At 42.9% G+C, this 144,179-nt stretch overlaps 2 protein-coding genes and 1 long non-coding RNA gene across 3 annotated transcripts; 1 reads left to right on the plus strand and 2 right to left on the minus strand.

Moving 5' to 3' along the window:
- Positions 1–18,953: 18,953 nt before the first annotated feature.
- Positions 18,954–24,291, minus strand: LOC142100734 (uncharacterized). Its single transcript, XR_012678888.1, has 2 exons — positions 20,881–24,291; positions 18,954–20,166 (listed from the first exon to the last, which is right to left on the minus strand). It is a non-coding gene; the product is annotated as an uncharacterized LOC142100734 (long non-coding RNA).
- Positions 24,292–24,802: 511 nt separating this feature from the next.
- Positions 24,803–40,670, plus strand: PDZD11 (PDZ domain containing 11). Its single transcript, XM_075184506.1, has 7 exons — positions 24,803–24,885; positions 25,053–25,147; positions 29,218–29,301; positions 34,033–34,089; positions 35,687–35,785; positions 38,140–38,200; positions 40,254–40,670. The coding sequence occupies exons 2-7, from the start codon at positions 25,055–25,057 to the stop codon at positions 40,286–40,288; spliced, it is 429 nt and encodes a 142-aa protein (XP_075040607.1). The 5' UTR covers positions 24,803–24,885; positions 25,053–25,054; the 3' UTR covers positions 40,289–40,670.
- A 9,914-nt stretch (positions 40,671–50,584) lies between these two features.
- LOC142100736 (START domain-containing protein 10-like) lies at positions 50,585–72,224 on the minus strand. The gene is made up of 6 exons (XM_075184507.1): positions 71,587–72,224; positions 55,780–55,927; positions 55,506–55,609; positions 55,206–55,323; positions 52,743–52,795; positions 50,585–52,540 (listed from the first exon to the last, which is right to left on the minus strand). The coding sequence occupies exons 1-6, from the start codon at positions 71,746–71,748 to the stop codon at positions 52,304–52,306; spliced, it is 822 nt and encodes a 273-aa protein (XP_075040608.1). The 5' UTR covers positions 71,749–72,224; the 3' UTR covers positions 50,585–52,303.
- Between the last annotated feature and the right edge of the window lie 71,955 nt (positions 72,225–144,179).

Here is a 144,179-nt window from a genome sequence, read left to right on the forward strand (position 1 = left end):
CCCTAAACCTTCCATTGCGGAGCAGCACTAAATATGGATTAAATGTTGTCTTTGTGGCAGATGATGCCTTTGCATTGCATGGGAATGTATTAAAACCGTACCCGCAAAGAAATATGAAAGGCGTATATTTAATTATAGACTGTCACGTGCTAGGCGTGTCATAGAAAATGCCTTTGGGATTTTAAGCAACAGGTTCAGAGTTTTTCAGTCTACAATCTACCTGCGTTTGGACAAAATAGACAAAGTTGTGATGGCCTGTTGTGTTCTGCATAACTTTCTGCGGCGTAAAAGCATTAGTGGCCGTACCACTCAGGTCAATGCGGAAAGTAATGGTGAGGACATGGAGGTAGTGGGCTTAACAGCATTAGAGTGTGGCCACTCTAAAAACAGCTGTTCTGTGGCAAAATTATATCGGGAGGCCTACCTTTCATATTTCAACGGTGATGGTGCCGTGCCATGGCAAAATGATTGTATATGAATATTTATAAACATGTTATGCATTGTTATTGTGTTGTTGATTGTTTGAACATTAATAAATCTGTTACAATACAACATAATGATGTACTGTACTTACTGTGCCGCTTGCAGGTATATCATATGCTTGCTCTACCTCTGGGGATGAACTGCTGTCTGTGGGCATGCTGCTAATGGACGTACGTGGTGTTTCTTGGTCCTTCACAAAAGTGTAACAGATCAAAGTACCATAGCTTTGGCACATACAGGTCTTCAGCTGCAGCGCCTGATTTTTTGGATGCTTCAACTTTATTTAAATTCTTTTTATACACAGTCCTAAGGTTCTGGATCTTGCTTTTTGCGCATTCAACAGTTGCTCCAGGGTGATATGGCAGACATGCTTTTACAAGCTCTTGCATCGCCATTTTTCGCATTATTCTGTTAGAATAATCTTTGGGTTTGGCTTTTCACAAACATGGGTGAGCCCTGTAGGTCTCAATAAAATCCTTCATTAGGTCAGCATTTCTTTCGTAAGCCATTATGATGATCTGTTTTGGTATAATAAAAAGAAACATAAGTCCCATCCGTGCTGTAAATATCAACATTGCAAGTACACATGTATGTATCAATCAGAAAGAACTTACCGTATATGTGAACGAATGTACAGCTCCAAAGAATCGTAAAATCCCTTCGTATGTAATGGTCATGAACGGGTTACAGTTACAGAAAAAAACCTGATATATGAGGTTATTATACACAAATAGTCTTCACCCACAATGCTCCATTCTCTAAACAAACGCCCATGTCAGAGTGTATAAAATTATAGAGGAGCCTGTCTGGCGCCGAGGAATGTGAGAAGATGGAGAATAAAGAGAAGGTGTTAGTGGGGGGTGGAAGCAATGGAGACAGAGACGCAGGCACAAATTGTGCCGGAAGGGCCAACAAATGTAGGAAACGTTACAGAGGGGGATGGAGATGCTCAAGAAGAATGTACTGCAGGTAAAAGAGCAAAGTCAATGAGCCCTAGAGAGATGGAGATGATGGTAAAAGTACTGGACCAGTATGACTACGACTGTCAAAAGCGAAAGTACAGAAAAGTGAATAATAGAAAGGAATTGATAATGCAAAAACTACTGCGATTACTGAAAGAAAAACTTGGAAAGAAAATAAATAAATTCCAAGTCCAGAAGAGGTGCGGACCTTAAAAATAAAGAAGCTAGGAGACTGGAGCGAATCCGTAAAAACATAAAAAAAAGTGAGTAGCACGTGTAGTCGTGTAATGTACCTGTTTGAAGGACTTTATGTATTTCATTCTACTGTCGCTAGAACCAATGCAAACGTATGATTATTGTTTTGTCAGAAGCAAGAATTAATGGTGACAAGGCCACTGTAGATACCACTGATGTAAATACACCTGTGATAAAAAGCGAAAAAATAAATGTGTCCAAGGGACCACAAAACAAAGTTATCTCGAGCAGTGTGCAAGGTGAGCACATGTCAGGTCTTGGATTAAAACTTGTATTAACTTTAGTACAGATAGAAGCAAAATGGTAAAACCTTTGTATTTTCTTACTTCATAGATACCATTGTCATATCAGACGAAAGTTCGGAAGAGGGAAAAAATGTCGCCGAGCTCTACGATCATTTGCAAAAAATGAAAGACAATATTACGAACATTAAGAGAAAAATCAAAATCCTTGATAATACTTTCGATGATATGTATATGCTGTTTGCAACTGTTGTGCCACAAACCAGTACCACCATTTCACTATAATGCTACTTTTTTTTTTCACTTTTCAAATTGTACTGGAGAAGTTGAACGTTTCAATTGCTTTTACCAGCAATAAAAGTTTTGCATTCACACTGTGTGGTTTATTTTGAGTATTTCAGACATATTGGGGCATATCCATTATGTGATAAAGGTTATTATGGCTTTCATAACTTTCATAGTTTTGAAACTTTATAGAGGATAAATGAAAAATGAATGCCAACATACATCCAAAGGGTAATAACCCACGTGCTTTCTACACGTGTAACAGTCTACAGCCAGACAGGTGCAATACACATCAATACAAAACACATTGATGTGCGGATTCCGCACCACTTGGGACTGTGATTGACATAAAAAATGTACATACTTCCCCGACCTGGGGGGCGTGTGTATCGGAGGATTGTCGTGGATCCGTCGGAAGTTCATACACACTGCACAGCGGAAACGAGATTGGAACGAAAATATTAAACGGTACGACCAACCAAATGAGGCAAATATCGTCCACTTGGGCAGACTTTCGACCATCGTGTAACTGTACACACTGACCCGACTTTTGAACGAGCGGTCGTATGTCGGCAGTTTGAGCCGATTATTGGACGAAAACAGTGTAGTGTGTACCCAGCTTAAGTGTGTACTGATGTGTTTTCCAGTTGGGTAGCGGCACATCCAGCAGCCACTAATACTGCTGTCTTCACTGCAAAGAAAATTGTTCACAAATTTGTGTGTAGATACTGTTAGGAACCTCTCCAGCCAGTACAGCAAAACCCGGAGACTGCTCCGAAAGTCTGGTGTTTACGGTTGCCCCTAGTGGTGGGGACAAACTTGGCTGCAGACAAACAGAGGGTCGTGAGATGTGCACTGGCTGGGGAGAACCCAGGAATAGAGTTACTGAGGCCATAGAGTAGGAAGTGCAGGAAGGAGTCCGGAGATTTAGGGGTAACAGTTCTTAGGCAGTTGCCAGGAGTAACTACAGTGGCTATCTAACTTACCTAACTACCTCTCCCTAACTATCCATCTATCTAGTTACTCTGACAGAGAGCCCGACGAGTCGTAACAGTACCCGCCGCCTTGACGAGGGGTTAGGAAACCTAAAACCTTTTTTTCTTGGGAAATTCTTTAAAAAAGTCAAACTTAAGCCTATCCGCATGGATCTTTTTTCCGGGCCAAAACCTTTCCAGTGGACAAGGAAATGGGGCTGACCTTTCGTAAGCTTAGAGTTCAGGATTTTCTCTATTTCGAACTCCGTTTCTCCTTCAACCATAATCAGGGGAGGTTTGGTCTGGACACGGGGTGAGAACCTGGAGGAAAATATAACCGGTTTCAACAGAGAACAATGAAATGTTGACGGAATCCTTAAGGATTTGGGCAACTCCAATCGAAACGCTACTTCATTGATTCTTTTGATGATCTTGAACGGCTGTACCGAGGCCCAAATTTTCGAGATGGCTGTCTTAATTTGATGTTTTTGGTATATAACCAAACTCGATCTCCGACTTTAAATGAGCATGGGGCACCGTGTCGGTCAGCGAATCATTTGAAAGGTAATGGAGGCAGCGTGAAGAGCAGAATGGACCTTTCTCCAGATTGCCCTGAGATGATGGGCAGGAGATCTAGGGTTAGGTGTATCAGAACTGGGAACTTGAGAAATCGAATTGCAACGAGGATGGAACTCCATATTTCAGTAGAAAGGGGACACACCGGAAGCAGAATGACGAGTGTTATTGTAAGCAAATTCTGCCCAGGGTAAACATTCCATCCAGTTTTTGTGCATTTTAGAGATATAGCAACGCAAATATTGTTCCATGGACTGATTCATCCTCTCCGTTTGACCATCAGATTGAGGATGATATCCAGAGGACAAACTGACATGAATGCCAAGGGAAAGGCGAACATTTTTCCAGAAGGCAGCAATGAACTGTGGGCCTCTATCGGAAACAATGTCCGCTGGAAGACCATGCAGTCTGACGATGTGCCTCACAAATAGATTCAAAAGAGCTTTGGCACTGGGAAGCCGAGAGAGTGGAACAAAGTGGGCTTTTTTGCTGAATCGGTCAACAATTACCCATATTGTATTGCATCCACGAGAGGGAGGTCCACCACAAAATCCATTGAAATGTGAGACTAAGGCTTATGAGGAATAGACAGTGGCAGGAGTTCCCCCATGGGTTGGGTTCTAGGAACTTTGGTCTGGGCACAGACCACATAAGCAGAAATGAAAGAAACCACATCCTACTTCATTCCAGGCCACCATACAGAACATCTAAGTAATTTAAAGGTTTTCAGGATTCCAGGATGTCCAGCTACTTTAGAAGTATGACAGTCAGTCAAGACTGCTTTCCTGAGGGAAAACGGAACAAATAAGAGGTGTGCCGGAGTATTTGCAGGGGCTTGAGCCTGGAAATGTTGGAGTGAAGACTGAAGGTCCTGAGTAATTCCAACAATGATGTTTTGATCCGGAATGATAGGCATGGTAACAGAAGGACTCTCTTGCAGCGATTGGAAGCTGTGTGAAAGCGCATCCGCTTTGACATTTTTTGAGCCAGGTCTATACATGATCAGAAATTGTAATCAGGTGGAGAACAGGGCCTATCGGGCTTGCCTGTAATTCAGTCTTTTAGCAGATTGGATGTAAATGAGGTTTTTGTGGTCTGTGTATACAGTGATCCGGTGGGTGGAACCCTCGAGCCAGTGTTTCCAGTCACCAAATGCCCACTTGATGACTAACAACTCCTGATTGCCCACACCGTAGTTCATCTCAGCCGGGGAGAATTTTCGGGAAAGGTAGGCACACAGATGAAGTCTATTATCATCCGGCCAAACCTGAAAGAGCATGGCGCCAACCCCAATATCAGAGGTGTCCACCTCAAAGAATGGGAGCTTTGGGTCAGGATGACAAAGAACAGCAGCTGAGGAAAAGGCATGTTTTAAGGTCACAAAAGCTATGATTGCTTGAGGGGTCCAATTTATTGGATCTGCTCCTTTCCGTGTAAGAGCGGTGATAGAAGCCACGATGATGGAGAAAGAATCAATAAAATGCCTATAATAGTTCGCAAAACTTAGAAAGCGTCGGGCTGCCTTTAGACTTGAAGGTTGAACCCACTCTAAAACAGCTTGCACCTTACTGGGATCCATAGCGTAGCCTGAGGGAGATATAACATAACCCAGGAAGGCGATCTTTGCAAAGCTAAATAAGTGTGAGTTCTGTGTCAAAGAGTTGATTTTGCCGCAATTTCAGGAGAACCTTCTTGATGTGGATGATGTGCTCTTCACGGGAAGAGGAATACACAAGGATGTCATCAAGGTAGACGACCACGAACTTCCCCAGGAATTCTTGGAGCACATAATTAATAAGGTCTTGGAAGACTGCTGGGGCATTACAAAGCACGAAAGGCATGACCCAATATTCATAGTGACCAGCAAGAATATTGAAAGCGGTCTTCCATTCCTCTCTAGGACGTATACGGATCAAGTTATAAGCACCTATTAAATCGATTTTAGAAAATATCTGAGCTTCTCGTACTTGATTGAATAACCTGAAAATTAGGGGGAGTGGGTACAAGTTCTTGAAAGCAATGGCATTTAACCCTCTGCAATCTATGCATGGCCGCAGGGTACCATCCTTTTTGGCCACAAAAAAGAATCCAGCTCCCAAGGGTAACTTGGATGGCCTAATAAAACCTTTTTATAAATTCTCCGTAACATATTCATCCATGGCTTTAGTTTCCACCGCGGACAAAGAGTAGAGTCTACTTTTAGGTAGAATAGCTTCAGGCAAGAGGTTGATACCACAATCATAGGAACAATGTGGAGGTAGAGAATCTGCCTTTTTCTTGGAGAATACATCAGAAAATTCGCTTAGGAAGTTGGGCAGAAGAGAATCCACAGGCTGAGTAAGACGTTGAGGAAGGGAGAGACAAGATGCAGAACATGTGGAACTCCAACAAGAATCTCCCCTTGCTTCCAATCTATAACAGGATTATGAGTAGATAACCATGGGTGTCCCAAGACCAATGGGACAGATGCACAACTAATCAAATAGAATGATATCAGCTCCGTATGAAGAGCCCCAATAGCTAGAGAGAGTGGAGGAGTGTGGAATCGGATACGAGTTCCCGCCAGAGGACTTCCATCAAGCCCGCAGGCGGTGATGACATTCTCCATCTCAAGCAACGGAATGTGAAACTCTTTAGCGACATCAATGTCGAGGAAGTTACCTGCTGCATCGCTGTCCAGAAAAGCCTTGAGTGGGATATTTTTATTCTGAAATGTCAAAGTAGCAGGAACTAAAAGAGAATTATGTGAAGAGACCAGCTGGATACCTAAACGCACCTCTTCAATTTTGTTTAGGCTTGGTGTTTTCCCGACTTGCTTGGGCAGGTCTGAAAAAAGTGTCCTTTGAGACCACATTAGATACAGAGACCCTGCCTCTGTCTTCTAGATCTTTCCTCGTGAGACAAACGAAGGGTACCAATTTGCATAGATTCCGTTAGATCTGGAGTTCTGGGAAGAAATATGTCTGAGGAATAGGAGGGTCCGCGATCCTTCTCCATACGTCATTCACTTAAGCGTCGGTCGATGCTGATGGCCACCCTCCTGAAGTCCTCAAGAGTCTCTGGGACAGGATAATGGACAAGTGAGTCCTTGAGAGGGTCTGACAGGCCTAACCGAAACTGGTGTCTGAGTGCCGGATCGTTCCACAACGTGTCGGTAGACCACCGACGAAATTCAGCACAATATATCTCAGCCGACTGAGCCCCTTGTCTTAATGACCAGAGGTGTGCTTCTGCTGATGCCACTCGGTCAGGGTCATCGTACAAAAGCCCCAGAGCCTCAAAAAACAAATCCACTGAAGTAAGACAGGAATGCTCTGGTTTGAGGCTGAAGGCCCAGGACTGCGGATCTCCCTGGAGAAGGGATATAATAATACCCACACGTTGAATCTCAGATCCTGAAGAGGTAGGTCTAAGTTTAAAGTACAACTTGCAGCCCTCCTTGAAGTTCCGGAATATCCTATGGTCTCCTGAGAAGCGGTCTGGCAAGTTGAGGTGTGGTTCTACAGGAACGTCCCTGAGGATATGGGGGTTTCGGGTAATGCCCTCCTGGGTAGTGACCCGAATGATAAGTTCCTGTAGGGATTTAGTCAAATTTTGAATCTAGATATTAAAGAACTGGGCCGTAGCCTGATGTCCAGGATCCAATATATTTTCCTAGATACGGTCTGGGTATGAGGTTTTGGTCGGTAATAATGTTAGGAACCCATCCAGCCAGTACAGCAAAACCTGGAGTCTGCTCTGAAAGTCTGGTGTTTACTGTTGCCCCTAGTGGTGGGGACAGACTTGGCTGCAGATAAACAGAGGGTCGTGAGATGTGCACTGGCTGGGGAAAACCCAGGAATAGAGTTACCAAAGCCATAGAGTAGGAAGTGCAGGGGGGAGTCCGGTGAGACACCGAGTGGATGGTGTCAAGACTGATATATAATTCGTGGCCACTGGGATAAATAAGGAACAGTTGATAGAGAAGTGCCATGATCCACAGCGACTTCTGTACCGGTGAGAGTCCGGAGATTTAGGGGTAACAGTTCTTAGGCAGTTGCCAGGGGTAAATACAACCCACAGTACTGGTGAGAGTCCGGAGATTGGAGGGAAACAGTTCCTAGGTGGTTGCCAGGGGTAACTACAATTATAGACACACAGTGATATATGTAAACAGTCAATAGTACCTGTGGCAAGGTTTTTATTCCGGAGCCAAAGGAAGATTGTTGAAATCTGAGCACAGAGATGCTGCAGGGGCTGCGTCTCCGTATAATGTAGGATGAGCAGAGGAGCTGCAGAGTATATAAATAATCTATTATTTTATATATGAACATAACATATGAACAGATTCAACCACAATTGAATTAGCACACTGATTGGGAACACAACATTCCTTCCCCCACTGGGAAACATGATACTAGATAATCAGGTTTTTAGAGCATTTGGTCAGTAATTAACATACGAAAGACTGTAGCCAGGTTCTAGACTCCGCCCACAAGAAAGGTTTTTACCGTACACAGAGAAATAAGCCCTCTCTCCATGCTTGATCCCCGGACGGAGAGCACATGCGGCTATTACTCCTAGGTGAACAGGCCTTAGGCCTTGACTAGTGTGAATGATGGAGCTTGAATATAGTAAAAGATGAGTGAGTATGGATACATAAATGTTACATGGGAATGAATGATTATGTGTAGAGTGTATGAGAATGAAAGTTTGAATACAGATGGTAAATGTGATTGGAAAGATTTTGGTTTGGTATGGACAGTTACATAAATGCATGCCTTGTTTGGGATAGATTGTTGATATAAATGGAGACGTTTGTGTTATACATGGTTCTGTATTGGTTAAGCTTTGGTCATGAAAGCATTGGTGTTATACAGTCCTGTGTGGTTTTGTGTTGGTTTCAGGAAGTGATCAGATTGTTAAATATAACGTTTTGTTGGCTGTGTTGGTTTATGCATAGAAAGTGATCAGATTGTTAAATATAACGTTTTGTTGGCTGTGTTGGTTTATGCATAGAAAGTGATCAGATTGTTAAATATAACGTTTTGTTGGCTGTGTTGGTTTATGCATAGAAAGTGATCAGATTGTTAAATATAACGTTTTGTTGGCTGTGTTGGTTTGAAGGGAAAGTAGAGCAGATAGATCTGGTTGTAACCATGTGTTTAAAAATGTCTGTTGGACTTGAGTGAGGTGTGCATGCTTGTCTGTATTGATTCTTCCCCCCCCCCCTTCACTACACAATGCATTCACATGTACATAGCTTAAAACATACAGACACACGCTACACCTTTAGACAAGAGTTAGTTAACACACACAATTACATATATATGTATATTACAGGCAATAAGAATGATGTATGGCATAAAATCTATATTTTGTGTAAAATATTGTTACGCTGTTTATTGTTCTATAATATAATACAACACACTTTAAATTAAGTTATATCTTGTGGTTATTCTTGAAGTCTGTCGATATAAGGGAATATAAGATTGATGTTTCTTGGGTAAATTTAGAAATACCTTTTGCGAGGAGTTGGTTGACGGTAATAGTCATATATTTAACGGTATTAAATGGTCATACATACATTTGCCAGAATATTAAGGAGATTGAAACCCACGAGGAGGTGAAAATCCTTTAACAGTATCCCTAGAATCCTAGAAAGTGATAGGGGTACCCACTTTACTGTGATATCTTTCAAAACATGTGTAAACTCATGGGAATCAATAGCAGACTTCATACTCCGTATCGACCACAAGCCAATGGTAAGGTGGAAAGGGTTAACGGTATTATTAAGAACAAGCTGAGTAAGATAATGGCTGAAACTGGGTTGGTGTGGCCAGAAGCTTTGCCACTAGTCCTCCATAACATCAGAACTACTCCCAGACCTCCTCTTAATCTGTCCCATTTTTTGGCAGACAACCTCATTTGATCATAAGTCCACAGGACGATTTGAAGTGCAATAATGAAGTGACTGTGCAATATCTCATAAAAATGAGCAGACAGCTAAAACAACAACAACAAAAGCTGAAAATACTGTCACCTATGCGGTCATAAACACATCATTGTTACACTGTCCTGTCATACAGTCGAAGCTCCGGCAGCTGTAAAAAAAACTGTTAAAAATAGAGGAGTTTAAAAAAAAAAAAAAAAAAGTGGGGTCCCCCCTCAATTCGGTATTAACCCTAGTGATGCCAGACTACTGCTGGTTCCGTGAAAATCGGGTAAAAATTTTGCGTGGGGTCACCCCAATTTTCATGGAACCAGCACTAGGCAAACCAGCCGGGGTTGGTGGCACTATAGCGGGGGGGACACGCGGCAGGGGTCCCCCTGCCATAATGACAACCAACCCCAGGCTGTTCAGCGCTGGGCTGGATTCCCTAGGGAGTGGGCTCTGCCAAAAAAAACGAGCGGGCCCCCCCTCTAGGGACACCCAACCCAGTGCTGAAAGCACTAGGGCTCTTCCTACACCCCTGGGCGGTGGGTGTAGGGCAATAATGGTGATTATAGTTGAAAAAAATAAACAGACACCATTTTGGTTTGTGGAACTACAAGTCCCAGCCAGCCAGGGTGCAAAATAATGTGAGCATGCTGCTACTTGTATAACTACAAGCACCAGCATACCCATGGCTGCCAGGGCATGTTGGCACTTGGAGAACCACAAGTGCCAACATGCCCTGACACCCAGGGCTGGCTGGGACCTGTAGTTCCACAAAAGAAAATGTTAAAGAAACCACCACACCCTTGTTAAAACCACTAACTTTTAATAAAAAATATAAACCCACAATAAAGACAGTAAACACCCTCATTGATACCATATATTTTTATTTCAAATAATAAATACCCTATAGTTACCACTGATGTTTTAATCTGTCGTCAGCAGCTTTTAATCCAAAAATGGCTGTAAACCAAGTCCCCAATAATTTCGTATCCAAAGTCCAGCTTGTAAAAGTCCAAAATAAATTTGTAATTTCCAAAGTCCGGCTTGAAATGTCCAAAAAGTATTTGTATCCAAAGTTCCTGCTTGTAATGTCTTCTGTTCTTCTTGGGCACAAAGCCCCTCTTTTTGATTGCAGTCTTCAGCCAGGAGGGCCCCCTTGTTGATTGAAGTCTTCTTTGCTTCAGCCAGGAGGGCCTCATATTTGCAACATCCACGATTCTTCTTGCTTGATTGAAGGAAAAAAAAATAAAAAAAAGGGAGCAGGACCGCCGCAAACAGCTTCTACTTTGTAGAAGCTCCGATACGTAATGAGCTTAGTTTATTGCACTAGGTCTAGTTATAATATTAGGGGATTTTCCCACGACCGGTGAGATGATATATCCTAGGAACGTGACTTGGGTAACCTCAAACTCACATTTCTCCAACTTAGCGAAGAGGTGATGCTGACGTAGCTTGAGGAATACCTCCCTGACGTGCAGTCGGTGAAGTTCCAGTGATTTGTAGTAGAATAAGATGTCATTGAGGTAGACCACAACAAATGTGCCCAGAAAGTCTCACAGAACATTGTTAATAAAATCTTGAAACAATGCAGGGGCATTACATCGACCAAAAGGCATGACCAGGTATTCGTAATGACCCCAGTGGCTGTTGAAGGCCGTCTTTCCATTCATCCCCCTCTCTGATATGAACCAAGCCCTACTCAAATCAATCTTGGAGAAAATAGTGGCCTGCTTAAGCTGGTCGAAAAGAACCGAGATGAGAGGTAACGGGTAATCTATGCATGGTCTAAGACTATCGTCCTTTATAGATAGAAAAAAAAAACAGCTCCCACTGGTGATTTGGAAGGTCTAATGAATCCCTTCTGTAGGTTCTCCTCCACACATTCCTCCATAACTTTGCTCTCTGGAATGGATAAGGCATATAATCTCCCATTGGGGAGCTTAGCACCAGGAATGAGTTCAAGAGGACAATCATAGTCTTGATGAGGGGGAAGAAAATCTGCTTTCTTCTTGGAGAACACATCTTGGAACTACCGGTAGGGTGAAGGAAGCATCTTGGAACAAGGCTGAAGACCCCAGAGAGGTAGGGTCTGAAGGTTGAGCAGGTTGAAGAACAGTTCATACTCCAATGTAAGATATCCCCCTTACTCCAATCAATATGAGGATTGTGGAGTTGGAGCCAAGAATGGCCTAGGATCGAAGGCATGGAGGAACATGGAATCAAGAAAAAAGAAAGAACTTCAGAAAGGAGGGCTCCCACTATTATGGTTCTGTTCAAAACGTATTCCTTAATTACAGCCATGGATCAAGACACGTGATATAAAATTTTAAACTGTTTGTTGCAGCAAAAGGATAGTCTAGGGAAAGCAAATAAATAGATAACAGTTCAGGCTAAATGAAACAATGGACTTCCAGATATTGCCAAACAGGTAAATAATAATGAAACACAGCAAATAACTTAGCTGAAGCCAGTTCGTAGTGATAGCCAGAAACATGCAGGTAATCCAGAAACAAAGAAACATAAGCAGGCTTTGGAACTTCAATGACCAGCAAAGGATTCTGGAATAGGCAGGCATATATAGGACACAGTCAAGTGTGGATGATTAGCTAGCAGTTCTAGTTAACCACTGATAGTAGGAAAGGGCGAACAGCAGCACCTCTGGAGGATCACAGGTACTGCAGGGTAATAAGCACACAGAGATACAAGGCAGATCATAACATTATCCCCTCCTTAGAGGAGCGGATTCCAGACTCTCCATAACAGTCTCTTTCAGGCATTTCTCTTCTTCTCCTTTTACCCTTCTTCCGAGATTTTCTAGGAGACATAATTGAGCCCTTCAATGGAGTGAAGACAAAGCCCAAATCTTCGAAAGCGCAAGAAGAATTGTCAAGTTCATCCACCAAGTCTCTAGAAGTATCAAGTTCAGTCTCAGAGTCTGAGTCCCATTCTAGAGTCGGAACAGAACCTTTTATTTTATGACAAGATGGTGCTATGCCCATGAAGCCGGCAACCAAGGTTTGTTGTGATTGAAGCAGTCTAGAAAGGGGTTTTTCCTGATTGTTCTTTTTATTTTTCGAAGATATAGGTTGATCAATGGAAGCAACGTATATTGATGATTTGTGAATAAGCATAGGAGCTGAAACATAGGCTGGAATGGAAACAGAAGAACTATGACCAGGAGACTCGACTGTTGATGGAGAGTACTACTTACAAACGGCGTTAACAAAGTCCATGGTATTATGGATAATGGGGTTATCAGAATTTAGAAGGGAGAAGGCCCAAGTCTGTGGCTCCCCTCTAAAACTCTTGATTATAGAACCCACTTGGTTAAATTGGTTGAAAAAGTACTCTGGAGAGTCTTGAAACTGCTTCATGGAAAGTTGAAGTACCGAAATAAACTGTTTGATGTCTCCGTCAAAGACTGGAGGAGGATCTGATGACTTGGAAGAGCCATCTGGGCATTCTGGCTCACTAGCAATCTCAGAGGAGTCCCCGACTGGGACGGGAAGCTGGGCACACCCGATGGATAGCCCAGACTGAGCACACCACTCAGACTGGACAGCACTGTCAGAAGCCACAGAGCGCACTGCACTGTCAGAAGCCACAGAGCGCACTGCACTGTCAGAAGCCACAGAGCGCACTGCACTGTCAGAAGCCACAGAGCGGACTGCACTGTCAGAAGCCACAGAGCGGACTGCACTGTCAGAAGCCACAGAGCGGACTGCACTGTCAGAAGCCACAGAGCGGACTGCACTGTCAGAAGCCACAGAGCGGACTGCACTGTGAGAAGCCACAGAGCGGACTGCACTGTGAGAAGCCACAGAGCGGACTGCACTGTGAGAAGCCACAGAGCGGACTGCACTGTGAGAAGCCACAGAGCGGACTGCACTGTGAGAAGCCACAGAGCGGACTGCACTGTGAGAAGCCACAGAGCGGACTGCACTGTGAGAAGCCACAGAGCGGACTGCACTGTGAGAAGCCACAGAGCGGACTGCACTGTGAGAAGCCACAGAGCGGACTGCACTGTGAGAAGCCTCAGAGCGGACTGCACTAAGTCGTAACTTGGGCTGAACCGCATGGACTGGCGCCTCGGGCTGAACCGCATGGGCTGGCGCCTCGGGCTGAACCGCATGGGCTGGCGCCTCGGGCTGAACCGCATGGGCTGGCGCCTCGGGCTGAACCGCATGGGCTGGCGCCTCGGGCTGAACCGCATGGGCTGGCGCCTCGGGCTGAACCGCATGGGCTGGCGCCTCGGGCTGAACCGCATGGACTGGCGCCTCGGGCTGAACCGCATGGACTGGCGCCTCGGGCTGAACCGCATGGACTGGCAATGTTTTTGGAGCAGACTGGAGGGACAGGTCCCCCACTGAAGCGTGCTTTAAGGGCATCGCCCCCTCTGGAGCAGGCTGTAAGAGCAGTGCCCCCTCTGGAGCGGACTGGCAGCTGGAGCTGGCACCTCAGAGCTGGTAACTGGGGTTTGCATATTGGGTCTCATCCCAGGGAGCAGAACAGGTGAAGTGTAAACAAACCCGGAATACGTAGAGGAAACAACAGAAGATGGTTTAGTAGGCTGTCGTGGTCTGTGGAGAGGACAGACTTGTAAGAAGTGTACATTACTGGCACAGTAGAGACACAATTTGTTGGTTATTCTGCTCTGCCGCTCCACCTCAGTCAGATGGGGCGTGAACCACCTGTGAACAGGGAATTTGTTACACCGTAGTTTTTAGTTAAGTGCAAATTTGTCATAGTACTATTAAGAGGTGTTGTCTCCACAGATTCAGCAGCAGACAGAGTTGGTTGAAGCAAATCAACGGTATTGGATTTCAGAGAAACAGATTCTGATAGTCTCCTGAGTGGGTCCAAAAGTATAGCAGAAAGTTGAGCCAGCTGAGAGTGTAACAGAATAATGTCCGTTTCTAGACACTGTATCAGAGGCTGTTCAGTCATTTGTAGAGCAGACAAGTTTGCAGGGAAAAAACAAGATCAATTGCAATGAGAGTTTCAGGAGAAATCTGAAGCAGAGTCTTTTTTTTTTTTTTTTTTGCATGACTCCAAGGCTTTCTTTTTGGCTGGTCATTCTGTTATGGTTCTGTTCAAAACGTATTCCTTAATTACAACCATGGAACCAGACACATGATATAAACGTTTAAACTATTTATTGCAGCAAAAGCATAGTCCAGGGAGAGCAAATAAACAGAAAACAGTTCAGGCTAAATGAAACAATGGACTTCCAGATATTGCCAAACAGCAGGTAAATAATAATGAAACACAGCAAATAACTTAGCTGAAGCCAGTTCATAGTGATAGCCAGAAACATGCAGATAATCCAGGAACAGAGAAACATAAGCAGGCTTTGGAACTTCAATGACCAGCAAAGGATTCTGGAATAGGCAGGCATATATAGGACACAGTCAGGTGTGGATGATTAGCTAGCAAGGCTAGTTAACCCCTGATAGTAGGAAAGGCCAAACAGCAGTACCTCTGGAGGATCACAGGTACTGCAGGGTAATAAGCACACAGAGATACAAGGCAGATCATAACACCCACCATAAGTTGCAACGGCGTAGGTCTGGAGCAAATCCTGCCTCTAGACAAAGGTCTTCCATCCGATCCGCAGACCGTAAGATCAGATTCCAGTTTCACTGAGGGAATGCCAAGAGATTTTGCAAAATCCTGCTGCAGATCCCATTACTATTAATATTATCTTGATATTTGTATCATAAATAAAATAATAATACATTTTTGGCTTTTTTGGATTGTTTGGGCTTGTTTTTCTCTTAGTGGTTGCTTGTTTTTCATTTCAGAGTTGACAACCCTGTTTGTGATGTGTGGAATGGGAGATTCGCAACATGAATGTGCAGCAAATGAGTAATGCTATACTGTCAACATGGACCAGAATATCTAAGGAATGTTTTCAGCACCTTGTTGAAACCATGCCACAAAAAATTCAGGCTGCTCTGGGGGAAAGGGATCCTAAGCAGCACTAGAAAGGTTTATCTAATAAAGTCGCCACTGAGTCACTCTGTGTACATGTCAACAACTTTATGATGTATATAACAGTTCTACATATGTGCAGCAATAAACTTAATTTGACTACAGTATTTACACAATGAGAATAGCCAACTATACGTGTATTGCTGAATTGTTTTTGCGCTGACCGCTGTGATAAAGACACTAGGTAGCTGACAGGACACAGCTCAGTTGGTTTACTATCCTTCTTTTATTTTGTCAGGATAACAGAAAATATGAACCTTTTTTCCATAAAAGACAAAACAAGCTTGCAACCCTATGACTAACACAGCAACAGTGTCTAGTCACCGACCCACTAGTTAGGCGTCTGTCACCCTGCCCTCAACAAAAGCACACACTTAAATACTTAACTTCCACCTAAGCACTAATCACCCATTAATCATAGGACTTCCACCTGTGTGAGATTACACTATGTGGATGTCAGTATCCCTGTGATGCAGTCGGCCACACTCACTTGTCACTGTCTTTGGGAAGGGCTCTTTACCACACCGCTTTGAACATTATAAAATGGAGATCATTGTTTTATAGTAAACAAGCTGCCAGTACACAGTACCTTTTTTCCGAAAAAATAAACAAGTGTATCAGGAATTGTTCATAAAATAATCAGTGTACACTTGCTGTATTTTTTTTTTCCTTTTCACAGGGATCATAGCTGACTAGTAAAATGTGGGACGTACTAAAAGGAATGACAGCTTCAGTCTGCTAAAAGGAATGCCAATAGCCTTCAATGATAGCAAATTGAATTTTTAGATATATTTTAGAAAATCATATACTTCTTAAATATATCTTTCGCACACTTATTGCTAAGGTACTTGGTCATGTTTTACATGTGGAATGACACGGAATGACGGCCGATTACAGCTGTTTTATACGCCATGTCAATGAAGAAATATCAGTAAATACTTGCATTTCTTCCACATCCCCTAATCCCACACACTAATCCCTTTGCATATGCACTCCCCCACACCTGTACCCCACCACACAGGTCTCATAACGTGGAATGATGGACGATTAATGTGGAAGAAATAGTTTTTTTTTTGGGGAGAAATACAAGTGTTAGATCTAAAATTCTGACCCAAGTCTGCCTGTGGTGTCAAGTATATCTGGAAGCGCTTCAATCAGCTGGAGAGAATTGACACAGACCAAGTTCTGTATACAAGGAATATTCTCTAGTTTATTGATACAAAGATACAGGTTTTTATAGGCTACTGAATAAATGAATCCTACGTCATATGCATACAATAGTTTATACCACTAGTTTATGAGAAGCGCTACTGATTAACTTTCTCACGTATTCTTGAGGTGTTTACTTTTCTCCCCCTTCTAAGGACAGATGAGCCTATTATTTCTTATCTCAAGGGGAGTTGGAGATATGCGCAACACCATGGATACAGCTCCCATACTACCAGCTGGATATGAAGCTCATTATTGTTTTCATAACTGGTTACATTCTTCAGGTGTTCTCTATTAGTTCAACTTCAAGGCCATAGGCTCACATATTGCAAAACTGCAAGTTAACAGAAAAATGAATAATCTCTTCTAGCAAATAATATTTCTATACAAGTTACAATAAAATGGCTGAACAAAGGCCTTATGAGGCCTTAACAAAAAATCATATTTAACATTTCCCATCTTTTATTCAATTTTCGACCCTTTCTCCTCCTACCTACCTAATCCTATCTATAGAACCACATTCTTAATAAGCAGGTACTTATACACATGTAGGAGGCCACATGCATAGAGTTGGTCCCCTTAGGAATCTGTCAACTCATCCCCCACTAATAAGCCTGTGATCCTCCCTGTCCTAACTTGATTTATGAGGAGATGCATTTTGGCAAATGTCCATGTCTAGAAAAGATGGTTTCTTAGAAGATGGTTTCTTAAAAGATGGTTTCTTAAAAGATAGTTAATGAGTCTATAGTAGTTCTGCAGGCCTTGCATGTCCTTTGTTCAATCTTTAGTAGTTTCTTGTTGCAAACTCTGCAGTTCTTTGGCTTTGCTAGTCCAAATAATTCATGACACTCATAGTCTGGTCAGGTTTCAGAAGTAATTTCTGTGATCATCAGAGGTTCGGGATTTTCAGTGGTTCCCTTTTTGGAGAGACAACAATCAAGTGTCAGTAACTTCTTAATCAGCCATATATTTAGTTTCATTATCACCTATACGATCAACAGGATTGCTAAACCATTTGCTACTAATGCCAATATTTCCAATATCCAACATGAATCATTACTGACAACTTTACCAATGAGGTTATGCATCTGCACAAAGACATTTTCAGAGTTTACTCTACTATGAGTGCAAATTGTTGAGCACTCCTTCCCATATGTTTCTCACAGTGGCATAGGCAATATGTCACTTAACTGTCTGTTTCATACTGGGTTAGGGAGGCCTTAATCCCTACTTCAGTCACAATTATTCTGGCAAGACATATCAATACAATGAGACAGTCATTTCTATTTATCAGAACAAGACTCCCCTGATTTGAAGACTTTGCAGTGTTATGCGTGAATCCAGGTGTCTCTTTCCTGTACTTTCACTGCCATGGGAGTCGTCAACAGGACTTGATAAGGACCCTTGTATCTGGGTTCAAGACTTCTCCTGATGTGCTTTCTCACGACCACCCAGCCCCCCAGGGTGCAGTTTATGGGTACCTGTATCAAAATTAGGGTTTGCAATGGAGGAGAATATTTGACCATGTATTTCAGTTAGTTGTTTCTATAATAAGGCAACATAATTCAACAAATCACTATATACATGGTGTAGTTGCTATGGAAAATAACAGCCTGTTCTGTTTGCTGTGCCAAACAATATCTCATATGGTGTTAAACCTGTGTCTTTCCTAGCAGTATTTTTTACTGAGTGCAGGTAAACATGAGATCCATGGCAGACCTGTTTCAGCCATTATTTTCTGCATTTTCAATTTCAGTGTACCATTAAGGCGCTCCATACATCCTGAACTTTGGGATCTGTAGGGGGTGTGATAGTTTCTGGAATCCTTGCCCCGTAAAGTGTATCCCTCTGTCACTTACAATGACCTCTGGTACACCATATCATCAGATTACCTCATTCGCAATTTTCTTGGCTAATGCTTTAGCATTTGCTTTTCTATACAGCCATGTCTCCAGCCAGTGACTAAAGAAGTTGACACAGACAAGCACATTCTCAAAGCCCGAGCATTTGGGAAGTTATAAAGTCTATCTGTATCCTCTTATAGGGATATTATGTCTGGGGTGTGCTTTTCCATAGGACAGACTTACTCGGGTTACTTTGTGCACAGACTAGGCATTCTGCCACTAACGACTGTGCTGCTTGGGCGAACCCTGGTACTATCCATAAGCTGCTAGTGAGTACAACCATAGCATCTTTTCCCAGATGCACTTTCTCGTGTGCTATATTGGCCATAATGGGATAGACTACTTTTGGCAGACACAAACGCTGACCTTTACACCACTCCTTGCACTTCTAGTGCTCCATGTATTGCCCAAGTCTTTTTCTTATTTTCTGTTGCTTGTCTTTCCATAAGTTGGAGTGTGCTCTGGTCAAACAGGGGTCAGGGGGTCACCATGTAAATAGACTCCCCTTGGGGTACTGGGGCTATGGCGGCTTCTCGTGCGGCCTGGTCTATTTCACTTAGCTTCGGGGGTAGTATCTCTGTGTGTGTCTTCATCTTCATCACTGTTTGGAGGACAGCTGGAATGCAGTGAACAATGCCCTGGTATGTTCATCATATTGACTGGTTTGCTTGCTGAACCCATAAGGTCCCTACTTTTCCATACAGGGCCATAATCATGCGCAATTACAAATGCATAACTTGAATCAGTGTAAATATTTACTCTTTGTCCTTTTGCATATATGCATGCAAGTGTCAGGGCCTTTAGTTCAGCTTCTTGTGCTGACATGTGACTCGGTAGAGTCTGTTGAATCACTATTTCTGTGTGTGTGGTTACAGCACACCCTGTATACGGGACAGGATCTATGTGATAGTGTGAACCATCTACAAAAAGAGTGATGTCTGCATCTGGTAATGGTTTATCTTTAATGTGAGATAAAACCAGAGATTCTTGTTTCATTAGTTCTATGCAATCATGTTCAGAAAAATTTTGTTTGCATTTTTTTTTTTCCTTTCTTTCTGTTCAAGCTGGAATGGAATTTCCCCAAATCCCTAGGGTAACCCCAATATATACAGGTACTTCTCCCATCTTTTGAAACTTGCTGCAATAAGGCAGCAGGATTCAACATTGTGCACTGCTTAAGTGTAACGTTACTGAGAGTAAGCAGTGCTACTTCATTAGGATAGGCTTCAGTAAGGAGCATGTGGAATCCAAGGAAAAGGTTCTTGGTTTCTGAGTTCCACAAAGTTTACACTAATTAGATGGAGTGTACAGTACAACGGTTAAGACAGATGTGGTAACTTTAATTCTTCTGGAAGAGAAACACTTAGCTTAAATAACCTGTTAATAAGCCACATCATCAGTTCTATTAGTGTATATAATAATGTGTTGGGCCACAATACTCACAAACACATTCCTGCATTGGGTGTAAACCCCTGTAGTCATGGGTAGCTCTTTTCTTTATTTGGTTGGGTTAAACTTTCATATTAGAATTTTCTAATTATGTATAATGATCTATACATTACTATGGGCCTGAGTCTGGTTCTTCCAAACTTGGCTTTCCTTTCTAGTCTAGTACACATCTACAGCGCACAGCAAAGGAAAATAACGTGCAATCTATATTCCTCCTGCTAATATCAATGAACTCCCCTCTCTGGTCTCCCTTGGACCTTTAAAAAACTTAAAATACAGTTTACTCAGATTCCCCTTGTCTGAAGGTCTTAACATATATCTGTGAACATGAGAGGCTCTGGGGCCTCTTGTGCTTCCTTTTTTTTTTTTTTTGTCTTCTAATAAAAAAGGAAAGGGAGGAAGAAAATACACAGTGCGCTCGGCAAGTGTTATATGTCACTCATTTCACAATAGGAGGGAATGTCCTTTGTGCTGTATATCTTCATACTTAGTAAATCTGGCCGGTAACAAATGTTTTGCTTGTGCTTGGTTTCTGTCACAACGTACGATACCGTTAAGGTAACTGGGTGTCCTAGCACAATATCTATACTCTTTTCAAGCACTAAAGCAGAGTAGTATGCAAGTGACCTTAGCTTGCGACCATGTATTTGTGTCAGTACTCCTTGTACATGTGCACTGACTTCATAACAAAATAATGTGAAAGGCTTGTCATAATCTGGCAAAGCCAGTGCTGGCGCTGAAGTTATTTCAGCTTAAAATTGGTTAAACATTTGGTTCTGCTCAGAGGAGAGTATAAATGGCTTGCTATGATCCAGAAGTGCTAATTCAGGAGCACATACAATTGCTCTTAAAGTCTTAAATCTTTTTCATTTCTGTAAAAATATAGAATTCCCATCAATGCATTACCATACCCACAATAAAAAGAATTATTTACAGTATATGACAATTATAGCACAGTAAATAAGGGCAGTAAATGTCTTTACAAACACTGATTTACTCAAAACTGTAATGAGGATACAAATAAAAACCTTTTGCTTTCTGCACATACAGAAAAACCACCTAGTTCATGCATTTGCTATGCGAATAGCACATAAACTCTAATATCTCTTTCCAAAACAAGGTAATCATTACTCAGAAGAGTTTACGTTATTTAAATCCTTCATTAGTTTATACTTATGTTTGTTGTGGTGCAAAGATGGTGCATTGGAAGTTAAATCAATGCAATCTGGATTGCCTAATGGGTCTTTGCAGCTGGAGACCTGTGAATAAAAAAAACTTTTGCATAGAGATTAACATTTATTTACTAGGAATTACTGTAACTGTAACATGCGTGTATACTGTTATCAGGTAACCAGTGAACAGCTGCTAAAAGCTTAACTGTGACGCTATGCGTTCCATGCCTTGATTTCCTCAAAGGGGCAGTCCCTAATTTCACAAATAGAGAATGTCAAAGTGACGAGACCTGGGCGAGTGTTCAAAGCCACTCCTTTCTTATCATCTCTTAGTACAGCCCTTTTAAATGACACTAATTAAATTTCCGGGTTTAGAAACATTCAATCTGGAATCTTGGTTCCAAGTATTCAACCATTTTAAAAGCAGCACTGTCTCATAAATCAGAGTACTCTCGTTAGACACAATACATTGTGTCTGTAAATCATTCAACATTTTCTCAACAAAATCTCTCTCCCGTGACCAAATATTCACACATATCTCTAGATTCTGTGATTTTCGTGTTCAAAGTAAAAATATATTCACTTAAGTCTCGCTCACAGACGACATTTTATCTCGTAACATTTCTTTAAAGGCATAACAAACCCTCCTGATTTCTGAGAACATTCATCAGCGCCATTTTAACACAGATAAAAACAGCATGTAAGCTCACTCCCACAATTCTCAACTTCATTAAAGAGAAAGCTATATTTCTGAACTTCAGAAACAAAATTATTTTGTTCAAATACAGAAACGGCTTGTTGGATCCCAGCCAGCTTTGTTCTGACACTAGTACTTATAGTGATAATGTACATTATTTACAATCTTGTCCGTGCAATCGGACCAAACATTTTAAAACTTCTTTTGTATCTTTTTAAAAGCTTATCATTAAGCAATGAATGTACAACTTTTTCAACCTTGAAACATGTCTCTTGTAAAAAACGGACAAGACAGACAAACATTGTGATTTAAAGTAAATCAAACATCTCCCTTATAGAGCACTAAGACAGAGAACAAACAATGTGAATTATCACGGATCTCTCTCACACGCAGTAAGACGGAGACAAAACTCACATACAGAGAAAGAAAACTTAACTGACATCTTCCAGCCTACTGCTGTGGAACTACAAGTCCCAGCATTACACTAAATACAAGTTAGCTTCAACATGTTATCATCAATCAGCACTCCGGACACATTTTTTCAATTTTACATACATTGTCAAAAAACAAAAAACAGTGTGCTTCTTATCTCAACACACTGAAATCATTTACACAGAATAAGGGAGGGGCACATTTCACTTATTCAGCTGCACAGGATCAAACATACATTTATAATATACAACCTACTTGATTCATTATTCAGCTTCCGATGCATTTAGCATATCCACATATATTTCGACTTTTCAGATCTCTTAACTTTCCTGTGCCACCTCAAACAATCTCTTGGGGTTTGATCTCAATACCCCTTTGTTCTTGTCACATTACCACTTGCAACACCTTTGTTTCTCCATCCACACATATCTTTGGCTATCCCCGCTTTCTTGAAAAATTCCCTGCAGACCTTCTACTCCCCCATTTCCTTTAGTCTTTGTGCATCATATCTATGAGGGAGCTGCTGTCATTTGTTTACTATTTATATTACTCGTATTGACAGTATTCTGTTGAGTCCAAATCGGGACTCTTATCTAGTTTCTGTGGGTTGTCCTTGCACTGGACGTCCCGTTCTGTGGACTCCTTGTACTGGATGTCCGTGCTAAATAGCTTCTTTGACAGTATCTGGGACGAAGGTCTTTTGGAAATCTCTCTTACACAATTTGGGCAGATTACAGAATCTCCCTTCTTTGATATACCTCTGGGGATGGTGTCTAAAATGTTCACTCAATGTTCAAAACAATAACTCTCTAAATCCCTCTATTCCATTACATGCTTCTTTGATCAATGTCTTATGTGACTTTTATGCTTTATACATCATACATAGGTACAAACACATGCACTCAAAATTCAATCATCTTTCAAAAATCTAATCAACAATACAATTACAGTAAACAAATTGGGTTAATACTGTATTATATTAATCAGATGATACTTGAGACTCACAAATTCGCGTGTCAGGTGCCTCAGACAGACATGAGGTGACCCAGACTAGGAAGACCAACGAGTAGAAATCTACTGACCGCGGATGTTGGGGTTCAATGTGCTGGGAAACCTCCGTTGTCTGTCTTGTAGCCTGCTGGACAGCGAATCTCTGTGGCGACCTCCAAGTTGTTAGATCTAAAATTCTGACCCAAGTCTGCCTGTGGTGTCAAGTATATCTGGAAGCGCTTCAATCAGCTGGAGAGAATTGACACAGACCAAGTTCTGTATACAAGGAATATTCTCTAGTTTATTGATACAAAGATACAGGTTTTTATAGGCTACTGAATAAATGAATCCTACGTCATATGCATACAATAGTTTATACCACTAGTTTATGAGAAGCGCTACTGATTAACTTTCTCACGTATTCTTGAGGTGTTTACTTTTCTCCCCCTTCTAAGGACAGATGAGCCTATTATTTCTTATCTCAAGGGGAGTTGGAGATATGCGCAACACCATGGATACAGCTCCCATACTACCAGCTGGATATGAAGCTCATTATTGTTTTCATAACTGGTTACATTCTTCAGGTGTTCTCTATTAGTTCAACTTCAAGGCCATAGGCTCACATATTGCAAAACTGCAAGTTAACAGAAAAATGAATAATCTCTTCTAGCAAATAATATTTCTATACAAGTTACAATAAAATGGCTGAACAAAGGCCTTATGAGGCCTTAACAAAAAATCATATTTAACACAAGTTTTTACTGATATTTCTGCATTGACATGACATATAAAACAGCCGTCATTCCACATGTAAAACATGACCAAGTACCTTAGCAATAAGTGTGTGAAAGATATATTTAAAGAAGTATAAGATTTTTTAAAATATACATAAAAATTCAATTTGCTATCATAGAAGTCTATTGGCATTCCTTTTAGCAGACTGAAGCTGGCATTCCTTTTAGTACGTCCCGTAAAATTTTCATTAAACAAACGTAGACTGACTTTATATCAATATATGTGTTAACTGTAAAGGATTGTCTCGCATAACTGGAATGGATAAAATATATTACAACTCTAATGGTAACATGGCATTATGCTCTGTGAACACAAGGGAATCGTTAGGTTTTTAAGTGTTTAGCATTGAAGTCCTAGACGGAGACCATTAACCCATAGATTAAAATAAATAGAGATATAAGCAATTGACTTCTCCAAAATGACTCTAAAACCAGATGAAATCTCCAGTTGGCGCTCTAGTGGTAGGAGGCGAAGACGTGAGACCCGGAAGTGGGAAGAAAGCTGTCAGCATTCTCAGCGATTTGTGTTATCTTACCCCGAGACGGGGTGAGTGGGCTGGGATCGTGCCTGGCTGGTGATAACTGTACTCTAGTGATCAGTAACAATGCTAAGCTTTATGTGACTTGTCTGTACCTCCCTCCCTCCCTCCGTCCCTCTCTCACTCCATAGTACATGATGGCTTGCTGCCCTGATAATTCCTCTCTCCTTTCTAGGGATGGAGGGGCGCACTGCATACGAGGAATACCCATACCCTGTTGTCTTCCTGCCTCCCTACGAGAACCCACCAGCCTGGATTCCTCTGCAGGAGGTAGTTATCTGGTACAGATGTTCCGGGGTGTACCCAGAGAGGTGTAAATCAGTGTGTATACTCCTAAGGATTGTATACTAAGTGCATAGTGGCCAACATGTTAGAATATTGTTTACGTGTAATAGTACCCTGACAGTTCTTTGAACATGTGATAATAGTGAACTTTTCAGTATTTTAAACACTATTTCAGTATCTTCGAAAGCCTGGAAAATAAGAATCACTGGTAAGAATTACATATGACATGCATGGAAAATATGAATTTTATGATGCAGTGGGTCAATATTAAAAAAATATCCAAGGACAAATCTTTAAAACCTGACACAGGATAGGCATTTAGCAACTAGGATAAATGTGAAATTAATTTATTTGTGCAATTGCTCATGTGCTGTCACCATAATGGCTATAGGGGCATAAATATTATTAACCGCATTTTCAACAAGATCCATTTCAATCTTTATCGCAAAGATAAGGATTGAAATATTGTGACTGTTTTTTTTAAAAATCTTCACTAGGAACAACAGTCACAGAAAACTACAGATACTGTGAAGACCTGTCTCCTATGTCCTCTATGGTCACTATCGTATTGGCCACCTTTGCGTTAGTGACCAGAGGGGAGATGCGGTGAAGGGTCCAAAGATCTCTCTACCGCAATGCTCTCCCCATAGATTTCATTGGCTAATGCCAGCAGGTGGCTTTAGCCACAGGGCACAAGTTCTGGAAATCTTTGAAATCACAAAAATTAGCAGTCCCCATAGAAAGCTATGGGGACTGCTATTGCTTATGATAACAGTGGGACCTATCTGCTTCGATCCCCTTGTTATAAATAGAGGGGATACTTACATTTGTGTTGGTCTCCCAATTTTCGGGTGATTTTGATTCATAAAGAGGCCTCCTAGTGGGAGCAGTGTCAAAATATTCATTCTTGGTATTCATGCAAATGTTTTATCATGAAGTTTACACTGTATATCTCATGGTTTAACACCCTCCCCCATCATGCCAGTCTGCTTGTCTCTTTAAGGGGCATATTTATCATGAACCGCATTTTAAACACAATCAATTTCATCCCTTATCTTCGGAAAGAAATGGAATATCGTGACTATTTATCAAAGAGGTTCTTTTGGAACAGCAGTCGCGAAAAAACAGAGGGGAGAGCAGGTAGATGCGGTGAGTGATCCGAAGATCCCTCTACCGCAGTGTTCTCCCCATAGGCTTCAATAGCTAATGGTGGCATTAGCCATCAGGCACAAGTTCCGAATATCTTTGATTCTCAGAACTTGCTAAATAGACATCTTTGGGGACTACTTTTGAGTTAGAAGAAATGTACGGCTTTTTGGAGCGCATGCAGAATCGAAATAGGGGTTAATCTTATTTCCCACCTTTTTTTAAACGTCATGTAGATTTCCTACTTTATTCACAGATTTTATTTTTATATTTCACAAAGTCAATTTCTACCATACTAATAGAAGAATTTTTAATGATTAAATAATAAAATATTTTTTTTTTTTTAAGATGGATTATAGATTAAATGAGTCTTCATACTGGTATAAATAGCAATAGTGCCTCCATATCGGAGCCCTTTTTCTCCTTTGTGTTATACATAATACAGTCTGTCAGTGGTGGGCAACAGGCAGCCCTCCGAGCCTTTATGTGCGACCCCAGCTCCTTCCTGCTTCATTGTCAGACTTGTCTGTTATAGCCTGTAACACTTGTGTAAAATGCCTGCTGATATGTTATTACAAATAGGTAATGTATTATTTTAAGTTATTACTGATATTAAAGGTAATGTGTGGCCCCTTTGAAGGTTAGAGGGGTGCACCATGCGGTCACCTAAGATATCAGGTTCCCCATTACTGCCCTATGTTGACATAGATGCAGTACACTCCCAAACATGGACATTGAATTTGGTTTTATGTTAAATATTCACTAACAAAGAACTGTAGACAAAACAAATAGAATTTTATCGACCAGGAAGGGATTGTTTTTTTATTTTTTTGTTTGTTTATTTTTCCTCTCTCTCCCGCTCTTCCTCTCTCCGCTTTATGATGTCAATCTTTCCAAAACTATTATGTTTTCTTTTTCATGCTACACCAGTTAACATTCCTAGATGAGTCTGTGTCTACTGCTGGTCTCGCACGGTACAGCCAGAGGAGCAGTGTTTTATTTTGCCACACACAAAAGTGGCCAAATTGGATGAAATCCATATGTTTGGCGCTGTGGCCAACCAGCTGGATCTTTGTAGATAGTCGGGGGTCTGTTCGTGTCGTCGGAAGATGATTGCACACATTTCCCACTGGGCTGAGACTCTGGATCCTTCCATTGATGGGACTTAAAGAGGGGAAATATCATTTATGTTTGATAGACTTTTGCTAGTCCATATATTCTGTTTCATATCCATCAAATGCTCGTCAGAACCTCTTCTTATCCCTGGTTCAGAAAAACATTTGGAAGGGGAAAGTTCCCCTTTCAAATGAGGCTGCTACTGTTTAATGATTGCCTGCTTAACTTTGCAGGTAGTAAATCTTTTCTTCCTTTCATGTTTTAGAGCCATGCTCTCCTCCCTCACATTACTTAAAAAACACCCTTGTTTAAAAGAGTTTTCTCCTCTTTCGAACGAAGGTGGCCCTTTCTGACTTGTGTCTGGAGATAACAGTATGTATTTAAATAAAAAAAAGGATGCCTCTTTTAGAAATCAAATTTCTACCCCCTATTTGCAAAATACATTTGAAAGAGAGGACGTCCCTTTTTTTTATTGTCCGGTGATCACCAGGTGACGATCCCTTTTTTCCCAACTTTTATTTTTTATGTGTTATTTTCTGCTACAGTGCTTTATAAACTTGTGTTCTGAATAAAAGTACTAACGGTATCTAGTAGAACCTCTAAAGTACCAGTAAATGGATAGCACTGTGCAGTAATTCATTTACACAACTTCAGCTGAACTTTGAGATGTCCGTTTTATTTAACATTTCAGTCTGTTTTCTTTCTGGAATGATCTACTATAATGAGCTATTACAATGAACATATGCTGCCTCTTGTTTTGTGTACAGCTTGTACACTATTTAATAGGAATGATCGGCCCTGGACAAACATTACTCTTGTGCATAATTCATCTGGATTTCTGAGAGCTATTAAATAGATTTTTTTTTTTTACCTTGTTCATCTATGTAGTGTTTTCTTATGTATTTAAACTGTTTATAATAGTGTAGAGCAGTGGTTCCCAAACTTTTTCAGTTCACGGCCCCCTTAGAGTCTACATAATTTTTTCAAGGCACCCTCCAAAATAATTACAGAGCAGTCCCATTTTATAAGTAGTTGGGTCAAAATAACGTGATAAGTATTTAAGTCAGGACAGAAATACTTAGTAAGTTGTTTGCAAAAATAATACACATAAGTCCAAGGGAAAAGAATATATTTATATATTTTTTTTCAATTATATTTCTGTCAAAGAATAATTTACAGCTAATATTAAGAGGAATCTTAATATTAGCTGTAAATTAAGAAAGATCAAACAAAATAAAACATGTCCAAAAATCATCACACTGTGCCCCTTCATCCACACACTCTGTGCCGCCCCAACATCCACACACTCTGCCCCCTCGTTTCCTTTCTTTACTTGCCATACTTGGCCGCCTTTCTTCTTTGGTCACAGGGGTGCTGCAGCCAGGAAGAAAAAAAAAAACACAAAACTTACCAATTCGGCGGCGCCTTGGACCCAGCAATCTCCCCTCTTCAGCCGCTTTTCACTGAATATGTCGGACGTGATGACGTCACGCCCAACATTCAGTGAGAAGCGAGGAAGGAGGAGGATGCCGTGTCCTGGGCGCCGCATGTTTGGTCATTTTTGTGAGTGTTTTTTTCTTCCTGGCCGCGGCACCCCTGGGAGCCGCGGCGCACACTTTGGGAACCGCTGGTATAGAGACTTTTAAAAATATATTCAAGGGTTGTCTGTCATGAGGTATAAAGGTCTTCTGACCATCTATTTTTATGCTGTTAAGGACTCTCAATGCTGCATTTACATTCACATATTCTCATTTTATGAATTAATTTGTGGTTTTTTTTTATTGTTGTTACAGCGAATTTATAACTCTGATTACAACAACGAGCTGACACATTTTCTGCCTCGGTCCATCCTTCTGAAAAAACCACCAGGAGCACAGGTTTGTCTTGATGAGATAAAGTGACCTGTTATCATTAATGCAGCAGTATCTCCCAAGTAGTATTTGGTTATTTTCCTTGCTACCTCACTGCTCTGTCTCCCTTGTCTCTGTCATTGTATACAAAGAATATGGAGGAGATATAGTCAGTAGTCATTTTGGTCGTTTGTAAAGAAGCACATTCCTACTAAAGTGCTACTATAGTTTTGGAAAGAAAAGCATTCAATTTTGTAGGATGCTGGAAATTAGACTGATACCTTTATCTGTTTTTAATACCCCAATGTAGTTTTATTGGGAATGACAGGTTATCTTACAGGGTCTTTTATAATCTAAATTGTGTATAATTAATGTGTGTTTATTTTTTTACCAACATCTAATTGAGTTTATTATTATTTACATTTGCCATTTAAGAATGGAACTGGAAGTATTTATAATGCAAAGAGGCTGGGGGAAGACAAGATATGTACATAGATATGTAACTATATCAGTGTAGATATAAATATCATTTTAAGATCAAGCCTGTGGATTCAAAGAACATGCAGAGAAACAGTCTAAAATAGTTTCCTATGTGTGCAGGGATAGAGGTGTTACATTTACTGAATTTAAAGCACCTTGGAAACCCATAGCATTGAACATACACACAACATTTTTTCCCCCAGCACACTGCTATAGCCAGCAACAGATCTGCCATTTCTACTGTAGATAAAAATGCAAAAGTCTTTGTTGCACACATTTGCAAATGTATGTTTAAGCCATCCTGCCACGCCAAGGCGCTTTTGCTAATAGGATGGTCCTACTCTAAACAATGAGAGTCCCATATATTTGGGCCATACATATGTGTTTTTAAATTGAGAGCCAACTTACCAAAGAGGTACCCCAGAAGCCTCCAAACAGCAATTCAGTGCCAGTACCCCCTCTCAGCTACTGACACCAACATGCCTCTCAGACAAATACAAAAGTGGAAGCTGCTCAAATCAATATATAGGCCATAACAGGTGCTTGAAAGGGTGGGGTTATCCTGCAAGGAACATACACACAACATTTTTTCCCCCAGCACACTGCTATAGCCAGCAACAGATCTGCCATTTCTACTGTAGATAAAAATGCAAAAGTCTTTGTTGCACACATTTGCAAATGTATGTTTGAGCCTGTGGATTCAAAGAACATGCAGAGAAACAGTCTAAAATAGTTTCCTATGTGTGCAGGGATAGAGGTGTTACATTTACTGAATTTAAAGCACCTTGGAAACCCATAGCATTATCAGAGGAGCTACTGAGCTTTTCCATGCTGCTGTATGTGTTGCCAACTTGTCCTATGGGTATAATTACCAGGTGAAAAAAGGCCTAGTAGACAGGTCCAGGGAGATATCAGTATATTGTTAACTAGCAATTAGTTAACATATGCAATAAGCCTAATTAACAAAGGTTTTATCACAGGACAGTTCCACAAAATGTGGGTCTCTGGTACCACTACTTCTCCAACACACTGCCATTGCTTAAGGGAGCATAGGACCTGATTCCTCAAGACATATCTGCCGATATTAAGCATATCGAACGCAAAAGCACACTGCGCACGCCCAGAACGGGACCATACATCGGTAATCGTTTTGCTGTATTCAGTTTACAGTAACGACCTGCCAAACTCAAGCACACTCAGCCACATCCGGCTCACGCTCTTGACATTGCAAAGTTACATGATTTTCTGCTGTATGTTTTGCTCCAGCTACAGGGCTTGTCTAAGTCCTGATCAGAAGTGATGACGGTCTCAAATACATGAGCAGGGTTCTCTTACCTCTCTGTCTGTATGTATTACCCAGTATTGTCTTATCAGTGTTTGTTCCCAATTGTAAAGCGCTATGGAATTTGCTGGCGCTATTTAAATAAATGTTGATGATGATGATGATGATGATAACATGTGTTTGCAAACAGGAACAACTGTAAAAATTTATTTTTTGTTCGGTAGACATTAAGAACATCCTAATGAATGTATTGCATGGGGGACGCTTTTGTTGTTGTTCTTACTATTGTATCCTTAATTCCTATATTGTTAACAGGTGACATTAATTCAATATATATTTTTTCTGTGCATTCTTTTGCAAATTTATAATCCACATAGACATTGGACATATCCTGCAGTGTCTTGTGTAGTAGAGCACAGCAGACCTACACCTGAATTCACGTATCTTCAAATCCGTTCTTTGTTGAATCCGACCCTTAGTCTATGGGGTATATTACCATTTGTATAGAATTTATGTAATCATTCTCCAGGATTGCAGCTGCTCTGGATGTCTATCTGTATACCAATACTCTCTTTCAATTCTCTTGATCTAAAGACTTGCCTAACTAATCTCCAAGATTCCATTGGGTTTTGATAAAAATAAAAACAGAGACCAGGGGGTAAATGTATGAACCTCCGGATTCTTCAACTCCGGCGAGTTCAGCGTTTTCAGCGCTTAAATTTAAAGTGGTGCTGCCTTGTAAAGGGAGACTTGTAAATTTAAGCGCTGAAGACGCTGAACTCGCCGGAGTTGAAGAATCCGGAGGTTCATACATTTACCCCCAGGCCTGTCTTAGTTTGGTGCCTGCTCATAAGGACTTTCTAAAGTGGTTTTGTCTCTACATAATAGCATAGTGGTTTCTAGCTTGGAAATGATCCAATTCTGTAGCTGTAGATTGTAAAGTCAGTCTGTATAGCATAAATGGTCACTGGTAAGCAACTGGAGACAGGCATACGCTTCTCTTTTTGAGAATAATCAGCCAATGTGGACAATTCACTATTTGATCACTATCTTAAAATTGCAAATGGTAATTGCAGAAACGTAAGACCAGGTACCTAGTTCCAATTTTTTTATGCAGATGTGGAAGTTGCATAGTCATATTAGATGGCACATTGGGGTTGAAAAGTCATTTTTACTGATTGCATTCTACTGATCAAAGAAACTGCATGTGTCCTATCCTTCCAAATCTTAAGGCTCTTAATTATGTATGGATAATTTGCTGCATAAAACATGATATAAGAATTAAATAGATTAACCATAACTATTTGAATCTAAAAGACCTCCAAGTGAAATCAAATGGTCTGCCTAAAGCGAGACCATGCCTTCAATATTACCCAACATTTATGTTTTTACATTATGTGTGCAGCAAATGATTTAATGGACAAAGCTGACTCTTTTTGTAACATGTCGTCTCACCACTGCGTCGTGATTGTTTTTTCTTCCAGGTTAGCTTCTCTCATGTCAGTTTGGCAACATTTGTCATAATCTCTCATTTATAATTTCTCTACATTGGCTGCATGTATTTCAATGAATCCAATATAAAATTCTTCTACTAACATACAAGGCCATCAACAAAATTGCACCGACATATATTTCCTCACTTGTCTCGAAATATCTCCCTACTCGACACCTCCGTTCTGCACAAGATCTACGTCTCTCCTCCACTCTCATCACATCCTCCCATTCTCGGTTACAGGATTTTTTCCGGGCTGCACCTACTTTGTGGAATTCCCTCCCACGCACAGTAAGACTTTCCTCTAGTCTTCAAACCTTCAAGCGTTCACTGAAAACCCACCTCTTCAGACAAGGTTATGATATTCCTCAACTATCATCTTAATTTCCCTAGATTACCCTATTGCCATCCTCTACACTGCTAACGCAAGACAACAACCTTCTGACCAACATTGCAACACACACAGCCCACTCAGTACTTTTACCTTTGCAGTCTGGCTGGTCCATTGTGCAATATTATGTAGCACATGCCCTTGTGTTTCTAACTCCCATTGTCCTATAGATTGTAAGCTTTCGAGCAGGGTTCTCTTACCTCTCTGTCTGTATGTATTACCCAGTATTGTCTTATTAATGTCTGTAAAAACTGAGTTGGTAGAATAAATCATATCAGACCTTTCCCCGCCTTTAATTTGACCTTGCAGCCAACAACATTCAAGTTTGTGAAAATAAAAAACAAAACCATACAATCCCTTGTGTGCACATCATTTCATAATTGTGCTGTAGCTGTGTTTAGTGTTAACCAATCACGTTCAAAATTATGTTCTAAGCTAAGTAGCACATGATTGTGATTAAACAAAAGTAAAGATGAGTTGTTCCTGTAGGATTTCCTTGCAGTTATCTTGGTTGCATCTACTGAGGAGTTTTCATAACCTTCATGGGATTTCATTGCTGAAAGGTACCAATCAGTATAGGGGTAGAAAGGAATTTCAGAGGCATTACATGTACCATTATGCACAAGTGGAAAAAATGTGGCACAACAGGGACATTGCCAAAATCAGGTTGTCCCTCCAAAGTTGATGATAGGACTTAGGAGAAAACTCATCAAGGAGACTACCAAGAGGTGTCTGTGGCAACATTCAAGGATCTGCAGGGATTTCTGTGTGCTCCCAGTATGTGACAACAATCTTCTGTATTGTGCACATTCCTGGACAATGGGGAAGGGTGGAAAGACTGAAGCCATTTCTCAAATAAAAAGAGCATTAATGCCCTCTAAAGTTTGCAAAAAAGACTTTTTATATCCATTGTATATATTTGTGAGTGTTATTAGTAGCTCTTTTGTATAAGCCAAATTTTAATTTTGGTTTAGTGGTCCTTTTAAGAAGTACATAGTTAGTTCCTGTTTTGTATGGATCTTTAATTCAATGGTTTTAGTTACCATTGTAAATAGAATCACTGTGTGCTTGTGTCTTTCAGTCTTTAGTAATATTATTATTTTGTCTCTACAGCTTGGATTTAATATCAGAGGTGGAAAGGCATCCCAGCTTGGAATCTTTATTTCAAAGGTATTCTCTTTTAGGCTTGCGGACATGTTTTATTAGTATATTTGTAAAGCTTTATTCCACATCCTACAGGGTTGGACAAATGAACATAGCCAATGTGCTTGCAAAACTACTGCTACCACCTAACTTTGGTCAGTCATTTCTGTTGATGCTGATAAATGCATCCATGGAGACTCCTTAAAAGATGCTTCTGGATTATACTAGTTGATTCCTGAAATGCACATGGATTTTCCCAGCCCTGTGTCACCAATTGTAGTCCTATTCATAAGCTAAAATTGCCCAGTACTTATAACCATTCACATCCAAGAAGAAAGTGTGTTGCAGAATTGCATAGAATACAAAATGTATTATTATAGTGTAAAGCGCTGCAGAGTATGCTAGCACTATTTTAACAAATGTTAAGAGTAGCAAATATGGAACTTTTAATAAACAAGATGTTACAAATCAAGTGGTGAAAGTTTATTACAATATAATTTGGAAGACCTCTTAGTGTCTAGTTTTACACTGACAACACTTATAACCATAACACATTCGACATTGGACAACTGACCGAATATCACAGCGTGTGATCCAAAAGCAAGGCAGATGATAATTTGTTCAGAAATGATCAGATCATTATTGGAAGTGTCAGTAAATGTGGATAGAAGATGACCACTATTGTGGTGTATGTGTGTGTGGTCATTTTTCAGCTGGACTCGGAATCAGCCATGTGGCTAGCATTCAACATAGGATGTCTTGCATATCTGGAGCACTGACAAGCACACTTTCTAACGTGAATTTATAGAGTACAGTAACTGAGGAACAATGTGGAACCAAGTTCTTTGCCTTTTTCTTACAAGTAGGCATTGCAGAAATCCTTCAAGTTATTTGTCAATTCCTTACAATGCTGTTATTACTTCATATGGAATCAGTCTTAAAGAGTACCCGTTGTGTATGTGTCTCCAAAAAGGTAGCATAATTAGTATCATAAAATAATTTCCTTCCTTGTAGGCATTCCTTGAACTTCCCATTGGTGCCATGAAGATTAGGGGGCTCTCGTCTCTTGTTATGCTGGTAGCACTGGCAAACTCCAGCAATGCCTATTGTTGTGCCATTGTAGTAATAGATACTGAATAAAGTAACCAAATAAAAAGCAGTGGCTGCATGGGAGAGGAGACGTGGTTAATTTGCATAGTTAAAAATATTGTTCTAATTAGAGAATTTGACTTTAAACAAATTTTAAAAGTGACAACTCCCTTCAGTAAACTCCATGATATATTCTAATACATTTGGCTTTGTTTTAGAAAATCATATAACTCTGCTAAGATAATATTCTAGATGCTCATTTTTCAGGTTCTGAAAACTGTCTTGCACATTGGGGGGTATTCAATTGACGGCGTGATCGTTGAAAATCGAGCGCTCGAAAAATATTACCGTTAATACGGTAATTACTCGCTGAATTTCAGCTCGCAGCTCCCTGAAATCCAGCGAGTAAATTACCGTATTAACGGTTTTTACGCGCAGATTACCGTATTAACGGTAATATTTTTCGAGCGCTCGATTTTCGGCGATCACACCGTCAATTAAATACCCCATTAAGTCTAATTATTTGTTTGCGTAGGTAATCCCAGACTCTGACGCTCATCGTGCTGGCCTACAGGAGGGAGACCAGGTGCTAACTGTGAACAATGTGGATTTTCAGGATATTGAACACAGCAAGGTACAGGAAACGTAACAAAGCATCACTAAACAAAAATAAAATGGTAAATTGTTTTCCCTTTGCTGGTAACATGCACGGTTTCATGTAAAAGAAATAGAAGGTGCTCCTAGTACAGTGATGAGCAACAGGCAGCCCAGGGGGCACTTGTGGCCAGTTGAGCCTTTCTTTGTGGCCCCCAGCTTTTTATTGTTTTATGGCTCATTTGTCCTCCAGCCTCAGCTTTTATTAAATAAATGGGTGTGTGTGGTGTTAGGGCAATTTGTAAGTCTCAGAGGCATTTTGGGTAAACAGGGTTCAGCCATATAGGGGTAAATGTGGTGTGTGCGGTGATATGGTGGGATATATTCTAAAGGGCATGTTTTTTTTTGGGGGGGGGGGTGTTAATGTATTTAATTTCTTACTGAGATTAATTGTAATGTGCTGCTCTTTTTAAAGGATAGAGAGCCGTCCGTGCAGCCTTTGAAGTGTATTGGGGTTCCCATCACTATTCTAATAGTATCTTAAGTTTACCTGTTGCCAGGGGTTACATAGGGTTTAATTGAATGAGAAAAAGGTTCGCTGCTTTAAATTAATGAAATATGTACAAGTGAATGAAATCATTTGAGATGGCAGCCAAGGACAAATAAGACCAATGTGCATATGCAAATAAAAGAAAAATGTTGGCCGGCGTTCATAAACAAACAATATATAAAAATCACTGTGTCATCTTATAAATAAAGGAGGATTTTAATTGTAAGTGAACATGTCACAATGGTACAGAAGTGATTTAATTCACATAAGGTTTTTTTTAATGAGCATTCCGGAAAAATAAATCTTCCAATATTAGAAACTTAAAGATAAATAACTTGACATTTGGTAATGGCCTACCCGCAAGACAGTGCAATATGTGAGGTGATATGACTCATCAGTCATATTCAGATTAGTAAAAGCTGATTTCTGATTGATTGTAACAGTAAAATACATCATTGCTCTTTATTTCGTGTTATTCTGGAAGTCTCTGAATCAGTGATGGGCACTTCACCTGCAGCTAGTTACTGTTTTAAGCCCCAGCTTGTATTCTCTGCTTTATGCCCCAGCTTTTGCTCTCTCCTTTATGTTGAATAAGAGCCTCGGATGAATCCCAGCGGGTCATAAGGCAAAGAATAAGACCAACCTTATTCTTAGGGAGCAGCTGACTTGCTTATCATGTGGCTTCCTCAACATCATGTGACCTCCTCTGTAAAACCCAGAAGGTCATGCAGCTCCAGTGGAAGGTATGGGAGGCATTTTCGGTTAAATGGCTTTTTAATGGACAAATGGGGATATTTTTGGGCAAGTGGAGGGTTTGAGATTATGGACATTGTGCAGCCTTTTTGGCGATTACAGAGCCATGTGTGGCTCCTGAAATGTATCAGATTGCACATAATTACTTTAAATGTTATATGCTGTAGGTAATCTGTGGTTAGAGTTTTGTTGTTGGGGAGTGGTAGTTCTCCTTTAAGGCAGCAAATTATGAACATTTCATGTAACAATAAAAAAAAAAATAATAAAAATCTTAATACTATAATTTTATGTTACAATTGATACAGATACCAAAATCTCTTACTTCTATAAAAGGATCTTTACTTCTATAAAAGGATCATTTTGCCTGGATAAAAACTGGCCATTTTGCTTCACTAAAGGAAAAATTAACCCAAGATAAATAATGTATTTAGCTGATTGAGCATATACATTTGAATTTGTATCTTTAAGAATCGGCTGTAGCTAAACTTTTGTCATAGATATCACACAGAAGGACATTTTGGGTGTGTATTTTAGATCATTGTTATATTGTTTAATAAGATAAGATTGATGTTATCAGTGAGAGATGCGTACTGACATGAAATATGACAGTAAGGAAATGCCCCTCCCCCCCCCCCCCCCAATAAATAAGTCCTATAATTGCAAAACTACCAGTTCATATATGGTAATATACATTACTTAGAAAAACCACAAAATCCATGTTTTTGAAGTAAAACTGCATTTAAATATATATATATATATATATATATATATATATATATATATATATATATATATATATATATATTTATTTATTTATTTTAGGCAAGTGGCAATATTATGTTAAGCTATTTTTTATTTTTACAAACCGCTGCCATAAACAGAAAAGAGGTAAACGGGTAGAATACAACTTCACACTTCTAGGCTCAGCAAAGAGATAACATTGTTTTGCATTGATGTGCAAAAATGTTGTCAGGCTGAAAATTTGACCGTGATATAATAATGTTGGTAAATGTAGTTGTAAGCTTTAAAAACCTTACTGACATTCAGTTTATTGGGGTTCCATGACTTGAATGTATTGAATCTTCTTTTAGGCTGTAGAGATCTTGAAAACTGCCAGAGAAATCTACATGCAAGTCCGTTACTTTCCATACAGTAAGTTATTAAGCGGCCATATTATCTAGCGCATTACAAGTTTTAAAGCGGATGTGTTGAACAATGTATGGCCTATTGCAAGTGGTGCTGTTTTCTTTTGTTTTTTTTTATTTACTTGCAGCTATACTCGGCTATGTATGCCTGCTTTTCTCATATCCTAGGAGCAAAATAACTGGGTCTGGGAGATAGTTGTGATGGAGACTGGCTATTTCTTTTAGCTTAACTATTAGAATTTTGTTTTAGTTGTATTGCCTACAATTAAGACTGTATAACATTACTGTAACAGTATCTAATGCACTTGTTAAAAATTAAACGATTTAGAATTCTGAAACCAAATGATTGTGTTGGCATGATTTAAAACAGACTTTATACAAACAGAATATGATGAATCCTTTAACATGGTACATGTGTAGCAAACGGATGGAATGGTCAATCTGAGGCGGTTTGGTGCAAGTTTTATCATTCAGGGTTTGACCTGATTTGAGCTAATTGTTTTGGGTTCACACATGCAGTAAAGTAAGAACAGTTCAGTTTAGAAGCACACCCATCTAGGACTGTTGCTGACAAGAGGACATCCGCTGTCACTAGAAGAAAGGCTTTCACCATCCACATAAAGAGAGGTTCTTCGCTGTGAGGATAGTAGTGATGGCCACAGGGCCAATTTTAGAGAAAATGGGGTCCTGAATAGGAACTATGGCTAATAGTGGAGCAGTGGCTCAATGCCATTTCACATGGTCCACATGCCTGTTATATTGCACTGTCACATTGTTTGCCAGATGGAACATTACACATAGTCATCTACAACAAAACCACTAATTACACTGGCTTTACCATTGTATTAATAGTATTTGAGTAACTGTGCTTCCTCCTTCTGTGCTGTTGAAGAGGTGGTTTGACACTGCTGCACTCCCCAGCTCCTGCTTCACATATTACCTGCAAGTTTCCCTTTTGTATCTCACAAATTTCACGCCTTGCTATATATTTTCAGAATCAGAGTTGACTGTATATGCCTTAGCGGCAGCTTACACGTTCAGATTCAATTCAGTAAATGGCACCAGAGGCACAGTATGAGCAAGCCTCTATAAAGTTGTGACAATTTAGAAGCCAACTACAAAAGTTAGGAGTCACCATATCTGGTACCAAGCATACATAGGTAAACCAAAACTGGTCCAATATAAAACCTTTATTAGAGTTATAGTAATTTCAGCGATAAGGCACAGTTTTATAAATTGTCAAAACCATGTTGTACTGCAGGGGGTGGGGGGAGCAAATTTAAAATGTGCATTGAGCTTTAGATTTGGGAGACTGAGTGTCTTAGTGCAACTCGAAATCACAGGGTTAAAATAAAGATGCCCAATATGTGTGCTACATGCAGAAGCAGTCAGTATTTCCCCTGCTTGCATAAAAAGTCACTTGTATACCTTGTATTTGCTACATGGTATGGCCAGTTACAAATTTGCGCCCTTTAGCTAGATTTGCTCTTGCCTCTAAAAAGTCCAGACCCTTACTTGTTGTCAAGTACACACCAATGATCCATATCTACTGCCAAGTATATGACACAGAACTTTATCTGCTGCCAAATATAATATGCTCAGTAATTATGGTACCAAGCAATTCATATTTAGCTGCATTAAGTTCCAAGTACAGTATGCAGTGACATATCTGGTGCCCAGTAGAGTATGCGGACGCCTATATGTTGAACATAACCATGTCTGGTGCTCAGTGTAATAATCTGAGCATTCAAATTGAGCCATAGTATTTTCCTACCTTACTAGGAATTAACTTTTTTATGCTCTCTTCTTAGCACTCTGATAATGTATATTTGAAAATACTCTTGTTAATTTTTACATCTTAGAGGCATCTTTGACAACAAAATACCATTATAGCAGGTGGTATAATGTTCCAGTACCTTGAAGCTCCACAGCAGCTGGAGAGGCTCTTGCTTAATACCTGCATTAAAGGATAGTTCATAAGATAGTTAATCTGTTTTCGGAACGTACTGCATGAAATCAATACTTAATTTTGTCATGTTTTTCTGTTTTTAATTCTGCAGATTACCAGCGACAGAAAGAGAGGACTGTTCACTAATGTCTTATCGATGGCCTCCTCTTCCGTCCATATTTGGGAATGTGACAGACTGTTCCATGCAAATTTATCATTGGACTGAACAAACTGCCAGTCTCTTACCTTCACACCTGATCTGCTGAAACGATGGATCTGACTATACTAGGAACATGCTTTTCTGTGACATCACTTATCCCATGGATTTAGAGCATTTTTATTATTTGTTAATTAGATTTATAGTTTAGTTAATAAACTGAAATTACACTTCTTGCAATGTCTTTTACGCGAACACTACAAATGAATATCTCCATTGGAAGCTGTTTTCTGACTACATTCTTCTATATGGGTTTTCTTCAATGTATTTTTATAACTTAAACTATAAATAAATTGAGTACCAACAAGTAAATACTTCTTTTGTGTTACATATTAATGCACTTACATTTTATGATAAAGGGCAAATTACCATATTCTTAACAAAAGTAAGACATTTATTATCCCTATACCTAAGAAGATTGAAATGTTCTATAATTAATGATACAAAATATGTTTGAACCATTTATTTGTGCCTTCTAAGAGTAGCTCTTAAATATGAGAGAGCAATGCCATGGCAGGATGATGCATCAGTGATGATTGACATGAGTGAACCATTTTAGCCTTCAGCTTTCATAGAAATATACTTTTTTTTTTTTTGTCTTCTAACCAATTCTAATGTGGTGTGTTGTGCATATACTGTGTGCACGTTTTATGTTTGCTTCTTTAGCTCAAAATGACTGGTCTACAAATTACAGAAGGTTTTTGCAGAAAACTGAATAGGGCAAAAGGAGCAAAATTATCCACATATTGGACTGCAGCAGATTATACCACTTTCAGATTGCCACGCTGGCAATATCCCGGGTATATGAACCCGGGATATTGCCGGGGGACAGTGCAGGACACCCAGATAAATACCCGAGTAGATTGTGTTCACACTGAACATGGGTCTGCCCGGGTCTCCATGGCAGCATCATAAGAGGAGCTCTGCTTGGCTCCTATTGTGGTGACTTTTTTTTTTTTTTTTAAACTTTACAGTGGTGTTCAGTGAAACCCGGGTCTCCACATTCACCTGTGTCGACCCTGGGACCCATTCACACTGAGCCTAGACCTGGGTCGTCGGGGCTTGCCTCTGCAAAAACCTGGGTCTTTTAGGCAGTGTGAATGGGGTATTATTTGTACGTGAAGATATAAAGAAATCGACTACCACCAGTGAAGCCGGAGAGAACACTAGCTCACAACCACTATTCCAGAAGATCTAACTAGGAATCTGATGCTTGTGCAGACACTCTCTAAAATCCCCCCCCACACTTTTCATTTTAAATAAATACGGTACAGTTCACTGCTGAAGCCCTGTTTGTATGTGTCTGCCCAAGTATTCTGAAACACAGTAAACCTGTTCAGCTTGAGTTTAGTTTAAGGCTGTAGCAGAGAATTGTTCCTTCCTACCAAGCCCCAATTTTGTTACTTTTCATTTCTCTTTCATCCTATCTGGGGAACACTGTTACCATGGGGTTGTATGAGGGGAGCATGGAGTTGGCACTTAATTAGTTAACTTATTAAATGTATCACTGCTGACAAACCCCTCCCTTCTGCAACCCCCTGTACCTCCTCAGTTTAGATTGAGTGTTCAAGGGAGTTGGGCTTACTTTTTATTTACAAGCTTAGTTTTTACTTTATTTTATACTTTTATTTCTTTTTAAAATAGGCTTTTTTTTCTTCTCTTATCGCAGGAGTGTGCTCTAGAGAGAGAGAGGGCACATTACTATTAATGCAGACGCAGAACAGCTATCTTTTTGTGAGAACCGAAGGCTCTCGCTGACAGCATCAGTAGTGTTTCAGTGCCGACAGGCTTGAGAATCCGCGGTCACACTTAACAGCTTCCCGACATACCGGCGCTGCCATTAGAGGCAGAGAGCGCCAGTAATCTGAGCGATGGCAGGCACCATCTTGCTGGGAGATACCAATTCCCTCCCTCAGAGAAGGGAGGGGGGAATCTTGAAAAGATGCATAAAATCCTCCGGAGCGGAATGGAGAATCAGGAAATGGCTATGGACTGTCTAAAATAAGAAGCCACAGCTATCGATTCTATCTACAGGTGCAGGAAAGCCTGGAGTGTGAAGCTAATGGTTATAGAGCTCCCCCACCTCAGCTTGGATTTTTGGATTCTCCCAGATGCACACCAAAAGATTGCCCGGAAGACAGCAGACTCTCCTCAGCCTGATACTGGAGACACTGCTAACAAACTCCTCTCCTGCATACCTGTCTTAGCTGGAAGGCTAAGTACCAAAATATTACTATACTTCTATACTCATTGCTAGCAAACAGGGGTATATTAGCATAATTATAGTATTCTATTTAACAATTCTTTATTTCCACATAGGCTTATTACAAGATACTACTTTTGCCTGTCATAGATTAGTTAGTATACTTTATATCAAGTCTATCTTATGTGACTGTCTATATTGCTCTAGATTGTTACACTTTCCCCATTCTGAATATGTCAGATAAGGGAAAGGCACCACATGCAAAATATTTCACTTGTTCAAAGTCTAAAGTTAATTTACCAATTGGACAACAGGACCCTGGGACGCTTTGTATTGACTGTGACGTGGGGGCACAGACCACGCAGGCCAAGATTAATGGCACAATCGGTTGCCACACTGGTACAGCTGCTTACTAAGCCTGTACAGTTACCAGCGGGTACCGATATTCTCCCCTCCACATCAATTAAAATTGCCCCTCCCAGGAGAGTCACGATACCAGTGACCACCGAGACAGCAGAATTGGCACCGGCTGGTCCATCATGCTCTCTTGCTAACCCAGGCCCTCCTTTGGCAGAACCAGTTTGGTCCTCATCCCTGGTCAGAGGCCTAGATCAGTTAAACCGTTGATTGGACTCACCAAGACCTATTCTGTCTAGAAATAAAGGTCTTAGGTCCGCTAATCCTCTCCTGTCCTCAGATTCTGAGAGATCATCAGAAGAGGAGCGAGATCCCTTTCCTGACTCTGATACTGCACAGGTCACTGACCTGGAAGACTACCCTAGATATCGGCATTGCGTCAAGCCCTGGACCTCATGGATTTGATCGAACCAAAATCTTCGGATCAGGGTCTTTTAAAAAAAAAAAAAAAAAAGAGAAGAGGCAATGTTTTCCACCGTCTATGGAGCTAGCGGAAATCTCGAAAGCGGCTTGGAAACAGCCGGATCAAAAGTTTACTATTTCACAGAGATTCATGGCCTTGTACCAGTTACAGAAAGAGGATATGGCCCATTGGGAACAGATCCCAAAGGTCGATACTCCAGTTCTACGCTTACCGTGCCACACTACACTTCCAGTGCAAGAAACAGCTCCCCTGCAGGATGCTACCGACCGTAGAGGGATTCTTGCAATCCATTTACGTAGAGGCAGGCACCTTCTTGAGACCTGTTTTCTTCTGCGTGGGGATTGCAAGATTCAGACTTACTCCCTCTTGCCCTGCACCTAAAGGAGGCATCAGGATACCTATACGAAGCTGCCCAGAATGCAGCCTCAATCTATTGCTGAGGTCCTCGGATGTAGATACAGAATCTAAGAAATCTCTAGCAACATTGCCTTATTCAAGCGCAGTGTTATTTGGTCCTGTATTGGACAATATTATTTGCCAGGCCACTGGCGGCAAAAGTTTTTTCTTTCCAGTACACTTACCAAAACCGAAAACACCTAGATTTGGTTCATTTAGGCAGCCCTTTCGGGGTGGCTTCTCTGCCAGAGGCCAGGCGAATAGAAGCACACCAACAGAGAACATGGGACACTCTCACAGAGGTAGGTCCTCCTACTCCATGAGGGGACCTTCACCCAAGATTGCGAATAAAATGTCAGGCTGACTCATCCACCCCTCCTTGGTTCAGCAGGAGTGGGGGGACGATTACGTCTGTTCAAAGAACAGTGGACAGCGTTCTCTGAAGACCTTTTGGATTCGCAGGATCATGACGAGGGGGTACAAGCGAGAACTGTCAGGTCCAGCCCCGCATAGGTTCTTTGCCACCACCCAGAAAGGAGACAGGCGATGTGGCTCTGTGTCGCCTCTCTTCTTTCTGCCGGAGTCATCTGCTTGGTTCCAACTAACCAGAAAGAACAGGGTTTCTACTCAAACATCTTTCTTGTCCTGAACCCAAATGGCTCATTCCGACCCATTGTAAATTTAAAAATGTTAACAGGTTTCGCATGGAATCCCTCATGTCGGTAATATATGGATTGGAAGCAGACAAATTTTTGGTGTCCATTGATATCAAAGACGCCTACCTTCATGTCCCCATTTGGGAGGGACATCAATACCTTCTCAGATTTGCTGTAGGATTGGAACACTACCAATTCTGAGCCCTACGCTTCGGCCTCTCCACAGCGCCAAGGGTGTTCACAAAAATGTCGGTAATGGCAGCTTGTCTTCGTTCCAGAGGGGTAAAAATAATACCATACCTAGACACCCTCCTTATCAATGCCACATCACTTCATCTGTTACAACAGCACCTAACCCTTACCATCAAGGTCCTGGAGCACCATGGCTGGTTAATAAGCCTGAAAAAAAATCACAGTTGATCCCTTGCCAGCGGATGACCTTTCTGGGGCTCATGATGGACACCAGCAAACAAAAAGGGTTCTAGCCTGTTGCAGTCCATCCATCCACCTGTGCATGCGACTCCTAGGGAAAATGATGTCGACTTTTGAAACAATTCCTTATGGTTGATTCCATTCCCGCTGCATCCAGTGGGACCTCCTAACAAAGTGGTCAGGATCCCATCTACATTTGGAATGCCAAACTGATCCACTTGTCATCTGAAGCAATGGTGTCCCTTCAGTGGTGGTTGGTCCAGGAACACCTGGCGGTAGGCAGGTCCATTGCCTCGTGGTCCTGGATCATAGTCACCATGGACGCCATTCTGCGAGGGTCCTTCACGTACAACTTCAGGGTCCTTGGTCGATTCAGGAGTCTTCTTTATCAACCAACTTTCTGCAGTTGAAGGCTATGCTAACTGCCCTTCAGGGCGCCCAGACAGTCTTTCAGGGATACCCGGTCTGAGGGCAGTCCAACAATGCCACGGCAATGGCATATGTAAACAGACAAGGTGGACCAGAAGTGCAGGAGCAATGGCAATGGCAACGCAGATCTTGGCCTGGGCAAAACTCCACGTTCCTTTAATCTCTGCAGTGTTCATCCCAGGCATCCAGAACTGGGAGGTAGACTATCTAAGCCGACATGCTGTAATGCCGGGAAAATGGTCACTCCATCCGGAGGTATTCCAGTCGTTGGTCCTGGGTTGGGGGTCTCCCGAACTTGGACCTCATGGCGTCAAGGCACAACCGAAAGATTCCCAGATTCTGCACAAGGGCAAGGGACCCCCTGGCGGCAGCCGTCGACGTCATGACAATGCCCTGGGACTTCTGGTTTTGGTATCTGTTTCCCCCAATTCCCATGATTCACCGTGTTCTCAGACGGGTCAGGCAAGAGCGACTACCAGTGGTTCTGGTGGTCCTGACTGTGTGGGGTTTGGTATGCGTACATTCTCTTGCTAGCGGGTCAAGGGGTTTGTCTACCACTTCGAAACAACCTCCTTCTCTAAGGATCATTCCATCATCAGGACCTCAATCGACTGATTTTAACGGCTTGGCTGTTCAAACCAGTTTTTGGCGATCCCTAGGATTCTCTCCCAGAGTTGTAAATACGCTCTTGCAAGCTCGTAAACCAGTTTCAGCTCGTATCTACCACCGCATCTGGCGCACCTACGTTAGATGGTGTAAAAATAGATCCTGCGATACGGCTTCTTTTTGGCTATCACATTTCCTGGCATTTCTCCTTGATGGCCTTGCTGCAGGTCTTCGTCTGGGCTTGTTTAAAGTATGTCTTGGCTCTTTCTGTATTTTTGAATCTGCGTCTGGCAAACATGCTGGCTATTAGGATGTTTTTGCAGGGAGTTCTGCATAAACAACCTCCGTATGTTCTGCACCCTGGAATCTCAACCTAGTATTGAATATGCTACAGGGTCCCCCGTTTCGACCATTGCACTCTGCAGAATTAACGTGGAAAGTAGCGTTCCTGCTGGCGACTGCATCGGCTCGCAGAGTGTCGGAGTTCGGAGTCCTCATGTCGTGAGCCATATCTGTTACATTACATACGATTACAGAGCAGTTCTTCGTACGATTCCTTCGTTTGTTCAGAAGGTAGTTTCACAATTTCATATGAACCAAGAAATTGTGGTTACAGTATTCAAAGAAAGGACAACATCCAGACCGAAATCTATGGAATACCTGGATACAGAGGACCTCCCACATTCGGCGCAAAGATTCTTTATTTTGTTCCATTCCCATAAACGAGGATGGCCAGCCTTAAAGCAGTCCATTACCAGATGGAGTAAATCAATCAATAGCAGGCTTATGTCAGTGCGAATCGAACTGTTTCAGACCGAATAGCTTGCCATTCCAACCGCTCGGTAGGGGCGTCTTTGGCGGTGTGAAATGGAGCCTCAGTGGACCAGCTTTGCAGAGCAGCCACCTGGTCCTTGGTCCATACTTTCACTAATTTTTTTTTTTTTTAACTCAAAATTTTTATTGCATACAAAAAAGAACATGCGTGACATAAATAGAAAACAAAAATCTTCAGCAGAACATTCAAGATACATGTATCCAGCAATGTCACTTTCCTAACAGAAATATGTATAACAAGTTAGTAATGGGTAAGGGAGGGGGAGGTAAGGCAGTGGGCTTTAGAGGGGTGTGGGGTAGGGAAGGGGGAAAAGTACATGGCCGTCAGATGAAATAGACTTAAGAGAAGCGTGCTCTCTCAAGAGGGAGCGTTACCTGGACTGTGAGGTGGCCTTTTTAGAAAAGCAATAGGCTCAATTTTATGTGGGGTTGTGTAAGAAGGAGATTAATCAGAGGAAGACAGACTGCAAGACTCTAGGCATAGAGCCATGAGGCCCAAACCTGATGGAATTTGTCTTCTTTGTCCCGTCGTAAGGAGGTGATCCTTTCCATGTTGGCTATAAACCATATATATGATCTTAAAGAAGAGACGCAAGGATGCTCCACCAGCTTCCATGATTTAGCTATCAGGCATTTGGCGGCCGCCAACACGTGTGAGGCTAGCTTCGCAGAATGGGTATCAAGGTCTTGTATAGGATAACAAAGTAAGAAGGACCACAGGTTCTTCCTAATAGGGCATTGGAGAAGTCTCGCAACCCGCTCCCAGAAGGAGGAAATGACAGAGCAGGACCACCAAATGTGTACGAGGTTGCCTCGGTGACCACAATTTCTCCAGCAATCGGGAGAGGCCGACTGAAACATCTTTGCGAGCACATTCACTAAATTTTATCAATTCCATGTCTTTGCGTCCACAGGCGCCAGTTTTGCCTGTAGTGCTCTACTGGGCGGGCTGTCAGAGCGGTCCGTTCTTTAGAACATTCCAATGGTAGCAGTGTCCCCCAGATATGATGAAAGAGAAAAGAGGATTTTAAATCCTTTTCTCTGATGCCATCTCGGGACACTGCATTCCCTCCCTTCTGCTCTTTGGTCTCTGGTTGGTTGACTCCCTTTCCTTGGGGCTTTAAACTGAAGAAGCTACAGGGGGTTTGTAGAGGGGAGGGGTCTGTCAGCAGTGATACATTTAACAAGTTAACTAGTTAAGTGCCAACTCCAAGCTCCCCTCATACAGCCCCATGGTAGCAGTGTCTCCCAGATGGAATCAGAGAAACAGATTTATCGTAAGTATAAAAATCCTCTTTTTCGAGTAAAACCAAAGCCATATCTGAAGGTAAATCCTTATGGATATGTTCGAGCCTGTCAGTCCAATGTAGACAGCAGACTAAATAATTTAGGCTGGGCTTAATCTACTTTTTTTCAATGTCACAGTCTAGGATACTAGGGAATAGGAAGTAAGGAGGAGATTTTAAGTGGGCTTGATGATTCTTTAATTCCCCATAATGGAATTTGGTGCTCACTGCCATGGCCCAGCTCAGAATATTAAAATTACAGTAAGTGTGGTATGACTGTATTTTCTGTTTTTGTAGTGCATGGTTGCACTGCTATAATTGTCTATTGAGACACTTTTTTTTTCTTTTAAGATTGCTTTCTATACACTTTGCACTGGCATCTGTAGGCCACATATGGTACACAATATCTGCAAAACATCTTGGTGTAAGGTGTGGACTGAACTTATTAAAAATGTCTACTAAAAGCATTAACTCCATAGAAATGCACCAAACCTATACCATCTGAATTGATGATTCAAGGATTAATACTTTTAAAGGGTAAAAAAGAAAACAAATATCCAACAATTGTTGTGCATTCCAAGCTGTGATGTCTGATGTTTAGGTTGGTCTTTTGAAATGGTTCTGTTATACACCTCTGAACGTTCCTACTGGAAAAATCCCAAAAGATTAGGCTACACCCTAAATCCATCCAAACTACTTCCTTATCAACAAATACCACACACCTTTTGACCTCTGACAACTAAGACTGGTTTGGAGGGGTGCTGCAGTGCTCATCTACTTTGGGTTTCCAGTTAGCCTCTCCTGAGGTCATTCAAACTCTTTCCAAGCGTAAAAATGCAGTCACAGCCAGGTGCTGGACAGAAAGGAAAATAAACGGTTACGGGCTCGGTACTCTTTTCATGGTACACACTTGGGTGCAGCTAGACACATTTAAAGTTGATCTTTCAGCTACACACAGTGGAGGCATATATTTTGTGGACTAAGCTAATATTCTGAATATTAGTCTGCAGTACCTCTGTGAGGTCACTGGTTCACAATAAATTTATAGGCTGCATACTGGTATAGACCAGTGTTTCTCAAACACAGTCCTCAGGACCCCTAACAGTGCATGTTTTCCAGATGACAAGGAAAATAATTCTACCAACTGTAGATCTGTGCCAGTCAGTAATGAATACACCTCTGTTAAATAAGGGGATTTGGAAAACATGCACCGTTAGGGGTCCTGAGGACCAGATTTAAGAAACACTGGTCTAGATTACAAAATGTCTGCTCCTACTGTTGTGTAGGTCAGTTTTTCACAAACCTGATCCTCAGAGACCACTGACAGTGCATGTTTCCCAGGTCTCCTCACAGGATAAATGAAATTAGTAGCACTTATGGATGGGACAGTAATTAATACACCTGTGCTCCAGCTTGAAGTTATGAAACACATGCAATGTTAGCGGTTCCTAATGTCTGCATTTGAGAAATATTATTGTAGGTGACAGGTCCAAATTTAAACACTACAAATGTACCAGATTTCTTAAACTTCATTTTCATAATGAACAATCAATTCACTAAGATTTCTGTAGTTTAAAAACCATAAGCATTTAGCATCATCCTTGTCAAGATATTAATATTTCCCTAGTTTATAATTTCAACTATCTGTTCTATTTTGTGTATTGTGTACTATCATGATTGTGTGCACTGTGTTCTTTCCCTTGAGTAACTCTCCTCCTCCGTCCTTACCCCTCTTTTTTTCTGTACCCCTTTATTTATCCTTGGAAAATTCATAAACTATTGATGGTAACATTTTAATATTGTCCCTATTTGTCTTACATCCATTCTATTGATCCATGTCCTAGGCTGAAAATAAGCAGCTCTAAATGTGTTTTGGTGGCCTCTTGTCCCTGGCCACCTCAGCAGAGCATTATTTTTAATAGCATTCAGCCCACAATTGCATGGTGCATACAGTCATCTTCATTTAAGCACTTGGACAGCACTGATCCCTATGCATACCAGCTCAGATTTAGTTAAGGGATAAAAAAGAAAAAAAAGATGTGGACAATTTTCAGTTAATATATGTCAAACTGCATTCTACAAAAATAGCTGTTTAGCTTAACTTAGCATTGCCCAGAAGGTCACATATGCTACATTTGCTCTCTGAACTCTTGCACACTTATCTTTCGCAATCTCCACCATCTGGAGACCAGTATTTATTCATATCGTCACCGATTCATTTCAGTAGCGGCTGTACTTAAATGTTTGTTCCCAACCTCAGCAGACTGCAGCTGCTGGAACTCCGATAAATATAGCCAACTTACACTGAAGCCATTTGGCCAGAATGGCAGACCATGCAGAACAATTTGAACTATCAAAACAGCAAAGTGAAAATGCCACAATCTTCTGTGCACATTAGGCTCATGGTAGGAGTGTCGGAGATGGCTATGTTATTGTGGAAGTTAGTTACAAAACAATCATTTTAGTTAAAAAGAGCAAGTAGTTCTTATGTAACAATGCTGTTCAGAAACTTGTTAACTAAGAAGTTCTATATAGGTTATGCAATACCCCGTTATACTACGGAGCACTGAAATTTAATGAAAAAATTATAACTTAATTACAAAACAAATTAAATGTAAACAATTATTGAACATTAAACACAGATAATTAAAATATAAATGGATCACTTTACAGTAACACATGTTAAAGAATGTTAAGAGTTTCTTCTTAGAGAGAGTAACATGTAGAGCTTTTTTATCTTCGTAAACAAACACATCCTGTAAGTAAATGTTCAGAGAACAATATATGTATGCCTGTAACATAGGCTGGATACACACTACAGGGTTTTCAGACGATTATCGGACCAATCACACAATATACAACCATTTGGCCTGATAAGGCATTAGTGTGTACACTGCAATGATGAGCAATTATCGTTCCAAGGCTCATCATATCCTTTCATTTGATTTTGAAACTAGACTAAAAATGTTGATCAACGATGGAACAATGTCGTTCCAATTCTGCAGTGTGTATGCACTCACAATCGGCAGTGTCCATAGATCTCTATGGAATGTGCAGAGTCACAATCTTTTCAGCCGAAGGTCATGACAGATGAAGAGCACGGATCTCAAGGTAAATCATGTAAAACGTGTATAGTGTGTACACATAAATTAGCACTCTAATCAGGGCACTTTTTTTTTTTTTTTTTTTTTTTTTTTTTAAATCATTGGCAAAATTATTAAAGAATGGGAGGAAAATTTTCTGTAGTGTGTAACCAGCCATAAGCAGCAGAAAATGTCACTCAGCGGGACAGGCTCTATGGACAATAGTCTCTTAATAATTAACCTGCTGCAACGGAAAAACTGGTTAGTTTTTAATCACCTTAAAACTAATCAGGAACACAACATTATTAAAAGGCACATATCTGGTCAGAACTTTTTTTAAAAAAAGGGGCCCAAAATACATACAGCATTATTCATGGTTACAAACATTAATCCATGGATATTAAACTTCATATAGTTACCAGACTAACTTGAAATACCAATGGGATGATCTGGTTTCTGGACAAATGACTGGATCACAAGGGGCCTACCAGTTCTTTCAGCTTGGCTATACACACTGCCAGATCATGGTAATTGGTAATTCATAAGGGGAGATTCAATTAGTGGCGATGAGCTAGAGGAAACATCAACACAATGTCTGTCTGCACACATTGCCAGTCATTACGGTAGAATTCTCTGCTCATTTCTCTGCGCAAGTCTGTGAGGTGCAAGGCAAAATAAGCGGAGATTCCTGCCATAACATAAGCGCGGTGTTCCGTATACACATTGTGCTGCATTGAATCTGTTGATAAGGTCCGCTGGTTGTTTTTGGCACAGCAATTTCAAGCCAATTTGGTTGCATGTCCAAGTCCAAATCACTACATATGAGAGCAAAGGTAGAAATCATCTATAAAAATATGACGCAAGTCTATCGCTAATGGTTAGAAGAATAATGTTCCCATTTCTGGGTAAGTGCACCATTACAGAATAGGAACCAATCTGTAAATGTTTTATTGAATGAGGGTCCGCAGTTGCTGTCTGCTTGTAGCTACTGCTTCATAAGCAGCAATGGTGGCACTTACAGATGGAAGACCAATGGCATTATAACAAGTAAATCATATTCACTGCATTTTTCCTAATTAAATACGTTACAAATTTGATTACAGTTCATTTTACACAACCTGTAAAGAAAATGCTAAATTAGTTATAGTTCCAGTTGAAATCCTGTCAGTCCTTATCTTTTCATCTCTTGGACGCCTTCTCCTCCTCATCACTGTTGTCTCCTCTGTTCTCTGCCACCTCACACAGTTGACTTTCGTCCACATGTTCTAGGGACTCTGCTCGCTGGAGGGAAAGCTCATTAAGGGTTATGCGAGGCAACGTGTTCTGTTCTGGATTTAGCCACGGTTTAAACTCAGGCTTGTTCTTCTTCTTCCAGGCTGGATATTGTACGCACGCCTTATGCAGTTTACGAAGAACCTGCATTAAAAAGAATCATCAGAAATGTACTATGTAGTGACAGTCAGTGGAAAGGTAGTGGAGATAACAGTAAAATATAGCTTATGTAACGGCTGGCAAGTCAATGCAGAGGAGTATAATTTATTAGACATCTGATCTAGTGTGAAAGAACAATCAGGTAATGAATATATTATCATAGATTTATAAAGCAAGTGCTTCCTACCTTTGGTGCCAAATACTGTGAAGATTTATTCACCACCCATTTCGGTAAAGAACCTTAAAACAAATTAATAAAAGTTTGTATCAGAGATGTAAAATACATCTATTCAGATTCAAGTAACTTCAAATTTACTGACAATAATTGTTATTGTATTATAAGGGATATATAATCTAGGTTTAGTTATTACTATCAATATTTACATTATTAGGAACCTGGTTGTTCAATTACTGGAAATAAATCACCACTACATGTTCACATCATCTGGCTGCCATGTCCAGCTCACTGCAAAGACTTAAAAGGGGCTATCCATTTTTGGACAAGACCCATCACTTTGATCTGTCGCCCACCAATAGTGGGGAAAAGTAGGCATCCTTCCTGTTACCTAAAACAGAGAACTGCTTTGTATTGTGAGATCAAAGTGCAGGAGACTGAAAAATGCAGTGTCCTAGTCACTGCTTCTTAAAATTTGTTCACTGTTGAAAGTAAGAGAAATAATCAACAGCTCGGTTCAGTAGTAGACTTCCTGTTCAGTAGGCTGTGGGACAGGAGAAGTAGGAAGCTGTGAACACGCAATAAAGTATTTACTTGCTTGTTTTCAGAACGTGGAAATGTTATCATTATTATTTTACTACCCTTACTGAGTGTTAGTAATACATTCTGATCCACACAATCTAAATACTGTTTATGTATTCTTTTATATTATTATAGGTTATCTTTATATCAATATAGGTTATCTAATATTTAAAATGATACTAAAAAGACCATACGAAAAAGGCCACTTATTTTATCTTTGCTCTCTTTCTATATTAGTGTATTACCCTGATTGAATATTGGTAGCGGTAAATGCATATATTATTTCTCTGCTACATGTACTTGTGTCGTTTCCAATAATTACATTCTCCCAATATATAATTCAGGTCTACGTTATAACATGTATTTACAATGCAATTGTTATTAAGTACCTTGGATTGTTTATAGTTCTTTGCATTTGTTATTATATTTTTTTTCAATAATAAAACAAACAGATTTAAAAACAAAACAAAAAAACAAGCTTGAAGAGATAAAAGGACACTCTCTACTGTTTTGTGTCACTGCAGTACTACAATGAGCATGAAGAAAAGCAAGAATTGTCTGAGTAGGTCAGACAGAAGATTGTAGCCAAACATGTACAATCTTTAGGCTACAATCCAATCTCCGTATACCTTGATGTTCCTGGTTCCACCATATGTAATGTTATTAGGAAGGTTCAGGCCCAAAGGCACTGTACCAGCCATCAACTGCCAAACAGTTTCAAGCCGACCTTCAGACACAAGGTACGACTGGCACCATCCATCACCAACTGAATGAAAAGGGTTACATGGTAGGAGGCTCAGGTGTGCCCCATTGCCGAGAGACACACATAAGAAAGCCCGACTGGCGTTTGCCAATAAAAGAAACAAACATCTGAACAAGCCAAATTCCTTCTGTGAGAATGTCTTATGGACAGTTAAGACCAAATTATAGCTTTTTAATTAAGCACATCCTCCCTATGGTTATTACAAAATGATCACCTTCCCTACAGTAAAACATGAAAGATGCTCAGTGATGGTTTGGTGTTGCTGTGCTGCATCTGGCACTGGGTGTCATGAAATGTCATAAAATCTGGATATTACCATGACATTTTAGAGCACAATGCTGAACCCAGTGTTAGAAAGTTGGGTCTCTGACAAAGGCCATGAGACTTCTAACATACTTCAAAAAGCACACAGGAATGGTTCAAGACTGTTCTGAAGTGGTCAGCAATGAGTTCAGATTAAAATCCCATAGAACACCTGTAAAGAGATCTGAAAACAGAAGCTGGGAGAAGACACTGTTCAGGGAGAACTAGAGCAGTGTACACAAGAAGAATGGACCAGACTGCCAGTAGAGGAAGTTCATCTATGGCTAAAGGAAGCTGCTGATTGCAGTTATTTTTTTTTACCAAAGGCTTTCCTATCAAATATTAGGTCTAGGGTGTCAATTATTTTTCAATGCCAGTTATATTCATTTGCTGATTTAAGAGGACATACAAAATCAAATTCAGAAGCAAGAACATAGTTTCTGCAAAATTAACAGAGGATAAATTGTGGAGACCAAATATTGTTATTTATTTGTTCTTATGTTTAGAGGAAATTGTGAGCAAATGAATAAAGTGCAAGGGTGCCAATATTTTTGGCCACAACTGTACTGTAGGTTAATTGGCTTCTGAAAAAATGGACCCTAGTCTGTGTGTATGTGGTAGGGAATTTAGATTATTCCAGTGGTGCAGGGACTAATCTAATTGGTTGACCATTTGTGCTTCTGTGAAGAGAGACATAAAACATGGAGTATTAATGAAGTTTGAAACCCACTAATCTAATCAGACTACTTGCAACGTTTCAATGCTTTGTGAGAATACAGTGACTCAGAGATAAATATTATATAATATATATTCTCATTCCCACTCACCTCTGGGATCTACCTGTGCCAGATATATGAGTGTACAATTTGTAGGGCCATTTGTCTTGATAAAGTATCCAGCCAGTAGGGAGACAGCTCGCACTAAGTCCTTCCGGGGTGGATACATCTGCAAACCAGGAAAGAGATAACATTTAAGCACTTTCCATAAATATTTTTCCAGATGTGCCCATAATCTTTGCCCATGGCCACTTGTTGCATAAAAGACTTACAAGAAATAAAACAACAATACATTGTTTTTAAAAAGACTGACCATCTTTGCATGTGTACACTTAGAGCATCCAAACTTACATTATGCTTCACAGAGTAATTGATGATCATATAACAGTCAGGCAGCACAAGCCATGAGCGTAGAGTGACCACATCACGATTCTTAAGAGGTTTAGGGCACTTCCCTGAAAGATGAATGAAATATTTAATATTACTTATGTTGTCTCAAAAGAACCACATGATAATGAATGATATTTACAGTTCCACTTCTGTCCTCACATGGAACTCTAGAGATCATTTTTTTTTGTTACGGCAACCTTTGAACACAGTGCTTTAAAATATGCTCAGCACTTACAGGAGTAATACCCCACATCTGCGTTCACAGAGAGCTGAGCAATGTCCCGAGTCTCTATCATGTTTACGTCCCACTTCCTGCGATACTCTGTGTCATGTAGAACATCGTACACTGTGTCGGCTGCCACATCTGGGAATGTCATGTGACCCTGAGGAGAAAAGGTAACAAATAGACTATCATTTTTTTGGAAAAATACTGACAGAATGATTGCAGCCACAATATATTAATGGGACATGCCACACAACAACCTCTTATGAAATCCTCAGTGTGAAGTGATTAAGTGGATTGGGATATTTGGGAACCATGTAGCTCAGCGGTTCCCAAAGTGTGCGCCGCGGCGCTGTCACTGGGGTGCCGCGGGCCAGCCATAGAAAAAAGAAAGAACACAGAAACTTACCAATCCGTCGGGCGCCGGGACCCAGCAGCTGTCACTGAATATCGACGTCAGTGACAGCTGCAGGAGAGAGGAGGCTGCTGGGTCCTGGTGCCCGACGGATTGGTAAGTTTCTGTGTTCTTTCTTTTTTTTCTATGGCTGGTCCGCGGCATAGGAGTGAGAGGGATCGTGACAGCGGGGTAACATGGGGGCCCTGACGTGATTATGTGATCACTTTGGGGATGCTGACTGCAGAAATACATTCTAATGAATATGGAACGGATTTTGGAGTCAGTGTATAAGGGTTGTTAAGTCTCTCTAGAGTCAACCCTGGCTCGAGGCGAGTAGCCGCATATAGCGGCATGTGGACACCATTTTACAAATGTTTATTTCAGGTATATTATTTAGCTCACTTAAAGAAACACACACACTACTACCTCCCAGCCCCCACCAGCACTTACCTTATTCCAGCCGCGCCGCCGCGCTGGTTGTTCCTCTTCACACATGGGACGGCACCTGTCACGAGGTGAGCGCCTCATGTGATATCGGCTCAATTAAAGATAGGCTGCAGGAAGGGAGGGAGGGAGGATCCGCGGCCAGTAAAGTAAGGTGGCTGGTCCTGGAGGAGGGGCCAGCCACATATCAATAGACACAACAACGCCCGAAATAAACTTGTTTCTGCCGGCCCGGGGGGGCATATGCGCCCCTGCCCCCTTCCTTCCTCTACAGGAAGCATGGAACAGCTGGGGACCCTGTAACATCACAAAGTAGTGTAAGGGGTTAATTTAAGGAGGGGCTGACTGCTACCCTATCTTTGGATGTGGGTGAAGCCAATTAGTATCCATTGTTATCCACAGGACTAGTCCAGACATTTTGTCTGCGTTCCAGCAGAGGGCTTCTGTGGAAGCACAGCTCATCTCTACTCCCCCCTCCAACCCCCTGATCCAGGACCTACCAATGTTTAAAGAGAGAGAGATCCAGAGAGTTTGCCGAGGGAGGGGAAGCACTGTGGAAATTTAACCCTAGCTGTAAGGAGCCATTCCAGGGGGAAATGTGATATTCATTCTGAGGATTGATTCATGGAAGGTGTAGTGTAGTTGTTTTTGACTTTTCTTTCTCTACCAATGGACTACAGCTGCAGCTAAGAGAAGAACTCCTTGGGTCTTTAAGTCAAGACATCCAGGTGACTGTAGCTCCTTAAGCAAGTGGGGTAAGGGACAGATGATATGGTAAACCTGTCTGGCATTTATTTACTGTGTGTACATAATAATCTAGGGCCTGATTCATTAAGGATCTTAACTGAAGAAACTTCTTATTTCAGTATCCTGGACAAAACCATGTTACAATGCAAGTGGTGCAAATTAGCATTCTGTTTTGCACATAAGTTAAATACTGACTGTTTTTTCATGTAGCACACAAATATCAACTTTAAATTTCAGTGTACAAATAAGCTATAAAGTATTTGTGTGCTACATGAAAAAACAGTCAGTATTTAACTTATGTGCAAAACAGAATGCTAATTTGCACCCATTGCACTGTAACATGGTTTTGTCCAGGAGACTGAAATAAGAAGTTTCTTCAGTTAAGATCCTTAATGAATCAGGCCCCTAGTGATTGTTTTTATTACAATAAATGTATTGTTTTACTTTTTAACTGCATTTGCCTGAGTGACTAATACAAATCCTAGAAAGTACTGGGTAGACTGCCCTGGCATAGGAAGGCACCCATAGGTGGCCAGCCAGCGTGAAGTGGCTAGAATTGGGCCAGAAAACCCGATATCTTCACAGCTGCGCTAAACTCTTCTGTTCTCCCCATGAGGTATTTATGGATAGGAAGTTCCAGATACATAGTTACAGATGAGTGCCCAATACCACTTTATGGCACGGGTCAAAAAAGATAAAGGTCTTGAAATCTCTCTTTGAGGTCTTATCAATATCCTTAGTGATATCCAAAAATACAGCCCCACACATTCTTGGTGATCCTTGATATCTCAGGACATCTCAACTGGATAAAGTGTGAAGGGAAATAAGGATACTGAAAAATGACATTTTCTCAAATGTCATACTCACAGAAGTCATGTTTGGTATGCAAATTAAGGGCATCTTATTACCTTCTGTGTGGCGGTAATATCATTGTAAGACATTCTGGTAAGAAGTTAGGCCAGTGTAAAGAAAACCTGACTTGAAAAATGTTTGAAAGAGGTCATAAACAACTAGTTTGCATTTACACAAACTTTCTAGTTCTGGCTTCACAAAAATGGGGGCTGTTGGCACCTATGGCATGTTAAAATGTCCTGTAAAAGCTAGCAGAATTGTTCACTTTTAGGGGTCAATTTCATATTGCGAAGTGTCCAATTATTCCTGCATCTCCCTGCAAACAGAAAATGGTTCATTTGTGAGTTTACCATTTCTGTTGTTTATTCCTTTTTATTTTAAAAGAAACTATTGTATTTTATCTTTTTATGTCATTTTGCAAATTGTTTTCATTTTAAGCATTCTGGATTATATTACTTATTAAACTATGCTTAATAAGTTCATGTCTCTGTGTTGTTACGAATTTACGTATCAGACTTGGTTTTAGAATGCTACATAGTTATAACAGAGAAGAGCATTGGGTTTATGATCACTCTGATGCAAGTAAATTGTGATAGATTAGTTTACAGGAATAACCAATGGCTTCCAGAGTAAGAGTTTCAGCTGTTCACAAAAAAAACCTTGGTGGTGGCATATTTGGTAAGGGAAAGTTCATGTGTGGGATTGACAGGGGGTGTTTAAATAATTTTTAATGAGACCAGGAAGTTATTTTTTATTAATCCTTTTTCACACACAAGTCACACAGGCTCAGGTGAGTACTGGATTGTGTCGTTATTAACTTTTCTGTTGTTTTGTGGTAGAAAAATAAGCAAATATACTGTATATATAGTTTTAATAAATAGTCTGCTTATAACCTGGAAAGTTAAGATGATCGGTATCAATCCATCCTGAGCCTCATAACACCCTACAATGCCTATTCACTAGTGGTAGTCATATTTTTGACTGTGGAAATACCAACGGAAATATGACCTACACGAAAATACCTATAATCTAAATACTGACACGGAGAATATGCCAACCAGTGTAAATACCGACATAAAGAAAATATCTACATGGATGAAATACATTCAATGTGATTGCCAACAGTGAAAATGTCAACAGTCACAATGCTGGCATTAAAATGGCAGCACTAGCGGATAGTAAACAGGGATAAAAACAAATGTTAAAAAAAAATGAAAAAGGGATTTAGGTAATTTCTCCATGTCGGTATTTGGACTGTAGGTATTTTTGTGTAGGTCATAGTTCCATCGTCAGAAATTTGTACCCAACCCCTATTCACTACAATAGAAGCATAAAAGAAATTTGCAGTTAAGACTATACTGTTGCTTTATTACATTGTTACAACAATATCGTAGGTCTCTGAAAAACTATAAACTGGTGAGACATTCGGATGGCCGAGGCATCGAGTATGACCGCGTTTTAGACACCTCTGAATTTTAACATCAGAGACTATCGGCGATTACCTATTTCCTAAGCCTCACGGAGAGATCAAGGGATTCATTCTCCCGTTTGTGGTAGTGTGCAGCTGTGGGAAAGTGGCGTGAACCACTTCTATCTCCATCACTGATCCTGGGGTAAACTTCTGCCACAAATGAACACCATTATCTACCTGGTGTGGCTTGCCTCTTGTCATTTCTGGGCCCCTGGAGAGTGCTGAGTGGACAGTGCAGAACGGAGTGGAGTGATCAGGGTTAGGGCGTCTGTGTGACCAATGTCGTGGTTTGACGAGTGGGAACTGGCACTGCTGGGGTGACTGACGAGGCATGGACGCAGCTGCCATTTGGCGGTTCCTTGGAGATGAGGGAGAAGATGTGCTCTCAGTGCAGATGCTCTAAGACTGTGGGGGACCTCGCAGTGGACACAACAAGCTGACCTTTGCGGTGGGTAACGTAGCTGCCAGGCTTCTTGTCAAAAGGAAATTTCTAGCGATACTCTCCTATACGTAGCCATTAAGCTCAACCAAGTTCTTACTAGCAGCTGCTGTGATTTCCTGGTGCAACTTGCTGCTGATTGCCATGTGAAGACAAGGCAGCAGGTAATAAAGAGAGGTGTGAGACTGTACCTGTTGATACATTAATATTTTCTGTGAATGACTTTGACTAGCTTGGAGGGAATATTATATAACTATGTTTCAAATCCCTTATTGGCTGCCTTATTATATCAAGCACAAGAACAGGAACTGCTCAATTCACCCAAAAGTGGAGTGTTTGGGGGACAATCAGTGACTTTCCAAACTAACTGGCTATACAGTGTGCTCTCTCTATGGGAACTTGATTATTTTGTGTTTTACATCCTTTATTCTTCAATTTGAATGTACTTTCAAAACTTTTGGTACTTCAGTAACATAGTTTCCTATATAACGTTTTGATACTGCTGTATTCTATAAATCAGTCCTAATATCATTGCTGTCACCTGTTAGGCTTTATAGTGCATGGGAGATAAAGGAATCAAGTAGCTGAGCTTATTGACTTGATACTCAGGATCATGCTAAATGCGTTTGCAGTTCTGAGATTACATCTGACAATATATTGACAGTCTATTTAGAGTTATGTACGTAATGATTTCTTTTATTTTTAAATCTCTTTTTTTTCACAGTTTGCTCAACAGACAACATTGTAGAACTAGTACAAGGAGAGAAAATATTGGTTTCACTTTATATCTTATCAAAAGGGTTTAAAAATAACAAAGCGTTTTTTCCCAATAATATTGTAGAGGAGGAGAGACTAGAAGGAGAGCCTGGAAGAAAGGGAAAGGAAAAGGTATAAAAGAGGGGGATACAGATGGGGCGGGCTAAATGTTCTCATTTACATGTTACCTGGAATGGGGAGCCGTGTAGTCTGTGCCATGGGGTCCATGTCTCGTGAATTTGTAGAGAGTGTCGTTAAGGAGCCCTGTGATATATCCCATGGACAAAATGTGTTAATCTATTTATCAATTTTGGTTTGGTAGGGGGAAGTGTCTTTTTCCAAGCTCGAGCCAAGTGTCAGGCGGTCTGTTGGTGTGCTTATGGATGGGACGGCATTGCTGAGCAAAAAATTTGGGGGGTCTCTGGGGAGATAAACAGCTGTGAGTTGGTGGAGGAGGGTCAGTGCAGTATTCCACAAAGGTTGGATAATGGGGCAATCACACCAGATGTGTAGGTAAGTACCCTATACGCCACAGCCTCACTAACACCAGTCTGCTGTTGTTGAGAAAATGCGATGAAGTTTATTTGGGACTAGGTACCATCTCAAATATACTTTATAAGTCGTTTCCCTGACACTCACATTGACGGATGCTTTGGCCACTCGTTTACGAATTGCTGACCATCCCTCGCTATCCAGGATCAGCCCAAGGTCCCCCTCCCATGCCACCTCGTGGGGATCCAAAGGAAGTAAGTTTAGCTTAAGGAGGAGTGGTATAGCAGTATATATGGGGCCAATTTGGAGAGAGTGTTCCCAGAATCCTATATCAAAAGAGTAAATCGGATCGTGGAACATTCATATGCCGAAGCAGGTCTGTGCGATTCGGACAGTCAGGGCCTCCGGGGTCATGGCGATCTCAATATCCACCCATTAATTCAAACCCGGGTTACGTCCCATGAAATCACATGGTGTAAATGGGTAGCATAGTAGTAGGTAGAGAGAAGAGGGAGACCAATTCCTCCCTCGTCAGCAGATTTTTCACAATAATGCTTTTGAGTCTAGGCGTCTTGCCTCCCCTTATAAATTTGACACATGCCATATGCAGAGCCGCCAGAACAAAAGGGGAAACCCGGATCGGAAATGTCTGGAATAAGTATAGCAGACGTGGCAAGATGTTCATCCAACCTGTCCTAGAAATATAGAAAGATTTCCATTTGTTTAAATCTTGACAAATGCGATCAACCAGACGGGAGTAATTGAACCGATACAGGTGAGAGTAGTGTCTTGTGATTTCTTACATAATGATTTTTTATTGCTATAACACTGGGAGATAAGCAGAGTTTGTTGCCTATACTGTATCTCACCTTGCTGTTTATTTATATTAATAGCTACTTGGTCTTGGGAATCTGACATGGGTATATGGTGTTATGAGCCATGGCTCCCCGAAGGGCCGCCGCGACTCGCGTCCGGTGGTTCCAGGCGTCCCAGCCGTCTCAATGACGACCGGGACGTCACTTCCACCTCCTACGTCCCGGTTGCCTGGGCAACAACCGGGACGCTCTAACTCCGGCCAGCGGTCTGACACAGAGGCGCATGCAAGCAGAAAAAGGTAATGTCTTATTTTGTTTTTTTTGTGTATTTTGACTCTGTGTTAAGAGTCTTGTCTAGGAAGTTTTACCTGGCTTTGATAGAATGGATTATTCTGTTTTGTATTGCCTATCTCTTTGAAGATTATGCAGTAGGGAGGGGTCTCACTAGCACTCCTCCTATTGGCTCCCCTCGCTACTTAAGGCAGTGAGGACAGAGCCTCATTGCCCCTTATAGCTCCCAGTGTAGCTAGGCTCCTTGTTCCTGTTCTGCTCCCTGATTGTTTATTCTAGACCTGATCTCCCGTGTATGACCCTTGACTTGTTTCTGGACCTTGTTGTATTGCCTGTGACCTCTGACCTCGGCTTGCTTTTGGATTTGTTGTCTGCTGCCGGCGCCTCTGACCCTTGCCTGGATACCACTCCGCTGTTGTTTCTACACTCCGTTGCTGGGGTCTCTCCAATTGGTGCTCATCTCCCGATCCTCTGTTGTCTGCAGCCAAGTCTGTCCCCACCACTAGGGGCTCCAGTGAACACCTGACTTCAAAGCAGACTCCGGGTTTTGAAGTTCCGGCTGGAGGGGTTCCTAACATTATAACTGGCCAAAAAGACGATTCTATTTTCCACCGATGGATCCCAGCCCGGCCCAAGTCCTAGCAGGGCAGATCCAGGCCGTTTCACAGGTGGTTCAGGACCTTTTGCTTAGACTTTCCAAGGCCTCACAAGCAACTCTGGCACCTGCTCCTGAGCCGAAGTTAAATCTTCCGGACCGTTTCTCCGGTAACAGAACCCTGTTCCGGAATTTTAAAGAGAGCTGCAAGCTATATTTCCTTTTTTCCCTCTAATCTGGAAAGAATGAGATCTCAATGATTTTACAAACAAACCATTACCAGCTGGTGTTATATAAGTTGTATCCATCTGCGTGTATACATATGTTTGCAATCGTAGTCATACGATTTATTCTCTATTGAGCAGACATTGGAGCTCCTTATTCCGGTCTTTTAAGGATAAATGCATACACAGGTTTATATTTCATGCCATATTTATTGTGGTTTATTGTTTTTGAGATTTCTATTTTGTATATTTTAATTTTTATTAAGCGTCTAATTAGGTACTTCTGCGCAACTCTCAGTTTTCTTTTTGTCTGTCTTGCTGGGAGGTTTAGCACTACCTCCTATTGCGAGTTGCTGCATTTGATACCTGGAAGTTATTGTGTTTCTCTTATAGATATTCGAGTTCCATATTAGCGCCAGAGATCAGTTTGTTTTGGTCAGATTACTGGCCAACATGATCAAGGGACAAAGACGACATATCCCTATTCTATTTAGTACGGATTATGTTACATCTTACGGCAAGGCAAACCTTCCTAAACTCATGAGTGATCAGCGAGCAATGTTAAATGCTGATATTACACAGGATTATTATACAGGAATTAGAGAGGGTAAATAAGTCTTTACTCTCTAATAAATTCCCAGGCCCTGATGGATATAGTGGGGAGTATTATAAACTCTTAAGACAAAATCTGGTCCCTTTTTTTTTTACTTTGTTTCAAAAATTGCATAAAGATCATGTACCTTATCCTAAATTTAATAAGGCCAATACCATTTTTAGAACCCAGAATCGGTCTAGTCCTATAGGCCAATTACTTTTATTTACTATTAAATTTGGATTGAAAAGTTTTGGCCAAAGTTATGGCAAATAGGCTGCAGACTATTCTGCCAGATTTGTTAATTCCCCTCAACTGGGTTTTACCCATAATAGACATTCCGTTAAAGGGGTTAGGGAAGTTATTGGTGCTGTGGTGGCAGCAAGTTCCTTGAAAAAGAAAATTCCTCATATTTTATTAAGCCTTGATGCCGAAAAGGCCTTTGATGTGGTCTCCTGGAAACATCTTCAAATGGTCTGGTCAGGTCATGATTTGGTCAGGAATTTTCACAATTTATTAGATTTGTATATACTACTCCAATAACCTCCATTTTTGTTTTTATAAATAGACAGCCTAGTTCTCCAATAACTATGACCCGAGGCACTAGACAAAGATGTCCCCTATCTCCAATCTTGTTTAATTTGGCATTGAATCCCCTCCTCTGTATTATACATTCACACCCTATTCAGTCAGGCATTCATATTGGGCATTATGAGATTAGGGTGGTTGCCTTTGCAGACAATGTGTTACTCTTATTATCTGACCCACATTATACCTTGACTCTCTTACTTCAGAAAATAGAGGAATATGGTATGGTATCAGGATTTACAATTAATCAATCTAAACCATTAGCCAAGTCTTTGGGTCCTGTAATTTGGCCATTATGGAGTGCACAGTATTCTTTGTCTTGGGCCAGTACGTCCTTTACTTATGTAGGCATTCAATTGCCAAAAATATACAGGATTTATCTCTGCTTAATATGAGGAAGGTGATCAAGGCAGCAGTTGATGAAATGGCTAGCTGGAAACACTTGACGCTTTCTTTTTTGGGCCGTGCCAATTTAATTAAAATGATTATATTCCCGAAACTCCTATACCTGCTACAAATGTTGCCTATTTTATTGTAACCTGCTGATGAACAGCTACTAAATTGGGAATTTCATCATTGCAATTGGCAAACGAAATGGCCCAGAATGGGTCTCGAAGTTACAGCAGAGTGTACTAGAACGGGACATTAATGTCCCCAAATTAAAACTTATGGATACGTAGGCACCCTATGTCAATTAGGATTTGGGGCAATCATTCTTGACAGATGTCCATTTGATTGCCTTTCTTCACCTTTATAAATATTTTATCCCAGAGGAGTTTCGGGACAATCTGCTTTTGATGATGGCCTGGAAGTCATTTTATTCACCATAAGTGTAACATTAATTGTCATTATTCTCTTATCCTACCCTTCATACAGAATCCTGAATTTAAACTTGTCCAGTTCTTTTATCCTTTTAATCAATGGCAGTTGAGGGATATCACCCGCATTAAGGCATTGGTCATTGCCTCTTCGCAGACCCCTCTTACAATATCTCCGGTTATGGAAATATTTCAATTACCGCATACGCATATGTTTGCAATTCTCCAGGCCTGACATTATGTACCTGCGATACTGGAATCATTGTCAACAGAAGACTGGAGTAATGACCTTTATTTGATGCTGGATAATCTCCTCTCTGGTAGAAATTTTAGCTCAAGGCATTATAAACTTTTGAGGAAATCTTGTGACTGTACTAAGATACGTTCAGACTGTCTCACTGGTTAACAATGTTTCCTCATATATCTATAGATCTAATTCTTAAGACACTATCTTATTCTCTTCGCATTCTTTCATCTAGCAATTATAGAGAAATGTTTTACATCGGGGTAACCCTGTCTCCACATCATAGGTTTATTATAGGCCTCACAGAGTTTAGTGGAAGCCCCAAATAAACAACGCTTCCTTTTATCATTGCATGTGGGAGTGTCCATATATAAAATGATTCTGGAGGCAGGGGAATTCGCCTCTGGAATGGGCCATCTTAGGTATAAATCCTGAATCACTTAAAATGACGAAGGGTATTAGGAAATTATTGTGGATCATCTCCACAGCTGCTAGAAAATGTATTCTACAGATGTGGATTCAGGAATTTCCGCCGTTATCTGTGTTTAAGTCTAAATTCTATTATATCTTTTGGATGGATTGGATTGAGTCTTCTCTGCTTAAAGAGAAATTAATTAAAAAAAAATCAAATATGGGAACATTATATTGATTCTTTGCCTAGCTCTATCAAATGACAAATTCAGTCCCTCCTTTAAATATAAGTCCTGGTATCTCTTGGTGGATGATACTCCAGTTGTGTTTGATGATGAGTAATACTAGTGTTGTTACCCTTAGGTGGGCTTCTATACCCTTTTACAGGATTTGACCAGGGTGACTTTTTGATCTGGGTAATATAGTATTGGAGCTATTTGATGTACCCGGGCGATATTTTCAGAAATCTGTCATTTTTGTGGGACTGAGCTTGTAATAAGTTTGACCGAATCTGGGTTTTATTTTAGGAGTATCATTTTAGCTCCTGTGTTCAAGGATGTGGTAACTTAATTACTATTTTGCGATATACTTTTTGTATTGCACTTTTGAAAATGTGTGCTTTTGTACCTATACTGTTGTAGAATATGTCATGTTTATAATTTTTATGTGTATTTGCTTCAATAAAAGAGAAAAAAAAACAAAAAACTTTAAACTGAGTGCAGCGTAGAAGGTGCAAATTTCTATTGTGGTTAACTACACCATCCTTTACTTACTGGCATCAAAACTGTGCAACTGACTTTTTTTAATACAAGTGCAAAACAAACAATTGTGTGTTAAAATAATGCCTATTCCATGCGTCCATAGCCATTTACGTTCAAACCTGTATCTACTTGAGGTTGTGCTGTGAGGCAGTTTTTTGTCTGCAGCTCGTTACATTTTAGTGTCTTTAAAGTATTAAACACTACCAGAGAGCATTGTACATACCCACTACAGGGGCGCACGCAGTATTGTGACCCCCCCAAAAAAACAACAACCGCGAGAGCGCTGCTGAGCATGCGCCCGAGCAGCAGCTCCGTTTCGGCAGCGCTGTCCTATACAGCAGCCGCGGCGCTGTCATAGAAGTGTCTGCGGCGGTGCTGTATACAATACAGCACCGTCGCGGACGCTTCTTTGACAGCGCCGCGGCTGCTGTATAGGACAGTGCCACTGTGGGCACTTAGTTAGCGGAGGGGGGGGGGTTTCTCAGTGTGCGCCACTGGACTAGCAATTGAGAAGAGCAGTTATACCAACATGTAGGAGCCTGGAAAGAATGGACCTACACAACATTGTTAATAATCCCCCCACTACACACCAATAGAGTTTCAATTAGTCTCTACTAGTTGTATGATCAAAGCAGGGAGTCCCTGGGATTCCCTTCATCAGGACGAGGAGTTCTGGGGACCCCCTGCTTTAAAAATTATTTAGCAGCCAGCAGCAATATTGTTTGGAAGTTGTTTTTTTGTTTTGTTTTCTTCCCCATTGGATGATGACAATTCAAGACAGAATAAAAATATATATGTCCCCTGATAAAAGGGGAAAATAAGAGTTTTGGGGACTGATTTGTTTAAATAAAAAAAATAAAAATTTGTGGGGCTTTATGTGGCATTTGTTTTTTTTGTTTTTTTTAACTATTTAAGTATGATGGACAGGGGCTGACCGTGTATCTACCGCCACAGTGACTTAGGGGTCAATAATGATTAGGGTCACCGTATTACCCTTTCAAACACTGAAACACAAATATATAAAAAAAAAGGTGTTCTCACACTAATCCAGAGTGTGCAGTATAATGTGATCAAGGGGCCTATTTACCTTCAATTGCCAGCTCAGGCTGACGTACATTACCGTTTCTGCTATTTTACAGAGCAGAGCTTTACAGCGCATGTGTGGAGGGATCACATGATCCCTCCCCGTCACTCACTGCTCTCTGCAACACTGAAGTGCAGGGGAGTTTTTAGACACAGATGCGTACAAGACTTCTATGGATCGCACAGCAGCTTCGGGAACGAAGAGGCAGTGAAAAGGTAAGTGTTTAACTACACAGGAACAGCAGTTTTTCGTGACTGCTGCTCCTGTGGAGTTTTTTTTTTTAATAAATAGGAGAAATAGTTCAATCCTTATTAATGCGATAAACTATTTTTCATTTTATGCGGCTGTTTATAAATGTGCCCCTATGCGAGGTATGCTGGCCTAGGCATTAATAGTCTGTAGGTCACCATACGCTTTACAAGTGGCAAACACGTGGTCCGCACTTCCTGGCTGCTCCACTTGGACAACACTGGAAAAGTCTCAAATGCTGAATTCAACTAAAAAAAGCAGGAAAGATGTGCAATATTAGAAATTCTTCTGCTCTGGAGCACACATATTTCAAATACTTTTAGATCTTGCATTTCTTTTTTGGAAACTTGTATATTTATACTATCCACAACAGCAAAACTAAACTGTAATAGAATCAGCTTGCAGTAAACCATCTTCAGATTCTCTGTTCCTGTCCTTGGGTATGAATCCATAAATCAACAGAACATTTTGGTTACCAAAGAGACCATTAGCTGAACAATTACACATGAAGCTTTAGGCTTCTAGCATTATACAGCCTTAGTTTCTCCATTTTAGAATTACACAGCACACAGAAGCTTCTCTCCCTTAACAGCCTTTTAAAGATCTTCTCCATCCAAAATCTACATGTTAATATGAAATGTAGTTGGGGCAATTATATTAATTAAAAAAAGAAAGGAAAGTATATTTACTTTCCATTCACAGCATCCTGCTTCTGTTCACTGGTCAGCTGAGAGACACCGAGACACTGAGCAAAAGAATCTTTACTGGACACAAAGGGGAATCACCTGAATCATTTATTTATATAGCGCCACTAATTCCGCAGCGCTGTACAGAGAACTCACTCACATCAGTCCCTGCCCCATTGGAGCTTACAGTCTAAATTCCCTAATATAGACACACACACACAAGCTGGAGGGGAAGGAGAACTACAATGAGTTTGGTCACAATCTCAATATTTAGCAATAACAAGGATATATGTTGCTCCCCACAACTATTAAAATCAAAACAGTGCAAAAGGCGGGTTGCTAGCTCGCACAAACTTCTTCCGCCTTCTGGCCCCATCCAGCTTGCATCAGATGATTCCTTTGGTGTCCAATAAACTGCCTATTTTTTGGGGAGTACTTGCCTTGAAAAGCAGTCTGTATTAACGACACAATCCATCCCGATAAAAAAAAATAATTATGTTGACATTCTGGGGTATATTTACTAAACTGAGGGTTTGAAAAAGTAGAGATGTTGCCTATACCAACCAATCAGATTCTAGTTATCATTTATTTAGTACATTGTACAGAATGACAGCTAGAATCTGATTGGTTGCTATAGCAACATCTTCACTTTTTCAAACTTGCAGTAAAATATACCCCTCTGACTGAATTAATGTTTATTTACATTGAGTGTAGTGGCCAGCCAGAAGGGAAGACTTTTTTTGTGGTCATTTTTACATCTATTGCAATATATCATACTTGCCTACTTTCGGCAAGTGTAGTCCGGTAGAGGGGCATGACTAGAGGACGGGACTCAAGTATGCAATATATACAACCAACACTTCCTGGTTATAAGACAGTGCGTCTTGAAGTAGTTGTACTAGCATTGAGAAGATAGGCAGAGTATGAACACGTGGTCACATAATTATTGCATCACAGTCTTCATGTAATAGTTGAGCACAATATATACCCTGTTTGAGCTGCATGGTAACCAAAAGCTTAAACTGATCTGCAGTGTGGCCTGACATCTATTTATGCTGCTCCACACTTCTACCACCCATAAACAGGACGGTTTAATTTTTGGGGGTTACTTCTGCTCCTGTGGAGATTTTTTTTTATAAATATGAGAAATAGTTCAATCCTTATCAATGTGATAAGGATTGAAAACTATTTTTCATTTTATGCAGCTGTTAATAAATGTGCCCCTAAGTATCACAGAATGCCGCAGTCCCCATAATTGTCTGGGCCAATTTATCAAGCTCTGAAAAGCTTAGCTTTGATGACATTAGATGTCCTGTACTATAGGGAGAGAATCGCAGGAGAGGGCTTCGTGCTCTCCCCTCTGTTAAATAATGAAACGGTAAAGACTCCGGGTCCGAACGCGAAGTTTTTAGTAAGGCAGAGTCATCGCCTGCACAGTCTCTGATTGGATGCGCTGTCCCAGCAGGACTTTTTGATAAGTGGCTACAGTAGGCCCTATAGTGAAATGTAAAGGTCACTCAAACCGAATGCTGATGCAGAAGAGCTACATTCTTCACTGTGCTTCAAAGTGTTAACTCCAGAAACCATTAACTAAACTAAAGCTTTCTGTCCTTTCAAAAAATGAAAAATTGGTCTTCTTTTTTGTTTTACATCTGTCAAATCATGATTTAGTTCCTCAATTCTAGCGCAGTTTCCTGTGTGCAACAGATAAACATCAAGGCATGTAGAAGTATGAATCATGTATACGTGTAATTTACTAAAGTGTGGACTGCCAACTTCCGTTGTAATGAATGATAAATGCTCAGTACAGAGCATCTCCGATTTCATGGTAATCCTTTAGGATGATATAACCACTATTAACCTCTTCTGACCAATGGGATGTTTATAAACTGCCATTCTAGCGAGCCCACATCTCCAGATGTTTATAAATGGCCATTAATGGCAGCAGCTGTGCTCTCTGTTGAGCACCTCCATAACTGGACTCCTGCTATCAATCATAATCTGCGAGTACAATCATGGGGCCAGGTATAGGTATTCCTAGCCCCACCACCCTTAGAAAGAGCATTTAAAATGGATGATATGCATTGCACTTATTAGGAAGGAACAACCTGTGTCTTACCTAGGACACCCCCCTCAATGTACGACAGAATAGGGAGAGGCAGTACCAATGAGTCCACCAAACTGAATCTACTAATAACAGAGGATATCTACTGTGATCCCCAAAAGTCCAGATCTACCTTCACCACAGCCCAGGTTAAACGTTTGTTTCTGGGGGTTTTAAATATGTACAAATAAAGAAAACCAAAAACAAAAACTTATTTTCCCTCTATAAAACGTCAAACATTACAGTACACATATTAAGTATTCTAATCAGATAAAGTCTATTGTAAAATTATAGTAAATATATAATAAAATTATAAATTCCCCAATTTGAAAAGTAACCGTTCATGTCATAAAACGCTTATGTTTTTATAAAAATATATATATATATATATATATATATTCCTGTGCAGCCCATTTAAATTAAAACAATATTGCCAAAAGAGTCCCAAAATATAACCCTACCTGGTTGAATAAACCCCAAAACATTTGCGTGCCTACAGTAAAAATAAAAATAAATAATAATACTTAAATCATTTCTTATGAAGCAGACACATCTTAAGTGAAAATGTATGTGGTCATTGAGGTAATAAAAGGGTTAAAGATAATAAGGTAACCTGGCAGTGTGCGTACATTATCATCACGTGTGAATGACGCCTAGTCATAGTATCTGTTAGTGATACAATGAAGGTACAAAGGACAAACAGAATATATTCCTGCCCTAAACCCTTCATTAGCCACTGTCCCCATGCACTCAGCTGACCTTGACCGTGTGTACAAGACATGTCTTTCCCGTCGGGGGCTTCATCCACACCCCAATACCCGGCTTGTTGTAGGAACATGTCCAGCCCTCATTAGACTCGCACTGTGCTTGAAAAGATAGGAAGACAGAATCATCAGGAATGTCCACCACTTCCCGGGCCATGGGCGAGCAGGTGTATTAATGGTCCCTGCTGTGTACAATGGATGACGTGTGTTCTACACGGAGAAAAAGTTTATTCTTCACTAGTGGGAACACTGGTGGGTGCAGCGCTTCCAATATGTTCCTTTAAAAAGAAGATTATTAGGAGATCAGTAAATGCAGTCACTATAGGCAGCCGCTGTAGACATACATGAGACTCTCCGATGTCTTTAAACTGCCTGCATGATCAACACGTCAATCAATCAATTCCCGCTGCCATAAAAACCGGTGACCATGGAATTAACACAAAATCCTAGGAGGAGTGCAGTATACACAGCTGTCCCATCTCTCAGGTGCAGCTCCAGGTAACAGGCGTCTGGCGTGTATCCAACCCCACAGTATCTAACCACGCCCAGCAATTGTGATCTCTCGCCTGATTCGTTTGCTACCCACTGACTTCCCTGTCAGTCAACAGAGCGGCCTGAACTTAAAGCACAACATATTTCATGGAGGCAGAGGGATGTTTCCTCCCCTATACCCCACGTAATCACGCATGACCGAATAATGTACAAAAACTAGAATATGCCTGGGATCGGCGCAGTACATCGCTACCATTTATTAAATGGCGCCCTCTGCTGGCAGGGACAGCTAGATTGTAGATACAGAGGGTATTACTGTCACCAGCAGGGTTCTGTGTTCGGTAGACGTCTTAACTTGCATGGAGGCGTGAAGACAAAAATAACCAATACAGCGCTCCTTCCATTATGAGCAGCTAAACTGACTCCCAAATAACCACACACCAGTTATAAATACATAAGAGTTAAATACTTGAAAATGGGAATAATTTCAGCGCTAAAGGGTTCTTTACGAAACAAAACCGAAGAAAAAACGTATATTCAGTGATATATTTGACGATGTTTTATTTGAAGAGAATCTTCTCTCCTCTTTGTCCTCCCATATGAGAATAAAAAATAAACAAAGATCAGAAAAATATCATAGTGCAAATCTGTTGAAATGATAAAGCATAAATTGCAAACTTATAATAAACTTTATTACCATAAAGTTTAAGATCTTAAGACACTGCCTTTAATACCCAGTCTGTCTGGTAGGAACACTTGCATCACTTGTTTTTTCATGCTGAATACTACTTTATTGTTTTGGGTTGGATGAAACCGTTTTTAATACTTTATTGTTTATAATATTTTTTTTAATATATAATTTGAAACAATATAACACCAGATGTCCTCTTTTTTATTTCCACGTATGAGGAGGATAAAAGATTTGGGAGAAGAAAACATCCTGAAAAAAGACCTCTTATAAGGCTGATAAAGAGAGTAACCTCTGGTAGGTTTTCTACCAATAGGGGGAGACAGCACTGAGATATTACACAGATGTCACATTAAGGCACAATATGAATATCTCTCATCACATTTATTTAATGAGTTTATTATATGTTTGTTTGCAATTTATGCTTTATAATTTCAATAGATTTGCACTATGATAATTTTATGATATTTGTTTATATGATTCTCATTTGGGAGGACAAAGAGGAGAGAAGATGCTCTTCAGATAAAACATCATCAAATATAAGTATATTGTTCACTTGTATTCTAATTTTCACATAACTGAATATATTTTTCTTCGGTTTTGTATAGAGGAGTGTTTTAAAGAGACTATGGTGCCTATTTATGAAGTTGAGCTTGATAAATAGAGCCCATTTGAGCTGAAAATCACCCCAAAATGGTAGTTTTGGGGGGATAATCACATTATTAAGTATATAAGTTATTTATACCTGTAGGATTGCAGCAAATATCAGAGATATCTGCTACGATCCCACTGTTATCGTATGCAAAAGCAGTGTCCATAGGTTTCTATGGGCAGCATGGTGGCTTAGTGGCTAGCACTTCTGCTTCATAGCACTGGGGTAATGAGTTCAATTCCCGACCATAGCCTTATCTGTGTGGAGTTTGCATGTTCTCCCCGTGTTTGCGTGGGTTTCCTCTGGGTGCTCCGGTTTTCTCCCACACTCCAAAAACATACTAGTAGGTTAATTGGCTGCTATTAAATTGAGTCTCTCTCTCTCTCTCTCTCTCTCTCTCTCTCTCTCTCTCTCTCTCTCTCTTTCTGTCTGTGTGTGTATGTTAGGAAATTTAGACGAAGCCCCAATGGGACAGGGTCTGATGTGAATGAGTTCTCTGTACAGTGCTGCGGAATTTCTGGTGCTATATAAATAAATGGTGATGATGATGATGATGACTGCTATTTTGCATGATTTAAAATCAAAGACAGGCAAAGGGAGTTTTAAGGTAAGGGAAATCATCATCGGGATAGCCATCTATCAGAAGCGCTAGCCCAGGTTGGATTTTTATTATATGGCGTCGAAAAATCATCTGTCATAATTGTGATGACAATTGATAATTGACAGGGCAAAACCATGTTAATTAATAAATATGCCCCTATAACATTTTTAATATATTCATTTGTATTTGGTATACAAAGGTAAGTGTGAAGATACTTAATTTTTTTATGTGAACATTGAAAAAAAACAGTGGATATTTTAACACACAACAACTGGAGGTGGAGGTGAAATTGTGGTCAATGTATAATCGAAACATAGGAAACACTTTTACAGGGTAGCTGCATTACTACAGAGCCTGCTGTGACTCTTACAAACATTACCTATCAGAGTTCTCTCTTCCTTGAAAAGATTAGCTATGCGGTTTGTTTGGTCTGGGAGAAAGATTTGTGTCCAAGTCTATATCTAAACCAGAGAGTCTCTGGCAGAGACCTTCTGGTTTGGGTGGCCTGGCCAGTCTTAGTTTTTGAAAGTATTACTTCGCAGCCCATTGGGCACAGTGTATTTAGTGGTACTCCCCTCCAGATACAAGAGATGAGCTGATAAAGAGTCAGCAGCTCTGGGCACGACCCGCATTAATGCCTTTTTTTGGCTGTCCTCGACCCTGAGACTTTCAATCCTAACCAGTCATTCCATTATACTTAGCTATTTGGTGCTGCTGTAACAAGACCAGTAATTTATCCTTCTTCTGTAATTCCCATATTGGGTAACTTGACCTTCCCTTCGGGTCTCTTACCCCAAATGGCTCTAATGTGGTCCAAAGAGGGTATCCTTTTCTTGAATGACCTTCTGCGGTCAGGAGTACATTCCCAGTTCCCCAACTGTCAGGCGCCGTCCTGATTCTGCCTCCAGACGGCGCCTGCCTCCTTGTGATGCCCGCAACCCGTTGCATAGCGACGGGACATGCTCAGATTTTATTTGCATGCATACGCAGAGCTTGGTATTCCGTTGCATAATGACAAGATGTTCTTCCTGTTACGATCTACACGCATGCGTAGGGCATCGCGTTCTGTCGCATAGCGACAAGAGATTCTCTTCCTGTTCAGCGATTGGTTGGGTTCCTTCCGCTGATTTGGCAGCACCTATCAGGGAACACTTCCTTCTATTTAAGGATCACTCTGACTCCACATGGGTGCCAGAGTATTGGGTCTTCAGCCTTGCTCCATCTCTGTTCCTGTGTATCTTGCTTATTTGGATTTCTGATCCCACCTTGTTCCTGACCTCCTTTGGTTCCTGATTTTGGCTTAGAGTGATTCCTAGTTCTGACTCGGCTTCCTGACCATTCTTCTGCTCCTGATTTGGCTGTGTTTGTCTCTCTGGTTTTCACCCGGCTTGCCGACACAGCTCTATCCGGTATTCTGGTGCTCCATCAACGCTGCCTCATTTGATAACACTCCAGCTGACTAATACTGAGGGCCTGCGACCTGCACGCCTCTTGCAGCGAAGTCCATACCTCCTTGCGGGGGTTCCTGGTGAAAACCAGGGGCGTGTTAGACTCCGCGCCACGGTACTCAGTAGCGCTAACTGCTGGTAGGTGTCATCATTTTCATCCTCGTGGTAGTGACACGAACCTACAGGATTTGAGTGGGTTTTCAAAGGGATCACCAGTATTTGTAGACAAGATATTTCTATCATAAGTTAAAAGCTGCACTTCCTATTGACCGCTCATCACAGTAAAACATCTCTCTATCCACAATCACTCTTCCAAAGGCATTATCTTGCGGCTTTACAATGCTCTCCAGTCTATCTCAAGGAGTGAGAGAGATCCACATGAAGCTAAATGGGAATTATATTTTTATGGGTCCCTGGACTCCAAGGAGTGCTCTGCCTTCTAGCAGGTGCAAAAGGTGTATATTTTCCACCTGCTAGTTGGCAGGTGCAGATACTTACTGCTGATGATGACAGTTCGTAACATTTACATATGATGCTTATGCAATGGCGTATGCATCTCGAGATGTGTACAGCTCTGACAAGGCTGGACTGGGACTAAAAATCAGCACTGGCATTTAAAGCACACAGGCACACCTCTGTTGGGCGTGACTGAATTGTGTTGGGGGTGTGGTCAACATGAGGCATTGATACATACATTATAATAAAAAATTACATTTATCACCCCCTCCCCAGCCACTTCACACCACCCCGCAGGCACATTATGACACCCGCAGCCCACCGTATATACTTCTGGTGCTACCCTGATGGGTGGAAACTTCCTCTAGAGTGAGCAGTGAAGCTGTTAGTCTCACGAGATTACCAAATCTCATGAGATTTAGAGCTCCTCATCTTGCTCTTCAGGCTGTATCCTGTCCAGGGACTGGGAGTAGCTATCCGCTTCCTCCTGAAAGCCATAGCTTTATTAAGGCTCGGGGGGCTTAGGGCACTTAAGACAGGGGACCCCTATGATGTAATATGGTTAGCATTTTAGACAAATACACAGGCAATACTGTGTGCACTACTGTTAGGTGCACACAGCGCTGCCTTCAAAAACAGTACAGTGTGAAGCGGGACATATCTCCCAACTGTCATTGTAGTCAGACCAAATCCTGACTAAGCGAGACAGCCACCCAAATTCAGGACTGCCCACCAGATTCAGGACAGTTGGCAGACTGTCCTACTCTCCCCTACCTTTGGCTGCTGGTGTCTTTAGCTCAGTTGCTGCTTGTATGGATTGGATCTTGGAATGTTGGAGTCCCAATTTGGAAAAAAAATGGGTACACAAAATCTAGAAAACTCCACCAGCCCAGGTATTAAATCAATAGCACACACATTTAATATTTAGGCCTCTCTCCAGCCCCAACATTATAATAATAGTATTCACATGTAACCAGGCTGGCTTATACTAAGCAGCCAAGTGCTGAAATTGCTATGGAAACGCAGGGTAAAGAAGAGGTCAGCCTTACCAGAGAGTCCATTAGAATAGGAGAGAGAGAGGCAGGAAGGAGAAAGCTGACAGGAAGAGGTTCTGGAAGTGTGATGATGGCCATGGCAACAAGAGAAGGAGTGAGGTGTGTGTAGAAAGCAGAGTCTACCGAAACGACCAAGTCTATAGAGGAATAGAGAGATGCCCATACTATGCAAAAATAAACTGGGTTTAGATTTGCACATAGAGGTCTTGTAGCTGGATCACTGCAGAAAGTCCACACTCAAGTCGCTTAAGTAGCCTGAAAGAGATTACACAGCAAAGCGAGCCTATGTGCAAAGAGGGAGAATCCCGCTATTAGCGAATTGCGTGTGAACAGAGAGGGACAGCTAGCAAGATCAGGCTTGCAGTTAGTCCACGACCCAACAGTGGCTAAGACCCGCATAATCAAAGGAGAGAGATAAGTAAAAAGAAACACACCAAACACTGTGACACTATTAATGCTGCACATATGTCAGAGACTGTGTTATCTGTCAGAGATATAAGTTACCAATGTTTCAACAAGTGTACTAACATTAATTAGGTAACGTCACAAACTATTTAATATTGGCAGGATTGTAATTATTGTTGATTTATATTTTCACACTGTGTGTAGGTGCTTTGTGGGAGAGTTTGGGGCGCCAGTGAATATATGTGTGGCGGACATCTTGTCGTTTAATCATTACTTTACTGTTGCCTTTCATTAATATCTTACCCGCTGTCCAATTTATCCCGTTCATAATTTCCCCATATTTAAATCCACCTCTCCCATTTATTTTCCCCAAAATAAACACCCGGTTTATTGTTTGCAACCACAGTGTGCGGTACATTATTATCTAGAGGGTTAATGTGGTCGGGTACAAGGGGCTTCCCGAGTCAACCCCTGGTGGACTCAGCCACAGTCCGCATCCCACCATACTGTGCAGAAGACTCAGATGGAGGCACTGAAGCGAGAGAAAACAAAAAGAAATTTGTCAGCGCTTATTCTTTTAAACTGCATATCTGTGTGTGTCTAGCAAAATGAAAACATGAGGTATTAGTTCATATTTTAATCAAAAGACTTAAGCCTGCATCCCAACGTCAAGGTACCTCATTGTATGCAGGTCCTACACTGACCTATATGCTTTAAACACTATTAAAATGCAGTTAAAATCAGATGCACTCACCTCCCAGGTATAGGGGTTTACATCTAGCAAAGGCTGGCTTGTGAGCCACACCCAAATGTGCCTTAAATAGGCTTGATGGACAGCTGCTATGACATAATGTGGGATATATACCGAGCGCAGCCTTATTTTTCTCTGGTTTTGTTTCAAAATATTGCCTTTTTGTCGTTGGGATGCAGGCTTAAGTCTTTTGATCAAAATATGAACTAATACCTCATGTTTTCATTTTGCTAGACACACACACAGATATGCAGTTTAAAGGATAAGCGCTGACAAATTTCTTTTTGTTTTGTATACATTAATGGGCATTTATATTGCCACGTAGCTGGTACCACATACAATATGGGATATACCGAGCGCTGGCTTATTGCCAAGCAGCTGGTACCATATATAATGTGGGATATGCTGAGCGTGGGCTTATTTTTCACTGAAGCGAGAGAGAACATTTCACCACCCCTTTCGGTGTGCTAGGGAAATGGGTGCTACGTTGGAGGCACTGCTGAGATTTCGAGTGTCAGACTTAGAGCCACACAGCCATCGCCGCCATGGCGGGAATTACTTGGGAAGAAGTGTCCCCCTGGTGTCAGACCTAAGGGACAGCCCCCGAGCGCAGTCTGTGTCTGTGTGGAGATGTGAGAGATGTATTGGTTGAAAGCATACTCTGTGCGCTACAGCGTGTGCCTGAGCTGTTGAGGCCGAAGGTGCTTGAGATGTTTAAAGCAGATGGAGACTGTGCGGACCGTGTCTTGGTGGAAGCAGCCACTTCGCTTACCAGAGAGTTGGTGCCCGGGAAGCTAAGAGCACAGGAAGACAGTGATCATTTGGCCTCAGAGGCCCACGCCCCTCATCGACATGCTTCAGGGGGCCAGCATACAGGCCATCAATTTAGACAGCCGACCACCCTCCTCCCCTGACTCGGAGCAGGGAGGCAATAACTTCTCACTTGAGAGTACTATCACTATCCTGCAGGGCGAACTGCTCGCATCCGCTATAGGACAACTGGCAGAACAGGTCAATCGAGCGCATCATCAAGGGGGATACTGAAAGCTGCGGCCCTTCTCTGGAACCAAGCCACTACCAAGAGAAGAGGCCTATGACTCTTGGAGGGAAACTGCCCACCAATACATGGGAGAGTGGAGTTGTTTGAAGTCTGTGAAATGGCAGAGAAGCTAAGAGCCTCCGTGGGCCTGCAGCGGATCTCGTGCAGGAATTGAAGATGAATGACCGCCATGCGACCACCCAAGATTATATAGATGCACTTGACATTTATGGAACACCTGAGGATGCTGATGAGCGGAAGAATCAGTTGAAGCACACCTACCAGAAGCCGGGGGAGAAACTATTTATGTACATACAGCGGGTGAAATAAGTATTGAACACATTAACATTTTTCTCAGTAAATATATATTTAATCTGGCTACTGTAATGAAATGTACACCAAATGCCAGCAACAACCCTTACAATCCACACATGCAAAGAAATCAAACCATAGATGTTCATAAATTAAGTTTTGTGTAATAATGTGAAATGATACAGGGAAAAGTATTGAACACATGAAGAAAGGGAGATGCAAAAAGCCATGGAAAGCCAAGACACCAGCTGAAATCTATCAGTAATTAGAAAGCAGTCCTGCGACTGATTCAGCCACAACTGATGGCCTATAAAAAGGTGTCACACAAGAAACATCTCATGATAGGTAAAAGCAAAGAGCTCTCTCAAGACCTTTGCTACCTTATTGTTGCAAAACATACTGATTGCATTGGTTACAGAATGATCTCTAAACTGCTGAGCACTTGTCACGGGCACTAGGAGTTTCTACCCAGGTTCCACTAGATGGTAATGCTGCCAGAGGGGCGGAGTTACACCACAAACCTCTGAGCAGTGAGGTGAATGGTTGGAGTGTAAGGAACAGCAGGTAGATAGGAGATGAGTGAGGAAGTCAGCGACTTGCAGCTATAGATGTGATGAGTCAGTGACTTGCAGCTATAGATGTGATGAGTCAGTGACTTGCAGCTATAGATGGGATGAGTCAGTGACTTGCAGCTATAGATGTGATAAGGAGACTTGTACTGGTGCTGGTAGGTAGCAGGGTAGTCAGTGGTCTGCGTGTAGCAAGTTGTACCACCGCTGTGGTGAGAAGGCTTGTCCAACACAGATATGCAGGCACAACGAATAGTCTGTAGCAACAATGTGTAACTCGAGAAAGCAGAGCAGGTAATCAGCTGGAGAAGTGAAGACACGAGCTGGAGAGTATTCAGTCTGTAGCGGTATGGGAACCGTTTGAGGAATAGAGCAGGGAATCAGCTGGAACTGAAGACACGAGCTAAACACAGGAACACCTTCATAGACTCACAGGGAGTGAGAATCAAGATCAGGCAACTACCTAAGGCTGCAGGTGCCTTAAGTAGGGTGAGGTGATTGATCCATCAATCACATTAGTGGTCAGGTGTAGTTGTTAAAGGGACCTGCGCATGCGCAGTGCGACAGGATGGCGGACGGCCGCGGTTCAACACAGGTGTGAGCGGGAAAGATGGAGAACCACGTACCAGAGTGGAGGCACTCACACTCCGGTGAGTGACAGTACCCCCCCTTTTAAAGGTGGGCACAGAACACTTGGAACTGGGTTTGCCCGGAAATTTTTGGTAGGATTTTTTAAGCAGGGCTGGAGCGTTGAGGTCATCAGCGTGAATCCAGGAGCGTTCTTCTGGACCGAAGCCCTTCCAATGAACGAGGAATCGGAGAGTTCCTCGCAAAGTTTTTGCATCCAGAATTTGAGATATCTCGAACTCCTCTTCTTGATGAATCTGTACTGGTTTAGGTACAGAAGGAGGAGCAGAAAAGCGATTAATAACAAGAGGTTTGAGCAGTGAGACATGGAAGGCATTGGAGATCCGGAGGTTCTTTGGTAATAGTAGCTTGAAGCATACAGGGTTTATGACTTGAGTGATCTTGTATGGTCCGATGAAGCGTGGCGCAATCTTCATGGATGGAACCTTCAGGCGGATATTTTTTGTAGAAAGCCATACACGTCTCCAATCTTGAGTGGTGGAATGGCTCGCCTCTTTTTATCTGCAAAGAATTTGTATCTGGTTGATGCCTTTCTCAGGGAGGATCTCACCTGAGTCCAGATGGTTTTGAAGTTTTTACAAAGTTTCTCCACCACAGGAACTTGGGTGGGAGGGAGGGCAGGAAACTCTGGGAGAGACGGATGGTGGCCGTAAACCACGAAAAAAGGAGTTTTAGTAGAAGATTCATGGTACGTGTTATTGTGGGCAAACTCAGCCCACGGGAGTAGATCTACCCAATTATCTTGGTTGGCTGAGGAGAAGATTCTTATGAAGGTCTTAAGGTCTTGATTGACTCTTTCGGTCTGTCCGTTTGATTGAGGGTGGTAAGAAGATGATAGGGAGATTCGGATACCCAAGGTCTTGCAAAGGGCTCGCCAGAATCTGGAGACGAACTGTACTCCTCTATCAGACACGATCTCGGAGGGACAGCCATGAATCCGAAAGATCTCTTTAATAAAATGGTCAGCCAAGGTAGAAGAAGATGGTAATCCAGTTAGAGGGACGAAGTGAACCATCTTGGAGAATCTGTCCACCACTACCCAGATGGTATTACATCTCTTGCTAAGAGGAGGTTCGGTGACAAAGTCCATACTTATATGGGCCCATGGTTTGGTAGGGATAGGTAGTGGTTGGAGCAATCCCGCTGGTGTTCTGCGGGAAGACTTAAATTGAGAGCAAATCTCACAAGCGGCCACAAACTCTCTGACATCCTTTCTGATAGAGGGCCACCAATAACTCCTGGAAAGGATCTCAAAAGTCTTTCGTTCACCAGAATGTCCAGAGAAGCGTGAAGAATGGTACCATGACAATATTCTCTTATGAAGAGATGGCGGAACGAGGGTTTTCCCAAACGGTAGCACATGGGTGGAAGACGTGGCCAAAGTCACAAATTTGGGATCCAGTATAGGATGGTCGGAACAATCCGTGATGTCAGAGGGAGGTGCAAACGCCCGGGATAAAGCGTCTGCTTTTTTGTTCTTTGCAACTGGTTTGAACGTAATGATGAGCTCGAAGCGGGAAAAGAAGAGTGACCATCTCACCTGTCGAGGGTTTAAGCATTGAGCTGTTTGTAGATAGAGGAGATTTTTATGGTCTGTAAAGATGGTTACAGGGAAACGAGCCCCCTCAAGGAGATATCTCCACTCCTCCAATGCGACTTTTATAGCTAACAGTTCCTTGTCACCGATGGTGTAGTTTTGTTCCGCGGGTAGAAGACCCCGGGAGTAGAAAGCGCAAGGATGGAACTTCTGTTGCTCAGATCTTTGGGAGAGAATGGCTCCTAGTCCGACATTGGAGGCATCTACCTCGAGAAAGAAGGGAAGGTTCACATCAGGCTGCCGCAGAACAGGAGCGGTGGAAAAGGCCTCTTTAAGGCTTTGGAAAGCTTGAAGGGCCTCGGAGGACCAGTGTTTAGTATTGGCACCCTTTTTGGTCAGGGCCACAATAGGAGAGGCAATAGAGGATAAGTTCAAGATAAAGCGTCTGTAATAATTCGCAAAACCCAGGAAGCGTTGTATAGCCCTGAGGCTAGTTGGCTGAGGCCAAAGTAGGACGGCATTAACTTTGTCAGGGTCCATCTCCAGACCTACTCCGGATATGATGTATCCCAAGAATGGAATTTGGGATAATTCGAAGGAGCATTTTTCTAATTTGCAGAATAGGAGGTTCCTCCGCAGTCTGGAGAGAACTTCTGCCACATGTTGATGGTGGGAGACAAGATCTTGAGAGAAGATTAAAATGTCGTCCAGATAGACTACAATGCACACGTATAATAGGTCCCGGAAGATCTCGTTCACGAATCCTTGGAAGACAGCAGGGGCGTTACACAGTCCAAAGGGCATAACTAGGTATTCGTAATGCCCATCCCTGGTGTTGAATGCTGTCTTCCATTCGTCGCCTGACTTGATCCGGATTAGGTTGTAAGCGCCACGGAGATCAAGTTTGGTAAAAATCCGAGCACCCTTGTGACAGACCCGGGCCTTATATTGAGAATATCGTGCCAACCCGGTCTGTCCTCAGTGGGCCAATTGAACAACCATGGCCCACTCTGTTATTAAATGCCGCCCGGTGGCCAGATCTGTTATTACTGTGGTGTCCAGAGAGGGAGGGGAGAGGCAGCTCACAGGAAGTGTGAATCAGCTGTGGACCCTGTGACATCAAAAAGTAGTGGAACGGGTTAAAAAAAGGAGGGTCAGGACCTTATCTAAAATCAGTAGGGGGTCTCTCCCTGTTTGCTAACTATTGTTCTAGCAAGTCTGCAACACAGTCTGAATGGCACCATCACAGCAAGGGGTGACCACTGATGTCATGCACTATTTCCACCCCGGTTACCACCCAAACTCTTCACACCACCAATCACAAGAGGACAGTGAGTGGGGGGGGGGGTGGTGAGAAGGGACCAAAAAGGAGCTGTCTGGGGGATGGGGGTTGTTGTTGGAGAATCTGGAGACAGCAAGGACCTGTTAGAGAGTAACCGTATTCTCGCAGGGCCTTAAAGGAATGCTTGAGGCAGGAGCTTCTTGACAGAGATCGGACAGTGTACCTCTAGGACTGATTCTGTTACCACTCCATCGGGAGACACTCACAGATTCTGGGGAATTGGTGAGCCTACATCCGTAGGGAGACTGATACCCAGGGTCCCACCAAGCTGGTGGAGAGTTGGCCGAGCGGCTGGGATCAGCAAGATACACAGACCCACCTTAAGGATCAGAAACCCTGGCCCACTTGGATTGTCAGCTGTGGATTTTATTACCAGGAGTTTGGGCCTGCTAGGACTCTGTGCTTGGAGGTAACCTGCTGGGGATTTTGTTGGGGAGTTTTACTTGCACTGGTGATTTTCTGACACTTGATATATTTGGCGGGGGGAACAAGTTTCTCCTTGGGGAGCACTGTTGTATTTTAATAAGTGTGTGCACTTTGTTTAATAAAAGGGATTATTATTTCTTTCCTGTCTCCTTACCTGTGTGACCTGTGAACCTAGAGGACCGGGTATCTAGAGAGCTTTGGTAATAACCCCGGTGTCCTCACAATTTTGGTGGCAAGCAGTGGGGTCACACAGTCCCAACGTTTGGGTAGAGCGCAGGGACTCGTATCCAGATACGGTCAGGCTCTGTAAGGACACAAGGCAACAGTCTGTCAGCACCAGTGTTAGTAAAAAAAAAACCCTAGCTAGGAAGTCAGCAGGAATGGCCACAGAAGCAGAGCAGATCAGCTTAAAAGCCACAGAGAGATTCTATATGAAAGCAAGGAAACAACACTTGCAGGGGTTCTGCAGAACCAAAGGGGTGGACTTTGATGACACAGACGTGCGTGAAGTTCTGGTGGCCAAACTAATGGAATGGGAAAAGGCCCACCCTGAGGAGATGGAAGAGTCAGAGGTGGAAGAGGAGGAGGCCAAAGACCAGCCACAGAGACCCCCTAGTGGGACACAACCCAGACCACCGTCCGGCACTCCAGCAGTGCTGCAAGATTGGCTGACAGCACTGGGGGAAAGGGCAACCCTGCATGAAAGGGCAGCCGTACTCCAAGCAATGTTGGGGGTAGCATATGAGGTACCCCAGATTCAGAGAGTAGAAGGTCGGGGAGAGGCCCGGTTGAGACCTCAGCTGGGATATAGTGGAGTCCCAATTTTTAAAGAGGCAGACACAGACATTGATACCCATCTCCAGGTTTTTGAAAACTTGATGGGAGTCCATGGGATTGAGGAGGAAGAGTGGTCCAAATATCTGGGACCCAGCCTGACTGGGAGAGCGCTGGAAGCTTACCAGGCTCTAAGCCCTCACGAATGTGGGGATTATGGTACAGTGAAAAAGGCACTGATGGTAAAATTCCAGTTAAATGCAGAGACCTACAGATACAAGTTCAGGACTTTGAATAAAGGAGGGTCACAGTCGCACCAGGAATTTGCCAGCCAGCTACAGAGGGCCTGCGAGAAATGGATGGAAGGGAAAGGGGCCCGCTCCGCTAAGCAAATTAAAGAGCTCATTATGCTGGAGCAGCTGACTCTAAAAATGGCCCCAGAGATCCGGGAATGGCTGGCGGACAGAAAACCTGAGACCCTGGAGGAGGCAGCAGGGCTAGCTGATGAGTATGTGGTGAGTCGACCAAGATGGAGAGCCCCTAGTATGCCTAGTCAAGCAGCTGCAGGGAGGGGGAGCCGAACAATTCCAGCAGGTCTAGTGACACCGGGAGCCCCCTTTATTAGAGAGAACTCTGCCCGGAATCCAAGAGATGAACCAGCCCGATCCAGACCCTGGGACCTGAATCCAAAGAGGTGCTTTCGGTGCAACCAGGTGGGGCACTTCCAGAGAGATTGCCCCCGTACCAGAAGTCCGATCCCAGGAGCCAGAGCTGCACCAGTGGCCGCTGTACAGTATGCCCCAGGAGATTTTGAAATCGGCATTGAGGCCGAGCCACCCTGTCCTGATGTGCCAGAGGCAAGGGACGGGGTGTATGTGGTGAACCTGATTTTGGGGAAGGGGAGGCAGAGCCCTAGGAATATGCAGGGTCATCTACAGGACGTGTGGGTGGGGGACTGCAAGGTCCAGGGGTTGAGAGACTCAGGAGCATCCCTGACCCTGGTGGAGCCTGATATAATTAAAAGATCCCAAGTTATGGAGGGACAGCAGGTCCGGATTTCCACGGTGGGGGGCCATCTTGCAGATATTCAGGTGGCCCGGGTACATTTGGATTGGGGGGCGGGATTTGGAATGGTGGAGGTGGGCATTCTGGATGGACTACCAGCAAAAGTGATTTTGGGGAATGATTTGGGCCAGGGATTGGTCACTCACTTTGTGCAAGCTGTGACCCGCAGCCAGAGCCGAGCACAAGCCACAGCAGCACAAGAAGCCGCAACGCCAAGGAGACCACCAAGATTAACCCCGGCAACCAGAACCAAGGAGCCAGAGGCAGCACCGTTGGTGAGTAACCCAGAAATATCTGATGTTGTACCAGAAATTGATTTGGGGGAGGAGGACAGAAGGGAATTTAGGAAGGCCCAACAGACTGACCCATCCCTAGCCAAACTGAGGAGTGCAGCAGACGCTGGGGGAGGGGAAGTGGCAGGCAGTAAAGTAGTGTGGGACAAAGGACTGTTATATAGGGTAGTCACCCCCACCCTAGATCAAGACCCAGGGACAGAAGTGAAGCAGTTGGTAGTACCATGGGCTTACCGGACCCATTTATTAGCGCTGGCCCATGACATTCCAGCAGCGGGGCACTTTGGGACCAGAAAAACGTTGGCCCGGTTGTTGCGGACTTTTTTCTGGCCTCAAGTCACCCAGGATGTGAAACGTTACAAAGCCTCCTGTGACACCTGTCAGAGAATAGGGAGAGCCCCTAAGAAAGTTCCACTACAATCCCTGCCTATAATTGAGGAGCCCTTTGCCCGGGTGGCTATAGATATCGTAGGTCCATTAGCCATCCCCAGTTACACCGGAAAAAGATTCATCCTCACCCTGGTGGACTTTGCCACCAGATACCCAGAGGCAGTAGCCCTGTCGTCCATAGACGCAGAGCATGTGGCCCAGGCTCTGGTGGACATTTTCAGCCGGGTAGGATATCCCAGGGAAGTGGTTACTGACCAGGGGACCCAATTCCAAGGGGACCTAGTCCAGACCCTATGGGAAAAGTGGGGCATTAAGCCCCTACGAACCACCCCGTACCATCCCCAGACCAATGGGTTATGTGAGCGTTTCAATGGAACGCTGAAACACCTCCTGAAGGCATATGTACAGTCTGAAGGGAGAGACTGGGACAGGGCCCTGCAGCAGCTCCTGTTTGCATACAGGGAAGTACCCCAGGAGTCCACCGGATACTCTCCTTTCGAACTTCTGTATGGCCGGAGGGTACGAGGCCCCCTAGACCTGGTTAGAGAGAGCTGGGAAGGAACATTCCAGGCCAATGAGCAGCCTATCCTTAAATATGTAGAGAAGATGAGGGAGAGGATGAAGAGAGTAGCGCAGCTGGCGCAAGGCCATTTAAAAGGAGCCCAGGCAAGACAAAAAGAATGGTACGATGCCCACGCTCAGGATAGGAAGCTGAACGCAGGACAGAAGGTGATGGTGCTAATCCCAATGAGACGGAATAAACTTCAAGCCACCTGGGATGGCCCATACAAAGTGGTGAGGCAGGTAGGGCCGGTTAACTATGTAGTAGCGCTGGATGATGAGGAAACCTGGCTGAAAACCTTCCACATCAATCGACTAAAAGGTTATGTGGAACGGCAAGTGGCAGCAATGGTGGTGTGTTGTCCCCCCATGGGTCCCACAGAGGTAGACCCCCTACTGGAGATGATAGGGGAGGTGAGAGAGGAAAAGGGGGTGGAGACAGTGACAGTGGGGACGCAGCTATGAGAGGGACAGAGGCAGGAAATGAGGGAGGTACTGGAGAAGGAGCAGGCCCAATTTACCTGTAAGCCCGGTCGTACCCACCTAGCCACCCACCATGTAGACACGGGGGAGGAGAAGCCCATAAGGCAGGTAGCATACCGCATGACCCCCGCTGTACTGGCCCAAGTACGGAAGGAGATAGAGGAAATGCTGGCCTTAGGAGTAATTAAGAAGTCAAATAGTCCATGGGCTGCAGGGGTGGTATTGGTCCCGAAGAAGGATGGGACCACCCGCTTCTGCGTGGACTACCGTAAACTAAATGAGGTCACCACCACTGATGCTTATCCCATGGCCCGAATAGATGAGCTACTAGACAGGCTAGGGGCAGCCAAGTTTGTGTCAACTTTGGATCTGAGTAAGGGCTATTGGCAAATTCCCCTCACCCCCGAGGCTCAGGAGCGGTCAGCCTTTATAACCCCACTGGGATTGTTTGAATGTACGACAATGCCGTTTGGGATGAAAAATGCTCCAGCCACATTCCAACGGATGGTTGATGACCTGTTGGGGGGGTGTCAGGAATTTGCCCAGGCTTACTTAGATGACATTGCCATCTTCAGCCAGACGTGGGAGGATCACTTAGTGCAGGTGTCAGAGGTCCTGAGGAGAATCAGGCAGGCAGGGTTGACCATTCGCCCAGACAAATGCTTCATGGGCATGGCAGAAGTGCAATACTTGGGGCACCGTGTTGGTGGGGGAATCATACGACCTGAACCGGCAAAAGTAGAAGCCATTGTTCAGTGGCCCCGACCCACCAACCAAAAGCAAGTACGAGCGTTCCTCGGGATCGCAGGGTACTACAGAAAATTTGTGCCGCAGTATAGCACTGTTGCCAGGCCCCTGACTGACTTGACAAAGAAAAAATACTCTAGACGTATAGAATGGACCCCAGAGTGCGAGGGAGCCTTTGACGCTCTGAAGGCAGCATTGACCCAGTCCCCAGTGTTAGCAGCCCCAGACTTCAAGAAACGATTTCTGGTACAGACAGATGCTTCAGGGTGTGGACTCGGTGCTGTGCTCAGCCAAGTGGGGGAGGATGGGCATGAGCACCCAGTAGTTTATTTATCCCGAAAGCTGGTGGATAGAGAGGTAGCCTATGCCACCATTGAAAAAGAATGCCTGGCCATAGTGTGGGCCCTAAAGAAATTACAACCCTACATTTATGGGCAAGAGTTCACAGTAATTACAGACCACAACCCCTTTTACTGGTTACAAAGATCTGCTGGGGAAAATGGGAGGTTATTACGGTGGAGTTTAGCATTACAAGGTTATAACTTTACTATCTCGCACAAAAAGGGAAAAGACCACTCAAATGCGGACGGACTCTCCACAAGAGAGGAGGAGAACCCTTCATTAAGGAACCCACCGTGCCAAGGAGAACATCTGGAGCCCGACCACCAGACTCCAACTGTCCCCTTGATTTAATAAGGGGGAGGTATGTGACAGACCCGGGCCTTATATTGAGAATATCGTGCCAACCCGGTCTGTCCTCAGTGGGCCAATTGAACAACCATGGCCCACTCTGTTATTAAATGCCGCCCGGTGGCCAGATCTGTTATTACTGTGGTGTCCAGAGAGGGAGGGGAGAGGCAGCTCACAGGAAGTGTGAATCAGCTGTGGACCCTGTGACATCAAAAAGTAGTGGAACGGGTTAAAAAAAGGAGGGTCAGGACCTTATCTAAAATCAGTAGGGGGTCTCTCCCTGTTTGCTAACTATTGTTCTAGCAAGTCTGCAACACAGTCTGAATGGCACCATCACAGCAAGGGGTGACCACTGATGTCATGCACTATTTCCACCCCGGTTACCACCCAAACTCTTCACACCACCAATCACAAGAGGACAGTGAGTGGGGGGGGGTGGTGAGAAGGGACCAAAAAGGAGCTGTCTGGGGGATGGGGGTTGTTGTTGGAGAATCTGGAGACAGCAAGGACCTGTTAGAGAGTAACCGTATTCTCGCAGGGCCTTAAAGGAATGCTTGAGGCAGGAGCTTCTTGACAGAGATCGGACAGTGTACCTCTAGGACTGATTCTGTTACCACTCCATCGGGAGACACTCGCAGATTCTGGGGAATTGGTGAGCCTACATCCGTAGGGAGACTGATACCCAGGGTCCCACCAAGCTGGTGGAGAGTTGGCCGAGCGGCTGGGATCAGCAAGATACACAGACCCACCTTAAGGATCAGAAACCCTGGCCCACTTGGATTGTCAGCTGTGGATTTTATTACCAGGAGTTTGGGCCTGCTAGGACTCTGTGCTTGGAGGTAACCTGCTGGGGATTTTGTTGGGGAGTTTTACTTGCACTGGTGATTTTCTGACACTTGATATATTTGGCGGGAGGAACAAGTTTCTCCTTGGGGAGCACTGTTGTATTTTACTAAGTGTGTGCACTTTGTTTAATAAAAGGGATTATTATTTCTTTCCTGTCTCCTTACCTGTGTGACCTGTGAACCTAGAGGACCGGGTATCTAGAGAGCTTTGGTAATAACCCCGGTGTCCTCACAACCCTTAATACGATCGAAGAGTTCGGTGATAAGAGGAATCGGGTACCGATTTTTCACGGTTATGGCATTGAGCCCCCGATAATCAATGCAGGGTCTTAGGGTCCCATCTTTCTTCTTCACGAAGAAGAAGCCCGCTCCAGCGGGAGAGCTGGAAGCTCGAATGAACCCGCGATGAAGGTTGTCCTTGATATACTCTGACATAGCCTGTGTCTCTGGTAGCGAGAGAGGGTATACACGGCCCCTAGGAGGGTTTTTGCCAGGTAGTAGATCTATGGGACAATCCCATGCCCGATGAGGTGGCAGGCGTTCAGATTGCGCCTTATCGAACACGTCAGCGAACGGGGCATACTGTGGAGGAAGGCCCGGAGGACCAGGTGTTATAGACGATCTGTTGATTTTGAGTGGTACCACTCGGGTTAGGCATCTATGATGACAATCCGGGCCCCAGGATGTGACTTGGGGAGTACTCCAATCAACTTGTGGTGAATGAAGCTGAAGCCATGGAAGGCCAAGAACGATGGGACTAGTAGTAGCAGAAAGGACCAGCAAAGAGATTTTCTCTCGGTGTAAGGCTCCAATTTGGAGGGTCAAAGGAGTCATACAGTGAGTGATAAGTCCATTAATGATACGAGAGCCGTCTATAGCGGTGACCACTATGGTGGTTTTTAACGGGACCACTGGTAGGGACCACTGGTTAACTAGAGCACTGGAGATAAAGTTGCCGGCAGCGCCGGAATCCAGAAGTGCTTGAGAGATAAAAGATTTGGTGGCTGAGAAGATGGTAACATCAAATGCACACACTTTGGAATCCATAGAAGATGGAGAGGAGTCCAGGGACCCTAACCTTACCTCTCCAGAACTGGTTAGGGCCTGGCAATTCCCGACTTCTTAGGGCATGAGTTCAGGCTGTGAGTAGGGTCAGCACAATAGATGCAGAGTCTATTTTGTATTCGTCGATCCCTCTCTTTAGATGTTAACTTAGAGCGTCCTACCTCCATGGGTTCCACTGGAGGGGGAAGATGACGAACTTGAGGTGATGGACGAGTGAACCCCTTAGAGGTGCTTGTTCTTTCAGACTCCCTCTCACGGAATCTCATGTCTACCCTATGACATAGGGAAATTAGATCGTCCAAGGAGGAGGGTAACTCTTGTGTGGTCAGTGCGTCTTTGATCTTATCCGTCAGACCCTGCCAGAAGGCAGCTATCAGGGCCTCGGTGTTCCACTGTAGTTCAGAGGCTAGTATCCGAAACTGAATGACGTACTGGGCCACGGAGTGTGATCCTTGGCGTAGTCGGAGAATGCTGGAAGCCGCAGAGACAACGCGGCCAGGTTCATCGAAAATTTTGCGAAACGTGGAAATGAAGAGTGCACTATCCTCCAATAGGGGGTCATTTCTCTCCCACAGAGGGGAGGCCCACGCAAGAGCCTGTCCGGAAAACAGAGAAATGAGGTAGGCAATCTTGGCACGATGAGTGGCAAAATGGTGAGGTTGAAGCTCGAAATGGAGAGAGCACTGATCCAGAAAACCTCTACACGTCCTGGGATCTCCATCATATTTTGAGCGAGTAGGCAGGTGTAGCATGGAAGCAGTAGACACCTGGGATGGCACTGGGGAATGAGAAGACGCTGGAGGTTCAACAGTCGCTGAAACATTTTGTGGAGGATCTCCTCTGGCGACCAGAGTCTGGAAACACTGGAACAGATGTTGCTGCCGAACATCCTGTTGTTCTACCCGAGTGACCAGATGCTGCAGCATCTCCTTAGCTGTTGGTTCCAATCCTGTCATGGCCTGATCTTACTGTCACGGGCACTAGGAGTTTCTACCCAGGTTCCACCAGATGGTAATGCTGCCAGAGGGGCGGAGTTACACCACGAACCTCTGAGCAGTGAGGTGAATGGTTGGAGTGTAAGGAACAGCAGGTAGATAGGAGATGAGTGAGGAAGTCAGCAACTTGCAGCTATAGATGTGATGAGTCAGTGACTTGCAGCTATAGATGTGATGAGTCAGTGACTTGCAGCTATAGATGGGATGAGTCAGTGACTTGCAGCTATAGATGTGATGAGGAGACTTGTACTGGTGCTGGTAGGTAGCGGGGTAGTTGGTGGTCTGCGTGTAGCAAGCTGTACCACCGCTGTGGTGAGAAGGCTTGTCCAACACAGATATGCAGGTACAACGAATAGTCTGTAGCAACAATGTGTAACTCGAGAAAGCAGAGCAGGTAATCAGCTGGAGAAGTGAAGACACGAGCTGGAGAGTATTCAGTCTGTAGCGGTATGGGAACCGTTTGAGGAATAGAGCAGGGAATCAGCTGGAACTGAAGACACGAGCTAAACACAGGAACACCTTCATAGACTCACAGGGAGTGAGAATCAAGATCAGGCAACTACCTAAGGCTGCAGGTGCCTTAAGTAGGGTGAGGTGATTGATCCATCAATCACATTAGTGGTCAGGTGTAGTTGTTAAAGGGACCTGCGCATGCGCAGTGCGACAGGATGGCGGATGGCCGCGGTTCAACACAGGTGTGAGCGGGAAAGATGGAGAACCACGTACCAGAGTGGAGGCACTCACACTCCGGTGACTGACAGCACTGTTGGGGCCATAATCCGGAAGTGGAAAGAACATAATTTCACCATAAATTGGCCACGACCAGATGCACCTAGCAAGATTTCTGACAGAGGAGTGAAACAAATTATCAATAGAGTTGTCCAAAAACCAAGGTCCACTTGTGGAGAGCTTCAGAAAGACCTGGATTTAGCAGGTACAGTTGTTTCTTAGAAAACATAAGTAATGCACTCAACTGTCATGGTCTGTATGCACGCTCACTACGCAAGACTCTTTTGCTGAAGAAAAAACATGTTGACGCTCGTTTAAAGTTTGCTGCACAACATTTGGACAAGCCTTTGAAATACTGTGAGAATATAGTGTAGTCAGATGAGAGCAAAATTGAACTTTTTGGATGCCATAATACACACCAGGTTTGGAGGAGAAATGGCACTGTACATCACCCCAAAAACACCATACCAACAGTGAAGTTTGGAGGTGGGAACATCAGATAAAGAAAATAAAGCTGCTAGATTGGCCCAAAAGATCATAGAAGAAGCCCACAGAACCTTCAAGATTTGCAGACTAGTTGCGTTGAAGAATGGGGCAAAATCACACCTGAACAAAGCATGCGACTAGTTTCTCCATACAGGAGGCATCTTGAAGCAGTCAGTACCAACAAAAGCTTTTGTACAAAGTATTAAATATATTTCAGGAAGCGTGTTCAATACTTTTTACCTTTTCAATACTTTTTCCCTGTGTCATTTCACATTATTACATAAATCTTAATTTATGGACTTCAAGACTTATGGATTGCAAGGGATGTTGCTGACATTTGGTGTAAATTTCATTACAATAGTCACATTAAATATATATTTACTGAGAAAAATATTGATGTGTTCAATACTTATTTCAACTGCAGTATTTTGTTTAGATAAGTTGATCCACAGAATTGTGGGAAAAGGAGGGATGGCTCAGAAGGACGTGAACCTGAGCAGACTGCAGCAAATGCTTCTAGGGGCCACTTACCAAAACCCCATGGCTCAGAAGTACAGATACACTGACACTGAAAAAAATCCCCCCTCTCTCAAAGAGTTGGTGAAAGATATCTGGAGAGAAGTGGCCGCTAGAGAGCAGCCTGTGAAAAGGGTAGTGACTGTAGTCACACAGCCTGATACAGAATGCAGCAAGAGTGAGTTATTAGAGATGCTCAAACTACACAGTAACAAATCGCTTAACTTTTGGCAACACAAGCCCAAAATATCCCTGGTGGTTCTCAAGAGTCTAATAGTAGAAGGAGCCTTACAAGTCACCAGGAGAGTAGAAGAAGTATAATGGAGGGCTCTCTGCAAGGATGTTACATTTGTGGAGAAATGGGCCACATTGCCCAACAGTGTGCAAATCGGTGGAACTGAACAAGATCCCCCACTCTGCCATCCTGAGGCAGCAAACCATTGGGAAACGGGAGGGGAGGACTAGCAAACTTTCTGCTGGCCCTCTAAGAAGGATACGAGCTAAGAAGGTGGGGGAACCCAATCAGGAGTGGTGGAAGGCCATCCCAGAAGGACTGATGGGGCTGCTCCATATGTGCCAGTGTCTATAAATGGCTATAAATGCTCAGCTTTGCTAGATAGTGGGTTGCAGGTGTCCATCATTTTTGAGGGGTGGTATAGGCGATACCTATCAAAAGTGCCACTGAGGCCCTTAACTGGATTGACCATCTGGGCTCTGAGCGAGCAGAGTTACCCCCACATAGGGTACATAACTGTGACTTTGAATTTCCACAGGAAGTTGCAGGAGTTGATCGCCAGCTGCAGGTGATGACTTTGGTGTGCCCTGAAGTTGAAGGACATGCCATAAAGGTGCCAATCATCATAAGCGCGAATGCAAACATCTTCAGGCAGCTAGGTCAGTGGTGCCATGAAGCCAGAGGCGATAACTATCCACGGAGTCTCACCATCCATCCAGTGTGTTTGGCTGTCCATCAAAAAGTGAAGAAACAGGAAAGAAAAGTGAGAGAAGGCTTAAGGCCTGAGAGTTTTGAGTCCTGTTTTGAAGGAAGTGATGCATCCTCTTCAGACAAGGAGCAAGTGATCAGAGAAATGATGAAGAGGACCCCAACTTTCTCCCTAGGGGATTGGGACCTAGGTTTAGCCTGAGGGGTGGAGCATCAGATCAACTTGAATGATGAGAGATCTTTCAGAGAAAAGTCCAGGAGATTGGCTCCAGCAGATCTGTAAGATGTCCGAGATCCCTTGCAGAAGCTGCTTGAGACAGAGGTCATCATGGAGTCTGAAAGCCCCTATGCCTCTCCAATAGTGGTGGCTCGGAATAAGAAAGGGCACACCCCCATGTGTGTGTGGACTACCGGACACTGAGTAAGAGAAAAATCCCTACTCAGTATAGGCGGACCCTTCAAGAGCATAATGAGAGGCTGTTCGAGGTCCTGGATCGGCTAGTGAAATATGATCTGAAGCTACCCGTGGACAAATGCCGCCTATGCTAGACCACTGTAAAATATGTGGGGCACGTGGTCAGCAGAGAGGGTGGCAGCAGATCCAGCTAAAGTGGAAGCTGTGTTAGAGTGGCATCAGCCCACAAAGTTGGGAGAGCTTCGGTCTTTCCTAGGTTTCTGTGGTTACTATCGGAGGTTTCTGCTTGTACTCTAAACCAAGCCTTTGACTGACTTGACGCAAGGTTACCCACCACCGAGATGAGTAGCTCCCCCAAAGAAAAGAGAGAGATGCCTTTTCATATGGTGAATGAAGAATTTGGATAGAGGATCAGTTCTCTAGGAGCCACTGAGAAGGCCTTACCGCCATCGTATTGTTGGTTGACCAATCTGGAGATTGGAGACCTCCAATAGCTAAGTTTAGCCCAGCTGAAGGAAGATCAACAGCAGGATCCAGCCATTGAACCGGTGTGATGGGCCGTGAAGTACAAACAGAAGTTGCTGAGCAGTGGAGTGAAGGGTGAGGAGACAGCTCTGCTGTTATGTCAGAGGGAATGCCTAGTGGTGAGTAGGGGACTACTATATTGAGAGTCCCAAGTGAAGAATGGAAGGCCCCGAGTGCAGTTGGTGTTGCCAAAAAAGCAACGGGCTATAGCATTTAAGGCTCTGCACGATGAACATGTTCCTCTAGGAGTGGAGAAGACTACCGGGCTCATTGGAGACAGGTCTACTGGCCGAGGATGGAGGCAGACATCAAAAGATACTGCAAGACCTGCGGCAGGTGTATATTGAGAGAGAATCTACCCACCAGATCTGCTCCCCTTGTGAATATCGCTAGTAGTGGGCCACTTGAGCTAGTTTGCCTTGATTTCCTCTCCATCGAGCTGGATGAAAGGAACATTAGCAACGTGTTGGTGGTGACTTACCATTACACTCGCTATGCCCAAGCCTACACCACCAAAGACCAGAGGGCTGGTACAGTCATCAAGGTACTATGGCAGAAGTTCTTTGTTCACTATGGACTACCAGCACGCATCCACTCTAACCAAGGTTGAGACTTTGAGAGCCATTTGATCAAGGAGTTGTGGGAGATCTGTGGGATCAAGAAGTCAAGGACGACCCCTTTCCATCCACAGGGGGATCCACAGCCGGAGAGATTTAACTGGACCCTCCTCAATATGTTGGGCACCCTGAACCCTAGTAAAAAGGCACAATGGAGCAGGCACATAACCCAGTTGGTGCATGCATACAATTGCATGAGAAATGAGACCATAGGGTTGCCCCCTTATGCTCTGATGTTTGGGAGAGAGGCAAGATTACCCTTAAACACCTGCTTCTGGGTCTCATCAGAAGATACTCCTGTGTCCTCAAGACTGCAATACATAACCAGGCTGAGAGAGGACTCAAAGGAGGCATATAGACAGGCTAAGCAGTCAGCAAGGAAGTTGGGGGAGAGGAACAATGCCCATTATGACCGTTGAGTGACAGAATGCTCATCCGCCACCTAGGCATACCCGGGTAAAATAAATTGGCCAACATATGGAGTGGTCAAAAGATTCGGTTCCACACTCCAGAGTCTGGGAAAAGTAGGACAACATGGAGGGACAGTGGAAGATTGTGAGGTCAACGCCTCAATGCACAGTCCGAGAGGACTTTGAGAAGTCTAGAACCATCATCCTCTGAGTCTGATGAAGAGTGGGGGTTTGATGTGGATGTTCATCCCCCGAAGGAATCAACAGTTTCGGAGACGAGGGCTCCTAGAGGCACCAGGAGCAAAGATCCAGCAGTTCAAGAGGAACAATCAATTTCTGAAGTTGTGGTGTAGGAGTTCCAGCCTGTAGACGATCCAGGCCGTGTGGAAGCTCAGGTCATGCCAGAGAGAGTTCAGTCATAATCACAGGGGAAGATGAGGGGTTCCTGAAGCCTGTACCCATCCCTGAAGGGACATTAGACCACCTATAATACTTACCTACGAGTCTCTAGGTAAAAGTACTGAGGTGCCAAGAGTAATACACCCTCATTTAGAAGATCCTTGGCCATACTACAATGTGTACAACCCGTGTGTGAGTGTGGTTGGTTCTGCTGGGAGACAAGATGTATTAACCCACCCTTGCTTTTTAGGTGGTGCACCAGCACTGAGTTGCTATTGTCCTGTGCTAAAGCACCAGGGGGAGAGTGTAACCAGGCTGGCTTTTAATAAGCAGCCAAGTGCTGAAATTGCTATGGAAACGCAGGGTGAAGCAGAGGTCAGCCATACCAGAGAGTCTATGATGAGAAGAGAGAAAGGCAGGAAGGAGAAAGCTGACAGGAAGAGGTTCTGGAAGTGTGAGGATGGCCACGGCAACAAGAGAAGGAGTGAGGTGTGTGTAGAAAGCAGAGTCCAAGTGTATAGAGGAATAGAGAGATGCCCATACTATGCAAAAATAAACTGGGTTTAGATTTGCACATAGAGGTCTTGTAGCTGGATCACTGCAGAAAGTCCACACTCAAGGCGCTTAAGTAGCCTGAAAGAAATTACACAGCAAAGCGAGCCTATGTGCAAAGAGGGAGACTCCTGCTATTAGCGAATTGCGTGTGAGCAGAGAGGGACAGCTAGCAAGATCAGGCTTGCACCCAAAAGTGGCTAAGACCCTCATCTTCAAAGGAGAAAGATAAGTAAATAAAACACACCAAACACCGTGACACTATTAATGCTGCACATATATCAGAGACTTTTTTACCTGTCAGAGATATAATGTAAGTTATCAACGTTTCAACAAGTATACCAACGTTAATTAGTTAACCTCACAAACTATTTAATATTGGCAGGATTGTAATTATCGTTGATTTATATTTTTACACTATGTGTGGGTGTGTTGTGGGAGAGTTTGGGGCGCCAGTGAATGTCAGTGAGGCGGACATCTTGTCGTTTAATTATTACTTTACTGTTGCCTTTGATTAATATCTTACCCGCTGTCCCATTTATCCCATTCATAATTTCCCCATATTTAAATCCGCCTCTCCCATTTATTTTCCCCAAAATAAACACCCAGTTGATTGTTTGCAACCACAGTGTGCGGTACATTATTATTTAGAGGGTTAGTGTGGTCGGGTAAAAGGGGTTTCCCGAGTCAACCCTGGTGGATTCAGCCACAGTCTGCATCCCACCATACTGTGCAGAAGATTGAGGTGGAGGCACTGAAGCGAGAGAAAACATTTTACCACCCTTTTCGGTGTGCTAAGGAAAGGGGTGCTACACACATAGGATAAATTAATCTATTTCCCTCCAACCAACCCTGACATTAAATTAATCGTATTCCCATTTAATAAATAGACCTATTTTCCTACCTCCAAACAGCCCCAGCAATAAATTAATAGCATTTATGTTTAATAAATATAACCATTTTCCACAACCATCCCCGGCATTAAATAATTAATATTCACATTTATTAAATAGCCCTCCTCCCCAAACTCAGTCCCACATTCAATCAATAGCCCCAAACCACCCCAGCTTTAAATTAAAGGTTCCATCACCTTAATTTAATATGCCCAACTATTAAATTATATTGCCCCATCAATAAATAAAATTGCCCCACCATTACCCCACAAATAAAATAGCACCCATTATAGAATTAACTTACCAGCATTCCCCACACATGCCCCCAGCTTATCAGCATTCCCCACACATGTCCCCTACCTTACCAGCATTCCCCACACATGTCCCCCACCTTACCAGCATTCCCCACACATGTCCCCAGCTTATCAGCATTTCCCTCACATGTCCCCCAGATTTCCAGCATTCCCCTCACATGTCCCCAGATTTCCAGCGCTGTCCTCACATGCCCCCCAGATTACTTGCGTTCCCCTCACATGCCCCCTAGTTTACCAGCGCTCCCCTCACATGCCACCCAGATTACCAGTGCTCCCCTCACATGCCCCCCAGATTACCAGTATTCCCCTCATGTGCCCCCCAGTTTACCAGCGTTTCCCTCACATGCCCTCCAGCTTACCACCGTTTCCCTCACATGCCATCCAGCTTACCAGCATTCCCCTCACATGCCTTCTGCACACCAGCGAACCCCTTACATGCCCCCCCTGCACACAAGCATTGTCTCCAGCTTACCAGCGGTTCTCTTAATGAGCAGATAATGTCAGCAGATACTCATGTGACCTGGCGATGTCAGAGGGTCTATTCCAAGAAAGGGAAATTTGCTGACGGGTGGAGGTGCTGCTCGGGCAGACAGCCGGCTGGATTGGCCCATCTAGTCATCGGCCCTTCTGGCATTTGTCAGAAGTGCCAGATGGCCAGGGCTGCCAAGAGGAATTCAGGGCCCGGGTACAACAAATTCATGGGGCCCCCCTCATAGTCGAGTAAGCCCTCAAATTTTTTTGCACCGCCGTTTAGCCTGTGGTCATGCATTCAGGGGCGTGACAATGCACCATTGGGGGCGTGGTTAGCCTAACGCCAGGGCAAAATTTTTGGGGGGTGTGGTCATACATTTGGGGCGTGGCAATGCACCATTGGGGCGTGGCTAGCACTAGGTCCTGAATTCACCAGAGCGTCACATATGTCCCAGCGCTCCTGAATTTTAAGACATCTAGCACCACAGTGTAGTATACAAAGAATGCAGTGTGTACACAAAGAGTTCAGTCTTGGCCTGCACCTTACATTGGGCACGACACTCACCAAAAATTCCCATTGTCCCTACTAGAATCACAACATTTCACACACTCTGCTGCTCTCTCCTACCTGTTCTTCTCACTTTCACCACCTGTGACTGCTGCTTTCTTTATTTGCGGCTTGTCCGGATTCTGAAATGTTGGAGGACCTATTTGGGGAAAAAAATGGCTACATTTAGAAAATTACAGCCAGCCCCGGCGTTAAATCAATAGCACCCACGATTAATAATTAGGCCTTCCTCCAGCCCCAACATTAAAATAATAGTATTCACATTTAATAAATAAACCTATTTCCCTTCCTGCAAACAGCCCCAGCAATACCTATTTCCCGCAACCATCACTGCCATTAATAAATTCATAGTCACATTTAATAAATAGACCTCATTCTCCCTAAACTCACCCCAATATTCAATAGCCCCCAAACCACCTCATCTTAAATTAATAGTCCCCACTATTAAATGTGCCTCTCCCCTTTTTTTTTTTTAACTCTGTGCTTCTCTCCCCTTTTTCATTTATACTGTTTCTCTCCCCTTTTTTATTTATACTGTTTCTCTCCCCTTTTTTATTCTATTTCTCTCCCCTTTTTATTTTAACTCTGTGTTTCTCTCCCCTTTTTTATTTATTGTTTCTCTCCCCTTTTTTATTTATTCTCAGCCTCTCTCCCCCGTTGTTTTACTCCCCCTTCTTAATAGCACTGTCCCTTTCCTCCCCTTGCCTCTCTGTTTCTTTACTTACCCCCTGTCAGCTTCTTTCTTTTTCTCTTCTTCTCTTCTGTCTTCTCTTCTTTCTTCTAGCTTTGTCTTGCGCTCCTCACTGACTGCCGGGCGTGACTTGATGACGTTACGCCCGGCAGTCAGTGTGAATAGAGAAGAGGAGAGGAGGGACGCGGCGCCGCGGTCACGTAGGTATTTTTTTTTTTTTATTGGTCCAGCTCCCCCCACCAACGATCCGACCCCCCCCAGCCGCGAAAAAAAAAAAATACATAAAAAAGCGCAAGATAGAAAAAAAAAGAGGAAAAATTTAAAATTAGAACCGAGGGCCCGGCCCGGGCCCCGTGGCAAGCCCGGGCCCGGGTAAAATGTACCCGCTCCCCCCCCCTCTCGGCGGCAGATGGCTAGTCTGCCCCTGGGCTCTGATATGGGTGGAAATATGCTTGTTTTGTATGCTCTTTTTTTAAGAGTAATTTACTCCCATTTTGCAGCCAACTCGCCATTAGCCTCAATGTGGTTTATATACGCTTTTACCCATGTGATATAAAACACATTGCAAAAGAAAGTCTGTACATCATAACATTGAACAACTCCCATAGATTGTAAGCTTGCGAGCAGGGCCTTCTCACCTCTTTGTCTGTTTTACCCAGTTTGTTTATTAGTTTACTATGTTTGTCCCCAATTGTAAAGCGCTACGGAATATGTTGGCGCTATATAAATAAATGATGATTATGACTGCTGCTCCCTGCCGCTATGTTATGGAGCTCCAATTTCATCAAGGTTCCCAACAGCACAGAGGAGGTCGTCTAAAGAGAGAGGCCCTTATAATTCAGGAAATGGGAAACGTGGTTGGGAGCTTACTTTTCAAGTTTTTCATTTTAAATATGGAATTAGCTTTTAAGCTGGGTTGAGGAATGAAGGGCAGGTTTTAATGTTTCTTAGTATTTTTTACATACATTGGAACATTTACAAATCACATTAGCACTTCTCTGGTGCCTGAAGGTTGTAATACTGCAATACAAATTATATTTTTATTGGCTAAAAAGCTACATTTTCATTAGTGGAATAACACAATGGTAATCCTTATGCTGCCAGGCACCTGTGCCAAAATTTTACCTCAGGAAGCCACACCAGTACCAATATTGATAGTTTAAAGGGGCGACCTCACAGAAAAGTGGGTGTTCTCACCAGCAATAAGTCTGAATTAGGTGGATCCAGGTGGGTTGGGATGGCCTATTTTGTCCCTATTTCCAATCAGGAATGGATGTGGGATACCAAATATATTCACTATTGGAGGTTTGGTGTATGCTTTGGGTCATAATAAAATGTATATGTAAAACATATTTGTGTGTCTTTGTTTTTTTAATGTTACCTTTTTTTTAAAAAAACATTAATCATATTTCTAAATTCTTTTTGTCACTTTATTTTTTATTCACTCTGAGCTGATAAAACATGTATATATGACATACCAGCCTGTGTCAGAGCAAGTAAGCACATACTCTAACATTAGGGTGTGTGGCATAGAGGCTTATTTGTCACACCTCTCCTATAGGGAAAGAGGTAGAAACCCAGGCTGGTTAAATTTTTCTCTGGGCTCCTCTTTCAGCACATATACACACAGGTGTTCTACATGGATCTAATTGGTTTGTTATTTGCTGTAATTGTTTGTAGTGCTTGGGTTGAGGATAAAAACACTTTTTGTATTTGTGGGCGGGGCCACTGATGTCAGTTAGTGACCAGCTAGTAGTGAGGAAACTACTCTTTAGCCAGATGTAGGGTTGTGAGAGAATTGTGATACTTTTACTAGATTTGTCTGCTGTAACCATCGCTGAAACTGTTTAAGCCATCCTGACAACTGCCAATTAACAGTGAAATGGTTCAGCCAAGCTGTGTGAGACTCCAGTGAATGCCATGCTGATTAGTGAATCCTTTAGCCTTATGATACGTAACCCCAACCAAGTTCCCAGAATTATGTTTTGATTCATGCTAAGGCTATGGGTAACAAACAGAGTCATGGCTCTGCTGAGGCTATGGGTAACTAACAGAGCCATGACTATTGGCAACAACCCACAGCCTTTATACACCTATCGTCACGCAGTCAGCAAGTTTGCTTCCTGTTAGCAGTGTGGATAGACAGCTCTGTAATGGCTGCTCTCTGTTGGTTGCAGCTGGAGCAAGTGTCACAGGGCAGGAGGATTATTTTTTGTTCTTTGATTACATGCATGATTTCTAGAGGTGTCGAGTCCCAGTAAATATCAACGATGCTTAAGTTAAACATGGTTGAGGACCAATGCTGTAGCCAAAGGAAGTTACTTAGGGAGGGGGGACCAAACAATGTATCCCTCTCACTTATGCAGCACTGGGTCCCTCCTGGTACCCCGGGCAGGTTGGTACTAGGGTAAATATGTTAAAATATATAGTGGCTGTTCTTGTGGCACTGCAAGTGCCAACATGCACCCGGGACATATGAGAGACCACTCCTGATTGTCCATCTATTAAGTAGGTGGACTTACTGTGCATTAATTCATTTCATATTGGGAGCTCCTCGGAAGCAGAAGCATTCATGTATGAGGAATTTTTTTTTCCACCCCATATGGATTACGTTGAATCAAGACAAGAAGCTTTTAGGTAAGTGTTTAGTAAGCCCACTGCACTACAGACAATAATATGGACACAACAGTATTATCAGTAATAATGTGGTCAACATCATTATATATTGAGATTGATTTTTAATAATAACTTGGCACATTTATATATTTATATTAACAATATTTTTTCCCTCCTAGGGGGACCAACAGTTGTAGTGCCCGCTTTTATGCCACTACATGTGACAGTATGCAGTAGTGCTCAGGTGCATTTTGGCACTTGTAGTGGTAAAAGAACAGAAACAATAGTTTAAACATTTTTAACCTGGTAGAGGTACCAGAAGGGGCCCAGTGCTACTCAGCATTGGACTGGGTTTTACATTATGTTTTACCAGACAGTTTGCTCTAAACCACATGCGGTATGGGCTAAACCGCAAGCGATTTATATGTAATTAAATCACCAGACATTACTAGCCTTAACAACGGAACAGGAAGATAAATCATGCAGTTTGGGTATGAAAACTGCTGACTAAAAAAGTGATTTTAAGTAAATGCAACTTGGCTTACTTCAGCAAAGGATGTAGAAAGTAGAGTAATTTTAATGAAATTCTCAGGAGGCAGCAATCAGTCTATTATACCGTATATACTCGTGTATAAGCCGAGTTTTTCAGCACATTTTTTTATGCTGAAAAAGCCCCCCTCGTCTTATACATGGGTGAACTTACCTGGTTGGCGGTCCCTCAGCTCTTAACTTCCGTAGTGGAACGCATGTGTGTTCCACAGACAGGAAGTTCCGCAAATGCCAAACTTCCTGTCTGTGGAACGCACATGCGTTCCACTGCGGGGTTAAGTACAAGGGTGAAATATCTCTCTCACTGAACCAATGCTAGGATTGAAATTCACCGCTCCAAGCCCTAAATCGAGCTGGGGCTCAGCATCGTTGGCGGTAGCGAGATTCCTTTAATAAACATTGTCAGAGATGGTAGACTATTGGCTGGAGACCAACTACTTCAAGTAAGCTGCTGGAGTATTGTCTTTTATCCCCGTCTAGCTGCTAGAGTACAAAGACGTAGTTTACTGTGCAAAAAAAATAAATAACTAATATCCCTTTTTCCCATTGTTAATGGTATTGGATGTGTGAGTCTTTTCAACAGCAGCCGGTCTACAGTGTTTATCTGGACGGAGAAGCAGTGAACTTTTAAACATTTGACGCTTAGCTTTGCTATAATGCGGTAGCAATTCAGCCAGACTTTTGCATACAGCTATTGCATGCTAAGATAGCACACTCCTGTCCAGTGGCCACCATGGTGAAAGTATCTCTACAAGTAATAGTGTAGGATTTACACTGAAAGCTTTCACCTTCACTAAAAAATGTAATCTCTCTCTCTCTCATAAAAACTGTTAAATAAAAAAATATCAACTTTCATGCAGTATGTAGGCCGTAGTAGGGAAAAGGATTTATTTCAGAGGTTTGCCATTTGTGCCTCTCTGCTGTTGTTGAATAACAAATAACAGGAAGTAACTGCACCTGCATCTCTTTCTAGCTAGACAGAAGCTTTCTTACTGACAGAAGATAACCTCATTGGGTGGCAGTAAATCATTCTGTAAGTGTCTCCTGGCCTTTGTTACTTCTGTCACCTGGATTACAGATGCTGACCTTAGGCTGTGCATTTACCCGTAGCTGCTGCATTTCCCACCCTAGGCTTATACTCGAGTCAATAAGTTTTCCCAGTTTTTGGTGGTAAAATTAGGTGCCTCGGCTTATATTCGGGTCGACTTATACTCGAGTATATACGGTAATTAATAGGCCACATAGAGCTGCCTCATAGGGGGGTATTCAATTGACGGCGGGATCGCCGCAAAGCCCGCGCTTGAAAAATATTACCGTTAATACGGTAAAATTGCGCGTAAATACCGTTAATACAGTAATTTACTCGCTAAAATCCAGCGAGATATTACCGTATTAACGGTAATATTTTTCGAGCGCGGGCTTTGCGGTGATCCCGCCGTCAATTGAATACCCCCCATAGTGTGTCACAGACCACTGCAGTGACATGAGGGTGTTTCTGGCTTCCATTTGGTAATAATTTAAAATGTGGGTATTTTATACAGCCCCCATTAAAATAAAAATGATCTGTAGTAGTGAAATACTTTTACTATTATTGTAGCTATTTTAGATGGTGGGCATTGGGATTGTACGCATCCACCAATATATTTAATATTTTTACCCATATTTTCTGTGCTAAGAATTCACATTTATGCCATTTTGTGCTATACACAGCACATTAAGTATATACTTATTTGTCATCATACCACACAAGCTAATCAAACTTCTAATAAATCACCCCCGTTTGCAGCCAATTTAACAATTTTGCAAGTCACTTTGGACTCTCCCTTGCTGTCCTTGCCCCCTCTAGCCTTAGTTCCCTCCCAACAGCATTGTTGGTAGAATCTGGGCATGATTGGGTGGATCATGCGTGGGGCTTATTTTGTCCCAGTTTTGCTTTTAAAATGTTGGGAAGATGTGTCCACTTACAACTTCAGTAAATACTGTTAAACCCCTTTGAAATTTACCCAGTCAATCACATTTTCTTCTGTAGAAATACATTATTAAGAAGCTTAACTATGCACCTTAATACATCATTTGCTTGTAGCTGAAAGCATAGTGCCATTGGTAATGTTCTATTAGCACTGCACCATTGTTCTTTGTCCACTTTAATATAGTGAACATTTCTTAAGGTCCTAGTTTATTTTCCACAGTCAATATATATTAACTTTTTCAGTAAGGCGTCCTTGTATTGTCAGTGTATTTTCCACAAATGGGGTAGTTTAGAGTTGTAAACACCACATCACCAGGTTTTATCTACACCTCACTACAATAATAACAAAAGACGTTGTCTGTACTAATCTAATCTAAAGCATTCGTCATTTCTGTAATTTCCATGCACCTGTCAATAGTGGACAAATGTTTCACTCTTCACCATAATAATGAAATGTTTTACCCTCCTCCTTCGTGTATGTTTCCATTCCAGTTGGTGAGAACAAGCACAACATTATACACTGCTCAAATCCCAGCAGTCAATATATCTTAACAGTGAACAAACCATTTGTTACATAGAAACAACAGAGTAAAATAAAATCTAAATGGCATGTTCATATAGTATGGTTTATTTTTTACATCTATCTTTGCTAAGTTTTACAAAATGTTTATTTATATTGGATCAGTTTTTATTTTAGGTTTAAAGAACTGTAGGTCAATAAACCCTCTTCTCTAGTAGAGGTTTAGGGGCTATATAGCCTGCTCCTGATGGCCGAACTGTCTAGAGAAGTTACACTGAAAGTACATTGGCATTGAATGGTTAGCGCTGACTAAAGGGCCCAGAATTGCCCAATCAGGTGCATTGGCTACCATTCAATACGTCTGTTTCTACAGCCTATAGGCCTAACAAAGTAACCATTACCACCATGTTGACTAGCCCCCAAACCAAAAGTGTGCTAGGCATTGGAATTTCTACGTTGTACTACTTATGGTGGAATAGGTTTAGTGGTGTTGTTTTTCTCAAAGTTCTTTAAAGACTCACTTAACTTAAATGTTTCTTTGATTAATTGTGCCTCAAACAGAGACAAGTATATGCTAGACACAGTTTTATGCTAAATACCGAAGAGAAAAGATGTGTATTTAAGGGGCACTCCGGACTAACCAATACTACTTTATTAGGTATGCATTAAAATGATATAAACGTACATTTGGTTGGATAGAGAGCGAAATATCTAAAACCATTACCTAAAAAACGTGTCTTGTGAATTTAAAAATGCAACAAAAATTGCATAACCTTGCTACCACCATTAATATTTCAATATTATATATATATAGATATATTGCCCACTGATCTTTAATACTGATACGATCTCCAGGTTATCAAATGATATATAAAGAGGGCTGCTTATATTTCTTTAATAATATTTTGTTTTAATTATAATATATCAGTCCCCTAATCATAGAACAGGCATTACATTCATTTACATAGATGAAAAAAGGTCCCTATAATTTTCCACTTGGACTATAATCATAGTTAACTAATAAAAGCAGTAAAGCCCTATATTTGAAATTATAACAAAGTTTAAATCTAAATAGGTTGACTAAGTCAATTCTATATGAATGTAGGGCTGTTATATAAGGCAATGTTATGCCAGCAAAAAACGGAATAAACTGCCCCTAACAAGACTCAAATCCCTATGATCATGGGATTAGAAAAAAATGTGTAGTAATGCAATAAAAATGGAAAGCCCAGAGATCCTACTCCCTGAGATCGCAGGATTATGTGAGAGACCCTGCCTACTAGCAATTTGGGGGGCAATCCAAAGAGCCTGTTTCAGCGGAAAATGGTGCAGCAAGGCGAGACGCCAACGTGCATCTCGCTCTAAGGCTTTTTCAAGGCAACCCGGAGAATGAAATGACAGCTCTTTTATAGTATGAAAGGGGAGGGCACATCCTATAATGACGTCAAATTAGACCAATCATGCTCATGTTGGTGGATCAGACTGATTGATATCCCTCAAGGCTAATTGTAATTCAAGACGTCTGTGGTACTCCGCCTCCGACATTGACCATTTTCACACATTTACCACGATTTTGAATACTAACCATCTGAACCTCAGATTAACATCTGAAATTGATACAATATCCATAACTTTCTTGGATTCAGAGGCTGGCTGGCAGACTTTAGCACAGGGGGCAATCACATAGCACTGGCCCATAAGCAGCGGCCCATCCTTAAAGGGTGGTCTTCAGTACAATATATATTTAACAATATAAAAAGAGCCAATTTTAGTGTTGCTTTATTATTATAAATGATAAATCTTAAATAATGAAAACAAAAAATTCAACAGAAAGCAAACCTCACTTTATATTGAATTTTATTTTATATGTTCCTTCTCCCTACTCACTTTTGGTTTTTTTTATGTTTTTTTTACATACCTCACTGATTATAATGGGGTATAAATCATATTATAGCAAGAGAATATATAATGTTCTATTACAGTACTGAACACAGGGACTGATTTATCAAAATGCAAAAAGCCCTTTTGATTTAAAACCTGTTGTGTTTGCCAGCAATAGGGCTTGTTTTTGCATTGGACTATATACTAATAGGGTTATTATTTGTTTTAGGGTTAACCTAAAACAAATAATATGAGCTGTGCTACTGGTAGGAGGAGCAAAGCACTAGGTGTCAATCTGACACCCTGGCCCAGAGCTGGATTAAGGCTATGGGGGGCCCGGGGTACTTTAGACAGGGGGGGCCCTATGGTGTAACATAGTTATCATTTTAGAGAAATGTTATACAATACACAGGCAATACTGTGTGCACTATTGTTAGGTGAACAGAGTTCTGCCTTCATGAGCAGTACAGTGTGAAGCAGGACATACCTCCCAACTGTCCTTGCAGTCAGACCAAATCCTGACTAAGCGAGACAATCACTCAAATTCAGGATTGCTCCAACAGATTCAGGACAGTTTGCAGACTGTCCTGCTCTCTCCTACCTGTTCTTGTCACTTTCACCACTTGTGGCTGCTGGTGTCTTTAGATCAGTTGCTGCTTGTCTGGATCCTGGAATGTTGGATGCCCTATTTGGAAAAAAAAATGTACATGAAATTTAGAAAACTCCAACCAGCCTGTCTGTTAAATCAATATAACACTCACATTTTATAATAAAGCCTCCCTCCAGCCCGAAATTAAAATAATAGTATTCACATTTGATAAATAGCTCTACTTCCCTCCAACTAGCCCTGACATTAAATTAATAGCATAAAAATTTAATAAATAGACCCCAACATTAAATAGTATTCCCATTGAATAAATAAACCTATTTATCTCCCTCCAAACAGCCCCAGCAATATATTAAATAGCATTTACACTTAATAAATATACCACTTCCCACAACCATCCCAGGCATTAAATAATTCATAATCACTTTTAATAAATAGACTTAATTTCCCCCAAACATCCCACATTCAATTAATAGCTCTCAAACCATCCCATCTTAACTCATAGGCCCCACTATTAAATTAAAATGTCCCATCACTCACAAATAAAATAGCATCCATAATTCGCCCTCAACCTGCACTCCATCATTAAATTAATTGCCTACCTCCCACATTATATTAAGATCCCCCTTTCCTCCACTTTTCTCACCTAATTAAATTTAATTTAAATGTGTTTTTAATTTAATTTAATTCAAGCTTTTTCACTTTTATTTTTCCAATCTACTCCACTTCCCTTTATTATATATTGTTTTCATATCAAAATAATCCTATTTCCATGTATCTTTTATTATTCTCCACGAATAAGTTTACTCTGCACATACCGCTGCCATATATGAATATGAGCATAACAAATTAGTTAATTATTGCATAATACTTTAATCGTTTATTTGAGATTAACTTGTATAATGCCATTGTTTTTCGTCTTTCATTCTTAAATTATTAAGAATGATATTGAAGTAAAGTATTGAGCATTATTTAAGTGATTGATACTTCACCTTTCTAGGTTTGTTCTCCCTTAACCAATGGGAGGCTGACAGGAGCGGAGTACCACAGACGTTTTGAATTACGACTGGCCTTGAGGGATATCAATCATTCTGATCCACCAACATGAGCGTAAGTGGTCTAATTTGACATCATTATAGGATGTGCCCTCCCCTTTCATACTATATAAGAGCTGTAATTTCATTCCCCGGGTTGCCTTGAAAAAGTCCTGGAGCGAAATGCGCGTTGGCGTCTCGCATTGCTGCACCATTTTCCGCTGAAACACACTAATATCTCTCTCCCTGGATCGCCCTCCAGATTGCTAGCAGCCTGGGTCTCTCACATAATCCCGCAATCTCAGGGAGTAGGATCTCTCGGCTTTCCATTTTTATTGCATTACTACCCATTTTTTTCTAATCCCATGATCATAGAGATTTGAGTCTTGTTAGGGGCAGTTTCTTCTGTTTTTGCTGGCATAACATTGCCTTATATAACAGCTCCACAGTCATATAGAATTGACTCAGTCAAACTATTTAGGTTGAAACTCTGTTATAATTTCAAGTATAGTGCTTTACTCCTTTTTAGGAGTTGCTTATGATTATTAGTCCAAGTGGAAAATTATAGTGACCTTTTTTTCATCTACATAAATGGGTGTAATGTCTGTTCTATGATTAGGGAACTGATATATTATAGTTAAAACAAAATATTCTTAAAGAAATATAATCAGCCCTCTTATATATCATTTGATAACCTGGAGATCATATCAGTTTTAAAGATCAGCGGGCAATGTATCTATATCCACTACATCCATTTCCAGCTCCCATGCTGCACGGACATGCCATGCAAGCTCTCCACTGGGGTCCAAGTGCTGGGCTCCTAATTCCTGTGGAGTAGTCTCGGCTATTCTCCATTGTCTGCCTACCTCTACTCACCTCCAGCTGAGCTCCAGCGCCTGTTTGGTGTCGCTCTCCACGGGTCCCTCCGGCGGATTCTTCTAACCGAGCCTCTGGCTCCAGTCTAGCTGCATCCACAGATTCCACCTGACTCTTCATCGATCCAGCCTCGGTCTCCAGCCCCTCCTGACCCTGCTGTGCTCACTCCTGAGGTCTTCCATCCGGCGGTTCTCCTGATACTTCTGTTGCTAGGTCCATTCATTCGTGCTTGAGACCTACTTCCAGTTGACTCCCCTGACTCAAGTGCTGCTCTTCTCCTCTCCTCATTGCGATCCACTTCTGGTCTGTAACCCCTGTTACCCTCAGATGCCGCTTCTCTCCTCTCTGCCACCGCCTACTTCTGACGACGTCACCTCCTCTACCCAGCAATTTTCCAGGTTCCAGATTTTTTTTTGTGTCCTCTTGACGACCTCTTCTGGTTGAATCCTCAGTCTCGGGTGCCGCACCTCTCCTCATTGCTGCCGCCTCTCAACGCTGCTGTTCTTCTCCACGTTGCTGCCCTCCAGTGATGCTCCTCTCCCGACCCCACGGATGTTCTTCTCTATGCTGTTGCTCCCCCTCCTCTGATTTCCCTGGTTCCTGGACCCTTTCTTCCCCTTCGCTCGTCTATTAAAGTCATTTTATCGCTTACCAATAAAACATTGTCCAATGCAATTGTTGTGGTTCCAAAGCATAAAGATATTTAATTGCAAAATATAGCAGGATTTACAGCAAGCCATTATTACGCATTAAATATGTTATAATAATGCAGGAAAGTATAAAAACACCAAATACATTACATTTTCTAATGAGCTTCACCCAGGATAAGAAAATGTCATGTTGTCTGGATCAGGGAGAGGGAGAACAATGGGCCAGCATGCTTATATGTAGCTTCAGTATATAAAAAAAACTACTAATGATGTCACTATGTATACAGATAACACTTAGTGAGGTCATCATTGGTCCAGGGTAAATGATATTCCAATTGCCTGCTGGTCATAGGTCAGTTCATTTGATCCTTTCAAAGGGTGAGGGGCAACTGCCCCCAACTGTTGTCTAAGTGTCTTCTCTCTGAATAACCAGTTCAAACTGACCCACACACAAAATACTTTTCAGTAATAATACTGCTTATATCTTGCGACCGCTAGATGCGATCGCTACTCTGTTCAAACTGGGTTAATGCTGGTGAAATAAGCTTTAATATGAGACCAAACTTTTTACCTTTTACAAGACCTGAACCATAAATACCTTTACTATAGTATTATCAATGCATAAATAAACAATCTAATACATTTTACTAATAAATAAATGTGGATTGGAATCTTAATAAATGTGTATTATTTACAAGTGTAAGTGTGAATGTAAATGTGTGTGTTATGAATCTGTGCGATTGCATCATAACACGTGGCGTATTAATTGCAATCGCACAGTAAAACAATATTAATTAATTTGGTTTGCTTCCTCCAATTATTTGACTTCCACACGTCCAGGATCCCCCCACCCATGCCATCCGGTCCTCTTCAGCACTCCTCTCTCCTGGTCACCCAGCATCCTCCCATTTACTCTCCGCTCCTCCTATGAAGTCTCCTGGCACTTCACAGACTTTCTCCCAGTGGCTTTGTCTCATCTCCCGGGTTTGCTATTATTCTCTTGTCTGCACCTTAGTCACTGTTTGTATCTGTACTGTATCTATTGTTCACTGCTTTTATTGTAGGCCTTATTTCATTGTAGGCTTTGCCTTCTATGCCTTATTTTTATTTTTATTTTTCACTCATTTTTATTTATATTTTCTATTTGTTTTTTTTCTAGTCTATTTGCATTTTTATTCTACTCTAGTTGCAGTTTATTTCATCAGTTGTATTCCTTTGCTCTCTGTCATTTTGCTTTTCATGTCACTTTGCTTTCCGTTCATACTAGAGATGGATGGGCTCGGTTCGCCGAGATCCGAATCCTACCGAATTTAGCCTATCCGAGTACCGAGCCGAGCACGCTCGGTACTCTCCCGCCCATTCGGATTCGAAATCGAGGCAAAACGTCATCGTGACGTATTCGTTTTTTTGAGCTCGGTTCTCACGAGATTTGAAAAGCATAAATACCAGCCTCCACAGCAATCCATCGCCATTTGACAGAGGGAGAAAGCAGGGTTAGGTCACACTGGCTATATCAGCGCAGGGACAGAGCAGTAATTGGACACATTATTGTTTCTATTCAATACCATTCTAATCTTAATACCAGTTGTTACAGCAGTAAGAGGAGAAGAGAGAAGGGTTTTTGTTCAGTTCTGGCACTCCAAGTGCTTTTGGGGTGTCCCCCATTCTTTTGCATAAATTTTTCTGGCTGTCAAAAGTCCTATTTGGCAGCAGTGTCAAAAAAATATATTTAGCACTCTCATTCTAGGCAGGCGCAGCTGATAGCAAATCTGATGCTGTTAGCTACCCTGCTGTCAGTGCGGCCTGGTCACACATCACGCTGCTACTAGAGAGAAGGTCTCATAGCCAGATCTCCTCACTAAGCATGGTGCTGCCCACCGCTCTCGCACGGACAGCAGGACAAGAAGAAAGAAGAGGAGCCTGTGGGCTGCAGTGAGAGAAGAGGACCAGGTAAGTACTGTATATATATATATATAGGCGGGGCCTCCAGTACCCCTTAGCCCGGGGCCCTCCTTTGCCTTAATCCGGCCCTGGGTGTACCTAATAAAGTGGCCACTGAGATAGATAGATTCTCCTGTAGAATTTGCTGATACAATCTAGTATTCATAATTCCATCAATGATGACATGTTTTCCTATGTGCCATGCCAACTACATAGTCCCAAACCTTGGTACTGCTACAACTGCGTTTCACGGTTAGGGTACAGCAGTTGGTTTTCTCCAAACATAACGTTTCTCCATTAAGCCAAAAGGTTTCTTTTTACACCATTTGCCAACAGAGTATTCTTCTAGTAGACTTCTGGCTCATCCAGGTGGTCTTTAGAAACTTTAAACGGTTAACAATGTTCTTCTTAGAGAGTAGTGGCTTCATCATTGCTATCCTCCCATGCACACTATTCTTGTTCAGTGTTTCCCTGCTGGTACATTCATGAACACTAGCATGATATTAGCCAGTGCAAGAGAGGCCTGATGATCCTTTGACACTACCCTGGGGTTCTTTGGGATCTCTCTGCATATTATTTGCCTTGCTAGTGAAGTGATTTGTTTATATATATATTTTTTGTTTAAAACACTGAATAATAATTGACAACAGCAAAGTACATTAGGTCCTATACATTTAAAACCAGAGTAAATTATTTTGTTTTACCAAAAGAAAGAAATAAACATAACCAGTGACTAAGGAGATACCAAAAAGGGGAAACAGAAAAAGATGTGAGAAAGGGCAAAGAGGGAGGGATGGGAGGTGGGGGGGGGGGGGGGGGGGGGTGAGAAGTAATCCAGTCCACCTGGGAAGAGGCCCATGTCCTACCTATGGCGACAGCAACAATCATGAGGGGGAGCTTACAGGTGATAAGGAAGTCTCTGAGTGGGGGGGGGGGTTCTCTAAGAGGACGGTGGAAAAGGAACCCTAAGCATCTGATTCTTTAAATTCCAGCCAATTTAATTAGATATTTGTAAACTCTTGAATCTGGTTTAAGGCTGATAGAATGATTGTAGAACTTTCTGAGTTCAAATCAAAAGCAGAGACTGGAGAACTGTTAAAACATGTCTTTACTATGTGGTATATATTGAGAACAGAAGATGGCTGCCAGGTATTTCCTGTCAGCCAGCACTTTGTGGATGGCAGTGATGTCACTTCCACCAAACACACATAGCATACATCAACATCTTCCGTATATTAGAACAAAGTAACAATCAACAGGTGTGTGGGTGCAAGACAGTGTGACAGATGTGGAATGTGAGAACAGTGGGCAAGTGAAAATACTCATGAACTGGTAATACCAAAAGTTACATAACAAAGTCCTGGAATTTCGTATTAGGCCTGGAAATTCTTCCAGACCTCGTAAAGAAGAAAGGAGGTAGTGATGTGTCCTGTTTTGAACAAGGCTTACTATTGGTCAGAGGCATAGGACTGTCCTGCACTGCAACAGATGCTTCTTCAGAGGACCCATTGTCCACATTGATAGGTGTTCTGACACCCTCAGACAGTATTCCGTGGGGTGGGGATGCTGGCTCACACACCTCTAAGAGGTGACGCCTGTTGCACTCATACAAAGCACCGTTGGATTGCACCACATAACTGTTGGGCCTGTTACACAGTCTCGATTCTGTCAAACCCGACTGGGGTCTGGATGTGAATGGTCTGCCCCAGGGACAACAATCTCAGCTGATGAGAGGTTTTGTTGTGATTGGCTCTGAGCCGTAAACCTGGACTTCTCTAGAGCACTCTGCACATTGGTCTCGAGTGCGAGTGTGTCTGGACAGAAGGGTTGGGTACGTCTTACAAGTAAAATCCGATTTAGTGTAAAACCGATGTCAAAAGAAACAGACTTACCTTAAAGCCGACGGTGGAGATCTCCAATTGGAACACCATGTTGACAAGAAGTAATTACGATTGGACAAGTCTTCGGCCCTGCAGCTTTATGTCATCGCAACGTCTGTTAATAGAAATTTAAAGCGGCAATGTTGGATTAAGTATTTAAACACTTAACCTTAGGGGTCCCCACATTGCTGCTTTAAATTTCTATTAACAGACGTCGCAATGACATAAAGCTGCATGGCCGAAGACTTGTCCAATCGTAATAACTTCTTGTCAGCATGGTAATCCAATCGGAGATCTCCACCATCGGCTTCAAATTAAGTCTGTTCTTATGACATCAGTTTTATACTAAATCGGATTTTATTTGTAGGACTTTTTCATGTCGGTTTGGTGGTAATCGTGAAAACGATTACCACCAGGACAGAAGGCTTTGAGAAGGAGAAGGGAGCTCATCCCTTGGAGTATTTTCCAAATTAAGGAGCGCCATGAATACATCTGAACCATCTCTGAAGCATTTGTCTAACAGGTGCTTTGCAGAACGTACTGCCTTTTCTGCTAGTCCATTAAATTGTGGATAGAGTGGACTGCTAGTGATACGTGAGATGTCCCATTCATTGGTGAAGGACTAGAACTCACCACTCATGCATTGCGTGGCGTTGTCAATGAGCAGCTTGCATGGTATGCCATGGTTAGAAAAGGGTCTTTTTATTTTGTTAATGACTGTGGCACTCCTCAGTTTAGGAATATAGTCTATCTCGAACCAACTGAAATATGAGTCCACTAACACAAGGTGCTCTTTTCCCCTCCGCCCAAAATGAGATGCAGCAACAATGGACCAAGGGAGGTCAGGTAACTCATGGAGAGTGAGTGGTTCTTTGGCATGATGAGGCCTTGGAACATTGAAGGGGGCATAAGCAGAGACTACCCACTCAATGTCATCAGCCATGAAGGGCCAATACAATGCATCCTTAGCCCGTTGCAAAGTGGCCTCCCTCCCAGGGTGCACCTGATGGGCCTGCTAGGCATAAAATCCTTGGAGAGCATATGGGACTACAAACTGCTACCAAGCAAGAGGGGGCCCTCTGAGATAGTTAACTCATCCCGGAAAGCAAATAATTATTATTATTATTATTATTATCTTTGACTTATAAGGCGCCACAAAGGGTCCGCAGCACCGTACATTACATATACAGAAAACAGAGAACCAAGACACAACATGATACAAAAATATATACAAACACAGGTGACAGGGTAAAGCCAATCAGATTATTTCTGGGACAGATAGTGAAAGGGAAGGTAGAAATCAGCGAGAAGAAGGCCGAAGCTTAAGAAAACAGAGAAAACACGGCTAGCGAAGCAGGCCAAGAGGTACAGAGGATGGAAAATGGAATGGAAAAGTAGAAGGAGCACACAAGGAAAAAGGACCCTGCTCATGAGAGCTTACATCCTAAAAGGAAGGGGAGACACAAATAGTTGGGACTAACTGGGGGAGAGAACCAGGACAAGGAAGTTATGAGGAGGACTGACTTGAATAAAGAAATGAGTCTTAAGGACACGCTTGAAGCCTTTGAGAGTAGATGCTAACCTGATGGAACGTGGAAGATCGTTCTACAGCAGGGGAGCAGCCTGGGCAAAATCCTGAAGACGAGAGTGAGAGGAGGTGATCGGTGAAGTAGTGAGGCGGCGCTCACAGGCAGAGCGGAGGGGGCGGGTAGGAGTGTAGGTAGAGATGAGATTGGAGATGTAGGGAGGGAAAGATTGACTAAGAGCTTTAAAGGTGAGGGTGAGGAGTTTAAATTTTATTCTGTAGGGTATGGGGAGACAATGTAGAGATTGCTGGAAGGAGACTTCAGAGACAGAGCGGCGGGAGAGAAAAATGAGGCGGGCAGCAGTATTGAGGATAGACTTAAGAGGGTCGAGGCGAAAAATCAGGTAGGCCAGAGAGAAGGAGGTTACAGTAGTCAAGGCGAGAGATAACAAGCAAGTGAACAAGGGTTTTCGTAGCTTCCGTGGTGAGAGAGGGACGTATCTTAGATATATTTCGAAGGTGGAAGTAGCAGGATTTTGAGAGGGACAGAATGTGAGGCTTGAATGAGAGGGAGGAATCAAGGATGACCCCAAGGCATCGGACTCGGGGGACAGAAACAACGGTAGTGTTATTTAAAGAAATAGAGAGTCTTGGAAGGGGGGAAGACTATAAGCTCGGTCTTTGAAATATTGAGTTGAAGGAAGCGTTGGGACATCCAAGATGAGATGGCCGAGAGGCAGGAGGAGACACAAGACAGAGGGGAGAGGTCAGGGGATGAAAGATAAATTTGGGTATCATCAGCATAGAGGTGGTACTGGAGGCCAAAGGAGCGGATGAGAACACCAAGGGAGGAGGTGTAGAGGGAGAAAAGCACAGGGGCCATGAACGGAGCCTTGAGGAACGCCAACAGGTAGGGGAAGAGGGGGTGATGTGGAATCATGAGTAGAGACTGAGAAGGAGCGGTTGGTGAGGTAAGAGGAAAAACCAGGAGAGGACAGTGTTACATAGGCCTATAGATTTGAAAGTTTGCAAAAGGAGTGCGTGGTCAATGGTATCGAGAGAGGTCAAGAAGGATAAGAAGGGAGTAGTGTCTATTGGATTTAGCGAGGAGAAGATCATTAGTGACCTTAGTGAGGGCAGTTTCAGTGGAGTGGAGGGGCGAAAACCAGATTGGAGCAGGTCAAGGAGTGAGTGAGAGGAGAGAAAGGAGGTGAGACGGTTGTAGACATAGGGGGGGTAATTAGAGAGAGAGACGAGATCAAAGGACTGTTTCTTGATTATGGGGGAGACAAGAGGATGTTTAAAAGAGGGGGGGGAAGATTCCAGAGGAGAGGGATAGGTTGAGGATGTGTGCAAGGTGGGAGCAGGCTTCAAGAGAGAGGAAGTGGAGGAGGTGGGAGGAGATTGGGTCCTGTGTGCAAGTGGAGGGGGGAGAAGAAGAGAGAAGGGTATGGACTTCATCTGCAGATACTGAAGTGAAGGAAGAGAAGGAGGGTGAACTAGCAGGAGGGGAGGGGAGAAAGGAGATAGCAGCAGCAGAGGAGGGTGAGAAGGGGGATAGAGTGGGCATGGAGGGGGGAGAGGGTGGGGTAAGAAGGGACTGCTGGGAAATGTCATGACATATAGACTCAATCTCGGAGGTGAAGTGGGTAGCAAAGTCAACAGCAGAGAGCGTGGGGGGCAGTGGGAGAGGGGGAGGGGAGAAGAGGGAGTTGAAGGTGGAAAAAACCGACGGGGGTTGGAGGATTGGGAAGAATGACTTTAGGTCACAAGGGAATTCCCTGGAGGAAGATGGCCAACCATGCAGGATGACATGTGACAACCGTTGGCTCCTCTCTGCTCCTCTCTGCTCCATTTAGACTGAATGCCGGGTGTGACGTCATCATGTCACGCCCCGTATTCAGTCTGAATGGAGCAGAGAGGACCGAGGACCAAGAAAGAAGAGAGAAGAAAAGGAAGGGGGGTTAAAAAATGGGGGGGCACAGTGAGGTTAAAAATGGGGGACATGGCAGAGAGGGGTTAAAAAACGGGGGGGGGGACATGGCACATTGGGGTTAAAAAACGGGGCAGCATGGCACAGTAGGTTTAAAAAACAGGGGGGAGCATGTCACAGTGGGGTTAAAAAATGGGGGCAGCATGGCACAAAGCGGTTTAAAAATGGGGGGGCATGGCACAGTGGGGTTAAAAAACAGGGCAGCATGGCACAGTGGGGTTAAAAAACAGGGAGAAGCATGTCACAGTGGGGTTAAAAAACAGGGGGGCAGCATGTCGCAGTGGGGTTAAAAAACAGGGGTGTAGCATGGCACAGAGGGGTTAAAAAATGGGGGGCAGCATGGCACAGTGGGGTTAAAAAGAAGGGGAGGCATGGCACAGTGGGATTGAAAAAGGGGGGGGGAGCAGCCTAGTATAGTGTGATGAAGGGGAGCCAGGTGAAGGGGGCAAAAGCAGCTTGGAGGGCGCAGTGTGATCATAAGGCATGGCGATAATGAAGGGGCACATTATTGTAATGTTGGAGCTGGAAGAAGGCCTAATTATTAATCGTGGGTGGTATTGTTTTAACGCCAGGGTTGTTTGGAATTATCTAAATGTAGCTATGTTTTTCCAAATAGGGCCCCCAGCATTCCAGGAGCCAGACGAGCTGCAACTAAAGAAACCTGTGGCCACAGGTGGTGAAAGTGAGAAGAACAGGTAGTAGAGAGCAGGACAGTATGTGAAATGTTGTGATTCTAGTAGGGACAATGCCAATTTTTGGTGAGTGTTCTGCCCAATGTAAGGTGCAGGCCAAGACTGAACTCTTTGTGTACACACTGCATTCTTTCTATACTACACTGTGGGGCTAGATGTGCTGAAAGTCAGGAGTGCTTGGACATATGTGACGCTCAGGCGAATTCATAGCCTAGTGATTTTGATGTGTTAGCCACGCCCCAGTGGCGCAGTTTGCCACGCCCCCAAATGCATGATCACACCTCCTAATTTTTTTTTAGCATACTCAAGGGCCCCATGAATTTGTTGTATCGGGGCCCTGAATTCCTCTTGGCAGCCCTGCCTGTACCTTTTTTGATTTGTCTGAGAGTCCAGCACAGCAGTATACACTCCATTCCTTCTTGAATTTGAGCCATGCGATGGCGTTGTCAAAAACAAGCTGATCTATGCATCAGAGACCTTGTGCCATCACAGTCAACCTTCTGACACCATGTAGAACTGTCAAAATCAAATCAAAAGCAGGGGCTGAAGAACTGTTAAAACATGTCTTTACTATGTGGTATATACTAGAGATGAGCGCACTCGGATTTATGAAATCCGAGCCCACCCGAACGTTGCCGATCCGAGTCGGATCCGAGACAGATCAGGGTATTGGCGCCAAATTCAAATCTGAAACTGAGGCTCTGACTCATAATCCCGTTGTCAGATCTCGCGATACTCGGATCCTATAAATTCCCCGCTAGTCGCCGCCATCTTCACTCAGGCATTAATCAGGGTAGAGGGAGGGTGTGTTAGGTGGTCCTCTGTCCTGCTATATCTCGTGCTGTTCAGTTAAGTTCTGTGCTGTTCAGTTAAGTTCTGTGCTGTGCTGTGCTCGGTCCAGTGGTGCTGTGTCCTGTGCTCTGTCCTTCTGAGGTCAGTGGTGCTGCTGGGTCCTGTGCTGAGTCCTGTTCAGTCCAGTGGTGCTGTGTCCTGTGCTCTGTGCTTCTAAGGGCATAGTTATTTCCCCAATATTCCCAAGTGTTTAAAAAAATAAAAAAAAGTTATTTAAAAAAAATACAAAAAACTAATTCAATTTTTTTTTAATTACAACAAAATCTGCACAACCAATCCTGCAGTATAAGCCCATTGGTACTGCAATATTACCAAGTTCACACATTCAGCAGTAAAAGTCCAGTGGTTCTGCAATATTACAAAGTTCACACATTCTGCAGTATCAGTCCAGTGGTGCTGTGTCCTGTGCTCTGTCCTGCTGAGTTCAGTAGTGCTGCTGGGTCCTGTGCTGTGTCCTGTTCAGTCCAGTGGTGCTGTGTCCTGTGCTCTGTGCTTCTAAGGGCATAGTTATTTCCCCATTATTCCCAAGTTTTTAAAAAATAAAAAAAAAGTTATAAACAAAATAAAAATAATTTTTTTTAAAAAAAAATAATTATAACCAAATTTGCAAAACCAATCCAGCAGTATATAAGCCCAATGGTACTGCAATATTACCAAGTTCACACATTCAGCAGTAAAAGTCCAGTGGTACTGCTATTACAAAGTTCACTGATTAAGCAGTGTATAAGTCCAGTGGTACTGCTATTACAAAGTTCACTGATTCAGCAGTATAAGTCCAGTGGTACTGCTATTACAAAGTTCACTGATTCAGCAGTGTATAAGTCCAGTGGTACTGCTATTACAAAGTTCACTGATTCAGCAGTATAAGTCCAGTGCTACTCTCCTGTGCCGCATATAATTTTTAAAGGCTTTGCCGAGTGTGTGTGGCTTAGGGGTACGCTCTCTTGTGCTACATATAATGGAAAACCAAAATTTGGAGGATAAAGTAGGGAAAGATCAAGACCCACTTCCTCCTAATGCTGAAGCTGCTGCCACTAGTCATGACATAGACGATGAAATGCCATCAACGTCGTCTGGCAAGCCCGATGCCCAATCTCCTAGTACAGGGCATGTAAAATCCAAAAAGCCCAAGTTCTCCAAAAATAGCAAAAAGAGAAACTTAAAATCATCTGAGGAGAAACGTAAAGTTGGCAATATGCCATTTACGACACGTAGTGGCAAGGAACGGCTTAGGCCCTGGCCCGTGTTCATGACTAGTGGTCCAGCTTCACCCAAGGATCTAAGCCCTCCTCCTCCCCCCCCTACAAAAAATTTAAGAGAGTTATGCTGTCAGCAACAACAACAAAACAGCAAAGAACTCTGCCTTCTAAACAGATGACATCACAAATCCCCAAGGCGAGTCCAAGGGTGTTGTTGGTTGTGAACCCTGACCTTCCCATCACTGTACGGGAAGAGGTGACTCCATCCAGCATTTGCAGCATGCCCTCTGCATATGCTGGAATGATCACCCACAGTCCAGTTACAGATTTGGCTAATGAAGGTGTGAATTTTGTACACCGGGAGGAGGATATTGATGTAGCTGGCGCTGAGGAGGATGTTGATGATTATGATGCAGACAGATACCAAATTGCCTTTCTCAATTTCTATTTATATTCTAGATTATATAACGGCTGAAAAGTTTTCTGTTTTACTCCTAGTGGAGAGGGGATCTGATGCAGACAGATACGAAACTGCCTTTGTCCATTTCTTTGTATATTTGAATTTCTAGTTCTACAGTCTATGCAGGCTGCTTTATTTATATTCAACTACAAGTGTAGGGCAGGGGGGGGGGGGGTTGGGGGGGCATAGATAGCCACCAAAGTAACGTGGTCCATTTAATTTCACTTTCTAGCTCCACAGTCTGTGCAGCCTGCTTTTTTTTATCTTCAAAGTATTTATATTTACAAGCCTTGCAATCTAAATTAACTAGAGGTAGTGACGTGGTAGAACTCCAAAAGGCAGTTTGGAAGCCCCTGTACAAACTGGCTCTATGTTTTAACTGAGTTGTCCCCCCTCCAGTGTGTACTCGGAAAGAGTTTTTAGTGCAGCGGGGAACCTGGTCAGTGAGCGGCGAAGGAGGTTGCTTCCTCACAACGTTAAAAAAATGATGTTTATAAAAATGAATAATCAATTCCTCAATGAAGTACAGCACTGCCCTCCAGACAGTACAGAGGGACCTGTGGCTGTGGAGTCCAGCGGGGACGATCTGATAATGTGTGAGGAGGAGGAAGTACACACTGTAGGGGGAGAGGAATCAGAGGTTGAGGATGAGGACGACATCTTTCCTCAGTAGAGCCTGTTTAGTTTGTACAGGGAGAGATGAATTGTTTTATTGGTGTGGGGGCCCAAACAAACCAATCATTTCAGCCACAGTTGTTTGGTAGGCCCTGTCGCTGAAATGATTGGTTTGTTAAAGTGTGCATGTCCTATTTCAACAACATAAGGGTGGGTGGGAGGGCCCAAGGACAATTCCATCTTGCAACTATTTTTTTGGCATTATGTGACCATTCAACAGTCGTTTGCCATGTTCAAACAGTAAAAGAAAATGCCAACAAATTCAATAAATTAAATCAAAAGTTAAATGCCCTGTCATTATTTAAAACAAGAAGTTTTGACGTGCTAGAATTAGTGTAGTGTTAAGATGTTATAAACACTACACTTGGAACTTGGAGGAGGTATTGTGGCCCCAGTATCAAATTGGGTACCGGGGCCACCTCACTACGCAGTCCAGATACTTGTTTGGTGGAATTCAGACCAGTTGAGGGTGTATTTATTTTATTGTGGCCCCGGTATCAAATTGGGTACCGGGGCCACCCCACTACGCAGTCCAGATACTTGTTTGGTGGAATTCAGACCAGTTGAGGGTTTTATTATTATATTGTGGGGACCACTCTATACCACACTACCACTCTATACCACTCTATTTAATACTTTAATTCTATTTAATACTTTAATTCTATTACTAATTGCCATAAAGAGGAACTGCCGCTTCTATTTAATACTTTAATTCTATTAGTAGTTACCATAAAGAGGAACAAAATAAACAAATTTTACCAAAAGTATAATATGACTTACAAACACTACACTTGAAAGGTGGTGCCTTTAAATGAAAAAGTCAGTCTTCATTGCACGACTATGTGCAACAGGGACAGTTTTTTGGTTTACAAAGTCAACCAATAACACTTCGACCCTGTCTGTCTTTAACATACTTGATGGGATCTCAATGACGAATGGTCTGTACCATGGTTGGAGGAGGTATTGTGGCTCCGGTACCAAATTGGGTACCGGGGCCACTCCACTATGCAGTCCAGATAGAGGTGTATCAGATATTAAACAACGTTGACTGTTGCTGCAAAATTTTTAAATAATATTGTGGGGAACACTACACTACGCAGTCCATAAACTTTTTGGGTGGAATTCAGACCCGTGTAGGGTTTTTTAATAATATTGTGGAGACCCACTCCTCTACGCAGTCCAGGTACATTATTGGTGCGAATCATACAAGTTCAGGGTTTTTAATTTATATTGTGGTGACCCACTCCTCTACGCAGTCCAGGTATATTATTGGTGTGAATCATACAAGTTCAGGGTTTTTAATTTATATTGTGGCGACCCACTCCTCTACGTAGTCCAGGTACATTATTCGGTGCGATTCATACCAGTTGATGGTTTTTAATTTATATTGTGGTGACCCACTCCTCTACGCAGTCCAGGTACATTATTGGTGCGAATCATACAAGTTCATGGTTTTTAATTTATATTGTGGTGACCCACTCCTCTACGCAGTCCAGGTACATTATTGGTGCGATTAAGACCAGTTGATGGTTTTCTTATTATATTGTGGGGACCACTCCACTACGCAGTCCAGAAAGATACCTCGTTGCAACGTTTTGGACTAATAACTATATTGTGAGGTGTTCAGAATACACAGTAAATTAGTGGAAATGCTTGTTATTGAATGTTATTGAGGTCAATAATAGCGTAGGAGTGAAAATAAGCCCAAAAACTTGATTTTTGAACTTTTTATGCTTTTTTAAAAAAAAATCCGAATCCAAAACCTTAAATCCGAACCAAAACCTTTCGGCAGGTGTTTTGCGAAACAAATCCGAACCCAAAACATCGAGAAAATCCGGATCCAAAACACAAAACACGAGACCTCAAAAGTCGCCGGTGCACATCCCTAGTATATACTGAGAACAGAAGATGGCTGCCAGGTATTTCCTGTCAGCCAGCACTTCCTGAATGGCAAGTGGATGGCAGTAATGTCACTTCCACCAAACACACATAGCATACATCTACAATGATGTCATTCATAGACATATAAAAGTCTGTTCGGTTAAATAATTCCAATATGGAAGGTGGGGAGAGGGCTCTCCAGTGTACAGTGATCAATGCTTTAGCTGCATTATTTAGATGTATGAAGATGGACTTTTTTTTATGTCCATAGAGGAAAGTTTGAGGCCGACAGCAGCCATAAACCAGGGTCCTTAGGCACCTTTGATCCTGTAATAGTTTTTGGAAAGGCATATAATCTCCCTCTAGTAAGGAGTAATAATGGTGCAACTCTACCAGATATAAAGCGGGGAAACGACAGCAGAGTTACATCTTCAGCAGAGAGGGGATACTTGTGGAGAGATATTATTTGATATTCCAGGACAATAGCATTTGGTTAAGATCTTATATTGAGTCTCAACCACTGAAGTGTTAAGCGGCATGCATGAGAGGCTTGAAAAACGTTCGCCCAATTTATGTAACCTAATGTATTATTCAGGTCCTTTTCCCTACCCTTAGCAAAGTAATTGTTGTGAGTAAATCTGTCCTCTATAAGTAGCTTAGTAGAGATAGAATGTTTAGGTGGTATGGAGAGAGTACAAAGCGATGCAAAGGTGGAAGCTGCCTATTGATCTGAGCCAATGTATTGCTCTTTTGTAATAAGGAACACAATTGTAAATATCTCCAGAATTCAGTGGAAGGGAGAGAGGTCTCTTGTTGTAGCATAGAGAAAGCATGGATATTGGGACCAGACAAGATTTAGGGCTAGATTTACTAAACGGCGGGTTTGAAAAAGTGGGGTGTTGCCTATAGCAACCAATCAGATTCTAGCTGTCATTTTGTAGAAGGTACTAAATAAATGAAAGCTAGAATCTGATTGGTTGCTATAGGCAACATCCCCACTTTTTCAAACCCGCAGCTTAGTAAATCTAGCCCTTAGACAGCAATAGAAGGACCATACATCTTATATCATACATAAATTAAAAAAAGTATCTTCAGTTATTTTATCACTAGATGCAGAAAAGGCTTTCAACAGACTGTCCAGGACATTTATGTTTCAAACCCTTAAAAGTTTGGGGTTTTATTGAAAATTCCTACAGGCTATTCAAGCCCTGTATCTTAAACCTTTATCTACAATTGTAACCAATGAGCTTACATCATCTTTATTCAATCTTAGCAATGGCTCCTGACAGGGCTGCCCATCATATGCTTTAATATATGCACTTTGTATTGAACCTGTAGCTGCTAAAATTTGATTGAATCTGGATGCAATGGGTGCTCAGAGAAAAACGGGATACTACCAGGACACAAAATAAATAATACTAAATCAGAGGCTCTGGCTGTATATTGTCCTAGTCATTTTAAAAAATACTTAGAACTTAACTTTGAATTCATATGGAAGCCCCTAGCGATTCATTATTTAGGCATTTCAATCACCAAGGATTATAACCAATTACTCCAGGTAAATCAACTCCATCAAATGTGATATAATTATCTGGAGCCACCATTATATTATTATTATTGTTTATATAGTTTCAAGTGTATTATGCAGCGCTGTACAGAGAATATGTAATCATTCTTATTTGTCTCTGCCACATTAGAGCTTCCATTCTAAATCCCTAACACACACACACACACACACACGGACACACACACTCAGTTTTTTTTGTCCAAAGACAATATTCTTACCAGTATGTGTTTTAGACTGTGGGATGAAAAGGGAGCACCTGGAGGGAGCCCACACAAACATGGGTAGAATGCACAAACTCCACACAGATAGGTCAGACCGAGAGGTCAGACCCAGACCCAAGAGCTGTGACGATGCTAACCACTGTGCTCATGGTTTAGTTGAAATAATGTTATTAATTGAATAACCAGACACCTCTTGGACAATTCCCTCCCCGACCCTCTCCAATCCAGTTACCGCCCCCTCCACTCCACCAAAACTGCCCTGGCCAAAGTTACCAATGATCTCCTATCAAGGGGTCACTTCTCCCTACTCCTCCTCCTCAACCTCTCCGCGGCCTTTGACACCGTGGACCACCCCCTACTACTGCAAACTCTTCTCTCTCTCTGCCTCTCTGGATCTGTCCACACCTGGTTCACCTCATACCTCACTAATCACTCCTTCTCTGTATCCACGTCTGGTTCTTCCTCCACCCCTCCCCTCTCCCTGTAGAAGTCCCTCAGGGCTCTGTTCTCTGCCCTCTACTCTTTTCGCTCTATTCTATCTCCCTTGGTGCTCTCATCTCCTCCTTCGGTCTTCAGTATCACCTTTATGCTGACGACATTCAACTCTACATATCTTTTCCTGATCTTTCCTCCACCCTCCTCTCTCGTGTATCTGACTGCCTCTCTGCTATCTCCTCCTGGATGTCCTTGCGCTTTCTCAAAATTAACATCTCTAAAACTGAACTCATTGTCTTTCCTCCCCCTAGACTCAACTCCCACCATGACCTCTCTATCATTGTTAACAACACCACCATCTCCTCTGTCACCCAACTCCGCTGCCTGGGCGTCATCCTCGACTCCTCACTCTCTTTTGCCCCCCACATTCAATCCCTTTCCCAAGCCTGTCGCTTTCAATTACGCAACATTGTTTGCATCCGGCCCTTCCTCTCTCAGGATGCCACCAAAACTATAATCCATGCACTCATCATCTCACGCCTCAATTATTGCAACCTCCTCCTTACTGGCCTCCCCCACTCCCATCTCGCCCCCCTCCACTCTATACTCAATGCGGCTGCAAGACTCATCTTTCTTTCATGCCGCTCCTCCTCTGCCTCCCCTCTCTGCCTTGCTTTACAATGGCTCTCCTTCCCCTGCAGAATCCTTTTCAAACTCCTTGCCATCACTCACAAGGCTCTCTCCCAGTCTACTGCCCCCTATATCTCTAACCTCCTCTCCATTTACACTCCTGCCCGCTCCCTGCGCTCGGGCAATGAACGTCGCCTCTCCTCCACTCTGATCACCTCTTCCCACTCCAGAATCCAAGATTTCTCCCGTGCGGCCCCCCTCCACTGGAACGACCTCCCTCACTCCGTCTCTCTCCTAATCTGTGCTTCTTCAAACAGGCACTTAAAACTCACCTGTTTCTCAAAGCCTACCAACCATCCACTCAACCCCCTCATCTCCTCTGCTCGTTCTCCCCTTTCTCCTCCCGCACCCCCTTTTCTCTCCCTCTTGCTTCAACTGGCTCCCCTTTGTGCCTGAATTTTGTTTACCCTCCCTTAGGATGTATGCTCTCCCATACCTGTTCTTCTCCTCCGTCTTTACTGCATTAGCCTGCCTGCAGGGCACTCTTAACAACATTTGGGGCCCCCGGGCAAAGCAGTGCACCGGGGCCCCTATATATATATATATATAAAAAATATATATATATATTATATATATGGGCCCTGCAGGGGGCCTGTCAGAGGCAGCTAAAAAAAAAAAGTTCCAGAAAAAAAGAAGAAGAAAATAATTACCTTGCTCTCAGCTGGCGATCTGGCTCCCTCCCTGGTCTCCTCCTCCGTCGCGCTCCGCAATGGATGTCGGGCGGGCGTGATGACGTCACGCCTGACATGCACTGCGAGCACCGCATGGAGGAGGAGACCAGGGAGGGAGCCGGATCGCCAGCTGAGAGCAAGGTAAGTATTTTCTTCTTCTTTTTTTCAGGAACTTTTTTTTTTTTAGCTGCCTCTGACGGGCCCCCTGGCTGCAGGGCCCCCGGGCACCTGCCCATCGTGCCCTATGGAAGAGACGGCCCTGCCTGCCTGGAGTTTCTGAAGTATTGGTATTTTTTGTTTATTGCTCAGTACTGTTTCACCCTGTATAGTCTACTGTTTGTACTGTGTAAGGCGCTGCGGAAATCTTGCAGTGCCTAACAAATAAAGGATAATAATAATAATGTATTGCCCAGGTTGCTATATGTGTTCCAAAATTTTCCAATCCAAGGATTTTTTTCTAAAATATTTATTAACAATGTGTGGCAAATTAATTTGGACCAGAAAGAAATCAGGCTCAAAATATCTTTTTTAGCAAAATCTACTACAGCAGGTGGGTTAGTTTTATGTATATTTAAAAAATATTATCACACTGTTCAATTAAATCATATTTTGTACTGGCATGTTGGCCCAGGATTAAAAAATGGATATTCATTAAGGGGTGCTTTATAACAGGAAGACGGCCTTCATTTTCTTCCCTGGCTTCCCAGGAATTACAGACCAGCCTCAGCATACTCAATCCTGAGTAATTAGTATACTTTAGAGACCTTTGGTGAAATTAATAAACAACTAAAACTAACAGGACCTTCCTCCCTTCTCACCACAATCTGGACACCCACTTTTTCACCAAATATGCATACCCTTGGAAAACATCAGAGAGTAAATTTTTTTTACACTTTATGGGAGACATTGTTTCAAACTCCTTTACAAGGCAGTGTGAGAAATAGGGGAGAATCACCCCAATGAATTAAATATTTGCAAATCAAAGAACACAAGCACAGATTAAATAGTTCTAAATTGCGTTGCCTTACACAATCTGAAAGTACATCTACATATGCCACACAGCGATATGGTGCAATATCTCTTATATATCACACCATACTCTCCCCTAACAATCAATCTGCAGGACTACTTCAAGTAGTATGGGAGAGTCCAAAACCACCCTCACATGTTTTGGTTTTGGATCTGTAATTTTTTGAAAAATTATTAAAATATGCTAAAATCACATAATTTGGGACTTTTTTTGTTCCTACATTATTATTAACCTCAATAACACTAATTTCAAGTCATTTGCAGTCAATTTTGACCACCTCGCAGGTCACCATATTATTTTCATACAGTTTCGGCCAAAGACTGCAGCAAGCTGGCTGGATACTTAGCGACAGAGCAACGGCACAAACACACGGCAGATCATAGCACTTCTAGGAAACACGGCAGAAAAGAAAAGTGGTGCAAGATGGAATTGTCCTTGGCCCTTCCCAACCACACATATATGTTACAAAGGTTTAACAAACTTACACAGAAACTGGAGGGGTAGCAGCAGGGCCGGACTGGCCATCTGGCACTTATAAAACATGGGTTGCATTGACTAAACACCAGGGCTGGTTGGAGGTTTCTAAATTATATGTACCCATTTTTTTTTTCCAAATAGGGCCCCCAGCATTCGAGGATCCAGACAAGCAGCAACTAAAGACACCAGCAGCCACAGGTGGTGTAAGTGACAAGAACACAGGTGGGGAAGTCCCGAATTTTGATGACTGTCTCGTTTAGTGAGATTTGATCAGACTACAAGGACAGTTGGGAGGTAAGTCCCACTTCACACTGTACTGCTTGTGAAGGTAAAGCTGCGGGCACCTAACAGTATTGCACACAGTATTGCTTGTGTATTTGTCTAACATTGTGTCTAATATGATAACCATGTTACATAATAGGGGCCCCCTGTCTTAAATAACCCAGGCCAACCGAGCGTTAATCCAGCTCTGGTTAGCAGGAGGAATCTGATAGTTGCTCCCAGTCCCTGGACAGGACACAGCCTGCAGAGCAAGCCGAGGAGCTCTAGGTCTCACAAGATTTGGTAATCTTGTGAGACTAAGAGCTTCCCTGTTCACTCTACAGGAAGTTCCCACCCTGATGGATGTCAGCAGCATAGATAAGTACAGTGGGCTGGGGGTGTCATAATGTGCCTGGGGGGATGGCGTGATGTGGCTGGGAGGGCATGATAAATGTAATGTTTTATTATAATGTATGTGTCAATGCCCCATGTTGGCCACACCCTTTTTGGCGCCGCCGTTGCACGACGGCTCACGATTTTTTTCCTTCTGGACCTGAGGTGGGCCTGTGTACTTTAAATGCCAGGGCTGATTTTTAGTCCCAGTCCAGCCCTGGGTAGCAGGTACAGTTTAACAAACCAAGAACTTCAGCGACAAGAAGTGGAACTTTTGTGGCTAAAGTGCTTGGTTTGTTTGGGTTCCCACAAAACAAGCTACCAATGGGCCTAAAGCAGGTAAGCTAACAGTGCTGTCAATGAGCTGTAAGACTGCAGTGAGCTGGCTGGTTACTAAGCTACAGAGCAACGGAAAAATCATATGACACCTGTCTCTATCTCTATCCCTAGACATGCCCTATGTCTATTCCTGTCCCTAACCATGTCCCTATCCCTAAGCTTGTCCTTAAACATATCCCTAGCCCTATAATAACACTGTCCACATTTGAATAGCCTACCTAATCATACTGTCCACCGGGTGAATTGGTGACCTAATAATACTGTTGACACCTGAATTGTTGTCTGTTACACAAGCTGATAGACCAAGGCCTAAATGTCAAACAGTGCAAGATGGAATTGTCCTTGGAAATATGTTAAAATGGACATGTACAGTTTAACAAACCAAGCACTTCACCAACAAGAATTGCCATTTTTGTAGCTGAAGTGCTTGGCTTGTTTGGGCCCAAACAAAACAAGCTACCAATTGTCACGAGCCGCAGCGGTACTCACAGCCGCCGCGGCTCGCTTCCTGCCTGCCCCAGCATCCCGGCCGTCACCATGACGACCGGGACGTCACTTCCCTTCAACTCTCGACCGTTGCCGAGGCAACGGCCGAACGCCCAGCAGTGTAGCGCCGCGTCCCGGCAACAGGGGACAGCCGGGCGAGTGCGCAGAAGGACCTAATAGCCTGCTGGCTATTAGGCTGTAATTATTTTATTAGTCAGCTCCTGGGAGTAGTTGCAGAGCTAGGCTCTGATTGGCTCACCTGTACATTTAAGGCAATGAGGGCTGCTACCTCATTGCTGGTTATAGCGTTCTGTCCTCAGTCCTGCTGCCTGCTTGTGCTATCCGTTTGGTTCTTGCTACCTTGGATTTGACTACCCGTGTTTTGACCCCTGCTTGTTCCTGGACCTGTGACCCTTCTCTTCTGACCTCGACCTTTTGCCTGGATTTCGGATTTTGCTTCGCTGCCTGTGTGTCTGACCCTTTGCTTGTCTCTGGATTTTGCATCTGTGCCTGTGACCCTTTGACCTAGGATTCTGCTTAACTACAGCCCGCCAATCACCCCCCTCCTGGGTACTCCTTTAAGCCAGTATACGTTACTCGACCCTTGGTCGGCCCGCAGCCCAGTCTGTCCCCACCACTAGGGGCTCCAGCGAACACCGGGCCTTCAGAGCAGTCCCCGAGTTTCACTGTACTGGCTTGGGAGTTCCTAACATTATAACCGGCTATAACAGAAATTCCGGAGACCAACTCTAATGGAGGAAAGCGGAATCAAATCGTCTCCATTTCAAGTGCTGGCTGGCCATGTTGACACCGTGTATAAAATGATCCAGGGATTGGCAAGCTGCCTCTGGCGTACCTCCAGAGCCGAAGTTGAATTTGCCGGATCGATTCTCAGGAAGCAGGTCTGTTTTCCGCAACATCAAGGAGAGTTGCAGGTTATACTTTCGCCTGCGGCCACGCTCCTCTGGTTCCGAACAGCAACAAGTAGGGATTGTTATCTCCCTACTCCAGGGCGATCCTCAGTCTTGGGCCTTCTCCCTTTCACCAACAAGTCCAGCCTTACAAACCGTGGATGCCTTTTTCCAGGCTTTGGGGTTGCTATACGATGACCCAGACAGAGTGGCCTCAGTTGAGTCTCACCTCCGGGCAATAAGGCAAGGACGTCGTTCCGCTGAGGAATATTGTGCGAAATTTCGGCGTTGGTCTACTGATTGTGCCTGGAATGATCCGGCACTGCGGAGTCAATTGCGTTTGGGCCTTACCGAGCAAATTAAGGACTTTCTTGTTCAGTATCCTGTACCCGCCTCACTTGAAGATTTGATGCAGCTTGTCATTAAAATTGACCGTCAAATTAGAGAGCGGAAAACTGAACGTGAGTCATCAATACCTCCTGGCTCATCACCCAGTTCCGATTTTTCTTTGCTGGATACCCCTGAATCCATGCGGCTGTGTGTTTATCGCCTGCCTCCAGAGGAACGCTCCAGAAGATGCTCACTAGTCCTTTGTTTGTATTGTGGACGATCAGGCCACCTAGTACGTTCCTGTCCCAGTAAGGCGGGAAAACTCCTAGACTCAAGTGCTAGAGAAGTGGTGCGTTTAGGTCTCCAAATAACCTCTTCGGAAAACTCTCTGTTAGTCCCTGCACGCTTAGCCTTCAGACATCGTTCCACTGACTTGTCGGCCTTCCTTGATAGCGGTGCAGCAAGTAACTTTCTGGACATTTTGTTGGCTCAAACCCTTGGAATTCCCGAAGTCAAACTGGATTCGAGCATTACTGCCTGTGGCTTGGATGGTAATCCCCTGGTTGGGGGCCGAATACTCGCCAAGACCCCATTGGTTTGATTATCCGTAGGCGCTTTCCATACCGAAGAACTCACATTCTTCCTGATCACCTGTCCCTCCGCTCCATTGATTCTGGGGTATCCATGGCTGCAAAGTCATAATCCCCTGATTGACTGGAAAAGAGGAGAGATCAGCCGTTGGAGTCCAGAGTGCTCTACTTCATGTTTGACCCTGCCTCTCAGAACCCTGCAGTCTAGTCCAGAATTGTTGCCTACACCTTACCAGGACTTCAGTGACGTCTTCTGTAAACAGAGGGCTGATTCTCTCCCGCCTCATCGGGACTACGACTGTGCTATCAATCTTGTGCTGGGATCTAAATTGCCCAAAGGGCGTCTGTATTCTTTGTCTGCTCCGGAAACGCAAGCTATGGAACAGTACGTAGAGGAGAATCTAAGCAAAGGATTTATCCGTCCCTCTAAATCCCCGGTAGGTGTCGGCTGTTTCTTCGTGGCTAAAAAAGATGGCAGTCTGAGACCTTGCATCGACTACCGTGGCCTGAACGAAATCACAGTCAAAAACACTTACCCACTGCCTTTGATTTCTGTTTTGTTTGATCAGCTCAAGTCTGCCACCATTTTCTCTAAGATTGACTTACGGGGTGCTTATAATCTCATCAGCATCAGACAGGGAGATGAATGGAAGACCGCCTTTAATACCCTCTCTGGGCATTATGAATATTTGTTGATGCCATATGGATTGTGTAACGCTCCGGCAGTCTTCCAGGATTTAATCAATGACATCTTGCGAGAATTCCTGGGTAAGACCGTGGTGGTTTATTTGGATGATATTTTAATTTATTCGCAGTCCCTGCCTCAGCACCGCCAACAGGTTCGGGAAGTTCTGAAGAAGTTACGTCAACACCACGTCTACGCAAAATTGGAGAAGTGTGAGTTCGAAGTCTCCAGGGTGGCCTTCTTCGGCTATATCATTTCTTCATCTGGCTTCTCCATGGACCCCAGTAAGGTCCAAGCAATCCAAGACTGGGTTCTTCCTACTAACCTCAAGGCGATCCAAAGGTTCCTTGGCTTCGCCAACTATTATCGGAGGTTTATACGCTCTTTTTCCTCCTTGGTGGCTCCTATTACCGCCCTCACCCGGAAGGGCGCCGACCCAACTAATTGGTCTTCGGAGCCGTTAGCGAGCTTTTCTGCCCTTAAAGTCGCTTTCACATCCGCACCCATTTTTAGGCATCCAGATCCTGAGCTTCCGTTCATTGTTGAAGTAGACGCTTCAGATGTAGGAGGAGGCGCCATTCTCTCTTAAAGAGATCCTCAAAGCAAAAAATTGCACCCATGTGCATATCTGTCCAAGAAATTCTCATCTGCCGAAATTAACTACGATGTTGGGAATCGAGAGTTATTGGCCATCAAGTGGGCCCTCGAAGAATGGCGGCATTGGTTAGAAGGAGCATCTCACATTATTACCATCTTCACTGACCATAAAAACCTTCAGTATATTCAGACCGCCAAAACTCTAAATCCTCGACAGGCCCGCTGGGCTTTGTTTTTCACCCGATTCAACTTCCTTATCACTTACCGTCCAGGATCAAAAAATACTAAGGCTGATTCTCTGTCTCTGAGTTTTATGGCATCCCATCCTCAGCCTCCTGACCCGCAACCAATAATTCCCTTGACCTCCATTCATGTCGGTCTAACTCAGGATCTTGGGGCCACACTCCGCCACTTCCACAAAATTGCTCCAGCTCAGACACCTGCTGATAAATTGTTTGTCCCAGTTCATCTGAGGAAGTTGGCCATCATTGAATGCCACGACAACCGCTCAGCAGGTCATCCCGGTATCCAGAGGACCATAGAAATACTTTCCCGCTGGCTTTGGTGGCCCACCTTGTCTTTGGATGCGGAGAACTATGTTCACACCTGCCCAGAATGTGCCAGGAACAAGTCTTCCAGAGTCCGTCCTCCAGGTCAACTTCTACCCTTACCAACTCCAAACAGGCCATGGACCCATATTTCCATGGACTTTGTTGTCGACCTCCCTTTGTCCTCGGGTCATAACACCATTTGGGTAGTTGTTGATCGATTCAGCAAGATGGCACATTTTATACCCTTGCTCAAATTGCCGGATGCCAGAAGTTTGGCCACCTTATTTATTACTCATATCTTCCGTCTCCATGGCCTTCCAGAAGACATAGTCTCGGACCGAGGGTCCCAATTCATTGCACAATTTTGGAGGTCTTTCTGCAATTCCCTTGGAATCAAAGTTAGTTTGTCCTCAGCTTACCACCCTCAGTCAAATGGTCAGACGGAAAGAACCAATCAATCTTTAGAGCAATTTCTGCGCATATACATTTCCAAGTTTCACGATAATTGGTCCTCCCTCCTATCCTGGGCAGAGTTTGCTTATAACAATGCTTGCCACTCTGCAACATGTACCTCCCCGTTCTTCTGCAACTTTGGGTTCCACCCGAAAGCGAACTCTCTCTCCTCTGCTGTTACCATTGGTGATTCTGGAACGCTTGCCTTCACTGCCAGGCTGAAGTCAGTTTGGAAGAAGGTACATTCCGCTCTGTGACAAGCTTCTCTTAGGTCTAAAACCTTCACTGATCGCCATCGTGGTCCATGTGTATTAAAAGCAGGAGATCGTGTATGGTTGTCCACACGGAACATCAAATTGAGACAACCCTGCAAGAAACTTGGTCCTCGATTCATCGGGTCATTTTTGATTGAGAAGAAAGTAAATCCAGTGGCATTCCGACTCAAACTACCACCATCTTTAAAAATTCCCTGTACTTTCCATTGTTCTCTTCTGAAAAAAGCCGTTGCTCCCAGCAAACACAGTCAATCGTCTTCTAAAAAACCTCGGCCCCTGCCCTAGCGTCCCGGCCGTCACCATGACGACCGGGACGTCACTTCCCTTCAACTCCCGACCGTTGCCGAGGCAACGGCCGGACGCCCAGCAGTGTAGCGCCGCGTCCCGGCAACAGGGGACAGCCGGTCGAGTGCGCAGAAGGACCTAATAGCCTGCTGGCTATTAGGCTGTAATTATTTTATTAGTCAGCTCCTGGGAGTAGTTGCAGAGCTAGGCTCTGATTGGCTCACCTGTACATTTAAGGCAATGAGGGCTGCTACATCATTGCCGGTTATAGCGTTCTGTCCTCAGTCCTGCTGCCTGCTTGTGCTATCCGTTTGGTTCTTGCTACCTTGGATTTGACTACCCGTGTTTTGACCCCTGCTTGTTCCTGGACCTGTGACCCTTCTCTTCTGACCTCGACCTTTTGCCTGGATTTTGGATTTTGCTTCGCTGCCTGTGTGTCTGACCCTTTGCTTGTCTCTGGATTTTGCATCTGTGCCTGTGACCCTTTGACCTAGGATTCTGCTTAACTACAGCCCGCCAATCACTCCCCTCCTGGGTACTCCTTTAAGCCAGTATACGTTACTCGACCCTTGGTCGGCCCGCAGCCCAGTCTCTCCCCACCACTAGGGGCTCCAGCGAACACCGGGCCTTCAGAGCAGTCCCCGAGTTTCACTGTACTGGCTTGGGAGTTCCTAACACCAATGGGCATAAGACAGGTAAGCTAAAAGTGCTGTCAATGAACTCTACAGTGGCAAGATGTTGTTGTCATCCTCAGCCTCATCCTCAACCTAATCAGTGTGTACATCATTCTCACACAATATTAATTCATCCTGATTAATCCACCATTACAGAAGTCTTTGAACTTTGATGAAATTGCTGGTAAAGGCTTTCCTCATAGAATTTATATTTCACTTTGATAAACATCGTCTTTTCCACATTTTTAGGAAGTAGCTCCCAACGTCGATCACTGACAAGGTTTCCGGCTGTGCTGAAAATTCTTTCTGAGTACATACTGGAGGGTGCGCATCTTAGGTATTGAAAGCAAATTTGTACATAGGTCTCAATTTGACTTTTGTTCCTCCCAGTATGTAAAGGGACTGTCTGACGTATCTATTTGTACACTGTCATTAAAATAATCCTCCCCTATTCATTGGATGTTGATAGTAGGATCAGGTGGAGTTACGGCAGGGCTGTCACATTTTTTGGGCAATTCTTTTAGACCAGACCATATGTCAAAATGTTGTGCTGGCTCATCTGCATCATCCCTGGGTCTCTTGGAAAAGTTTTTTTCCTAGCAGCAGTTGCCTGAGAAACTACTTTTCCAAAAGTCTGAACTCACTTCACAGGTGACTACTTCAAATGGATTCAGCAACTTGCACAACATTGAGAGTATGCTTCACTGCGCTGGACTAAAATACATTCCCTCTCCTTTCCCAATATCATGGCTTGTGGATTAAGCGTGGATGATTTTTCGCTGTTCCTCAATCCTCAGAAGCATGTAAAGGGTGGAATTCCACCTTGTTATCACCTCTTGCTTCAGTTGGTGGCAGGGCAAATTAAATTGTTCTTGTAGCTGCTGAAATCTCCTACAAGCTGTTGCAGAATGCCAAAAATGGCACAAAATGTTTGGGGCAACAGACAGTATCTCCTGCACGTCCATGTCATTTTTAAAAAAGCTCTGTACAACCAAGTTAATTTTGTGAACAAAACAAAAAATGTGATGGAAATCACCAGCTGTAATGCTCTCACAATATTGGTGGTATTATCAGAAATGACATATTCTGACGAGAGTCCAAGCGGGGATAAGCCATTTTGCACTGACATGCCTTAGTTTTTCCAACAGGTTGTCAGTGGTATGCCTCTTAGTGAAGCAGGTGATACACAGAGTAGCCTGTCTCTGAAAAATCTGGGGGTATATGTATTAACATGCGGGTTCTTCAACACCCGCGAGTTCAGCGCTTTCGGCGATTAAATTTAAAGCGGCGCTGCATTGTAAAGGGAAACTTCCCTTTACAATGCAGCGCCGTTTTAAATTTAATCGCCCAAGACGCTGAACTCGCGGGTGTTGAAGAACCCGCATGTTAATACATTTACCCCCTGGTGTTGTTTGGTAGAAGCTGCTGCTGGCCCTGCTACTGAAGGTGATTCACCAACCCAGTGGGCTATCAGTCATATAATCTTTACTTTGCCCAGGTCTGCTTGTCCACATATCTGTGTACAGTGGGTAGAATGGCATTTTATAGACCAATAATTACATTTTTTCGAACCTTCTGGTAGATGTGAGGAATTGCTTTTATAGTAAAATGGTGTCGATATGGAATTTGGTAACGGGGGCACAGGACCTCAATTAACTGTCTAAAATTAGTTGCATTAATTGCGGATATTGGACGTAGATCTTGTATAGTCACTATGGCGTCTGTGATCTGCTGTGCGACTGGGTGACAGCTATCATACTTTTTTCCTCTTGCAAAGGATTAAGTCATTTGTTTTAAAAACTAAAAGTAGTCTGCTTTTGAGATGAAGATTCACCCTCAGCAGCAGCAGTGGGCCTAATGCTCACGAGTTCTTCAGAGCAATCCTGGATAGAGGAGGAGTCATCTAGCCTTAGCAACTTGGATGCAGGACTAACTCCGATCAATAGTGATTATATTGATGAAAAAGGTGTTGTCGGTGTAGATTGAAGGTGCTGAAATCTAGCTGAGAGAAGGGAGCTAGCTGATGCTAGACTGCTTGTTGTTAGTTTTTTTAGTATAAGTTTTTGATTTTACCAAAAGCTTGACATGAGCTCTCTTCAAATGGCGTAACATGGAAGAAGTTTGTAGATGGTTAAGGTGCCTACCTCTACTGACTATGGTTTTACAAATGGCTAGACAACTGTTGTCAGGATTTAGGTGAAAATAATTCCACACATAAGAGGTGGATTTTTGATCTTAAGCCCAGGCATAACAATGGCCTTCTTCTTATCACTGGCAAGAACTGCTTCTACTGGCACAGGAATTACACAAATAACATCATTGTCTTTAACACCCCCCCTCATCCTGTTGCAAATCCAATTTGTGTATCACCTGCTACACTTGGGTTGCTCATCCACACATTTGCAGAAATAGTGAAAGGAGGCTTCTTTATGAGTATAGTATCAGAAAAGTCAGGCTTAGACATAGCACTCGTGGGTGGACTATCCTCAGAGATTTGTGTAATTTCTGAAAATACAGTTTCTTCTACTGCCTGATTTTTTCCAGCTCGACTTTTACACATAACATTTTTTGGGCACCTTTTTTTGACTCAGAATAACAAGTATCGTCATGACAGACTTTAGAAGAAGATTCCTCACTGACAGTTGCAGAACTAGCACTCATACAGAAAGGCAAAGGCTTGATTCTTTCCTTGCCACTGTGTGTGTAGAATGACAAGTTGGCAATTTTATGTTTTTCTACAGTAAACTTTCCCTTTATTAGGGTTTTTTTTCTTTAACAATGTAAAAGCTTCTGTTTTGGTTTTCAGTTTCCCTGACTTAAACCCACTATGCACTTGAGCATAGGCTTTAGTACATAACGTAAAGGGACTAGTATCATCATGACTGGTGCCAGCAGCTGCTTGGTGCTTCTGTTTTTCTGTGGATTGATCAAGATCCATATCGGTGGCACAGAGCAATGGCACTGGAGACTGGAGAGTGGCAAGAACACTGCTACCCCTTCTCTTGCTGTGTAAGCAATGGCACTGAGCAATGTCACTGGAGACTGGAGAGTGACAAGAACACTGTCTGCTACCCCTTCTGTTTCTGTGTGAGCAATGGCACTGAGTAATGTCACTGGAAACTAGAGAGTGACAAGAACACTGCTACTCCTGTTTCTGTACGAACAATGGCACAGAGCTATGTCACTGGAGAGTGACAATAACACTGTCTGCTACCCCTTTTTCTGTATGAGCAGTGGCACTCAGCAATGTGACTGGACAGTGACAAGAACACTGTCTGCTACTCCTGTTTCTTTGTGAACAATGGCACTCATCGATGGCACTGAAGACTGGAGAGTGACAAGAACACTGTCTGCTACCCGTTTCTGTGTGAGCATTGGCACTCAGCAATGTGACTGGAGAGTGACAAGAACACTGCTGCCCTTGTTTCTGTGTAAGCAATGTCACCAGGGCCGCTGAGCGGGTGGGGAGCGGGTACTAATTACCTGGCCCCCTCTGTTTGCAATGAATGACGGGCGTGACGTCATCACGTCACGCCCGACATTCAGTGAAGAGCCGAGCAAAGAAGAAGACAGAAGACGGAAGAGAGAAGAAAAGAAAATAAAGATGAAAGAAAGCAATACAGAGGTAAGTGAAAGAGGAGAAATACAGAGGCACAGGGGGAAAAAGAAAGGGGGGGGGGGCAAAGGCAGCATAGCACAGGGGGGTAAATAAAAGAGGGTCAAAGGCAGCATGGCACAGAAGGATGATGAAAGGAGGGGGCAAAGACAACATAGCACAGGGGGGTAAAGAAAAGAGGGGCAACGACAGCATGGCACAGGGATATGATGAAAGGAGGTGGCAAAGGCAGTGTCACGGGCACTAGGAGTTTTACCCAGAATTCCCCAGGTGTAGCTACACTTACCAGAAGTGCGGACCTCTGGGTAGTGTGGTGAATCAGTGGAACCATACAGTAGAATAGAGGAAAGGAATGTCAATAGTATAAATGCTGAGTCTTGGCACCGTGGAACTGTGATGGTACAGCAGTTTAGTAAACAGGATAAAAATGAGGAAAGAGTCCAAGTGCCTTAGCACGCAGGTAGCATATTGCAGGCCAGTACTTGATAACTGGATAACGTTAGGCAAAGACCAATCAACAATATAGTAGAAGAGTCAGCGACTTGCAGCTACAATACAGAGGCACTTGTAGACTTTAGTCCAGCTAATAGGTACCATACAGAGTAGTAGCTATATCACAAGGAAACATGAATGGTCTACAGCTGGTAAGTTTCACCACGGATATGTAGAGAAGACTTGTCCAGCGCAGGTGTGTAACAGAATAGCGTGAGTGGTCTGCAATTGGCAAGTTGTACCACTGATGTGAAGAGAAGACTTGTCCAGGCGCAGGCATGGAACGGAGTAACGTGAGTGGTCTGCAATAGGCAAGTTTTACCACTAATGTGAAGAGAAGACTTGTCCAGGTGCAGGCGTGGAACGGAGTAACGTGAGTTGTCTGCAATAGGCAAGTTGTACCACTGATGTGAAGGGAAGACTTGTCCAGGTGCAGGCGTGGAACGGAGTAACGTGAGTGGTCTGCAATAGGCAAGTTGTACCACTGATGTGAAGGGAAGACTTGTCCAGGTACAGACGTGGATGGAGTAACTTGAGTGGTCTGCAATAGGCAAGTTGTACCACTGATGTGAAGGGAAGACTTGTCCAGGTGCAGGCATGGAACAGAGTAACGTGAGTGGTCTGCAATAGGCAAGTTTTACCACTGATGTGTAGAGAAGACTTGTCCAGGTGCAGGCGTGGAACGGAGTAACGTGAGTGGTCTGCAATAGGCAAGTTGTACCACTGATGTGAAGGGAAGACTTGTCCAGGTGCAGGCGTGGAACAGAGTAACGTGAGTGGTCTGCAATAGGCAAGTTGTACCACTGATGTGAAGGGAAGACTTGTCCAGGTGCAGGCGTGGAACGGAGTAACGTGAGTGGTCTGCAATTGGCAAGTTGTACCACTGATGTGAAGGGAAGACTTGTCCAGGTGCAGGCATGTAATGGAGTAACGTGAGTGGTCTGCAATAGGCAAGTTGTACTACTGATGTGAAGGGAAGACTTGTCCAGGTACAGGCATGTAACGGAGCAACGTGAGTGGTCTGCAATAGGCAAGTTGTACCACTGATGTATAGAGGAGACTTGTCCAGGAGCAGGCAGGTAACGGAGGTAACGAGAGTAGTCTGCAGCGGGTAAGTTCTACTACCGATGTGGATAGAAGACTTGTCCAGCAGCAGGCAGGTAACGGAGGTAGCGAGAGTAGTCTGCAGTTTGGTAAGTTCTACTACCGATGTGGAGAGGAGACTTGTCCAGGAGCAAACGGATAACACGAGCAGAAACAGGAAACACCTCAGAGTCTCAAGGAATGAGAACCAAGAACAGGCAAAGGTAATAGGGCAACAGGTGCCTTAAGTACTGAGAGGTGATTAATTAACCAATGAGACTAGAGGCGAGGTATTAACAGTTCAGGGTTTCTGCACATGCACAATCTTAGTCAAGATGGCGGATGGCCGCGGCTCAGGAGAGGCGCCGGCAGGAGCGAGAGAGACCCATGTCCCAACCTAGAGGCACTAACAGTCCGGTGAATGACAGGCAGCATAGCACAGGGGGATAAAGAAAAGAGGGACAAAGGCAGCATAGCACAGGGGAATGATAAAAGGAGGGGGCAAAGGCAGCATGGCACAGGGATATGATGAAAGGAGGGGGCAAAGGCAGCATAGCACAGGGGATAAAAAAAAGAGGGACAAAGGCAGCATGGCACAGGGGGATGATGAAAGGAGGGAGCAAAGACAGCATGGCACAGGGATATAACGAAAGGAGGGGCAAAGGCAGCATAGCACAGGGGATAAAGAAAAGAGGGACAAAGGCAGCGTGGCACAGGGGGATGATGAAAGGAGGGGGCAAAGACAACATGGCACAGGGGGCTGATGAAAGGAGGGGGCAAAGACAGCATAGCACAGGGGATAAAGAAAAGAGGGACAAAGGCAGCATGGCACAGGGGGATGAAGAAAGGGGCAAAGGCAGCATGGAGGGTGCAGAGCGATCATAAGGGGGCATAGCATGGTGATGAAGGGGCACAGGGAGCTTTTAGCAATGTAGTGTGTGTGAGGTAGATGGTGGCTAATTAATGGTTGCTATTTTGTTTGCGGGGTAATGGGAATACTATTATTTTAATGTTGGGGCTGGAGGAAGGCCTAATTATTAATCATGGGTGCTATTGATTTAACGGCAGGGCTGGTTGTAATTTTCTAAATGTAGCCATTTTTTCCAAATAGGGTCCCACAACATTCCAGGACCCAGACAAGCCGCAACTAAAGAAACCTGCAGCCACATGGGGTGAAAGTGAGAACAACAGGTAGGAGAGAGCTGGAGAGTGTGTGAAATGTTGTGATTCTAGTAGGGACAATGTCAATTTTTGGTGAGTGTTCTGCCCAATGTAAGGTACAGGCCAAGACTATGAACTCTCTGTGTACACACTGCATTCTTTCTGTACTACACTGTGGTGCTAGATGTCTTGAAAGTCAGGAGTGTTTGGACATATGTCACGCTCCGGTGAATTCAGGGACTAGTGCTTTTCCCCCACCAGCCATGCTCCAATGATGCATAGCCACACCCCCAATTGTATGACCACACACATCTTTAACTTTGTGCACCTATAAGGGGGCCCCAAGAAGTTGTTGTACCGGGGCCCTGAATTCCTCTTGGCAGCCCTGAATGTCACTGGAGATTGTCAAGAACACTGCTACCCCTGTTTCTGTGAGAGCAATGGCACAGAGCTATGTCATTGGAGACTGACAAGAACACTTCCACCCCCCCTGTTTCTGTGTGACCAATGGCACTGGAGACTGCCAAGAACGCTAATACCTCTCCTGTGTCAACCTGAGAAATGGACCTGCATCTCTAGGGAGGAAGGTACTTATGGAATCCAAAACCTGCAGGATCTGACAACGAACCGATGATGCTTTGCCTCAAATTCAGGTCCAAGGACGCGGGAAAGTAATGAGCTGGTACGGCATTCGGGTTGGGGATGTTTGAGAGAGGCTTGGTTTTCAGAAAGCCGAGCCTGAGCATATCTAATTATTACATTTTTGGTAGAACCGCCACATTGTTTCCCAATATTGATCTAACATCCATGAATTAATTGAACAATTAACCAATGACCGCATATCCCACAATTGTCAGTTTATACGGTTATGTAGTCCTATGAAATCAATTAGCAAACCTATAAACTAATTATTGTTCCCTCTAAATTACATAAGATTTACCGCCAGTCATCTAATTTGTGTTGGAGAAATTGTGTAAACATTTGTAGTCAATATATGTAGTCCGATAAAATCCATTAGTAAACCTGTAGATAAATGAATTCTTAATATTTGCAATGGTGCTAGATTTCAAATAGCTAAAGACTGGAAGAAACTACAGATATTCACTGACCCCTGTGTTTTGGCTCTGTATTTTTCTTAAAAATGTCTAAAATATGCTATAATCACATCATTTATTCTCATTTTTTTGTCCCTACATTATTATTGACCTCAATAACACTAATTTTCAGTCATTTCCAGTCAATTTTGACCACCTCACAGGGCACAATATGGTTTTCATACAGTTTTGGCCAAAGACTGCAGCGAGCTGGCTGGATGCTAAGCGACAGAACAACGGCACAAACACACAGCAATTTATATCACATCTAGTAAACATTTCCACAAAGCAGTGGCAGAAAAAAAAGAAAAGTGGTGCAAGATGGAAGTGTCCTTGAGTAGTTTACAACAACTGACTGTTAAAACAATCCTTTGCAAGAGGAAGCAAGTATGACAGCTGCCATCCTGTCACACAGCGGATCACAGACGACATGGAACTGTGTCCAATATCCACCATTTATGCAGCAGGTTTTAGACAGTTAATTGAGGTCCTGTGACCCCGTTACCAAATTCCATCTTTACAACATTTTACTAGACAAGTAATTCCTCACCTGTACCGTGAGG

The sequence above is a fragment of the Mixophyes fleayi genome, chromosome 9 (assembly GCF_038048845.1).
Source record: "Mixophyes fleayi isolate aMixFle1 chromosome 9, aMixFle1.hap1, whole genome shotgun sequence".
Classification (NCBI taxonomy): Eukaryota; Metazoa; Chordata; class Amphibia; order Anura; family Limnodynastidae; genus Mixophyes; species Mixophyes fleayi.

What these genes read in the sequence shown, in the direction of transcription:
- LOC142100736 (XM_075184507.1), bottom strand. Translation starts at nt 71,748, where the DNA reads ATGGCCCGGGAAGTGGTGGACATTCCTGATGATTCTGTCTTCCTATCT. An exon ending in AGATGTGGGGTATTACTCCT is followed by an intron (nt 55,610 to 55,779) that starts GTAAGTGCTGAG and finishes TTCATCTTTCAG; the next exon opens with GGAAGTGCCCTAAACCTCTT. An exon ending in GGCACAGGTAGATCCCAGAG is followed by an intron (nt 52,796 to 55,205) that starts GTGAGTGGGAAT and finishes ATTTGTTTTAAG; the next exon opens with GTTCTTTACCGAAATGGGTG.
- PDZD11 (XM_075184506.1), top strand. Translation starts at nt 25,055, where the DNA reads ATGGAGGGGCGCACTGCATACGAGGAATACCCATACCCTGTTGTCTTC. An exon ending in AGGATATTGAACACAGCAAG is followed by an intron (nt 35,786 to 38,139) that starts GTACAGGAAACG and finishes ATCTTCTTTTAG; the next exon opens with GCTGTAGAGATCTTGAAAAC. An exon ending in AGTCCGTTACTTTCCATACA is followed by an intron (nt 38,201 to 40,253) that starts GTAAGTTATTAA and finishes TTAATTCTGCAG; the next exon opens with ATTACCAGCGACAGAAAGAG.